The sequence below is a fragment of the Primulina eburnea genome, chromosome 15 (genome assembly GCF_022965805.1).
Source record: "Primulina eburnea isolate SZY01 chromosome 15, ASM2296580v1, whole genome shotgun sequence".
NCBI lineage: Eukaryota > Viridiplantae > Streptophyta > Magnoliopsida > Lamiales > Gesneriaceae > Primulina > Primulina eburnea.
The window spans coordinates 15,684,859-15,829,037 of NC_133115.1; the positions used below are offsets into that span (position 1 = coordinate 15,684,859).

Below are 144,179 nucleotides of genomic sequence, written 5' to 3' on the forward strand. Positions count from 1 at the left end.
CGAAGTATCAAAACTCATCCCAACATCATACTCACAATACTTAAACGCAGCAGCGATCACCCAACGGTTCCCAACGAAGCATGCAACAATTAAACTTCAAGAACACGTCAATAACATATTTTCCAGAAAATTTCAGTTTGAGCAGTCCCACGAAAATATTCATAACTCACTCGTTTCTTGTCCAAAAATTACGAATTTACTGTCAAATCGAAGGTATCGAAAATTTCTACTTCTATGTGTTGAAACATTTTCCAGAAAATCGACCAAAAAGTCTCAGAATTATATCGATCGGATTGACCTATCTCACATAATACATACTCTAAAATTTATATAATCATATATTATGTTAGAACAACATTATACATATAGTATACATTATATTATGTCAAAGTTGAGGTTATTTTATTCCAATGTACCAAAGTTAATTAGAATATATATTTCTGCCATATATTCCAAAGAATTAAGTGCTCTTTGTTTTTTTTTTCCAATTTTTGCAGGTTTCACAAATTAAAATTTCACACAATCAAAAATTTGTTCTTCCCAAAATTTTACTGATAAATATAAACTTAAATATTTTTTACTAACTTGCATGAGCTAAAATACTTTGCTATTAACTAAGATATTAATCCCATCACCACAAATTGTATTTATTACAAGAGATACAATAAATCTATAGATGATGACTTTTATCAAGTCAATTGTCAAGGATAAATCATAATTTCTGAATACCTAGTTATTGGGTCCGGGGCTTTGGGATACATAAGAAATTTAGGTATTGTTTGGTGTACATAATAAGGGAGAATTGATTTTTAATCATTCACTTATCATATGTTTGGTGTGTATGATTAAGTTGTGATAGGCCGTTCAACCCGCACCCGACCCGCACTGTATGTATTGTTATCCTTTTATTGGTGATTATATAATCTTTTGAGGAGAAGGGATGATGTTTGATTAATTTAAATTTTCGTTTAACATCTTAAAGTTTAAAATAATTATAAATTCAAAAAATTTTATAATATTTAAAGATAAATTTTAATTTGACTTATATTATAAATAATTTAATTATTATTGATCATATTTTTATTATTATATTATTTTTAACCGTAATATTATAATTGTTATTAACCATTAATATTTAAATTTGTATTAATATTTTAATTATTGCGATAAATGTTTATTTATGTTATTATCAAAATTTAATTATTTTCTATAATATTAATCGATTTTTTATTTTTTTCGGAAATTGGAATTAATGAATATTTTACTTTTATTTATAATTTTTTAAATAAATTAATTCTAGAAATTTTATTTATTTATTCAATCATTTTAAAAATATATTACTAATTAATATACGATGATGTCGTTTTAGTAACTAATTAACAAAAATAATCAAGCAAGTTAAAATCATATCAAACATCATATAATTTATCATAATGTGTTGTTTATCCTTACTTTTTATTTTATAATCACTTTTATTATATATCATTTACTTATCCTATCACACGAACCAAACGATTTAGGGTACATACTATCAAGTGTTGATTTTTATTTAAATATACATTAGATTATTTATTTATATTTTATTTCATATTCAAATTATTTATTAAAAAGTATGCTGATGATGTTTGGGTAGATCAGTTGATTTGAGAGAGCAAGTTATCTACAAGATATATGTATTTTCTCTGTGAATGTTTTTTACTTAATGAGATGAGTCTAGTCTGATTCGGTGAGCTCAGATGACCTGATCTGATAGGATGGATATGGCATGAGCTGATGGTTAAACTTGAATTTAAACTCGACATGACAACCTCGATTCATATAGTTAATTAACTCGGATTTAAAGCGATCAATTCAACTCGAATTTAAATATTTTTGAATGTTTCAATCGAGATCAACATGATTTACCAAGGTTACGTATTGATTAAAACATATATTTTCTTTAATGAGTAAAGGCAAATGAGATTTTCATTAGGTGCATAAGGTCTTGCCAACGAACAGTTCTTGGAATCCAGTCATATAACTTATAGCAATTAAATTTTAAGCAGTTGTGTCAAAATTTTAGTTGGAAAAGTTAGAGACACTACAAGAATAAATGCTTATTAATCAAATTTCAAAGTTATAAATGGTAAAATATATTTGTACATACCCTTTACAGATAGGTATATATTAATCAAATTTCAAGCTTAAAAAATCGTAAAAAGAGGAAGACACACACATATATATGTGTGTGTCTATATATATATATTAATTTTCCCAATCTTGTGTGTACCCTCTCATGATTATACGTTTTTTTCATCATAAATATTCATAACTCATTTTTCTGTCATTTTATAGTATTCCAAAGTGATAATTTATTTTTTTAGTTAGTTTCTACAAGTTATGATCTTTTTGGTCAAATCTAATTTTAAATAGGAATGATAACTTTCCCCGCGAGTTTAGGATCTTACGGAGGAAAACCCGAAACGGGAATGGAAGTCTTCGATTTTTTCGGGTTTGGGTTCGGGTTCGAAGACTTTTTTTTTAAATTCCCGATGTAATTCTGGGAGGGTATGAGAATACTATTTCCATCCTCGGACCGTACCAACAATAATTAAAATAATAATATTATCAGTATCAATAATATAATAATAAATTTATTTTTTTAAATATTATTCTCGAGCGCCAATGTGCATCAAGAAATTGTCTCGGGCAGAAGACTTGGCGCCCGAGCGGTAGTTTTTGACCGCCCGAGCGCCAAAGGTGCAATCCGGAAGAACACGGACAGAACATGCCGCGCTCGAGCGGTAGATTTGCACCGCTCGAGCGCCGCCTGAAAATGGTGAAAACAAGCCACGTTTCTTTAACCGACCAACTTGTATATATATATAAGAAACAAGCGATTCTCCTCAGAATCAAAGAGAGAAAACCGAGGAAAGGGTCAGGGGAAAGTTGTGAAAAATCCTTACGCCTTTTTATTTCAATCCGTCCGTTAGATTTTAAATCCGACTTCGGTACCGAGTTCCTAGCAACGTAGGCTACAACTGGACGTAAGTTTTACTACGTTTTAACATGTTTTGAAATTATGATGTTGTTAGAATTGAATACACGTCATATATGTTGTTCTTGACATGTTAGACAGCGTAGAATCGAAGTCAGATTAAGATACGGACTGAATATGGAGTTGTTATGATTTTCAGAATGAAATTGACTAGAATTGATATCAGATTGGTACAGTGGTTGATTGTAAATGTTGGGAATTAATATACACTGATATAGTATTATCAGTATCGCAAGATTGTACTGTTGTACTGTCAGAATTTGATAAAACAGAGATATTGTGATTTGATTAGAATATTGATACAGAATATTGGTATTGTCATTGCCAGATTGAACAGTGACAGACGTTGAATCAAGACTTTGATTGTATCAGATCGACAGCAAGAAAGGTATAAATTAATGTTGAGTTGGGATTGTACAACTCAAGTTAGGTTTGACTTGAGTTTCCCTAAATCACATACTTTATTTTATTGCATTGATAATTGCAGATTATCAGATTGATATTGCATTGATGGTTGTAGATTATCAGATTGATATGTGCATGTATTGACTTAGAACAAAGTCAGATTCCGAGTCTAGGGCAGACAGCCTAGCTAGGGCAGAACCGCCGAGTCTTTCTCAGAACCGATAAGACTCTAGACTTACGGTGTATCGACGAGCTTCAGATGTAGATCGACGTCTATCTCAGACACACTCGATACAGCATACCAAAGTCTAAATTAGATTGGGATCCCTAGATTTGAGATAAGATAAGATTAGATCACGAGTCATTGATTCATGTAGTCAGACTAGATACATGTTTTGATGTTTGTTTATGCTTTTATATATGTTTTATATGATTGCATTTAATACATTGTTTATACTGGGATATTTATATCTCACCGGAGTTATCCGGCTGTTGTCTTGTTTGTATGTGTGCATGACAACAGGTGGGACAGGTACAGGGTCACAGAGGTGAAGACAGATCAAGATTAGAGTGGTGATACCGGACTTGGACTAGAGCTAGGGTGTAAACACTTGATAGTAGTTGTTGAACCTGAGTTTGTATGATTGTATATTTTATCAGATTTATACTTTTATACTGATATGTATAGGAGTTTGATTCCATTACCTTCCGCATTTTAAAATAAATAAATTAGACCCTGATTATTATAATGGATTAATTAGTCCCAATGATGATTAAAAGATGGATTAGCGTCCGGGTCCCCACAAATATTGATATTAATATTATCACTATGAAGTATATTGCGAATCCTTCCCATGTTTTTCACCACGAGCCATTAGACTTGACGCCGAATTTGACTACCAAGGGATTCCGATTCAGATTCTGGATCGCAGAGTTAGAGTTTTGAGGAACAAAGAGATCGCATTGTTAAAGTTTGTTGGAGTTCACTCATTCCTCCAATGATTTGAGACGACGGGTGGTTCTTTGGATTTTGCTTGGGATACATGGTCCATCATCGACTTCCTCATTATCGCTGTGAACATATTCCTGCGATTTGTTGACATCAGTGTCACATGTTGTGCCGGATGTTGCAACATCTGGAGCAACATCTGTCGTTTTCAGCGGTATTTGAGTCTCCAAAAGATCTTCAATATCATCTTCTGCAGTTTTCTTCTTCAGATCTGCACAATCATCAAACACAACATTAATTGATTTCATAATAGTCCTTGTTCTGAGATTAAACATACGATAAGCACGACTATTAGTGGCATATCCGATAAACAGACACTTATCACTCTTGGAGTCAAAACCTGTTTCAGCCAGAATTCACACTTGGATAATTTAGCGTATAAATGCTCTTTTCTCAAAGTTTGCAATACAATTCTCAGATGATCTGCACGCTCAGTCAGACTCTTTGAATATACCAAAATATCATCAATGAACACAATCACAAAATCATCTAAATATCTCTGAAAGATGCGGTTCATCAAACTCATAAATACCACTGGTGCATTCGTCAAACCGAAAGGCATAACAACAGACTCATAATGTCCGTACCTGGTTCGGAATGCAGTCTTCGGTATATCAACGTTTCTAACTCTGAGCTGATGATACCCTGATCTCAAATCAATCTTCGAGTATACAGAAGATCCCTGTAACTGATCAAATAAATCATCGATGCGCGGCACAGGATACTTGTTCTTCACTGTTGCCTTGTTCAACTGTCGATAATCAATACACAGTCGCATCGAACCATCTTTCTTTCTAACAAAAAGCACCGGAGCTCCCCAAGGAGATACACTGGGTCTGATATATCCCTTGGACAGAAGATCTTCCAACTGTGCTTTCAATTCTTTCAGTTCGATAGGCGCCATCCTATACGGAGCTTTCGAGATAGGAACAGAACCGGGCATAAGATCTATGCTGAAATCAACCTCTCGCGCTGGAGGTAACCCCGGTATCTCATCAGGGAAAACATCTGCAAATTCGCAAACCACTGGCAGATCTGCCAATGCTGGGGTCGACTTCAGTAGATCTACTGAATATACGAGAAAGCCCTCTGCTCCTCTCTGAAGCAATTTACTCATAGTCAGAGAATATATTAAGGGAATCCGAGATCTGGAACCCTTTCCGTAGAATTTCCACTCATCTGTCATTTCGGGTCTGAATCTGACAATCTTGTGGAAACAATCTACAGTGGCCCTGTACTTGGTTAACATATCTATACCAACTATACTTTCAAAATCAGCTAAACCAAGTACTACACAGTCTAGATCAATCTCATGCCCCTCAAACTGAAGCATACAGTGTCTAACAGTAGTCACAGATATCAGACCACTTCCCAACGGAGATGTAATAGACACTATAGTAGACATCGACTCGACTGGCAATGAATGTCTCAATGCAAAATGCTCAGATATGAATGTATGGGATGCACCTGTGTCTATCAACACATATGCAGGATAACCGCAAAGGAAACAGTTACCTGCAATGACATCGTCGGGTGCCTCCTGCGCCTGCTCTTCTGTCAGCGCAAATACCCTAGCCTGCTTTCTGGGAGGTTGACTCACTGTCTGACTACCTCCTGGTCTCTGCTGGGTCTGTGTAGGTGGTGGCTGGAAGGAGTGTACAGAGGATGCCTGTCTCTCCATCTGTGGCACTGGTGCTGATGACCATGTACTCTGGAATCGTTGTGCACCTCTCTGGGGACAAACTCTGGCGAAGTGTCCCTGTTGCCTAAAAACGTTGCAGCGTCCCATAACTCCTTGACACTGCTCCGTGGCATGTCGCCCTCCGCACGAACTACAATACACGCCACTATAATCTGAACCCTGACCTCTCTGCCGAGATCCACTTGAGCTCGATGAACTACTCCCGGATTTCTTAAACTGCTTGCCCTTAGCCTTCAGAAATTCCTTCTTGCCACTACTACTAGATCCACTATCGAAGCGAGGAAGAGGTGATGGAAACTGAACGGCGGTAGGCTGTTGCGGTCTCTGCCCCTGAACACCATAGGAAGCTCCTCGCTGCCTGATCAAGCCAGCCTTTGCCCCCTTCGCTCGGTTCAGTGCCTCTGAAAAAGTATTAGGACGGCCCGTGTTCACCAAAGTAAAGATGTAATGCCCAAGATTTAATTATTATAATCAGACGTTGATTAATTGACATGAGTGAAGTCATACGAACTCAAATGACGAGGCCGGGAGTCGGTGCAAGAAAAATAAAAATTTTGTACAGAACCTTCGGCGCTCGAGCGGTAGAAAAAGACCGCCCGAGCGCCAACACACCATAAGTAAGAAAATTGGACAGAACGTATGGCGCCCGAGCGGTAGAAAGTTACCGCCCGAGCGCCAATGGAGATAAGCTAGCCTTCGGACAGAAAGTGCCGCGCTCGAGCGGTACTTTCTTCATGCTCGAGCACGAGACGTGTAATAGGAGGGATGAGCCACTCGTCCTCGTGCATGCAACGTATGATATATATATAAATTCCTTCTTTCTTCAGAATTCAGAAATGGGAAAAACGAGAAGAAGTCGAGGAAAGATTACGAGAAATCCTTACGCCTTTTGTGAGAAATCCGTCCGTCTGATTTTAGATCCGACTTCGGTACTGTGTTCCTATCAACACAGGCTACAACTGGACGTAAGTTTTATTACGTTTAGACATGAGTTGAATTTATGATGTTGTCAGAATTGAATAGAATTCATATATGATGTTATTGTCATGTTAGACATCATAGAATCAAAGTCAGATCGAGAAACAGACTGCTTATGTAATTGTTATGAATTTCAGAAGATCTTGACTGAGATTTAACACTAGACTTGTAGTGTTCTTGATTTAAGAATAGAAAGATGAGTTTTTCTATGAATTCTGGTATTATATCTGGGATGTTTGATTTGACGGGGTTATCAAGATTGTATTGTGTACCGTCGAAACATCAGTTTATTTAGATTGATCAGATTGTGTATTGATCAGATTCAGTAGTGAATTAGATTGTGCCTTGTTCAGATATTGGTCAGATTATGTACTGAATTGAGTATTGATCAGAACAAGTTGGGTATTGAGTTATTTACTGATACAGAGTATTCGATATTGTCATTTCAGATTTGATATGGACAGATTTGAATACAGGTCATCGTCTTCCTCAGAACGGGACGACAAAGGTATAATTCATGTGATATTCGGGAAGCATAACTCAAATTAAATTAATTTGAGTTTCCCAATAAAATCACATACTAGATTACTTTTATATTCTGATTTGAATATGATTTATTTATATGTTGAGATGATTATGCATTGTTTACAGATTGTTATGCATTGTATTGAGATAGGAGAGTCGTTGACAGCCATTGTCAACTATCTAGATGTTCGGTGTATCTCAGCTTAGGAGCAGCCCTGACTCATATTGCAGTCGTTGATACAGCTCAGACCGAAGTCTAGGAATACGACGTACAGTCACCCCGAGTGGGAGGGTGGGTGACAGCCATTGACGTCTTATTCACCCCGGAATCCCTAGAGTTATAGTTGAGTCAAGTCTAGACATGATTTGATTAGAACAGCATGCGTAGATGAATTGGTTTCATAGACTATGGAACCTATTGTTATTACTTTCAGTCATGACAGGATGTTTCATGATTTAGACTATTTATATGCATGTTTATCTGATTTGAGTTGCATGTTTAGTTAGATTAGAGTTCATAGATGATGAAATCTATTACTATTGTTTTTAATGTATTCATGACAGCATCTTCCATGAATCATTATGTGTATATGCATGTTTACCATGTTTTATACTGGGATTTATTCTCACCGGAGTTATCCGGCTGTTGTCTTGTTTTGTATGTGTGCATGACAACAGGTGGGGCTGGATCAGGGTCGAGATGACGATGAGAGAAGACGAGTTAGCGTGGTGATTCCGGACTTGTAGCAGACTTGGTTTATTACTTGAATTTAGTAATTGAACCTTAGACTTAGGTTGTACAGTATTGTACTTTTCTACTGACTGTAGTTTTTATATAGAGATGTATATTGTTTAGATTCCATTACCTTCCGCAGTTACATTTTAAAAAGAAAATTTTTAGACCCTGTTTATCAGAACTGATAATTAAATCCCAATAATGAGTAAGAAGATGATTAGCGTCCGGGTCCCCACAAAAGACATCTGGATTCAACCCGTTGATGAACTGATCGGCCACTGCCTCGTCGTTCCCTGTTACATGAGGTGCAAATCGTAGCAATGCAGAAAATTTAGCAACATACTCCTCGATGTTCCACTGTCCCTGTCTCAGATTCGCAAATTCAGCTCCTTTATCTTTTCGGTAGGAGACGGGGAAGAAGCGCTGATAGAACTCATCCTTGAAGACTTTCCACGTAATGTCAATGCCTCGGTGCTCCAAGGCTCTCTTCGCAGTCAACCACCAGCTCTTTGCAACCTCTTGCAGCTGATGCCCTATCAATTTCACAAGTCGCTCATCAGTATATGCCAAAGACTCAAACAACATCTCGATATCATCAAGCCAGCTCTCGCACTCTACTGCACTCTCTGTGCCCTTCAGCGTAGGAGGATGGAAAGACTGAAACTTCTTCAGTAAGGTCTCTATCGGTGTAGCGGTGACATCCATCTGTGCACCTGATGTGCTACCCTGCTCTGGCTGTGGTATACGTCTAGGCGGCATAAATCTGATTATCAAACTGATTAGTACAAAATCAATATCATCTGTCTCAGTCCTCCTCTGATCATAACCTCTGATCGAGAATCGGTTCTGATTCAGGCTTGAAATGCTGTAAATCAATTCAGATACTACAACCACATGTAATAGGGAAAGCAATAAATCATAATATGTGCTAGCATGATATAAGCAAGGAAGATGACTCGATCTACCCCGCTCATTCTATTCTATCTCAGTCTACAGAACCTACTGCTCTGATACCACCTGTTGTGGGGACCCGGTCTCTAACTCAATTCTTTTGGGATTTATTGGATCTTTGCTCGAAAATGTGGGTCAAAATTTTGCTTTTATCATTAATTCAAATGTATAATTAAAGCATAGCATGTCTTTATATTAATTAAACAACATAATGTACATACAAGTCTGTTTAGTACAATCTTACGCTAGTGTTTAAATACCAACTACAAACATCAGTAGTACAAGTCTAATAAGCAAACACTAGAAATCTTCAACGCCCGAGATCTCCACGTTATCATCAATCTCTCATCTAGCTCGAGACCCAGATCCTGCCCCACCTGTTGCCATGCACACATACAGACACGACAACTGCCGGATAACTCCGGTGAGAACAAATCCCAGTATAAAACATGTATGCATGCAATGTAATAAATCATACACCAATGCATAACATATATCAATGCACATGAATATAAAATCTACAACATGTAAAGGAATAGAAGTGTGTATTCAACCTCTAATTCTTGACTCGATTCATTTCTACTCTAGGGATCCCGGTGTGAATAAGACGGTTTGTCACCTACCCAACCACTCGGGGTGACTGTACGTCTTATTCCTAGACTTCGGTCAACTCTGTATCGAGGGTCTACACATAGAGAAAATCTACTACTATGCGTCGATACACCGAAACATCTAGTTTTGGCCGATGCCAATATCTCCTATCTCAGGACTCGAATATAAATCAATAAATAAGACATTACATAATCAAATGTAATAACAATCTAGTATGTGATTTAGGGAAACTCGTATCAAATCTGAATCGAGTTGTGCAATCCCGTGACCACATGAATTATACCTTTCTTATCAAATAGTCGGTGTCGTAGTCGAAGTCTCGAGTTCACAATAGCCAATACAAATCTGAAATGGCAATATTTGAGACTTACAATATCAATCTCTAACTCAAAGCAACACATATTCCAATCTATAATAAATCTCGGTACAAATCGACGGCATAACGGCGTACTTCTCGGTACCGGTCAATTCACAACTCAACATATATCAATCATTCATATTCCTCAACTCATACTCAAGATCACACACTTATCAATTCTGAAATTCTGCATAATTCTCAAATAATACATGCTGGAAAAATCGAGAACATCTATACGGTATCCGAAATTCAATCCGATTGCATTTCTACGATACTCAATATACCAAGAACACATATTCTAATTTAAATCTGAATTCTTCCAACACATAAATATCGAAACATGCTGAAAATAACTGAAACTTACATCCTTGAATAGCAAATGATGAGAGGAGTTCAAAACCGAAATCGGATCTAAAACCGGATGTCTAACTCTTTCACAATACTAATTCTAATATGAAAGCTTGAGGGAAGAAGCTTGCTCTCGGTTCTGAGATTCTGCTGAATGAAGACAATGAGTCATGTTACAAGTATATATATACCATGCCAAGTGTCAACATAAAAATCGAAGGTGGCATTCTCGCATGCAGCACCGCGGGTGCGCTCGTGTTTCGGCAGCATTTTATTTTCTGAAATTCATTGACCGCGGGTGCGGTCTCTGCAAGACCGCGGGTGCGGTGATGCTACGGCCAAACTTCATAATTCTGAATAATACACCGCGGGTGCGGTCTTGTCTGAAACGCAGGTGCGGTATGGCTTCGGCCATTATTTCAAAAATTCTCATTTTTATGTCATGCATTCTCACCTCTTCAAATATAACATCAATGACCACTGATAATTCTCGAGCCTTAGAGCATGCCTAGGACTATAGTTTCTCGTCGCGATGTTAAATTCTTGAGTTACTTTTGGAATACTTTATGGGCTAAACTTGGCACAAAATTGTTGTTTTCTACTACTTGTCATCCTCAAACGGATGGACAAACCGAAGTTGTCAATAGAACTTTGGGAACACTTTTGCTTGCTATTCTTAAAAAGAACTTGGATTGACATTTCTATGGAATTTATTTTGGGGTTGCCTAGGACTAAGAAGGGGAGGGATTCTATTTTTGTTGTTGTGGATAGATTCTCTAATATGGCACATTTTATAGCTTGTCATAAAACCGATGATGCTTCAAACATTGCGGATTTGTTCTTTAGAGAAGTCGCTAGGTTGCATGGCATGCCTAGGACTATTGTTTCTCGTCGCGATGTTAAATTCTTGAGTTACTTTTGGAATACTCTATGGGCTAAACTTGGCACAAAATTGTTGTTTTCTACTACTTGTCATCCTCAAAAGGGTGGATAAACTGAAGTTGTCAATAGTACTTTGGGAACACTTTTGCGTGCTATTCTTAAAAAGAACTTGGAATGACATTTCTATGGAATTTATTTTGGGGTTGCCTAGGACTAAGAAGGGGAGGGCTTCTATTTTTGTTGTTGTGGATAGATTCTCTAAGATGACACATTTTATAGCTTGTCATAAAACCGATGATGCTTCAAACATGGCGGATTTGTTCTTTAGAGAAGTCGCTAGGTTGCATGGCATGTCTAGGACTATTGTTTCTCGTCGCGGAAGTTAAATTCTTGAGTTACTTTTGAAATACTCTATGGGCTAAACTTGGCACAAAATTGTTATTTTCTACTACTTGTCATCCTCAAACGGATGGAAAAACTGAATTTGTCAATAGAACTTTGGGAACACTTTTGCGTCCTATTCTTAAAAAGAACTTGGATTGACATTTCTATAGCCTTTATTTTGGGGTTGCCTAGGACTAAGAAGGGGAGGGATTCTATTTTGGTTGCTGTGGATAGATTCTCTAAGATGTCACATTTTATAGTTTGTGATAAACTCGATGATGCTTCAAACATTGCGGATTTGTTATTTAGAGAAGTCGCTAGGTTGCATGGCATGCCTAGGACTATTGTTTCTGGTCGCGATGTTAAATTCTTGAGTTACTTTTGGAAGACTTTATGGGCTAAACTTGGCACAAAATTGTTGTTTTCTACTACTTGTCATCCTCAAACGGATGGACAAAATGAAGTTGTCAATAGAACTTTGGGAACACTTTTGCGTGCTATTCTTAAAAAGAACTTGGATCGACATTTCTTTGGACTTTATTTTGGGGTTGCCTAGGACTAAGAAGAGGAGGGATTCTATTTTTGTTGCTGTGGATAGATTCTCTAAGATGGCACATTTTATAGCTTGTCATAAAACCGATGATGCTTCAAACATTGCGGATTTGTTCTTTAGAGAAGTCGCTAGGTTGCATGCCAAGCCTAGGACTATTGTTTCTCGTCGCGATGCTAAATTCTTGAGTTACTTTTGGAATACTGTATGGGATAAACTTGGCACAAAATTGTTGTTTTCTACTACTCGTCATCCTCAAACGGATGGACAAACTGAAGTTGTCAATAGAACTTTGGGAACACTTTTGCGTGCTATTCTTAAAAAGAACTTGGATTGACATTTCTATGGACTTTATTTTGGAGTTGCCTAGGACTAAGAAGGGGAGGGATTCTATTTTTGTTGTTGTGAATAGATTCTCTAATATGGCACATTTTATAGCTTGTCATAAACCGATGATTCTTCAAACATTGCGGATTTGTTCTTTAGAGAAGTCGCTAGGTTGCATGGCATGCCTAGGACTATAGTTTCTCGTCGCGATGTTAAATTCTTGAGTTACTTTTGGAAGACTTTATGGGCTAAACTTGGCACAAAATTGTTGTTTTCTACTACTTGTCATCCTCAAACGGATCGGCAAACTGAAGTTGTCAATAGAACTTTGGGAACACTTTTGCGTGCTATTCTTAAAAAGAACTTGGATTGACATTTCTATGGACTTTATTTTGGAGTTGCCTAGGACTAAGAAGGGGAGGGATTCTATTTTTGTTGTTGTGGATAGATTCTCTAAGATGACACATTTTATAGCTTGTCATAAAACCGATGATGCTTCAAACATTGCGGATTTGTTCTTTAGAGAAGTCGCTAAGTTGCATGGCATGCCTAGGACTATAATTTCTCGTCGCGATGTTAAATTCTTGAGTTACTTTTGGAAAACTTTATGGGCTAAACTTGGCACAAAATTTTTGTTTTCTACTGCTTGTCATCCTCAAACGGATGGCAAACTGAAGTTGTCAATAGTACTTTGGGAGCACTTTTGTATGCTATTCTTAAAAAGAACTTGGATTGACATTTCTATGGAATTTATTTTGGGGTTGCCTAGGACTAAGATGGGGAGGGATTCTATTTTTGTTGTTGTGGATAGATTCTCTAAGATGGCACATTTTATAGCTTGTCATAAAACCAATGATGCTTCAAACATTGCGGATTTGTTCTTTAGAGAAGTCGCTAGGTTGCATGGCATGCCTAGAACTATTGTTTCTCGTCGCGATGTAAAATTCTTGAGTTACTTTTGAAATACTCTATGGGCTAAACTTGGCACAAAATTGTTGTTTTCTACTACTTCTCATCCTCAAACGGATGGACAAAATGAAGTTGTCAATAGAACTTTGGGAACACTTTTGCGTGCTATTCTTAAAAAGAACTTGGATTGACATTTCTATGAACTTTATTTTGGGGTTGCCTAGGACCAAGAAGGGGAGGGATTCTATTTTTGTTGCTGTGGATAGATTCTCTAAGATGGCACATTTTATAGCTTGTCATAAAACCGATGATGCTTCAAACATTGCGGATTTGTTCTTTAGAGAAGTCGCTAGGTTGCATGGCATGCCTAGGACTATTGTTTCTCATCGCGATGCTAAATTCTTGAGTTACTTTTGGAATACTTTATGGGCTAAACTTGGCAAAAAGTTGTTGTTTTCTACTACTTGTCATCCTCAAACGGATGGACAAACTGAAGTTGTCAATAGAACTTGGTGAACACTTTTGCGTGCTATTCTTATAAAGAACTTGGATTGACATTTCTATGGACTTTATTTTGGGGTTGCCTAGGACTAAGAAGGGGAGATATTCTATTTTTGTTGTTGTGGATAGATTCTATAAGATGGCACATTTTATAGCTTGTCAAAAAACCGATGATGCTTCAAACATTGCGGATTTGTTCTTTAGAGAACTCGCTAGGTTGCATGGCATGCCTAGGACTATTCTTTCTCGTCGCGATGTTAAATTCTTGAGTTACTTTTGGAAGACTTTATGGGCTAAACTTGGCACAAAATTGTTGTTTTCTACTACTTGTCATCCTCAAACGGATGGAAAAACTGAAGTTGTCAATAGAACTTTGGGAACACTTTTGCGTGCTATTCTTAAAAAGAACTTGGATTGACATTTCTATGGAATTTATTTTGGGGTTGCCTAGGACTAAGAAGGGGAGGGATTCTATTTTTGTTGTTGTGGATAGATTCTCTAAGATGACACATTTTATAGCTTGTCATAAAACCGATGATGCTTCAAACATTGCGGATTTGTTCTTTAGAGAAGTCGCTAGGTTGCATGGCATGTCTAGGACTATTGTTTCTCGTCGCGATCTTAAATTCTTGAGTTACTTTTGGAATACTTTATGGGCTAAACTTGGCACAAAATTGTTGTTTTCTACTACTTGTCATCCTCAAACTGATGGACAAACTGAAGTTGTCAATAGAACTTTGGGAACACTTTTGCGTGATATTCTTAAAAAGAACTTGGATTGACATTTCTATAGCCTTTATTTTGGGGTTGCCTAGGACTAAGAAGGGGAGGAATTCTATTTTGGTTGCTGTGGATAGATTCTCTAAGATGTCACATTTTATAGTTTGTGATAAACTCGATGATGCTTCAAACATTGCGGATTTGTTATTTAGAGAAGTCGCTAGGTTGCATGGCATGCCTAGGACTATTGTTTCTGGTCGCGATGTTAAATTCTTGAGTTACTTTTGGAATACTTTATGGGCTAAACTTGGCACAAAATTGTTGTTTTCTACTACTTGTCATCCTCAAACGGATGGACAAACTGAAGTTGTCAATAGAACTTTGGGAACACTTTTGCGTGCTATTCTTAAAAAGAACTTGGATTGACATTTCTATTGAGGGGACCCGGGCTCTAACTCAATTCTTTTGGGATTCTTGGATCTTTGCTCGAAAATGTGGGTCAAAATTTTACTTTTAACATTAATTCAAATATATAATCAAAGCATCACATGTCTTTATAATAATTAAACAACATCATGTACATACATGTCTGTTTAGTACAATCATACACTTATCATCAATGAACACAATCACAAAATCATCTAAATATCTCTGAAAGATGCGGTTCATCAAACTCATAAATATCGCTGGTGCATTCGTCAAACCGAAAGGCATAACAATAAACTCGTAATGTCCATACCTGGTTCGTAATGCAGTCTTCGGTATATCAACGTCTCTTACTCTGAGCTGATGATACCCTGATCTCATATCAATCTTCGAGTATACAGAAGATCCCTGTAACTGATCAAATAAATCAGTCGATGCGAGGCAAAGGATACTTGTTCTTTACTGTTGCCTTGTTCAACTGTCTGTAATCAATACATAACCGCATCGAACCATCTTTCTTTCTAACGAAAAGCACCGGAGCACCCCAAGGAGATACACTGGGTCTGATATATCCCTTGAACAGAAGATCTTCCAACTGTGCTTTCTATTCTTTCAGTTCAATAGGCACCATCCTATACGGAGCTCTCGAAATAGGAACACTGCCTGGCACAAAATCTATGCTAAAATCTACCTCTCGGACTGGAGGCAATCCCGGAATCTCATCTGGAAAAACATATGCAAACTCGCAAACTACTGGCAGATCTGCCAATGCTGGGCCCGACTTCAGTAAATCTACTGAATATACAAGAAAGCCCTCTGCTCCTCTCTGAAGCAATCTACTCATAGTCAGAGCAGATACTAAGGGAATCCGAGATCTGGAACCCTTTCCGTAGAATTTCCACTCATCTGTCATTTCGGGTCTGAATCTGACAATTTTGTGGAAACAATCTACAGTGGCCCTGTGCTTGGTCAACATGTCTATACCAACTATACAGTCAAAATTAGCTAAACCAAGTACTATACAATCTAGATCAATCTCATGCCCCTCAAACTGAAGCATACAATGTCTAACAGTAGTCACAGATATCAAACCACTTCCCAACGGAGATGTAATAGACACTACAGTAGACATCGACTCGACAGGCAATGAATGTCTCAATGCAAAATGCTCAGATATGAATGTATGGGATGCACCTGTGTCTATCAACACATATGCAGGATAACCGCAAAGAAAACAGTTACCTGCAATGACATCGTCTGGTGACTCCTGCGCCTGCTCTTCTGTCAGCGCAAATACCCTAGCCTGCTATCTGGGAGGTTGACTCACTGTCTGACTACCTCCTGGTCTCTGCTGGGTCTGTGTAGATGGTGGCTGGAAGGAGTGTACAGAGGATGCCTGTCTCTCCATCTGTGGCACTGGTGCTGATGACCCTGTACTCTGGAATCGTTGTGCACCTCTTTGGGGACAAACTCTGGCAAGGTGTCCCTGTTGCCTAAAAACGTTGCAGCGTCCCATAACTCCTTGACACTGCTCCGTGGCATGTCGCCCTCCGCACGAACTGCAATACACGCCACTATAATCTGAACCCTGACCTCTCTGTCGAGATCCACTCGAACTCGATGAACTGCTCCCAGATCGGCTTAAACTGCTTGCCCTTAGCCTTCAGAAATTTCTTCTTACCACTACTACTAGATCCACTATCGAAGCGAGGAGGAGGTGGTGGAAACTGAACGGCGGTAGGTTGTGACTGTCTCTGCCCTTGAGCACTGTAAGAAGCGCCTCGCTGCCTGATCAGGCCAGCCTCTGCTCCCTTCGCTCGGTTCAGTGCCTCTGAAAAAGTATTAGGCCGTCCCGTGTTCACCAAAGTAAAGATATCCGGATTCAACCCGTTGATGAACTGATCGGCCACTGCCTCGTCGTTCCCTGCCACATGCGGTGCAAATCGAAGCAATGCAGAAAATTTAGCAACATACTCCTCGATGTTCCACTGTCCCTGCCTCAGATTCGCAAATTCAGCTCCTTTATCTTTTTGGTAGGAGACGGGGAAGAAGCGCTGATAGAACTCATCCTTAAAGACTTTCCACGTAATGTCAATGGCTCGGTGCTCCAAGGCTCTCTTCGCAGTCAACCACCAGCTCTTTGCAACCTCTTGCAGCTGATGCCCTACCAATTTCACACGTCGCTCATCAGTATATGCCAAAGACTCAAACAACATCTCGATATCATCAAGCCAGCTCTCGCACTCTACTGCACTCTCTGTGCCCTTCAGGGTAGGCGGATGGAAAGGCTGAAACCTCTTCAATAAGGTCTCCATCGGCGTAGCGGTAACATCCATCTGTGCACCTGATGTGCTACCCTGCTCTGGCTGTGGTATATGTCTAGGCGGCATAAATCTGATTATCAAACTGATTAGTACAAAATCAATATCATCTGTCTCAGCCCTCCTCTGATCATAAACCTCTGATCGAGAATCGGTTCTGATTCAGGCTTGACAAGTATATGCTGTAAATCAACTCAGATAATGAGGGAAGAAAAGACATGAGAAAATAGGGTTTGCAAGACCGCACCCGCGCCCAGAACAGGAGTGCACCCGCGGTCATGCAATTTTGAATTTTTGCAAGAAAGGTCGAAGCATCACCGCACCCGCGGTGCCAGACATGATCGCACCCGCGGTGCATGGACAGTAAGTTGGTGGTTTTGGAAATGGCCAGACCGCACCCGCGGTGCTAACAGGAGAGCACCCGCGGTGGGGTCACCGCACCCGCGGTCTTGAATTTCAGAAAATGATAAATATGCCGAAGCATGAGCGCACCCGCGGTGCATGACACGACCGCACCCGCGGTCATGCGTGTTGCTTGAAAAATAAGACACGTTTCCAGATTTGCATGCATTATATATATAGCTGAATTACACGTATAATTCCTCAGAATTTCAGAAAAAGGGCCGAGCTGTTGAGAGAAAAATCCTTGCGCCTTTTAGATTTGCGATTGTGAAAGATCCGTTTATCAGAATTCAAATCCGACTTCGGTTCTGAGTTCCTCTAGCTACGAGCTATACAAGGACGTAAGTTTTGTTACGTTTAGACATGTTTTGAATTTGAGATATTGTCAGAACTGAATATGAATCAGATATGGCGTTTCTACTATCGTAGACATTGTAGAATTGAATTCAGATTAAAGAACAGACTGGTTACGTAATTGTTATGATTTGTGAAAGATAGTGACTGAGATTCTATATCAGAATTATGGTAGTATTCAGATTATGAATTGTATGGATACAGATTATGAGTTCCAGTATTATATTTGTGATGTTTAGTTTGACGGGGTTATTCAGATTGTATTGTTATGCCGTCGAAACATCAGTTGAGTTATATTGATCAGATTCGGTATTGATTGAGATTGATCAGACTCAATAATTACTCAGATTGTATTGTAATGTCGATGACATGAATTAGATTGTATCTTGTTCAGATATTGATCAGATTGTATACTGATTTGAGTATTGATCAGAACAGATTGTGTATTGAGTAATTTACTGATACAGCGTATTAAATATTGTCATTTCAGATTGATATGGACAGAGTTGAATACAGATCATCGTCTTCGTCAGATAGGGACAACAAAGGTATGATTCATGTGATATACGGGAAGACATAACTCAAATAAGATCCTATTTGAGTTTCCCAACAAAATCACATACTAGAGTATTGTTATATTCTGATATGAATATGATTTGTTTATGTGCTGATATGTTACTGCTTTGTTTATATATTTATTGTAATGCCGAAGAATTATAGAATTGATAAGACAAGATTATAAAGTGTTGCAAGGATGGAAAAATGAGAAATTTTGGAAAATGCAAGACCGCACCCGCGGTGCCAGACATCACCGCACCCGCGGTGCTAGCAGGAGCGCACCCGCGGTGCTCGAATCCAGAAAAATAAAGATAATGCCGAAGCATGAGCGCACCCGCGGTCATGCGTGTTGCATGAAAAATGATGCCACGTTTCAGAATTTGCATGCAGTATATATAGGGATGCTTGACACGTAAAATCCCTCAGAAATTCAGAAAGGGGCGAAGCTTTTGGAGAGAAAATCCTTACGCCTTTAGATTTGTGATTTTGAAATATCCGTGTATCAGAATTCGAATCCGAACGCAGTATTGTGTTCCTCTCGACTCGAGCTACACAAGGACGTAAGTTTCATTACGTTTTGCAGTGTTTTGACATTATGATGTTGTCATAATTGAATATGATTCAGATATGATGTTTCTGCTACCGTAGATATTATAGAATTGAAGTCAGATTAAAGAACAGACCGTTTCTGTAATTGTTATGATTTTTGTAAGATATTGACTGAGATTCTATATCAGAATTGTGTTAGTATTCAGATTATGAGTTGTATGGATACAGATTATGAGTTCTAGAATTATATTTGTGATGTTCAGATTGACGGGGTTATTCAGATTGTATTGTTATGCCGTCGAAACATCAGTTGATCTAGATTGATCAGATTCAGATACGATTTTGATTAGATTGTGATATTATTGATATGACTCAGATTGTATCTTGTTCAGACATTGATCAGATTGTATACCGAATTGAGTATTGATCAGAACAGATTGTATATTGAGTTATTCACTGATACAATGTATTCGATATTGACATTTCAGATTCGAGATGGACAGAGTTGAATACAGGTCATCGTCTTCGTCAGACAGGGACGACAAAGGTATAATTCATGTGATATCTGGGAAGATACAACTCAAATCAGATTCTATTTGAGTTTCCCAATAAAATCACATACTAGATTATTGTTATATTCTGATCTGAATATGCTTTGTTTATATGCTGATATGCTACTGCTCTGTTTATAGATTTATATACATTGCATTTGAGATAGGAGAGTCGTTGACAGCCATTGTCACATATCTAGATGTTCGGTGTATCTCAGCTTAGGAGCAGCCCTGACTCCTATTGCCAGCTGTTGATACAGTTCAGACCGAAGTCTAGGAATAAGACGTACAGTCACCCCGAGTGGGAGGGTAGGTGACAACCATTGACGTCTTATTCACACCGGGATCCCTAGAGTTATAGTTGAGTCGAGTCTAGACATGATTTGACTAGAACTGCATGCGTTTAAGAATTGGTTTCATAGACTATGGAACCTATTGTTATTGCTTTCAGTCATGACAGCATGTTTCATGATTTAGATTGTTTATATGCATATTTATCTGATTTGAGTTGCATGTTTAGTTAGATGAGATTTCATAGAGGATGAAATCTATTACTATTGTTCTTGGTTTTATTCATTACAGCATGTTTCATGAATTCCTATGTGTATATGCATGTTTACCATGTTTTATACTGGGATTTATTCTCACCTGAGTTATCCGGCTGTGGTCTTGTTTGTATGTGTGCATGACGACAGGTGGGGCTGGATCAGGGTCAAGAATAAGAAGAGAGAGTACGAGTAGCGTGGTGATTCCGGACTTACCTGTAGACTTGGTTTATTACTTGAACTTAGTAATTGAACCTTAGAGTAGTTGAATGACTGTTGTATAGAATGTTACTTTTATACTGAATTGTATTTATATACAGAGATGTATATTATTTAGATTCCATTACCTTCCGCATTTACATTTTAAAAAGAAAAATTTTTAGACCCTGTTTATCTTAATTGATAATTAAATCCCAAAGATGATTAAGAAGAAAGATCAGCGTCCGGGTCCCCACAACAGGTGGTATCAGAGCGATAGATCCTTTAGATTGATATAGTCAGAATTGATAGATCTTTTAGACTGAGATAGTAGAGAATGAGCGGGGTAGATTGAATTTTCTTCCTTGCATGTGATTGCTAGTATGAGATTTATTTCAATGTTGACTTACATTGGGTGTGCTAGCATGATTTATTGCTTTCCCTATTACATGTTGTTTGTTATCTTAGTTGATTGCAGCATGTAATTACTAAGCCTGGATCAGAACCGAGTCTAAATCAGAGGCATATGATCAGAGGAGGGCTGAGACAGATTATACAGATTGTACATTGATTTGTTTGATATTCAGATATACCGCCTCGAAGAATTTCAGAAAAGGGCAGTACTTCGTCTGAACAGAGAGATGTATCAGAAACTCAATTAGAAGAAAAGATGAAAGAATTTCAGTTGTTACAGCCGCCGATTTTGAGTGGTATCGAGACATCTGAAGACTGTCAGAACTGGTTGGATGACATAGAAATATTGTTTGATTTTCAAGACTGTACAGATGAACAGAGGGTTAAAATGGTGCCTTATCAGTTACGAGAAGCCGCCAGGAGTTGGTGGATTACCATTAGAAGAATGTGGGCACAGAGAGGTACAGTGATGTCGTGGGAAATATTCAGAACTGAATTCTATCGAAGATTTTTCCCAGTTTCATACCAGGAGGACAAAAGAGCAGAATTTGAGAATTTGAGCCAAGGGCAGCTGAATATTGACCAATATATTGCTAAATTCTCTACTCTACTGCATTTTGGTCCTCATTTAGCTGGAAATGATGAAGCTGTAGTGAATCAGTTCATCAGAGGGTTGAATTCAGAGGTAGTTGCATTTATGAATTTGCAACGACCTTATCATTTTGCTGATACCTTGAGTAGAGCAAAGAGAGCGGAGATGAGTCTGATTAGACAATTGACAAGGTTGTGTGTGAAGCCACTTCAGACACAGCAATCCCCTCTTCGATATGATCACGACAGTACGAGTGAGAAGCAAGATTTGCTGAAAGCTCGAAAGAAGGCATTCAAGAAGTTGGGAAGTGGTTCCTCTAGCTCCAGTGGTTCTAGCCCGAGTTATACTGGAATATATTGCAGGACTTGCGGAGGGAGACATCCCACCGAGCAATGCCAGGGAGTGACTGGTAGATGCAATATTTGTGGACAGCCGGGACACTTTGCTAAAGTCTGCCCCCAGAAGCGTTCCCGAAGATTGTAGGGAACAGAGTTCAGTTGAAAACATAGATCTAGAATTCACAACAGGTACTATTGTTTATGATTCTATTGCATATGTATTGATATATACTAATGCATTTGTTAAGAATATCTTTGACTGAGTTGCATGGAGATATGTTGTATCTGTTGAGTTTGTATGTACTGTAGTATTGATGTCCTTGCTTGTTGAGGAAGTGTTGATATCAGAGATTTCTGTATATATTGTGTACTACAGTAAGATGAGAATGAAATAGAGATAGCTTATGATGTACTTGTGTTCCTGATTTGAACGCATTATTGATATGTATATGCTGAACAAGTATAGACATATTGGAGAATTTTTCCAGAAATGGTAAGAGTCAGATCAGAGATGACTGATCAGTGGAGATACCACGATAAGGATTCTAGATTTAGAATTCCTTTGATATTTGTATGGTATATGACTCGATTAATACAGAAAGGAGCAGATTGCATCCCTATGTATTCAGTAGACCTACTGAAATCGAGCCTAACATTGACAGATATGTCAATGATGTATGAGTTGGCAGACATTAGCCAGATAAGATTTCAGATTTGTGTATTATATTAGAAAGAGTTCAGAATTGAATTGAGATCAGACATTGATTGTATGTTAGAATTCAGTACAGAATCATATTAAATGTACAGAATGATACAGAATAAATTGAAAGATCAGTAGAAGAGTACCGACCAAGAGTACATCTGATTTTGTGATACTTTTTGGCACGTGTCAGTATAGTCAGAGATATTCTGATGAATTCTATGCTTATTATATCTATGAGATTTTGATATAGTTGCAGCATCTGATTGACTGAATAGAATATTTGAAGATTGTATTGAATATTCTGAAAACTGTAATGATTGTATACAGAAATTGTTCAGATAAGAATCCTACTTGAAACAGATTGTATTCAGAGTATGCGTTATCTGATGTTAGTATACAGATTGATTTCGATACCGTTGAGATTTCGATCGGTGACTGATAAGATACCGATATCAGAAAGACCAGAAAGTCAGAAATGTCAGAAATGTCTATTGTCTGATTTGACAGCTTATCTTATTCGATTATTGTTCTATATCTGCTGAGTATTGTTATTGTTCTACATCAGTATTTGTGCTATCTTATATTGTTGGGAGCATATGTTATTTGCAGATGAGATAGAGCAGTTGATCTGGGTAGTATGAGGATTGGTCAGATAGCCAGAATTTACAGTTGCTTGATTTTGTTATTTTATGAGTTTTCTTAAACTCACTAGATCTGTATAGGTTCTTTCTATTCTGAATCTGATGTAATATTACTGTTATTGTGAATCAGTGCTGATACAGTTTATTGTAACCAGTTGAGTGTACATCAGTTCAGGAATCAGAGGGTTCAGAATTGTATTTTGCTAATCAGAACAGAACATCAATCAGAATTAACATATCTGTGATTTTGTGTTGGATGGGACTGATTATTTTATGATATCAAAATGTTTCAGAATTGTTTACAGATTTTGATATTGATAGTCAGAGTCGAATACCATGTAGGTATTTCTTCTTTACTTTATGTTATTAACTGATTTGTTTATGTCAGTAGTCGGAGCTGGAATCACAGATAGGGTCAGAAATGTACCGTAGTGGATTCAGTTTTCATTCTAATGATTGAGAATGGATAATATTCGAACAGATAGTTGTGATATAGACAGATGAGATCAGTTATAACAGAACTTGTACTGAAATATTGGCAGCACTTGTACTGAAATGTCTGAATTGCCACTAGATAAAGACAGAAAGATAGAACGCAGAAGAATTATTATAGAATTGGTATAATTCTGAATAGAAATGAGAGTACATTTCTATGACTCTAGTAATGATATTACTGCTAATTCTCTTCATATGGTAAGAGGATATGATTATGATTGACAGACTGTTCAATCTATATCTACTAGTTTGTACAAGATAATGTACGAACATGACCAAATGACACAGATCGATGTCAGAGAAGTGGTCAGAAAGATCGGAATGTCATAGTAGATTATGTCAGATTGTGATTTTGCTTGAGGTTGTATTCGTGACAGAATATATCATGAACTCTCTCTTAAATTATTATACAGATTGACAGACTGTCAGAATGTACTATCCAGATATGGAAGATATCCAGCGAGTAGTAGAGCTGGATGTTAGCACTAGTGACGTGATATATAGTTACTATATGAGTTATAGTGTGATGATAGCTATTAAATGAGTATGGAGATAGCTACAGATGAGATATCATACAGTGAATACTACAGAATTCTTTTGAAGAAATTCGAAAGAAAATGAAGATAGTTCTGAATGAACAGATTTAAGAAACCAACTTCGGATGGTGACGATTGGTATTTGACACTAAAGACTGCATATATCCTTGATTAGGATAAACAGAATTGATAGCAACTGGTGGTATTGCTTTGTCATGAGTTGTAGATTGGCAGATACGGATGTTGTATAGCCAGTAAGATAAGATTGATTCTGTCAAAAGGAATTGGAGAAGTATTATGATAGCATACTTCATAAAGCCTTAGTCCAGATTTGAAATCAGAGGTTGATACAAGAAAGAGATTTCAGAATAGGTTCATTGAGATGAGTTTTGATTTAAACTCTATGATACGCTTCTCCTGATATATCTGAATGGATTACTTATGAGTTCGAGGACGAACTCAGATCTAAGAGGGGGAGAAATGTAATGCCCAAGAATTATAGAATTGATAAGACAATATTATAAAGTGTTGCAAGGATGGAAAAATGAGAAATTTTGGAAAATGCAAGACCGCACCCGCGGTGCCAGACATCACCGCACCCGCGGTGCATGGACAGAAAGTTGGCAAGAAATTCCGTAGCATCACCGCACCCGCGGTGCTAGCAGGAGCGCACCCGCGGTGCTCGAATCCATAAAAATAAAGATAATGCCGAAGCATGAGCGCACCCGCGCTGCATGACACGACCGCACCCGCGGTCATGCGTGTTGCATGAAAAATGATGCCACGTTTCAGAATTTGCATGCAGTATATATAGGGATGCTTGACACGTAAAATCCCTCAGAAATTCAGAAAGGGGCGAAGCTTTTGGAGAGAAAATCCTTACGCCTTTAGATTTGTGATTTTGAAATATCCGTGTATCAGAATTCGAATCCGAACGCAGTATTGTGTTCCTCTCGACTCGAGCTACACAAGGACGTAAGTTTCATTACGTTTTGCAGTGTTTTGACATTATGATGTTGTCATAATTGAATATGATTCAGATATGATGTTTCTGCTACCGTAGATATTATAGAATTGAAGTCAGATTAAAGAACAGACCGTTTCTGTAATTGTTATGATTTTTGTAAGATATTGACTGAGATTCTATATCAGAATTGTGTTAGTATTCAGATTATGAGTTGTATGGATACAGATTATGAGTTCTAGAATTATATTTGTGATGTTCAGATTGACGGGGTTATTCAGATTGTATTGTTATGCCGTCGAAACATCAGTTGATCTAGATTGATCAGATTCAGATACGATTTTGATTAGATTGTGATATTATTGATATGACTCAGATTGTATCTTGTTCAGACATTGATCAGATTGTATACTGAATTGAGTATTGATCAGAACAGATTGTATATTGAGTTATTCACTGATACAATGTATTCGATATTGTCATTTCAGATTCGAGATGGACAGAGTTGAATACAGGTCATCGTCTTCGTCAGACAGGGACGACAAAGGTATAATTCATGTGATATCTGGGAAGATACAACTCAAATCAGATTCCATTTGAGTTTCCTAATAAAATCACATACTAGATTATTGTTATATTCTGATCTGAATATGCTTTGTTTATATGCTAATATGCTACTGCTCTGTTTATAGATTTATATACATTGCATTTGAGATAGGAGAGTCGTTGACAGCCATTGTCACATATCTAGATGTTCGGTGTATCTCAGCTTAGGAGCAGCCCTGACTCCTATTGCCAGCCGTTGATACAGCTCAGACCGAAGTCTAGGAATAAGACGTACAGTCACCCCGAGTGGGAGGGTAGGTGACAGCCATTGACGTCTTATTCACACCGGGATCCCTAGAGTTATAGTTGAGTCGAGTCTAGACATGATTTGACTAGAACTGCATGCGTTTAAGAATTGATTTCATAGACTATTGAACCTATTGTTATTGCTTTCAGTCATGACAGCATGTTTCATGATTTAGATTGTTTATATGCATATTTATCTGATTTGAGTTGCATGTTTAGTTAGATGAGATTTCATAGAGGATGAAATCTATTACTATTGTTCTTGGTTTTATTCATGACAGCATGTTTCATGAATTCCTATGTGTATATGCATGTTTACCATGTTTTATACTGGGATTTATTCTTACCGGAGTTATCCGGCTGTTGTCTTGTTTGTATGTGTGCATGACGACAGGTGGGGCTGGATAAGGGTCAAGAATAAGAAGAGAGAGGACGAGTAGCGTGGTGATTCCGGACTTACTGTAGACTTGGTTTATTACTTGAACTTAGTAATTGAACCTTAGAGTAGTTAAATGACTGTTGTATAGAATGTTACTTTTATACTGAATTGTATTTATATACAGAGATGTATATTATTTAGATTCCATTACCTTCCGCATTTACATTTTAAAAAGAAAAATTTTTAGACCCTGTTTATCTTAATTGATAATTAAATCCCAAAGATGATTAAGAAGAAAGATCAGCGTCCGGGTCCCCACATTTATATGCATGGCATTTGAGATAGGAAAGTTTGACAGACACAGTCAGACTTCTAGACGTTCGGTGTATCGTTACATAGGAGCAGACACTGTCCTATTGTAGATTATTCGATACAGATATGACCGAAGTCTAGGAATAAGACGTACGTCACCCCGATTGGGAGGGTAGGTGACAGCCATTGACGTCTTATTCACACCGGGATCCCTAGAGTTATAGTTGAGTCGAGTCTAGACATGATTTGACAAGAACTGCATGTGTTTAGAGATGTGGTTTCATAGAATATGAAACCCATGTTTATTGCTTTCAGTATGATAGCATATTTATATGATTTGATTTAAATTGCATGTCTATCTGAAAGGAGTTGCATGCTTATTGTGATTTGATTTCATAGATTATGAAATCTATTACTTTGAATATGTTCATGATAACATGTTTTATGATTTAGAGTGTTTATATACATGCTTACCATGTTTTATACTGGGATTTATTCTCACCGGAGTTATCCGGCTGTTGTCTTGTTTTGTATGTGTGCATGACAACAGGTGGGGTTGGATCAGGGTCAAGAAGACGATAAGAGAAGACGAGTTAGCGTGGTGATTCCGGACTTATTGTAGACTTGTTTTATTACTTGAACTTAGTAACTAAACCTTAGACTTAGGTTGTACAGATTTGTACTTTTCTACTGAATTGTAGTTGTTATACATATACAGACCTTCCGCATTTATATTTTAAAAAGAAAAAAATTTTAGACCCTGTTTATCAGAATTGATAATTAAATCCCAACGATGATTAAGAAGATGATTAGCGTCCGGGTCCCCACAACAGGTGGTATCAGAGCCATAGATCCTTTAGATTGAGATAGTCAGAATTGATAGATCTTATAGTAGAGAATGAGCGGGGTAGATTGAATTTCCTTCCTTGCATGTGATTGCTAGCATGAGAGTTACGCCAATGTTGATTTATATGATGGGTGCTAGTATGATTTACTGTTTTCCCTATTACATGTTGTTTGTATCTGAGTTGATTGCAGCATGTAATTACTAAGCCTGGATCAGAACCGAGTCTGAATCAGAGGTATATGATCAGAGGAGGTGTAATAGCCGAGCCGTGTACGGTACGGTTTAAGTTTCGTATTTATTTGGGTTTTGTGATTAGATGTTTAGAGTTGTGTTTATGGGCTATAGTATGCTTGGTATTATTGTCTTGAGGTATTAGTTGTTGTTGGTTGTTCGTTTCAGAGTTTCGGATCGATTTTAGTTGGTTGAGTTTTGATCTTTGCCGTGACCAGAGTGCACCCGCGCTCTTAGAGGAGTGCCCCCGCGGTGTACTATTCTTGATTTTGGAGTTGGAAAGCCGTGGCAGGACCGCACCCGCGGTAGTGCAAGGACCGCACCCGCGGTGATGACCGCACCCGCAGTGGTTGCAGCGCCGCACCCGCGGTGTTTGTGTTCCAGAATTATTGTGTTGTGCCGTGAGCTAGGCGCACCCGCGGTGCTTGTGGCAGCGCACCCGCGGTCTAGGTATGGTCGAGATTTTAAGTTATTTTTTGGAGTTGTTGGCCATACCTTATCTTTTTCCTTTCCTCCATTTTCGAGATTTCTCTCTAGAAACAAGAGTTTCCTTCATTTCATTTCATTTCCTAGCTTTGATTCTTGGATTTGTTTGGATTTCCGAGTTGAGATCGAGCTTCTACGTGGTGAGAGGAAGCTAAGGTAAGTTTTTGGTTGAGTTCTATCATGGTGTTGGAATTGAGATGCTATAGGTTGATGTTTTTGATGGTTCAATGGGTTATTTGACTTGTATTTTTGGATATAGAGTTGATATTGGTGTTATTTATGGATTATTGTTGTAGGTGGTGTACCAAGAGTATAGTTTGGAGGTGTTCTATTGGTTTGTAAGTGGAATTTCATCCCTTTGCTCACATGATTATATATGTATGGTGTTCTAATGATTTCAAAGTGTTATTCCCTTCATTTGATCCATAGTTACGTATTGATTCGATTGTATATCTATTAGAGGCATTGTATGTCTCATTTATTGAAAAGGGAATACAAGAGAAAAGATATAGTTTCCAAAGTGATTGTTTAAATACTATTCAGAATTCAAATGTTTTATTGGATTGATTTAATCATAGTCAGAGCATTGCATGCAATTAGTTGATCAACGCTCATAGGCTTGTATCCCTCAGAGTTATCGGTTTATATCGATTTGGGATACGAGTACCACAGTCAGAGATACTATTGATATCAATCCAACTAGAGTAAAGAGAAATACCATCTTATTGCTATGTTATTGCTATGCTATTGCTACAGTATTCATGTTTCAGAGTTGATGGTATTTATGATTTCAAAGTCATGTTTTACAGAGTATACTATGTATCATTGCTATGTAAGAGTTCCACTTGCTGAGTTTTTATACTCATTTCAGTTATTTTCATGTGATGCAGATAAGAGCGACGGACCAGGACGTTGACTGTGGTCTAGAGTCATATGCATACGAAGATGGAAGGAAGATTATTTTGTTATCATTTTGGAACATGATCACAAGAATGATATTTTGTATTTTGTTAATCATTTGAATGATCATGTATTTATTTTGTAAACATTTTATGAAATGTATTTTGAAACTCCTTCCCTATTTTAAAGAAAATTTTAAATTCCGCTGTATATTTTATTGTTACGGGTCTGGGTGTCACAGGAGGGCTGAGACAGATTATACAGATTGTACATTGATTTGTTTGATATTCAGATATACCGCCTCGGAGATTTCCAGAAAGGGGTAGTACTTCGTCTGAACAGATAGATGCATCAGAAACTCAGCTAGAAGAAAAGATGAAAGAGTTTCAGTTATTACAGCCGCCGGTTCTGAGGGGTACCGAGACATCTGAAGATTGTCAGAACTGGTTTGATGATATAGAAATACTGTTCGATTTACTTGATTGTACAAATGAACAGAGAGTTAAAATGGTGCCTTATCAATTACGAGAAGCCGCCAGAAGTTGGTGGATTACCAGTAGAAGAATGTGGGCACAGAGAGGTACAGTGATGTCGTGGGAAATATTCAGAATTGAATTCTATCGAAGATTTTTCTCAGCTTCGTACCGAGAGGACAAGAAATTAGAGTTTGAGAATTTGAGCCAAGGGCAGCTGAATATTGACCAATATATTGCTAAATTCTCTACTCTACTGCATTTTGCTCCTCATTTAGCTGGAAATGATGAAGCTGTAGTGAATCAGTTCATCAGAGGGTTGAATTCGGAGGTAGTTGCATTTATGAATTTGCAACGATCTTATCATTTTGCTGATATCTTGAGTAGAGCAAAGAGAGCGGAGATGAGTCTGATTAGACAATTGACAAGGTTGTGTGTGAAGCCACTTCAGACACAGCAATCCTCTCTTCGATATGATCACGGCAGTACGAGTGGGATGCAAGATTTGCTGAAAGCTCGAAAGAAGGCATTCAAGAAGTTGGGAAGTGGTTTCTCTAGCTCCAGTGGTTCTAGCCCGAGTTATACTGGAGTATATTGCAGGACTTGCGGAGGGAGACATCCCACCGAGCAATGCCAGGGAGTGACTGGTATATGCAATATTTGTGGACAGCCGGGACACTTTGCTAAAGTCTGTCCCCAGAAGCGTTCCCGAAGATTGTAGGAAACAGAGTTCAGTTGAAAACACAGATCTAGAATTCACAACAGGTACTATTCTTTATGATTCTATTGCATATGTATTTATATATACTAATGCATTTGTTAAGAATATCTTTGACTGAGTTGCATGGAGATATGTTGTATCTGTTGAGTTTGTATGTACTGTAGTATTGATGCCCTTGTTAGTTGAGGAAGTGTTGATATCAGAGATTTCTGTATATATTGTATACTACAGTAAGATGAGAATGAAATAGAAATAGCTTATGATGTACTTGTGTTCCTGATTTGAACGCATTATTGATATGTATATGCTGAACAAGTATAGACATATTGGAGAATTTTTCCAGAAATGGTAAGAGTCAGATCAGAGATGACTGATCAGTGGAGATACCACGATAAGGATTCTAGATTTAGAATTCCTTTGATATTTGTATGGTATATGACTCGATTAATACAGAAAGGAGCAGATTGCATCCCTATGTATTCAGTAGACCTACTGAAATCGAGCCTAACATTGACAGATATGTCAATGATGTATGAGTTGGCAGACATTAGCCAGATAAGATTTCAGATTTGTGTATTATATTAGAAAGATAGAGTTCAGAATTGAATTGAGATCAGACATTGATTGTATGTTAGAATTCAGTACAGAATGATATTAAATGTACAGAATGATACAGAATAAATTGAAAGATCAGTAGAAGCGTACCGACCAAGAGTACATCTGATTTTGTGATACTCTTTGGCACGTGTCAGTATATTCAGAGATATTCTGATGAATTCTATACTCATTATATCTATGAAATTTTGATATAGTTGCAGCATCTGATTGACTGAATAGAATATTTGAAGATTGTATTGAATATTCTGAGAACTGTAATGATTGTATACAGAAATTGTTCAGATAAGAATCCTGCTTGAAACAGATTGTATTCAGAGTATGCGTGATCTGAAGTTAGTATACAGATTGATTTCGATACCGTTGAGATTTCGATCAGTGACTGATAAGATACCGATATCAGAAAGACCAGAAAGTTCAGAAATGTTAGAATTGTCAGAGATATATTTTGTCTGATTTGACAAATTATTTTGTTCAACTATTGTTTTATATCTGCTTGAGTATTGATATTGCTCTAAATCAGTATTTTAGACATCTTATATTGTTTTGGGAGCATATTTTATTTGCAGATGAGATATACCAGTTGATCAGAATGACATGAAGATATTTATCAGAAATCCTTGTTTTATGAGTTCATTGAACTCGCTAGATCTGTATAGGATATTGATATTTTGTTTCTGATTTGATATTACTGTGTTTGAATCCGTATATGCTAAAGATTAGGGTAAACTAGAGGGAGTATATACAGTTCCAACCGAATCAGAGATGAATTCGAGAGGTACAGTAATTCAAGAATGTGATCAGAATGTTCAGAACTTGATTGTAATAATCAGAACAGAGTAACAGATATGTGATTTTGTGTGGTTGTACGAGATTGATTATCTTGTGATGTCAGATGTGTCAGAATTGTACAGCAAAGCTTGATATCGATAGTCAGAGCCGAATACCAGGTAGGTATATTTTCTTTCATTTATGTTAACTGATTGGTTTATGTCAGTAGTTCGGATCTGAAAGGATAGATAGTGTCAGAAACATACAGTAATGGATTCAGTTTTCAGTTTGATGACTATGAATGTATGATATTCGAACAGATAGTTGACAGATTAGATCAGTTATGACAGAATTTGTACTGAAATGTTGGCAGAAATTGTACCGATATGTCTGAATCGCTAACAGAAAAGACAGGAAAAATAGAAATTAGAAGATTTATTACAGAATTGTATAGTTTTAAATAGAAATGGGAGTACATTTCTATAGCATCCGTAATGAAATTACTGTCATTTTCTACAGATTGTGAAATATGATATGATTAAGATTGACAGATTGTTCAATCTATATCTATCAGTTTGTACCAGATAATGTACAAACATGACAAATGACACAGATCGGTGTCAGAAAAGTGGTCAGAAAGATCGGAATGTCATAGTAGATTATGTCAGATTGTGATTTTGCTTGAGTTTGTATTCGAGACAGAATATATCATGAACTCTTTCTTAGATCGTTTCACAGATTGACAGGCAGTTAGAATATGTTATCCAGATATTGGAAGATTTGGATACAGCTTTTGTGCTGGATGTTAGCACTAATTAATATGATTTATTATCATTGTGTGACAATAGCTATGAGCTTATCAGATAGGTAAGGAGATAGTTATAGACAAGACAGTATACGATGAGTACTACAGATTTCTTTTGAAGAAAATTCAAAGGAAGATGAAGATAGTTCAGAATGGACAGATTTAAGAACCCAATGTCGGATGATGACGATTGATATTTGAAGCTAAAGATGGTAGATGCCTTTGTTTGGGAAGAAACAGATTTGATAACAGCAGATGGTACTGATAGGTGATGAGCTGTAGATTGGTTTATACAGACGTGTATAGCCAGTAATGCGAGACTGATTCTGTCAGAAGAATTGAAGAAGTGTTATGACATGACACTTAACGAATTCTTATTCCAGACTGGAATTAGATATGGGAGTTTAGTTTAAACTCTGTGATACATTTCTTCTGATATCTCCGAAGTAATTGTTTATGAGTTCGAGGACGAACTCAGATCTAAGAGGGGGAGAAATGTAAGGCCCAAGAATTATGGAATTGATAAACCAAGATTATCAATCTTCATTAACGTGAGACTCGGAAGATATGAGAATGCATGACATGCAATGAGGGAAGAAAAGACATGAGAAAATAGGGTTTGCAAGAACGCACCCGCGCCCAGAACAGGAGTGCACCCGCGGTCATGCAATTTTGGATTTTTGCAAGAAAGGTCGAAGCATCACCGCACCCGCGGTGCCAGACATGATCGCACCCGCGGTGCATGGACAGTGTTGACGTGCAAGAAATTATTTTAAGTTTTCGAGGTATGCTAAATGTCTTGTGACCAAATTATGAATGGGTTTGGAAGTCGGTGAACGTGGCTGAGGACCTCTCTACCCCGTTAAATTATGAACGGGGATCTCATGTATGTGGCAGTGGATACGTCTCTGTCAGCACAGTACTGTGGTTTGTCTGATCAGGCGTTTATTATGTATGGGTCACTTGCTTTAAAAGATGCCTCTACGCAAAATGAAGTCATGTATGTTTAAGTATGATCAAGTATGTAAGCATGTTTATGAAAGCTTTTAAGTTATGGCACGTCTATATATGTATGCAAGTTCAAGCTCATTTCAAATCTAAGCTTCAAGTATGTATGTTCTATTTTAAAGTTGCATGCGATTTTATTATGTATTACTTGCTATTCTCAGTTTATACGTGTTGAGTCTTTAGACTCACTAGACTTGATCGATGCAGGTGAGGATGTCTATGAGGGGACAGGAGGTGGGGACCAAGGAGCAGGCTTGGACTGAGCGGGAGGCTAGACCCGAGGACCGTCCACGTTATTTTAATGTTTTTATGCAAGTTTAAAATACTCTGATGTTATGTTTTGATGCGAGATGCTCTGAGCAAGATTTTATTTTAACAAAATTTCTATTGGTGATGGATGATCTCAAAGACATTTTGTATGAACGATTAGTGACAACCGTATGGATGTTTATATTTAAGAAAATTTTTAATTTTTCCGCAAATTTTAAGTAGTAAAAGTATGGTTCGTAACAATCTTAGAGCCAAGCCCATGCATTAAATTATAAAATTCGTTTTAAAACATGGACCAGAGTCTCGGTTTTAACTCGAAACAACCCAAAGCATAACCAATCCTTCCCAAACTTAAACAATGACTTAATGACTCCTAACCATGCCTAAAACCACCATTTCCCGCCCATACACGACCCTCAAAAACCCCTTGCAAGCTGTTGAAATGTCCTGCACTAACAACTCGAAACCCTAACTACATGTCAAGCCCCATATCTCGACCATAGCCCAAACCACGCCAGACTAGCCTCGAACCAGCCACTACTTGGACTTGATTGAACCCTCCTAGACTAACCTAACCATGGTCCACACCTTAACACGGACGTGCATGATTCACTCGAACAAGCCAAATTCGAACAACAACAATCTATAGCTCCTTCGATCCGCCACTAGACCATGTCTTAGACCCACCAGGGTCTGATCCAAGGCCTAGTACAACCCGTGCCCCGCTTCTCCTCTCCTATAACCCGATCGAGCACGAACACATGCCAAAACCCTACGATCCAATCGGTTCTCTACATGTCTTGCACCAACTTCGAATCCAGCACTTACCTGCCTTCAAACCTATTGCAAAATCACTTTTAACCCTCAATGATATGAATCTGGCCGGTCATGTCATGCAAATGATCGGTAGGAGGTTCAATGAAGTTTTGCATGGACTCATGGGCAATCGAGAAGAGCTTGCAAGCAAGGTTCCAAGTCTCGAAATGAGCTCGGGGTCCATAAGATGGTTGTGCTAGTGTTAAACAAAGAGGCAGACAGAAGCTTCCGAGCTCGAGCGGTTAAATCTTACCGCTCGAGCGCCAATATCACTGTCAAGGAGAAATTGTACAGAACACTCGGCGCCCGAGCGGTAACATCTTACCGCCCGACCGGATGTTACCACTCGGCGCGACCCTTCCAGAAGACCCCGTGCCCGAGCAGTAGGATCTCGTTCCCGAGCGCACCGCCTTGCGGATTTTATATATGGAAACCTAAGATTGTGATTTTGTTGCATTTTAATATATAATCCATTGTAAAAAAGAAGTAGAACATTATATTATTGAATTTTATGATAGTTTGTGAGTTTTTTTCTCAATTTCAAAGCTTGGCTTTGTATACACCATTTTGTGTTTATCAAATCAAACTTATCAAAGTTTAATACTCTGTGGAGTTTGTCGATATTTCTTCATTCAGATTGTTAAAGACGAGATCTTTAAAGGTTCGCTTGAATTTCAATTGTTTATCTTGTTAATATTTGTTGATAAATTCTTAGTAATTTAGAGGTGAATATTACAACCATACTTCCATCAAAAAGATCGGGACAACACAACCGTTTCTTAATTTCATCGAATCGAGGGCGTGACTCCGTTTTGAGCGCGTTTGCTTTTCCGTGGTTTGAATAATCGCATCATTCGAGCCTTGGAAGCCTTGTTACATACCAAAAACGTGAGGTGAATATAATAAGATGAGATGTTTTCCATGAAAAATCAACCCATACTTTCATACATCAGTAGATCGGTCATATATCATGCACAAACACACATATAAACATATAATGGTGTGAAAGATGAGATAAAAGAAGGAATATGGTGTGCTTTTGCATCTAAACGCTCGAAGATTCGCACAAACAACGCGAGAGACGAACATCGGAGGGACGAGATCACAAACTTAACGATTTTTCTCGAAAAAAAAAACGTGACAAACCTGCTGAATATGGGAGGGTGTGAGATCGAGAGAGGGGTGTTGGGGAGGCTAGAGTGAGGAATAAAACGAATGAATGGTGGGATAATGGGCATAAACTTTTAAAATATTAAAAGATAGAGGTCTTGGCCCAAAATCCTACTAAAACAAGCCCATTAGGCTCAATAACATGCACGCAAATATTTCATTGTGGTAAGTTTTCAAAAATATTACTTAAACCCTCAAAAAGTCCTTCGCTTTGTTAAAAATCGACTACCGGTTTAAAATATCGCTTGACGTATAAAAATATCCTAAAACTACCCATTCTCGAAAATCACCTATTCAATACATCATATATTAAATAATTATAAATAATTATTTAATAAAAACATTTTTCCTTAAACTGTCTCCAGTCTCCATTCCTCGTTCGAGCATCGAAGACTGCAGAAAGTTCTATTACATGCAATATAGTAAATCATGCAGTAAAACATGTAATCGTGTCATAAACATTCATTGAGTGCATTTAAAACATCTAATTCATCATTTTTAACAATACCCTAGATTGCATGCATTCAGGTTACGTCATTTGAATTTCTAGAAATTACACAATCACATTGCTATCATTGATATTAATTGGACAAAAATACATATATCAATTAATATCAATCATAGCAATGTGATTGTGTAATTTCTAGAAATTCAAATGACGTAACATGAATACATGCAAATCACTTTAAAATTGATTGGTTCTGGCTTACTTGGCGAACAAAGTAAATTATTTGTCGGTTTTAGAAATTTGATTTCGTTCGTAAATGAAAACATAAATTATTAATTGAACCCATCTCTATGTACACAAAATTCGATTTCCTACATAATACCATGTTTATTTATATTTTCTATGCACAAATGAAGACTAGGTAATGGTTAGATAAAATAATTTATTATTTATGTTAATTGATAATGCAACGTGACACAAGATTTTCGTGATTCAGCAGTAAAGATCTAAATCCATAACACACAGCTCAAAAAGATAAATTTTTCTTAATTTCTCTTAGTTTCTCTCTATATATAGGTGCAAACCTATATCACAATTATACAAGGATAACACTTGTTATCACTTTGAAATTTCGTTATTCTATTATTTAAACTAGAATCAAGGAACATAAATAATGAATGATTTTCTCTAGCTATTATCCAGTCTTCATTTATGCATAGAAAATATAAATAAACCTGGTATCATGCATGATATCAAATTTGGTGTACATAGAGATGTGTTCAATTAATAATTTATGTTTCCATTTACGACTAAATCAAATTTCAAAAACTGACAAATAATTTACCTTTGTGGGGACCCGGACGCTAATCCATTCCTTAATCGTCTTTAGGAATATTTAATCATTCATAATAAACAGGGTCTAAAAATTTTTCTTTTAAAATGCAAAGCGGAAACGTAATGTAATTAAAATCAAATTACATGTTAAACATGAACATACAAATCTGATGTCATCTACAATAATCCAACTAGGTTCAACTACATGTCGGTGCTGAATCCTAAGTTGCTTCTGAAGCCCGGATCTCCACGCTATCTAATCCAGCCTCGTTCTCGTCTTGACCCCGCTCCTATCCCACCTGTTGCCATGCACACATACAGACAAGACAACAGCCGGATAACTCCGGTGAGAATTACATTCTCAGTATAAATCATGTATACATGCAATCATATAAATCATATAAGAGCATATAACAAAAATCATATCCTATATCAACCTCATGATATAAATCAATAACAAGCATAAATCATATTCTAAACATGTACCCTAATCAGGAACATAATTCAATCTCTAGAATAAATCCTATTCTAAGCATGTACCAATATCAGGAACATAAATCAATATCAAGAATAATTCCTATTCTAAACATGTACCAATATCAGGAACATAATCAATATCAAGAATAACTCCTATTCTAAACATGGACCAACATCTGGAACATGATCAGTATCAAGAATAATTTCTATTCTAAATATGTACCAATATCCGGAACATAAAAGGACATGAACCATATTCAGGAACATAATCAACATCAATCAATATCAATCAATATAACTGTCACTCAAGCTCGTGACTCCACGTTTTAGACTAGACTCAATCCTAGTCTAGGGATCCCGGTTTCCAGATGTGGTATTCCTATATCGAATTCCGTAAAGGATGGAACCATAATCTCTATTACTCGATATAACCAGTGCCCTGGTATTCCTATATCGAATTCCGTAATAGAAGAATTCCAATACCCTTTACTCGATATAACCAAATATGGTGTTCCTATATCGAATTCCGTAATAGATTCCATTACTCGATATAACCAAACATCCAGTGTCCTGACCTAACCGTCAAGGACTGTAGCTCTATCGCTAATATCCTATCTTGAGACATCGTGCAATGTGCCGTGGCGATACCACCACTATCCGGCACTTCTGTCACAAGATAACTCGTCTAATACCTGTCATCTAATAGCAAGAGAACAAGTACATCAATCAACTTAATACAAATATCAATGCAATAAGGTAAAGTATGTGATTTAGGGAAACTCGAGTCAAACCTCCCTCGAGTTGTGCAATCCCAACTCAACATTAATTTATACATTTATCTTCTCGGTCTGACGAAGAAGAAGAAGAAATCCCGACTCTATCTCGGTCCATTCCCAATCTGGTAATAACAGTTGAATAGGTATAATATCAATACACAATTCAATTCAATACCTGTTCTGATTAATACTCAAATCAAAACACATAATCTGATTAATTTCAATCGACATACGGTATCACAATCCAATCTAAATCAATACCGAATCTGATCAATATCAACCAACTGATGTTTCGACGGCATAACAATACTGTCTGGATAACCCCGTCAGTCCAAACATCACAGATATAATATCAGAACTCATAATCAATATCGATACCAGTCATAATCTCAATAACAATACATATCTGATATGAATTCTCAGTCACATCGACTCCGAAAATCATAACAATTACATAACCAGTCCGTTCTTTAATCTGACTTCAATTCTATGATGTCTAACATGACAAGAACATCATATATGAATCCTATTCAATTCTGACAATAGTCTAATTTCAAAACATGTCAAAACGTAGCAAAACTTACGTCCAGTCGTAGCCTACGTTGATAGGAACTCGGTACTGAAGTCGGATTTAAAATCAGACGGACGGATTTCTCACAAAAGGCGTAAGGATTTTCCCCTCCTTTCCCAAACCCTTTCCTCGATTTCTTCTGTTCCTTTCCTTCTGATTATTTACGTTTGTATGTATATATATATATATATATACACGTCGCACGATGAGGCCAAATGGCACCACCCCGTTTTGCATGCCGGCGCATATGCGTGCATTGTCTCGGCGCATATGCGCCCAAGGTTCTGGTATCGCCGCGCATATGCGCGTTACTCTCCCGCGCATATGCGCCCGAGCCACTGTACGTGCCGCGCATATGCGCGCAGTAAAGTCGCGCATATGCGCGAAGGGTTCGGTCTTGCTCGCGCACAGCTCGCGCACCTCAACGCGCATGTGCGCCCTTCTTTCTTTGCACACACACTCTACACCTTTCTCATGTGTTTTGGTCCGATCCGTTCCGTCTATATTTACCGTAATTAATTAATAAATCATTTCCAGATTACTTCCAAATTACGGTAATCATACCCAAAATCATTTCAGATTACGGTACTCAAATTCTCGGGCCTTACATTTCTCCCCCTCTAAGATATGATTTCGTCCTCGAAATCATAAGCAATCTACTCGTGTAATCCAGATAATCATATCATGTCTCCCATCAGATATACGAAGGAGATATACAGACACTAAAATACTCGCATATTAACGAAATTACTCGTGATAGAATCAACCTCAGAACAATGGCTATACAACATCCGTATATACCAATCACCAGTGCAACAGTTCCATAATAATTTAATATCATCATCTGTTACCCAATCTGTTAATTCCAGTCAAAGATATATTCAACCTTCAGCTTCAATACCAACAGTCATCGTCCGACGTTGGCTTATTTAGTCTATGCATTCTGAGCTATCCTCATTTCCTCTGATTCAGTCTCTTTTTCCTTATCAGATTTCTGATCTTAACAAATCTGCCCTCAAGCATTACTGCAACATCATTCCCATACGAAGGAAAATAGCAGTTCTCACTGTACAATACTTCAACTAAAGCCATTTCGATACTCATCTGATAGCTATTATTGTACAATAATTCACAAGTGACAACGAATCATGTCAATTAGTGCTATAATCCAGCACCACAATTCCTGGATATCCTCCAGTATCAGGATAGTTCACTCCGACTATCTGTCAATCTATAAATCATAGATAAAAATCATACTGTACACTCAGCCAAAAGTACAAAATCAAACGAAAATCACAGTCTGATAAAATCAACTTTGGCATTCCATACAATCTGACCTCCGTTTCTGACATACCTCTCAGTCGTCTGGTCATATCAATACGTCATCCTGTACCATATGACATAGGCAGATTTGAACAATCGTTCAATCATAACCACCTACTGGTACAATGTTGGCAAAATTTTGGTGATTCCATCACCAGATCTATAGAAATGTACTCCCATTTCTATTTAAAAATCAATAATCGATATAACCAATCTCCTGGTTTCTATCTTCCTGTCTTCATCAGTCAGCGATTTAGACCTTTCATACAAATTCTGACATCACTGATTTTATCTGTTTATATCACAACTGTCTATTCGAATTATCACACATTTCCTGTTACCAGAATATTACTGAATCTACTACTGTGTGCATTTGACAATACCTGTCATTCAAATTCGAATATCTGACACAAATAAATCAGCTAATCATATAAAATAAAATATTACCTACCTGGTATTCGGCTCTGACACACTGTTCTAACTACCAAAATCAAGTTCTGGACAGTCTGGTCAAACTTCTGAACTGCTTTAAATCCTCAAAATCAGTTCTGACTCGACTGAACTGTATATAATCTCAACGGTTCATAACAATCGATATCAAACACAGACTCAGAGTGATAATAATATCGGATCAGATTCAGAATATCAGTACGCAATGCTGATCTAATGACTGCATAAGACACAATCTCTGACATTTCTGACATCTCTGAAATGCTGCCATATTCAATGTCGTTCTCAGTCACTGATCACTATCTCAATAGTACTATAATCAGTCAGTATACCATCTTCAGATATCACCGACTTTGAATACAGTCTGTTACAATCGAGATTCATATCCGAACAATTCTGTATACAACAATCTCAGTCCCAAAATATTCAATTCAATCATACGCTGCGAATATATCAAAATGTCATAGATAAAACGAGCATAATGTCTTCAGAATATTGCTGAACACAGGATTTATCAATCCATCATTGGAACTGAAGTACTTTCCAGAGAAACATATATTCAAATGTAACTCTAACTCTTAGACAATAATTCTTTCAACTGATATCTCAATTCTTTCAGTTCAATCAGTATCAGTCTATAAGAAATCCTAAAATGAAACCAATACCTGGAATCAAATCAGGGCTGAAATCACTCTTCTGGATACAGGACAACCTGAAATCTCATCTGAAAGACTGTAGCAAACTTCCTGCTATTAGTAAATCAATCCCTGATAAGCTCCACTTCAGTCATCAACTGAATACATAAGGGATTACTCCATTCCTTTCGATAATCATCGAATCATACCTAATACGAATATCAAGGAATTCAAGATCTAAATCCCTTACCGTATATCATTCATTCCATGGCCATTTCAGGTCCGAATCTTACCATCTCCTGGCAAGATTCTATACTTGCTCTGTACTTGTTCGTTATATCAATCATGCAATCATCATCCGACAATACAAGTACAAATTATCCTAATTCGATCCCATTCTCAACTTACTGCAGTATATAATATCTCACAGAATATCACTGATATCAAATTCTTTTCCCAAAAAGGTAAAGGACCAATACCACAGTAGATACAGAACCAACAGGTAAAGCATACATCAGTGCCACCCAACCAAGGATAATCATACCGATTGCATTAGTATATATCAATACATATGCACCATAATCATAAAGGAACAATACCTTCCACTATATTATCAAGTGTGTCCTGGGTCTGTTCCTTGATCACCATATCCAGATGATCTAGCTCCCTGAAATCCTCGGGAACCTCTCAGCTCTAGTATTCCTTTGGTTGTACTCCACCAACTTCTGACAGCTTCTCGTAACTGAGGGAATACCAGTGTAATTCTCTGTTCATCTGTACAGTTAAGTAAATCGAACAGTCTTTCTATGTCATCAAACCAGTTTTCATACTCTTCAGACGTCCCGATACCACTCAGAATCGGCGGCTGAAATAACTGAAACTCTTTCAATTTAATTGCCATCTGAATTTCTGATACCTCTATTTGATCAGACGAAGTACTACCCTTTTCTGAAAATCTTCTACGAGGTATATCTGATGATCACAGAAGTCAGTAATCACAGGAGATAATCAATCTCAATCCCTTTCTGATCAGCTTACCTTCTGATCAAAATTGGTTTTGATTTATTTTCAAATCAGATATATTACCAAATCAATTCAGATATTTAGGTAACGTACATTTAAACGCAATAAAACAGGCTGGCATGCTAGCATACTCAATGTAAATCAACATAATACTATATCACATGCTAGCAATCTAAAGCAGGAAAGAAAACACATTCTACCCCACTCACTCTTTTCTATCTCAGTGCTAAGGAACCTACAATTCAAGGACCTACAGCTCTGATACCACCTGTTGTGGGGACCCGGACGCTAATCCATTCCTTAATCGTCTTTAGGAATATTTAATCATTCATAATAAACAGGGTCTAAAAATTTTTCTTTTAAAATGCAAAGCGGAAACGTAATGTAATTAAAATCAAATTACATGTTAAACATGAACATACAAATCTGATGTCATCTACAATAATCCAACTAGGTTCAACTACATGTCGGTGCTGAATCCTAAGTTGCTTCTGAAGCCCGGATCTCCACGCTATCTAATCCAGCCTCGTTCTCCTCTTGACCCCGCTCCTATCCCACCTGTTGCCATGCACACATACAGACAAGACAACAGCCGGATAACTCCGGTGAGAATTACATTCTCAGTATAAATCATGTATACATGCAATCATATAAATCATATAAGAGCATATAACAAAAATCATATCCTATATCAACCTCATGATATAAATCAATAACAAGCATAAATCATATTCTAAACATGTACCCTAATCAGGAACATAATTCAATCTCTAGAATAAATCCTATTCTAAGCATGTACCAATATCAGGAACATAAATCAATATCAAGAATAATTCCTATTCTAAACATGTACCAATATCAGGAACATAATTCAATATCAAGAATAATTCCTATTCTAGACATGTACCAATATCAGGAACATAATCAATATCAAGAATAACTCATATTCTAAACATGGACCAACATCTGGAACATGATCAGTATCAAGAATAATTTCTATTCTAAATATGTACCAATATCCGGAACATAAAAGGACATGAACCATATTCAGGAACATAATCAACATCAATCAATATCAATCAATATAACTGTCACTCAAGCTCGTGACTCCAGGTTTTAGACTAGACTCAATCCTAGTCTAGGGATCCCAGTTTCCAGATGTGGTATTCCTATATCGAATTTCGTAAAGGATGGAACCATAATCTCTATTACTCGATATAACCAGTGCCCTGGTATTCCTATATCGAATTCCGTAATAGAAGAATTCCAATACCCTTTACTCGATATAACCAAATATGGTGTTCCTATATCGAATTCCGTAATAGATTCCATTACTCGATATAACCAAACATCCAGTGTCCTGACCTAACCGTCAAGGACTGTAGCTCTATCGCTAATATCCTATCTTGAGACATCGTGCTATGTGCTGTGGCGATACCACCACTATCCGGCACTTCTGTCACAAGATAACTCGTCTAATACCTGTCATCTAATAGCAAGAGAACAAGTACATCAATCAACTTAATAGAAATATCAATGCAATAAGGTAAAGTATGTGATTTAGGGAAACTCGAGTCAAACCTCCCTCGAGTTGTGCAATCCCAACTCAACATTAATTTATACCTTTATCTTCTCGGTCTGACGAAGAAGAAGAAGAAATCCCGACTCTATCTCGGTCCATTCCCAATCTGGTAATAACAGTTGAATAGGTATAATATCAATACACAATTCAATTCAATACCTGTTCTGATTAATACTCAAATCAAAACACATAATCTGATTAATGTCAATCGACATACGGTATCACAATCCAATCTAAATCAATACCGAATCTGATCAATATCAACCAACTGATGTTTCGACGGCATAACAATACTGTCTGGATAACCCCGTCAGTCCAAACATCACAGATATAATATCAGAACTCATAATCAATATCGATACCAGTCATAATCTCAATAACAATACATATCTGATATGAATTCTCAGTCACATCGACTCCGAAAATCATAACAATTACATAACCAGTCCGTTCTTTAATCTGACTTCAATTCTATGATGTCTAACATGACAAGAACATCATATATGAATCCTATTCAATTCTGACAATAGTCTAATTTCAAAACATGTCAAAACGTAGCAAAACTTACGTCCAGTCGTAGCCTACGTTGATAGGAACTCGGTACTGAAGTCGGATTTAAAATCAGACGGACGGATTTCTCACAAAAGGCGTAAGGATTTTCCCCTCCTTTCCCAAACCCTTTCCTCGATTTCTTCTGTTCCTTTCCTTCTGATTATTTACGTTTGTATGTATATATATATATATATTTATATATATATATATATATACACGTCGCACGATGAGGCCGAATGGCACCACCCCGTTTTTCATGCCGGCGCATATGCGCGCATTGTCTCGGCGCATATGCGCCCAAGGTTCTGGTATCGCCGCGCATATGCGCGTTACTCTCCCGCGCATATGCGCCCGAGCCACTGTACGTGCCGCGCATATGCGCGCAGTAAAGTCGCGCATATGCGCGAAGGGTTCGGTCTTGCTCGCGCACAGCTCGCGCACCTCAACGCGCATGTGCGCCCTTCTTTCTTTGCACACACACTCTACACCTTTCTCATGTGTTTTGGTCCGATCCGTTCCGTCTATATTTACCGTAATTAATTAATAAATCATTTCCAGATTACTTCCAAATTACGGTAATCATACCCAAAATCATTTCAGATTACGGTACTCAAATTCTCGGGCCTTACAACCTTGTTCTTCAAGTAAGTTAGAACAAATCAATTTCAAAGTGAAGAAAAGACATAAAAAATAAAATAAAATTGGTTTGTCCAATTAATATCAATTATTGCAATGTGATTGAGTAAGGTCTAGAAATTCATTTTATTTTCAATGTTTCAATTTTATTCTATAAATGTTACAATTTTAATATTTTTTTGTTATATCTCTAATTATATAATTTTTTTAAGTTGCAATGGCGATCATCAACAAATTTGAATTTGAAGCACTTGGCTTGACTGAAAAATCTTATTTATCATGGATTTTTGATGCTGAGGTCCACCTTATCTGAAATGACCTCTATTTTTTTTCTAATCTATAAACCATAAAATCTAAATTACTAAATAAAATAATTTAATATAATCATAAATCTTAATAATTTAACAATTTAAATCTAAGGTGCATAAAATAAAATCCTAAATCATCGACTAATCAAATTTCCTAAATCGGCCTTTAAAAAGATCGGCTAGCAATAAAATTAAACATAAAAATATCTATAATAAAAATCATTAACATGATCTTTACATCGTTTATCTATCTAGCTAGTGCGGAAACATAAAGGCCTTCGGGTGTGTACTGCTGCACTCGATCCATTCAATCGTCAACATCTCTCATAAATCATCTAACATGCATCATACAAACCTAGTGAGTCTAAAGACTCAACACGTTCTAAATATGGATAGCAAATAATGCATATACATTCACATGCATTAAAATCATATTATTTAAAATATCTTTTGGACATAAATAAACCATTTAAAATTATTTTAGCATAATTGAATCATAAATCGTAAAATCATTTTAAAATAACTTTAAGCATAAATAAATCCTTCCAAAAATCATTTAAAATAAGTTTTGAGCATAAATAAATCATTTAAAAATAGCTTTAATCATCATCATAAATCATATATCATAAAAATCATTTTATCTTAAGTTTTCAATCACATATCATTTTAGGTAAAGTTTGATCCTTGAAAGTGACTAGCTTTTATCCTCGTTCGACTCCAGTCTTAGTTTCACATGGCCCATGGGAGTGTGCACTAGGCTTCACCATGAAAATACGATCGTCGAGGCTCCCTCGGAGGCCTTCTCCCATTGACGGACTCCCTCTGAGGCCTTTTCCCATAAATGAGCTCCCTTTGGGGCTTTCTCCCGTAAATGGGCTCCCTCTGGGGCCTTTTCCCCTCATGACATCCCAATAAAATCATATCTTTTTGAAACAGTCAATTCACATCCCTCAAAATAGTTTTCTCTTGTCTAAAAATATTCATAAAATAATATAGCTTTAAAAAAAATAGCATTTTAAACAGTATAAATTGCACTGTTTTACCATGAATCATAAAAATACATATTATCACCAAAATCCTCATTTTAAATTATATATTATCATTTAACATGTGTTATGATCCTTCGGGACGCTGCCAAGCGTTTATGTATTTTTTAAAGTGTAAAATTACCGTTTTGCCCCTAGACGTAAAAATTCTCGAATTTATCTTTTTCTCACTTTTAATGACATTGGATTATTCTAATAAATATTTAAGCCTAAATATAATTTTCCATAATTTTATAAAATTAAAACAAGCCTTTTCAATTAATTCTTTAATTAGCATTTCGCGTGGCGACAAAATCTCGGATAAATCCAAAATCAATATTTTGATCACAAATTTTAAACATAACATTTTTAATATTTATCCTACCCTTAGGAGCCATGAACCACACCCGTCGACCCATGGTTCCAATTTTTGTATAATAAATTTTTGTTTTTGAACTTTAACCGATCAACCCGAGCCATCTCCCAATTTACTAGAGCCACGCCCGAGCTTCCTCAAGCCAAACCATATCCAATCCACCTAGGCACCCTCCTGACCAAGCCCAGCCCATAGAACCTAGCCCTGGCTTGCCCAAACCCTGCTGGAACAAAACCCAAAATCTGAGCCTATGGTGAACCTCACACCAAGTCTCCTAGCCAAGCCTGGACCCTTCCAGCCGAGCCACCACCAAGCCCACACGACCCTCACCACCCCTGGACCACGCCCAGACCCAACCCAAGCCTAGCCCAGCCCCTGACCACGCGCACAGACCACCTGAAGCCATAGCAGCTTGTGCGCAACCCCTTGTTCTCTCACAGTTCCATCTTGCCCTCGAGCCAGCAGCGGCCCATGCCTGTCCAGACCCTGCCCCAACCCTTGACCATCTCCCTTAGACCATATAGGACCCACCTGGCTCGCAGGCCAGCCACAAGCCCCTTTCTTTCCCGACCAATTTCTGCGCGTGGCTTGGGGGAGAGTCCCATTTCACGTAGACTCTCCCCAGCCCATGACTCGAGCCCTAGCCCTCCTAGGACTCTTCCTAGGACCTAACCACGACCCTAGACAAGCCCCAACCAGCCCTGGCCGAGCCCAGCCCCCCTTGCACAACAACCAACCCTCATGAACCAAGCCATGCATGAATTGCTCTTCAAAAATCCCACGGTTGTTCCAGCCTTGTTCCCCAATTATTTTGTCGTGTTATGACTATATTACAATCATATTTTATCATGTATTAGCAGCGTGTCCATTGGATTCAAAAACATTTCCCAAATAAACGTCAAATCTCTAAAACTTTGAAGAATATGTATCCTACCATGGAAATAACCGAATACTAATATTTTCATGCATAAACAATTAACAGACAAATATTATGATTTGTATGATGTCTTAAAAATGTTTAGGCAACATGCCTTTGCGTTTATAACGCTCGAATATGCGATCTTGGGCGAGGGTGAGACGTTGGACAACGAAGAACATAAGCTTTTCTCCTCCAGCTATTTTCGAAAAAATATGGTGGTGTGTGTGAGGAGTGTACGGCTGCTGATGGAGGTGATTTGTGAGGTTTAGAATACCTAAGCCACTTATTTATAATTTAATTAACAAGCTAATGGGCTTTGGTTTTGGGCTTGCAAGTTTAAGGGTAATTGGGCCTACTTTAATTAATTAAATTGAGCCTAATAATACTTACTTAATTAAATAATAAAAGTTTGTAAAATTAGTTTCCATAAAGTAATATTTTTGTTCTTTTAAAACTTCTTGTTTGCCCAAAACCGGTTTCCCGGGAAAAATCGAGCTCTACTCGTAAAATAATTCGAACTCCAACAGTTAAATCATTTTTAATCATATTAGGAAGCCTTGCCATTATTTAATGAGAAATAAATAAATAAAACATATCCTTGTCTTGGTCGTCCTCGGTCTACTTTCCCCTGCCTATTATCGAATATTCGTGTGAAATCCTTAAATTCATGAAATCATGTCATATTATCATTTAATCATGCAATCATATATTTAATTATATAATAAATATCATGTTAGCATTTAAAATCAAGTAAATAAAACAATTAAGCAATTAAAATAATTTTGCTCATGTGGCTTACGTAGGTTGGTATTCCGGACGTTGCATTATCTATAAGAATTTATGGGATACAATCAAAGAAGGAAATGAAATGTCCTAGCAGGACCGTGCAAAGGTAATCATTTTCCTTCGTCATTACCTCAATGATGGGTTGAAAGTCGAATATCTCACTATGAAAGAGCCACGAGAGCTTTGGAAAAATCTAAAAGAAAGATTTGACAATCAGAGAACTGTAGTTTTCCCAAGAGCTTGATATAAATGGATGCATCTACACTTACAAGATTTTAATTCTTTAAGTGATTATAGCTGCACTATTCAAGACTAGTTCAACACCGATACTTTGTAGAGAGAAAGTCACTGATCAAGACATGTTAGAAAATACATTCTCCACTTTTCATGCATTAAACGTGCTCCTCCAGCAACAATATCGTGAACGTGGATTTCAAAGGTACTCTGAACTCATCTCGTGCTTACTAGTTGCTGAACAAAGCAATAAGCTGCTCATGAAAAATCATTAAATGCGCCCAACTGGATCCACACCATTTCCTGAAGCAAATGGAACTACATTTCCTGAATAATATGGAATTTCATTTCTTGAAGCATATGCTAATGCCACTCAAAATCATAACAATGAGAGCAAATGTTGATGTGGGCGTTGTCGTGGGCATGGGATTGGTCAAACAAAATACTATTAGCAAAAAAATGGAAAGAAACATAAAACAAGCCACCAGCAGTTTCTAATAATGAAGAAGCAAAAATAAAAAAGTTCCAAAGTGTATAAAGAAAAATGTTACGGATATATTTTTATATCTTGTGTAACTGAATAACAAAAAGACTAGATTATTTTTTGCATTCATTAGTTCAGTTATTGTTATAACTGAACCAACAGATGCTCTAACTAGTTAAATCAGTTTGAAAAGAAAAGTTAAATAGTTAAACACACAAGATATGTTTATGGAGGTTCGGAGACTTCAACTGCTCCTACGTCACCCCTCTACCATCTCGGGTAGGATTCACTAGAAGACTTTGATCTATACAACAACTTGTACGATCCCACCCATCTTAGGAATTACCCAATACCTTAACTGAACTCCTAAACTAGACTGAAGGCAGCACCTTCCAGCCAACACTTATTTAATGTCTATGTGAGAAAGACTACATACACAAGTTTAACGTCTTTGTGCAAGACTGTATTTGAGTGGTGGTGTGTGTGTGTGTGTGAGAGAGAGCTGATCTCTGAAAACTACCCGAAAGTGTTCTCACACACTGAGAGAAATATGCTTCCAATCTAAAACTGATAACACATTTAAGTGTTCCCTCGACTGGTCTGAATGCTTATCTCTTAAGCTCGTATGAATTTGAAGCGTGCTCTTTTCTTTTCTCTCTTGAGTTGTATATATTTCTTCACTGATCTTCACCCTCAACTAGGCTCGAAGTTTGATCGTACAGTGAGACTCAATTATTGTATCTGTTGCATTTTGAATCTGTTCCTCGAATTTTGTCTTGTTCTTTCTGGAACACTTTTGTCTTTAAGCTCCGATGCAACGTTCATTATTGTCCTTTGACTGGAAAATTTTTTTGTACCTTTGCGCACAGCTGGATTCCACTTATATCAACTTGTCTTGATCTGCAACTGATTTCTCCTAACTGATGTTTTGAACTGGTCAGTTAAACTGGTCTTCAGTTGGGCTGGTGAAATCAGTTGACTCGTCAGTTGAACTGATTTCACTCTTGTTCAGTTGAACTGATCTTCAGTTGGGCTTTTCATCAGTTGAACACTTCTTTTGTTGGCTGGGCTTCTGAGGTTCTCCTGTTGAACCACCTATCAACTGAACATTCAGTGGAACTCATTTACGACACATCAGTTGAATTGGTTCAGTTTGGTTGATCAGTGATGCTTTTAGTTGGCGTCTTCGACAGCTTCAGTTTTGGCTCGTAACTGATCATTTCAGTTTCAGCTATCTATGCACTAAGGTAGATTATTAAAACAAACAAACAAGTTTTGTTCACATCAAAATTAAGATTACGAACATGAAATGTTTCAACAAAGTACATGCCGAATTCTTCACATGTATTGAATCATGAACCTCTACAAATCATGTACAGGTAAGAAAGAAGGCTCCGAAATAGGGTTATAAAAATGGTCAAATTCAAGTGGCTAAATCACTTGGGGGAGGAAGCTACTTGGAAAACTGAGATGGACATGAGGATTCGCTACCCAGACTTATTTGGTAAGTTTTAATTTTGAAGATAGAATTTCAATCAAAAAGCGAAGAATTGTAAGTTAAAAATATGCGATAATGTAATACAACTTCAAATCTAGGAAAAATAGAAAATACTTAATAGAATCATTTAATTGCGTTGATTAAATTTGGTAGGCATGTTTACATGTTTAAAATATGGTTTTCTATTAGAATGCATAAAACTGTATTTCAAAGGTTATTCGAGACGTGATCGAGGAACGGAGACCAGAGACTGTAAAGGAAAATTATTTTTATTAAATAATTTTTTAAATTATTTAATATATGTATATTTAATATGAAATTTTCGAAATTAGGATCTTTTGAGGTGTTTTACATGCCACGTCATATTTTAAGCCGGTAATCGATTTTTGACAAAAATAAGGACTTTTTGGGAACTCGACTAATATTTTCAAAATATTTCCTAAATAAAATATTTTACCTACATTATAATGGGTCTAGTGAGCCTATTATACGAAAGTAATTAGGCCTAAACTTTTAACATAATAATTTATATGAAATTTTGAAAGTCCAAACTCTAATTTCCAAGAACATTCATGCCTCCTACACATCAAGAGACCTAGGTCTTTTATCTCCACCCCACACGAACACACACCGCATGTTGAAGGTTGCCACACCTTAATTTTTAGAGGAAAAACCCAGCAAGGCTCTCCCGTCTCTCCGCCAGCGTCCCTCGTGTCTAGAATTGTTTTCGTGAATGAAAGACGCAAAGGCACGTCTTAATTTTTCCTTGCTCATCGTTCATACCATATAATATGTGATTATATATGCTTGCATGAAAAATATGATCTCCTCTTATTTATTTTTGTTTTTATGGCATGTACATGTAAAAACTTAGGTTTTCATGCTTTTTAAATCATGTTTTTGATGCACAAAGGGGTTTCCATTGTAGGGCCATTAGAATAGATATATTTCAGAGGGTTTAGGGACCCATAGATGCATGGTTAAGGGCTGGAAAATAAGGATGGAAGGGCAGAACGAAAATTGGTTATTTAAAGGGCTAGGTTTCAATTTTGGTGTCTAGGAAGGCGCTGGATCTGTGCTGATGTTGGTACATGTTCATGGGTAAGAGGGTCTAGTCATGGTCCTAGATGGATTAAGGGGCGGGCGGTGCAAGGACTAGGGCAGGAACCGAGGAGCTTGGTTGCGCGATACGAAGAGGCGTGCGTGAGGAGGATTCTAGCGTGCCTGGGCTGTAGAGGATGATCCAGTAGGTTCCTAAGGGTTTGGCCTAGGTCCTAAGGTGGCTGGTTAGGGGCTGGTCTTGTTGGTTAAGGGCTAGGGTCGAAGATCTCACATGGTGGTTGAGCTAGGCTTTGGTGCGAAACAGGGCAGGAATCTTTAGTAGCGTTCTAAGCTTTTCTGATGCTTTTAATTAGCTTGATTTGGGTTGAAAAATGGTTAGTTAGGTGTTAGTAAGCTATGGTTTGAGTTTGGTAAAATTCGGTGAAGTTTCAAATCGATTCGGGTTAAAAACGGGACTCCGGTTTAAGTTTTAAGAGGAATGACGAATTTAATTGAGGAGCTGAAGCAACATCTAAGAAATGTTTATGAGTGTATTTTAAGGTGTTATGGTAAGTTTGGATGGATTCGTATCGTCGTTTTGAGGTCCAAGTGTAAATTGGGAAAGTTAAGGTTTCAGGGGCAAACCAGTCATTTTACACCTGGAAAATGTTAGACATCCTAGTAATGCCCTGGATGCTGTAATGAATGTTAAAATATTTGTTTTAAACGATTATGAAATTTTATGATGGAAAACGATATATGCTAAAAGATATGTTACATGCTTAGTTTAAAAAAAATGATATCTATGCATGAATTTTTGTAGGTGATGAATACGATGAAAGATTTTGAAGGAGGTGATTTGATTGTAACTAAAATGAATATGAAAGGATATGATGACATGTAAGGCCAAGGCTCTGTTGATAGGTAATAGTCTCGCTGATGTACCCGCCGCTTGGTACCATGGTAATACGTAAGATTGATCAATCAACCAAAAGTTGATACAAAAGTCACAATTAATTATCAATAAAAATATAAACGTATATGTATATTGTGAAAGGAAATGATTTAAAGTTTATGTATGTTCATGACAAAGCTATTTTATTAAAAGTTATTTTCATTGTTGCATGTGGATGTATACGTTTTATTAGTTATCACACTTAAGGTTTGCTGAATCTTTAGACTCACTAATTGTGAATGATGTAGATGATGATGTTTATAATTGATGGTTGAACTGGCTGGACTAATGGTGCACATAACCCGATGATTATTGCTAGTTTTTTTTTTTGCACTGTTATGATTTTACAGTACTTTAAAGATTTTATAACTTTCATCAATTTGAGTGGTTTTTTAGAGGATTTAAGAGTATACTATTTTTTTAAAAATGCTAGCTTTAGGTTTTTGTTTGACAATTTTACGTTTTGCATTGCGTTTTGGATTTTCAAATAATTAGTTGGTGAGTTTATTTTAAAAGGTGCAAAATATATACATATATATTTATACATATTTCAGTCGAAGGTTAAAAAATAAAAAGATTAAAAAAAATCTAATATATTTTAAAGAAAAACGAACAGTAAACATTTAACCAGGGCTCGGCCAGGGCTTGGCCAAGGCCCTGTGCGCAGCTTAGGGAAGAGGCTAGGAAGAGTCCTTGAGGGGCTGGAAGGGTGGCCGCCGATGGGAGCCGCGAACCGTGGGAGATCACGGGGGGTTGTGCACGGATGAGGAAGGAGAGGACTGCGGCGCGTGGCTAGGCATGGTTCAGGGGTTGTGACGGTCCAGGAGTGGTAGGCTAGGGTCTAGTGCGCCATGGTTAGGGTCTGGTCTGGCGATGGTTCGGGACATGGGGTGGCCGAGGGGATTTAGGAAGCTTTAGGTTTCGGTTTTAGTTAGGGAAATAGTATGGGCTCGAACTGTGGTTCACGAGGGTTGGTTCGTGGTTCACAAGGGCAGTTTAGAGATGAAAAGCTTATGTTTAAAATTTGGGATGAAAATTTTAGGTTTTGAATTTATTCGGGTTTGAAGCGCTTCACGATTTAGTTATTAAGTCATTAAATCGAAAAGCTCGGGTTTACGTTTAAGAAAAATATTAGAAGTGAAATTTAAGCTCATATGATGCTATGGATAGGTTCGAGTAAAGAAAAGTGAGAAAAAGTCAAAAATCGGAAAGTTTGGAGTTCAGGGGTAAACTGGTCTTTTTACGTCTCAGGTAGTTCGAAAGGTCTGACAGTGTCCCGAAGAACCATAATACATGCTAAATTATATTTTAAAATGTTTAAGATGAAAATATGATGTTTTTATGATATATGCAAAGGCTGTGCGATTTTTCCCTAAAAATGCTATTTTTAAAGGACACGATATTTTATAAATAAAAGGAAAGGAAAAATATTTTAAAGAATGTGAATTGACTGTGACACCAAAGCTTTAATGGAGATATCATGAGGGGAAAGGAACCAGAGAGAGTCCGAAAATCGTATTTCATATTTGGCCCCGGCCTAGTGATGAGAGTTGTTGACTCCTCGCCCCCATGTACTTGATATAGCTAGACTGATCAGTACACCATGATGATATGATATATGATAGTCACTTTCAAGTATGAAAAGCTTTACAATTTAATTATTTATGATATGATATATGATTACGAATTTTTACTCTAGCTTATTTTAGTAAAAGATTTATTTTAAAATTGCATGTGTCTGTATATGTATTATTTATTACGTATGTTTAGAACGTGCTGAGTCATTAGACTCACTAGGTTTGGATGGTCGTGGGCGATGATGATTTTAAGGGAGGCGATGACGTTTGAGTGGATCGGGTCCGCACTACACTCCCAAGGGACTTTTATTTTCCGCATTAACTTAAGATTTAAAGTTTAAAAGAAAATATTTTGTGGATCATTTTATTAAAGGTTTTATGCTTTATTTTAAAGTTTAGTTTTTGGATTATTTTAAATTGACGTACGCTTTTGTAGTTGACGATTTATGAATTTTTATGCATTTGAGTTTTTAAATTATTGGTTCTTATGTTGGATGGTTTTGAAGTTAGAAGAAAATGTATATAAAAAAAATTCCTAATATTTATTTAAATTATACAGTTAAAAATAAGAGACGTTTCATCAACCTTTTACCTCTACTGCCATCATTGTTCTACCAGTTTCTGAACAAATAGCTCCACTCACCATGTAAACAAATGAATTAATATCCTTAGCCAAAGTGGATGAGCTGCTGCTATCTGTCACTGAAGATATTCAGCAAGAGTACAGGGAAGAGCAGAACACTGAAGAATTTGCTGTTCAAAATGTTTCGGAGGCGGTAACTAAACCAGCAGCTGCAGCTGAGATAATCACACAAGAAGTTCAGGTTCACAAATGAACAAATAACTGCTTGTTGAAAACAAATAACTGCTGTTGAAATCAATCCAACAGTCCAGGAACCATCAGTTTCAACATAACTGATAACTGATCTTTACCACATTGGTGGTTCCTGAGACCTTCTTTATTACCTGAGGCCTCTCAACAGCTGATTTATGCTACAAAGAAGACTGTTGAGGAACCGAGTGCATCTACCGTTCATCAGGATTGACTTTCAGAGTCTTTTTGTACAAGAAGAAGCCATAAACAAAGTTGCTGAGGATGTGGACCAAAATTCTGGCCCTGGACAATTAGTATTTTTCGATTTTAGTGGGAAAGGAAAAGCCACAGCTATTGCTGAAGACTTCTCTCCTAAACTGCCGATTGAAACTGATGTAATGCTCGAGAATATAATGCCCAATTTGCATGATCTTGGGTCTATAGTTTCTCAATTCAAGTCGACTCAACTGCTCCATTCTAAGTCTTGATACATTCAAAGATCAGACCATGAAGGACTTAAAGAAACTAACCAAAGACGTGTTTGCTCTGTTCACCACTGTTGAAAAGATTAAAAGAGAAGCAGTCACGACACCAAAACTGGTCACCTCCCAGGAACTACTCAGCCAACGGATTGATTTTGTGAACATAAGCTTGTCAAAGAAAATTGATATTGTGCAAAATCAGTTAGCTGAAGTATCCTCACAAGTCAGTTCAAAATTCTTCCTATTTTCCAAGGTGGCAGGTGTTGACAAAAAGAGGAAAGAGCATAATAAGGCATAAGAAACTAGCAAAAAGCACAGTGAACTAGACAGTACAGCTGATAAAGGACCAGCTGACAAGAAATACAAGAAATGAACAGATTCTGGCATCAGTTATACAGTCTGATGGAGCTTTAATATTTTTAAACTTTTTATTTTGAAATGTTTATACGAATTTGTACTCACCTCTTTTAAAATTAATGAAAAATTCATTCTTATTTATGTACGAATTTGCACATTTCAAAAGAATTATTTTATCAACACATGAGTTCATAAAATATTAATCAGATATAAAGTTCAGAATTCTAAGTTTTATCAAACACCAAAAATGGTGAAATTTTTGGAAATTATAAGTTTCAGGGTTTGACAAACCAATAAGTAATTGAACTGAACAACCGAACTGAACAGCAACTACATTGAAAGAACGTAACTGATCTCAGAACTGAAGGAGATTTATCAGACTGAAATGGACAAAGTAGAACTGAAGTAAATAAACTAAAGTTCTCAAAATTATTAATAAGCCTCAAAAGTGATGAATCGGAGATTGAAAAACAGAAGAACTGAATACCAAAACTGAAAATATTATTCAAAGAACTGATTTAGCTAAACTGAAATGATCAAACTGAACTGATAGCAGAACGCTCAAACTCAAATGACATCAGTTAGAATTGATATAGACCAGCTGAACTGATGAGTCGACCAGTATGACTCTTGATCAGTTAGCCACGTCATCAGTTGCAATTTGAATCTCAGCAGACAAACTGACACTTTGTAGCAAAGCAGAATAGACAAAGCATAACAGTCTGATACATCGTACATCTGTTAGAAAAAAGATATCTACATGGACTAAAAGACGGCTCAATGGATAACATTAATTAATGCATTCAATGTGATAGTTGGAATCAAAGACTATAAATATCTGAGAAGTTAGGTTGTGAAGAAGTGAGTAAAAATCAATAGTTAGTAACAAACAACAAGAACAATCAATATTTTAGTCAGTAGCGATTTATTTTCAAGTTATATTCAGTTTGCAAATAGCAATCTCAAGCTCACAACTCATTGATATATTTGTAGCATTTAGGCTACTCATTTAAGCTATTCAATTATCAACTGATAAGTGTAAGAAAAGCTAAGAGTTTCAGTTTGGAATTTTTCAACTCCAAAATTGAAGTGGTTTATTACATTCATTGTAATTAATCAAAGCCTTTTAGTGAATACATATTATTAAGATAGAAAGGGTGACGTAGGAACATTTGAAATCTCTAAACAACTATAAAAATCCTCGTGTGCATTATTCTTGTGCATTAAGTTTTCACAATAACCTTGCCAAAATATTAAAATCTATCCTTCATTTTAATTCCGCATTATTTTAGTTAACTGATCGATATAGACATACAAGATTTCAAGATCAGTTTCTCAAAGAACTTATTTATATTCGAAAAAGAGTTCTAAAAGCCTAATTGTTTATTCAACCGCACTTCCTAACATTTTACCCATATTAACTGATCCTAACAACAGAAAAATGCTTTTAATTGTGGATCTCTTGGACATTTTCTTAAATATTGCCCACAGTGGAAGTAGTCGACCCAGGGGCAATTCTTTGTTATTCATGCAGAGGATGCAAACACTGACACTACTCTCCTTATAGGTATTATAATTAATTCAACACATTATATTTTATTGGAATTTGGGATGCATGGTTCGAAATTTTTTGTCATATTGGCATGTTGATTTTCTAATTTTAAAAAAATGGTTCGTGGATTCAGTCTGTGCATGTGAGTAAGCCTAATCCTTTTGAGAATTGTGAGTTCAGTGTTATGTTAATATTATCTCAGGAAGGATCTTAATAGCGGGAGTAGCCATGAATTCTCTGTTAGATTTTTGGGACTATTCATTCATTAAATATTCTATGATAGTCCCATTTGGAGAAGAATTGTCAGCTTCTAATGTGGTCAAAGACTGGATGTGGGGACCCGGACGCTAATCATCTTCTTAATCATCTTTGAGATTTAATTATCAATTAAAATAAACAGGGTCTAAAAATTTTCTTTTTAAAATGCCAGTGCGGAAGGTAATGGAATCATGCTATTATACAACTCAGTATAATAATACAAATCTTGTACAACATTCATCTAGTTCAACTAAGGTTCAACTACTATAATCAAGTAATGAAACCTATCTATATCCAAGTCCGGCATCACCACTCTAATCTCGATCTCTCATCATCTTCTCGACCTCGATCCTATCCCACATGTTGTCATGCACACATACAAACAAGACAACAGCCGGATAACTCCGGTGAGAATAAATCGCAGTATAAACAATGTATACATGCAATTAACTGAATTAACATAAAAGCATGTATTATATCTTTGCACATGTATCTAAAATCAACAACATGTATCAATATTAATCTGTAAATAAAACATGAATCGTAATCTACAAAACATAAATCAATACAGGTCTGTAAATCAAATCTAGTCTCAATATCTAAGACTCGACTCATCTCTCATTCTAATCTAGGGATCCCAGTGAATAGGAATGTAACAAATCTCCCACCTATCTCTTACATTCGCGGTGGTTGAATTTGATACGTTCCTATTTACGGACTTGGCCTTCGCTGTATCGAATATCTACGATAAGAGCGACTCTACTCATAATCACATCGATACGACCAAACGTCCGGTGTCTTGGAGTATCTACCAAGACTATGCCTAGTCTGACAATGTGCAATGGGTCAGTGACGTCTCTGTCATAGTCTGGCCCCTCTGTCAGTGACTCTTATTCAATAGCTCTCTGCTTCCTACTTCATATCTCAGTAGAATAAACATAATCATTAAAACATAAAGGTATAAAAACAATAACATACAAGTATGTGGTTTAGGGAAACTCGAGTAGAATCTACTCAAGTCGATCTCCACATAAACATCATTTATACCTTTCTCTTCGCGATCTAATGACGACGAAGTCGTGTATCCCAATCTGTCCATATCCAAATCTGATAATGACAATTATATAAATACCATATCAGTATATAACCCAATTCAAGACATGTTCTGATCAATACTCAAATCGGTATACAATCTGATCAATGTCAACGATATAACAATGAATCTCAATCAATATCAAGTCTGATCAATCTAAATCAACTGATGTTTCGACGGCATAACAATACAATATGAATAACTCCGTCAATCTGAACATCACAGGTATAATACCATAATTCATACTCAATACCATGATATCCACCATTTGAATTCCAGCATGTTAATATCTATGCAATTCAACTCAAGAGATGCTGAATTTCATAACAAAGGCATGCGGTATAATTTCTTCGATCTGATTTCACATATATACTAATCAGTCTGTCTAGAATACGTAATAATAATCAACTCTCTATTCTTGAATCAAGAACAATACAAATCTTGTATTTAATCTCAGTCAATATCTTTCAAAAATCATAACAATTGTATAAACAGTTTATTCTTATATCTGACTTCAATTATACAATGTCTACGGTAGCAGAAACACCATATCTGATTCATATTCAATTCCAGCAACATCATATTTTCAAATAATCTCAAAACGTAATAAAACTTACGTCCTTGTATAGCTCGAGTCGAGAGAAACACGATACTGCGTTCGGATTCAAATTCTAATGGACGGATTTCTCGGAATCACGAATTCTATGCTTGAAGAATTCCTTCCCACATTTTCGTCCCTTTTCTGAATTCTGAGGAAATGAACGATTGTATATATATATATATATAAATATATATATATATATATTGCATGCTAAGTAACACATGGCTCATTTTTCAAGTGGCACGCATGACCGCGGGTGCGGTAGCTCAAGGAGCGCGGGTGCGCTCATGCTTCGGCAGCACTTTCATTTTCTGAAATTCGACGACCGCGGGTGCGCTCTGATTATTACCGCGGCTCTGTCTACTATAGCCACACCGCGGGTGCGGTCTGTCTGGCACCGCGGGTGGGGTCTCTTCCTCACCGCGGGTGCGGTCCATCAATTTTCAAAATTCAAATTTTTTGTCCATGCAACATCTCATAATCTTGTCTTATCAATTCTATAATTCTTGGGCATTACATTTCTCCCCCTCTTAGATCTGAGTTCGTCCTCGAACTCATAAGTAATCAATTCAGATATACTAGAAGATTTGTATAATAGAGTCTAAATCAAAACTCAAATATCTGATTCCAGTTTGGAATAAGAATTCACTAAGTATAATATCATAATACTTCTCCAAATCCTTTTGACAGAATCAATCTCGCATTACTGGCTATACAACATCCGCATATGCCGATCTACAGCTCATAGCAAATCATTACCCTCAGCTGTCATCCAATCTGTTTATCTCCTTCAAGGATATATGAAATCTTTAGCCTCACATACCAACAGTCATCGTCCGACTTTGGCATATTAAATCTATCTGATCTGAGCTATCTTCACTCTCTTCTGAATTTAGCTACATTTTCTTTGTCATATCTCTGACCGTATCAGACTCTATCCCAGGTATCTCCGAGATATTACTCTTATACAAAAGAAATCTGCAGTACTCACTGTACAATATATCATCTGTAACTATCTTACTATCCATCTGATAATCTGAATACAATTATCGTACAATAATTCACACAGCGACAATATATCATATCAACTAGTGCTAGCATCCAGCACTACAGTTCCTGGATATCCTCCAGTATCAGGCTAGTTCACTCCAACTATCCGTCGATCTACAGACGATAGGTGAAAAATAATACTATACATTACAAAATCAATCGAGAATCACAATCTGATATGCTCTACTTCTACATTCTGGTCAATCTGACCATTTCTCTGACATCGATCTTTGTCATCTGGTCATGTTTCTACGTCATCTTGTACAAACTAATAGATATAGATTGAACAATCTGTAAATCACAATCATATCATATCACAATCTGGAAAGTATTATAATGGTCTTATTACGAAATTCATCGAATTATACTCCCCATGTCTAGTCAGAAATATACAAATTCTGTAATAAATCTTCTGATCTCTATCTTTCTATCTTCTTTTATTGGCGATTCAGACATTTCAGTACCAATTCTGCCAACATTTCAGCATAATTTTTACCATAACTGATTTAAGCTGTGTATATCACAACTATCTGTTCGACTATCATACATTCATAGTTACCAACTGAAAACTGAATTCACTACTGTGCGTTTCTGACACTATCCGTCATTTTAAGTTCGAACCATTTGATATAAACCAATCAGTTAATAATATAAATGAAAGAAAAATACATACCTGGTATTCGGTTCTGACTATCGATATCAATTTCTGCTGTACAATTCTGAAACATTTGACATCACCAGATACTCATTTTCATACAGTACAAATCACATATCTGTCCCTCTGATCGATACTCTGCTCTGATTATCGAATTTAAGTTCTGAATATTCTGGTTAAATCTCTGAACTGCTATATAGCATCTGCATATATAATATGCTCTCAAACAATATAAGCTGTCTCAAATACTGTTTTAGAACAATAAAAATACTCAAGCAGATACAAAACAACAATCATATAAGATAATCTGCCAACTCAGAGCAAAATAAATTTCTGACATTTCTGACATTTCTGATATTTCTGATCTTTCTGACATCGGTATCATTCTCAGCCACTGATCACAATCTGAACTGTGTCAAAATCAATTAGTATATTAATTTCAGATGTCACATACTCTGAATACAATATGTTTCAATCGGATTCATATCTGAACAATCTCTGTATACAATCATCACAGTTCTCAGAATATTCAATAAAATCTTCAGATGTTCGATTCAATCAATCAGATGATGCAAATATATCAAAATCTCATAGATACAACGATCATGAAAGCATCAGAATATCTCTGAACAAACTGAAACATGCCAAAGAGAAACACTAAATCGGATGTAATTCCTGGTCGACACTCTTCTACTGATCTTTCAATTCTTTCAATTCACTCTGTATCATTCTGTACATTCAATATCACTCTGTACTGAATTCTGTACTGAATTCTAAACAACAAGCAATACCTGGTATCGATTCAATTCTTGAAATCTATCTTTCGGATACAAGGCAAATCTGAAATCTTATCTGGCAACATCAGTCAACTCGCACATCATTGGCAAATCTGTCGATGTTAGGCTCGATTTCAGTATGTCTACTGAATACATAAGGATGCCATCTGCTCCTTTCTGTATTAATCGAGTCCCTAGACAACACAGATATCAAAGGAATTCTGAATCTAGAATCCTTACTGTGTAATCTCTACTCATCAGCCATATCTGGTCTGAATCTTACATTCTCTTGAAAAGAATCTATAATAGTTCTGTACTTGTTTAGCATATTAATATCAATAATGCAATCAAATCAGAAACACAAGTACATCATAATCTAGCTCAATCTCGTTCTCATCTTACTGTAGTATACAATATTCTACAAAAATATCCGATATCAACATTTCCCCCAAAGGTAAGGAAATTAATACTACAGTAAAACAAACCCAACAGGTACAACATATCTCCATGCAACTCAGTCACAGATAATCATAAAGAATGCATTAGTATATATCAATACATATGCGATGTACTCATAAAAAAGTAGTACTTGTGGTGTGTTCTGGGTCTGTTCCTCAGTCGTTGTCCTCAGACAATTCTGTTCCCTAAAATCTTCGAGAACCTTTCTGGGGACATGCTCTAGCAAAGTGTCCCGGCTGTTTACAAATATTGCAACTACCAGTCACTCCCTGGCATTGCTCTGTGGAATGTCTCCCTCCACAAGTCCTGCAATATACCCCAGTATAGCTCGGGCTGGAACCACTGGAGCTAGACGAGCCACTTCCTAACTTCTTGAACTGTTTCTTTTGAATTTTCAATGGTTCTTTCTTTTTACCACTACTGCTGCCAATCTCAACTCTAGAATGCAGTTGCTGTGGATTTGGTGATGGAAGATCATACGATGCTCAATGTTGTCCCATCAGAACTGTTTCTGCTCTTTTGGCCCTATTCAATGAATCAGCAAAACTAATCGATCGTTTCACATTCACCAATGTCTGTATCTCTGGATTCAGTCCCTGAATGAACTGACTAGATATAGCATCATCATTTCTAGTCACAAGAGGGGCAAAACGTAGTAAGGTGAAGAACTGTGCCAAGTACTCATCAATACTCATCTGACCCTGTCTCAGGTTTGCAAACTCTTCACTTTTGTCCTCTCTATACGATACGGGGAAAAATCTTTGATAGAATTCAACCTTGAAAATTTTCCACGTAATTACTGAACAACTCTGTTCTAAGGCTCCTTTGGTTAGTAACCACCATCTTCTTGCAGTCTCTTGCAACTGGTTCTCAATCAACTTGATTCTATAATCATCCGTGAAATCAAGAAATTCAAATAACATTTCTGTGTCCTCAAGCCAATTCTCACAATCTGCCGGCGTCTCCGTACCCTGTAGAATCGGCGGTTGAAATGACTGAAACCCTTTCAACTTTGTTTCCATCTTAGTCTCTGATACATCTACCTGTTCAGTCGAAGTACTACCCCTTTCTGGAATTCTCCGTGGAGGTATATCTGCTTATCAAAACATTAGTATCCAAATACTACAAATCTGTTCCAATCTTTCTCTGATCATCTTACTGCTGATCATGAATCAGATCTGATTCATACTCAATAATACATAATACCAATTCAAATCACATAATTAGGTAACATGTATTTTAAAGCAGTAACACATAGTCTCATGCTAGCACACATGTAAGTCAACACGATAATAAATCACATGCTAGCAATCACATGCAAGGAAAGAAAACTCATTTACCCCGCTCATTCTCTTCTATCTCAATCTAACTCAGTCTAAAGGATCTACCGCTCTGATACCACCTGTTGTGGGGACCCAGGACGCTAATCATCTTCTTAATCATCTTTGGGATTTAATTATCAATTAAAATAAACAGGGTCTAAAAATTTTTATTTTTAAAATGCCAGTGCGGAAGGTAATGGAATCATGCTATTATACAACTCAGTATAATAATACAAATCTTGTACAACATTCATCTAGTTCAACTAAGGTTCAACTACTATAATCAAGTAATGAAACCTATCTATATCCAAGTCCGGCATCACCACTCTAATCTCGATCTCTCATCATCTTCTCGACCTCGATCCTATCCCACCTGTTGTCATGCACACATACAAACAAGACAACAGCCGGATAACTCCGGTGAGAATAAATCCCAGTATAAACAATGTATACATGCAATTAACTGAATTAACATAAAAGCATGCATTATATATTTGCACATGTATCTAAAATCAACAACATGTATCAATATTAATTTGTAAATAAAACATGAATCGTAATCTACGAAACATAAATCAATACAGGTCTGTAAATCAAATCTAGTCTCAATATCTAAGACTCGACTCATCTCTCATTCTAATCTAGGGATCCCAGTGAATAGGAATGTAACAAATCTCCCACCTATCTCTTACATTCGCGGTGGTTGAATTTGATACGTTCCTATTTACGGACTTGGCCCTCGCTGTATCGAATATCTATGATAAGAGCGACTCTACTCATAATCGCATCGATACGACCAAACGTCCGGTGTCTTGGAGTATCTACCAAGACTATGCCTAGTCTGACAATGTGCAATGGGTCAGTGACGTCTCTGTCATAGTCTGGCCCCTCTGTCAGTGACTCTTATTCAATAGCTCTCTGCTTCCTACTTCATATCTCAGTAGAATATGATCATTAAAACATAAAGGTATAAAAACAATACCATACAAGTATGTGGTTTAGGGAAACTCGAGTAGAATCTAACTCAAGTCGATCTCCACATAAACATCATTTATACCTTTTTCTTCGCGATCTGATGACGACGAAGTCGTGTATCCCAATCTGTCCATATCCAAATCTGATAATGACAATTATATAATACCATATCAGTATATAACCCAATTCGAGACCTGTTCTGATCAATACTCAAATCGGTATACAATCTGATCAATGTCAACGATATAACAATGAATCTCAATCAATATCAAGTCTGATCAATCTAAATCAACTGATGTTTCGACGGACATAACAATACAATCTGAATAACTCCGTCAATCTGAACATCACAGGTATAATACCAGAATTCATACTCAATACCATGATATCACCATTCGAATTCCAGCATGTTAATATCTATGCAATTCAACTCAAGAGATGCTGAATTTCATAACAAAGGCATACGGTATAATTTCTTCGATCTTATTTCACATATATACTGATCAGTCTGTCTAGAATACGTAATAATAATCAACTCTCTATTCTTGAATCAAGAACAATACAAATCTTGTATTAAATCTCAGTCAACATCTTTCAAAAATCATAAAAATTGTATAAACAGTCTATTCTTAAATCTGACTTCAATTATACAATGTCTACGGTACAGAAACACCATATCTGATTCATATTCAATTCCAGCAACATCATATTTTCAAATCATCTCAAAACGTAATAAAACTTACGTCCTTGTATAGCTCGAGTCGAGATAAACACGATACTGCGTTCGGATTCAAATTCTAATGGACGGATTTCTCAGAATCACGAATTCTATGCTTGAAGAATTCCTTCCCACATTTTCGTCCCTTTTCTGAATTCTGAGGAAATGAACGATTGTATATATATATATATATTGCATGCTAAGTAACACATGGCTCATTTTTCAAGTGGCACGCATGACCGCGGGTGCGGTAGCTCAAGGAGCGCGGGTGCGCTCATGCTTCAGCAACACTTTCATTTTCTGAAATTCGACGACCGCGGGTGCGCTCTGATTATTACCGCGGGTGCGCTCTGTCTACTGTAGCCACACCGCGGGTGCGCTCTGTCTGGCACCGCGGGTGCGGTGGTGCTACTGTAAAAATACTCCACCTTACTGCCACTCCACCGCGGGTGCGGTCTCTTCCTCACCGCGGGTGCGGTCCATCAATTTTCAAAATTCAAATTTTCTGTCCATGCAACATCTCATATTCTTGTCTTATCAATTCTATAATTCTTGGGCATTACACTGGAACTCAAGCTACAGGGCTACACTGTGGGGACCCGGACGCTAATCAAGTTCTTAATCATAATTGGGACTAATTAATCAATTAAAACAGGGTCTAAATTTTTTTTTTAAATTGCGGAACGTAGTGAGATCAAACTCATATACATATCAGTATAAAATACAATACAAGTCCTGTACTGCATGCATTCAAAATAAACTAAGGTTTAACAACTAATGTCAAGTGTTCCAACCCTATTATACATCATAATCAAAGTCCGGAATCTCCACTCTAATCACGATCTTTCTTGATCAACTCAACCCTGTACCTGTTCCACCTGTTGTCATGTACACATACAGACAAGACAACAGCCGGATAATTCCGGTGAGAATATAATCCCAGTATAAATCAACGAAACATGCAATCATATAAACAAATATAAAGCATGTAATCAGGTAACAAATATATGTATCAAAATCTGAAACATAATCAATATCAAATTGTCGACAATGTTCGTGACTCCACGACTCAGACTAGACTCAATCCTAGTCTAGGGATCCCGGTTTCCAGACATTGGCATTCCATATCGACCAACAGTAATAGAAAAGACTCCAGTTCTATCCACGTCGTTATAGTATCGATCACCAGTAATAGAGAAGCTCTGTTTCTATCGACATCAGTATAGTATCGATCACCAGTAATAGAAGAAACTCTGATTCTATCCACATCGATATAACATCGATCAACAGTAATAGAAGAAGTTATAATTCCATCCACATCGATACAATACTGATCACCAGTAATAGAATGAGCTTTAATTCTATCCACATCGATAGCCAATTATCCAGTAGCAGACTATGGCACTTCCGCCAATACAATATCTCATGACATCGTGCAATGTGCCCGTGGTGATCCCACCACTATCATGCACTTCTGTCATAAGACTACTCGTCTAATACCTGCTATCTATAATCAAGAGAACAAGTATATCACTCAAATCAATGCAATATCAATGCAATAAAATAAGTATGTGATTTAGGGAAACTCAAGTCTAACCGACTCAAGTCGATCTCCCAATACCACATTGACTTATACCTTTCTTTCGTCGGTTTATGGCTCAGTCGCAGTCCTGAACTCACAGCCTATCTGGCAATGCCAATATCGATAATCTCAGGTCAATATACATCAATCTTGATTTAATTCAAAATCAACGGCATAACGGTACAATTTCAATATCCCCGTCAATACAATATCCTCATATCACAGTTACAATCCATAACCCATATCCAATACAATCCGCACTCCAATCACAATTCAAAACTGTCTGGTATAAATCAATATACCCTAAAAAATCATAACAATTCCATAATCAGTCCGTTTCTTAATCTGACTTCGATTCTATGATGTCTAACATGTCAAGAACATCATATATGAATTCCATTCAATTCTGACAATATCATAATTTCAAAGCACGTCAAAACGTAGTAAAACTTACGTCCAGTTGTAGCCTACGTCGATAGGAATTCGGTACCAAAGTCGGATTCAAAATCAGATGGACGGATTTCTCACAAAAGGCGTAAGGATTTTTCTTAAACCTCCCTCGTCCCTTTTCTCTCGTTTCTGAAGGATTAAGTTGCTTGTATACATATATATATATATATATATCAAGTTTGCATGTAAAGCGACGTGGCTTGTTTTTCTTGACTTTCGGTCGGCGCTCGAGTGCGGCACTCTCTGTCCAAGAATTCTCCGAATGCACTTTGGCGCTCGGGCGGTTAAATATTACCGCTCGGGCGCCATACTTTCTGCCCAAATGCCTACCTTGCTGAACATTTGCGCTCGGGCGGTCATTTTCTACCGCTCGGGCGCCAATTGTTCTGTCCAAAAATGCACCCTTCATATGATTTGGCCAATCTGGTTTCGTAATAGCCCGGTTATAATTATATCTATTCATAATCAATAATCATCTCAGATTACGATAATTAATTTCTCGGGCATTACATTTCTCCCCCCCTAAGATACGATTTCGTCCCCGAAATCACAAGCAATTAATCATATCACTAAGGAGTATATACACAAACTGTATAAGAAATGTAATAAAATTTTTACATCAGTGAAACAATGCTGGGATTTCTTGTCTCATGTCAGATTCAGTCTCCCAAGTAGCTTCTTCAACACCATGACGAGTCCATTGTACTTTCACCAACGGAATCATCTTTGTTCTGAGCTGTTTTTCCTTACGATCAATAATCCGGATCGGCTTCTCGACATAACTCAATGTCTCATCCAGCTCAGTCTCGTCTGGTTGAATAACATGTGAATCATCAGGGAGATATTTCCACAACATCGATACATGAAAGACATCATGTATTCCAGATAATGAAGGCGGTAACGCAAGTCGATAGGCATGATCTCCTATCTTTTCGAGAATTTCATACGGACCAACGTATCGTGGAGACAATTTCCCTTTCTTGCCAAATCTGACAACACCCCTGAAAGGAGAAATCTTCAGGAACACTCGATCTCCTGCCTCAAATACCAACGGTCTACGTCGAAGGTTGGCATATTTGGCTTGTCGGTCCTGAGCTGCCTTCATTTTCTTCTGAATCAATTTCACCTTTTCTGTCATATCTCTGATCATATCAGGTCCAGTCTCAGGAACTTCAGAGATATCATCCCAGTACAGAGGGGATCTGCATTTCTTTCCGTACAACGCCTCAAATGGGGCCATCTCAATACTCGTCTGATAGCTGTTGTTGTACGCAAACTCGCAAAGTGGCAATGCATCTTGCCAATTAATGCTAAAATCAAGCACTACTGCTCTCAGCATATCTTCCAATGTCTGAATCGTCCGTTCTGACTGTCCGTCAGTCTGTGGATGATATGCGGTACTAAGATGCAATTTTGTACCTAAAGCTTGCTGCAAACTTTGCCAAAAGTGCGATGTAAACCGAGGATCACGGTCTGAAACAATTGACTTCGGCACTCCGTGCAGTCTAACCACTTCCTTAACATAGATATCGGCCATCTGATCATATCTATATGTCATCTTGTATGGAATAAAACATGCGGATTTGGTCAATCGATCAATCACGACCCAAATCGAATCATAACCCCGGGAGGATCTCGGTAGTTGTGTCACAAAATCCATGGAAATGTGATCCCATTTCCATTCAGGAATAGACAAACTCTGTAACAATCCTCCTGGTTTCTTCCTTTCAGCTTTCACCTGTTGGCAATTGAGACACTTTGATACAAATGTAGCAATGTCCGCTTTCATTTGTTTCCACCAATACTGTGTCTTTAAATCATTATACATTTTTCTGCCACCAGGATGAACGCTAAAACGACTGTTGTGCGCTTCTGTCAGTATTCGCTGTCTCAAATCCGAAACATTCGGCACAACCAGACGATTATTCACATACAAAAAACAATTTTGAACCTGGTATTCCGATCGATGTCCAGCTCTGACCCAAGCACTCGACTTCTGTATATTCTGATCACCTTTCTGAGCTGCTTTAATTTTCAAAATCAGTTCTGGTTCAGCTTGAATAGTATATAATCTCATGGGTTTCTGATCTGTCTCAAATACTAATCTAGATAAACAGCAGTGTTCTATCAAATTTGAAACACCCATAGTCGATAAGGATAAAGAACATACCTTTCGACTCAATGCATCTGCTGCTGCATTGGACTTCCCTGGATAGTATTTAATCTCACAATCAAAGTCTTTCAATAAATCCAGCCATCTTCGCTGTCTCATATTTAACTCTGATTGGGAAAACAAATACTTTAAACTTTTATGATCAGAATAGATTTCGAATTTCTCACCGTACAAATATTGTCGCCATATCTTCAGTGCAAAGACTATGGCTGCCAATTCAAGATCATGAATTGGGTAACGAGTTTCATGGGGTTTCAGCTGTCTCGAGGCATAAGCAATCACATGCCCCCGCTGCATCAATACACAACCCAATCCTCGGTGAGATGCATCGCAATAAACGACCAATCCACCACTGCCTGAAGGAATCGTCAACACAGGCGCACTGGTCAGTCTCTTTTTCAACTCAAGAAAACTGGATTCACAGTCTTCGGTCCACACAAATGGAGCATTCTTCTGAGTTAACTGCGTAATCGGTTTGGCAATACTTGAAAAATCTTTAATGAATCGACGATAATATCCTGCCAAACCCATAAAGCTGCGTAACTCTGGTACAGATGTCGGTCTCGGCCATGAAATCACTGCCTCAACCTTACTGGGATCAACTGATATCCCGTCTCCGGATATGATATGTCCCAGAAGTACCACCTGTTTCAACCAGAACTCGCATTTCGACAACTTAGCATACAATTTCTCAGCCTTCAAAATTCTCAACACAGTCCTCAGATGATCAGCATGTTTAATCATATTCTTTGAATAAATCAATATATCATCAATGAATATGATAACAAAATCATCCAAATATTTCTGGAAGACGCGGTTCATCAATCCCATAAATACCGCCGGTGCATTCGTCAAACCAAATGGCATGACAATAAACTCATAATGTCCATACCTGGTTCTGAATGCTGTCTTTGGGATATCAGAATCCCTGACTCTCAATTGATGGTATCCAGATCTCAAGTCGATCTTGGAATACACCGAAGAACCTTGCAACTGATCAAACAGATCATCAATACGAGGCAATGGATATTTATTCTTTACCGTCGCCTTATTCAGTTGCCGGTAGTCGATACAAAGTCTCATCGACCCGTCTTTCTTCCTCACGAACAGTACTGGAGCACCCCAAAGAGATACACTCGGTCTAATATATCCCTTGGCCAGTAAATCCTCCAACTGTTCCTTCAACTCTTTCAGATCAATCGGTGCCATCCGGTATGGAGCTCTCGAAATCGGAACTGTTCCTGGCATCAACTCAATGCTGAAGTCTATCTCTCGAATCGGAAGCAATCCAGGAATTTCATCTGGAAAGACATCAGCAAACTCACACACCACCGGCAAGTCCGCCAATGATGGGCTCGATTTCAGTAAATCAACTGAATATACCAGGAATCCATCCGCTCCTTTCTGCAATAATCGTGTCATATTCATTGCAGATATCAAAGGAATTCTGGCTCGAGAACCCTTACCGTAAAATTTCCACTCCTCAGCCATCTCAGGTCTGAATCTCACTATCTTGTGGAAACAATCGACTGTAGCCCTGTACTTGGTCAATGTATCAATAACGATAATACAATCAAAGTCAGATATCCCAAGCACAATACAGTCCAACTCAATCGTATATCCATCGTACTGCAGTATACAAGGTTTCACAGATTTCACTGATATCAAACATGTTCCTAACGGAGAAGAAACAGACACTACCGCAGACAAACGCGTGACTCAATGCAAACCTCTCAGAAATAAAAGTATGTAATGCACCAGTGTCAATCAACACATATGCAGGATAACCAGAAATAAAACAGTTACCTGCCACGACATCATCAGGTGCATCCTGTGCCTGCTCCTTAGTCAAAGTGAATAATCGGGCCTGCTGTCTAGGAGGCTGGCTCGCTGTCTGGCTCCCTCCTGGCCTCTGCTGTGACTGATTAGACGGTGCTGGCTGGCTGAAAGGAATGAACGGCAGAAGATCGTCTACCTGTCTGAGCCGCTGATCCAGACGAATCAGCTGCCTGGAATTCCTGGGCACCTCTCTGGGGACACACTCGAGCAAAGTGTCCCTGTTTCTTGCAAATACGGCAGCTGCCAAACACTCCTCGGCACTGCTCAGTGGAATGCTTTCCTCCACAAGTGCTACAGTAGGGTCCTGTGTAACTCTGGCCCTGACCAGTCTGTCTAGAGCCACTCGAACTGGATGAGCTACTTCCAGCTTTCTTGAATTTCTTTCCCTTAGCTTTCAGGAAGTCTTTCTTCCCACTACCACTGCCGCTCTCAAATCGGGGAGCTGGTGGAGGCAGCTGTGATCTCGGTGCTGAAGGCACAAACGAAGCCTCTCTCTGTCTCATTAAACCGGCTTCGGCTCCCTTGGCTCGGTTCAAGGCATCGGTGAAATTGTTTGGCATCCCGGTATTCACCAAGGTAAAGATTTCAGGATTTAGGCCATTTATGAACTGATCCGCAACGGCCTGATCATATTCAGCCACATGAGGAGAAAATCGGAGCAGAGTAGAGAACTTAGCCACATATTCCTCAATGTTTAACTGGCCGTGTCTCAAGTTGGCGAACTCGGCTCCCTTGTCCTTCCTATATGAAACTGGAAAGAACCGTTTATAAAATTCAGTTCTAAACACATTCCAGGTAATGGCCGTACCTCGTTGTTCCAATGCCCGTCTAGTCGTGATCCACCAGTGTTTAGCAACGTCGTGCAACTGGTGTCCGATCAGTTTCACCCTCTTCTTATCAGTATATTCCAACGAATCAAACATCATTTCAATATCATCCAGCCAACTTTCACAATCCACTGAATTTTCGGTTCCTTTCAAAGTAGGTGGATGGAAAGACTGAAATCTTTTCAAAAGTGTCTCCATGGGTGTCGCTGTCACATCCATGGGAGGGTTCGATGTACTACCCTGTTCCGGTACTCTTCTCGGAGGCATATCTGAAACTCAAAAGGATTAGTAACCCCAAACAAAATCCGGTTTCAATCCTCTTCTGATCATCTTATCGCTGATCCAGAATTAGCTCCAATTCATATTTAATAACACATGTTTTCAAATCAAATCAGATAAACAGATAAACATTTATTATAAAGCAGTAAATCATGCTAGCAATCAAAAGCAGGAAAGAAAACACATTCTACCCCGCTCACTAGCTCCTATCTCAGTCTCAAGGATCTATCGCTCTGATACCACCTGTTGTGGGGACCCGGACGCTAATCAAGTTCTTAATCATAATTGGGACTAATTAATCAATTAAAACAGGGTCTAAATTATTTTTTTAAAATTGCGGAACGTAGTGAGATCAAACTCATATACATGTCAGTATAAAATACAATACAAGTCCTGTACTGCATGCATTCAAAATAAACTAAGGTTTAACAACTAATGTCAAGTGTTCCAACCCTATTATACATCATAATCAAAGTTCGGAATCTCCACTCTAATCACGATCTTTCTTGATCAACTCAACCCTGTACCTGTTCCACCTGTTGTCATATACACATACAGACAAGACAACAGCCGGATAATTCCGGTGAGAATATAATCCCAGTATAAATCAACGAAACATGCAATCATATAAACAAATATAAAGCATGTAATCAGGTAACAAATATATGTATCAAAATCTGAAACATAATCAATATCAAATTGTCGACAATGTTCGTGACTCCACGACTCAGACTAGACTCAATCCTAGTCTAGGGATCCCGGTTTCCAGACATTGGCATTCCATATCGACCAACAGTAATAGAAAAGACTCCAGTTCTATCCACGTCGTTATAGTATCGATCACCAGTAATAGAGAAGCTCTGTTTCTATCGACATCAGTATAGTATCGATCACCAGTAATAGAAGAAACTCTGATTCTATCCACATCGATATAACATCGATCAACAGTAATAGAAGAAGTTATAATTCTATCCACATCGATACAATACTGATCACCAGTAATAGAATGAGCTTTAATTCTATCCACATCGATAGCCAATTATCCAGTAGCAGACTATGGCACTTCCGCCAATACAATATTTCATGACATCGTGCAATGTGCCCGTGGTGATCCCACCACTATCATGCACTTCTGTCATAAGACTACTCGTCTAATACCTGCTATCTATAATCAAGAGAACAAGTATATCACTCAAATCAATGCAATATCAATGCAATAAAATAAAGTATGTGATTTAGGGAAACTCAAGTCTAACCGACTCAAGTCGATCTCCCAATACCACATTGACTTATACCTTTCTTTCGTCGGTTTATGGCTCAGTCGCAGTCCTGAACTCACAGCCTATCTGGCAATGACAATATCGATAATCTCAGGTCAATATACATCAATCTTGATTTAATTCAAAATCAACGGCATAACGGTACAATTTCAATATCCCCGTCAATACAATATCCTCATATCACAGTTACAATCCATAACCCATATCCAATACAATCCGCACTCCAATCACAATTCAAAACTGTCTGGTATAAATCAATATACCCTAAAAAATCATAACAATTCCATAATCAGTCCGTTTCTTAATCTGACTTCGATTCTATGATGTCTAACATGTCAAGAACATCATATATGAATTCCATTCAATTCTGACAATATCATAATTTCAAAGCACGTCAAAACGTAGTAAAACTTACGTCCAGTTGTAGCCTACGTCGATAGGAATTCGGTACCAAAGTCGGATTCAAAATCAGATGGACGGATTTCTCACAAAAGGCGTAGTGATTTTTTTTAAACCTCCCTCGTCCCTTTTCTCTCGTTTCTGAAGGATTAAGTTGCTTGTATACATATATATATATATATATCAAGTTTGCATGTAAAGCGACGTGGCTTGTTTTTCTTGACTTTCGGTCGGCGCTCGAGCGGTAAGAAAATACAGCTCGAGCGCGGCACTCTTTTCCAAGAATTCTCCGAATGCACTTTGGCGCTCGGGCGGTTAAATATTACCGCTCGGGCGCCATACTTTCTGCCCAAATGCCTACCTTGCTGAACATTGGCGCTCGGGCGGTCATTTTCTACCGCTCGGGCGCCAATTGTTCTGTCCAAAAATGCACCCTTCATGTGATTTGGCCAATCTGGTCTCGTAATAGCCCGGTTATAATTATATCTATTCATAATCAATAATCATCTCAGATTACGATAATTAATTTCTCGGGCATTACATACACAGTCTATATCGATCTTATTGTATTGCAGATGCCAGGGTTTGACATTATTCTGGGAATGGATTGTTGTCGTATAATGGGGTTTTAATCGAATTTCAGTGAAGGTCGGTATTATTTATACCCTTGGGTATGGATACATTTGTATTCCAGCCAAATGGATGCATAAATATGCCTCAAATGATATCATGCGTTCAGCGAGGAATCTTATGCATAAGGGATATCAGAAATTCTTAGCGAGCATTATTTCAGCCCATGATACAACCAGCCAGCCCATATCAGACGTTCTAGTTGTCAGAGACTTTCCTAACATGTTTCTTGACGATGTTGCGAGTATTCCACCTAAGCATGAGGTGGAAATTTTTATTGATCTTATGCCAGGCACCGTGCCAATCTCCAAGGTACTGTATAGGTAGCACCTGCAGAAATGAAAGAGCTCAAACATCATATACATAAGCTACTAGATAAGAGATTCACACACCCTAGTTGTTCACATTGGGGTGCACCAGTGCTTTTCGTGAAGAAGAAGGATGAAAGCATGAGACTTTGTATTGATTACCATGACTTGAACAGACTTACAGTGAAAGAATAGAGTTACAGTGAAAAACAAGCGCCCATTACTGAGGATCGAAGACTTATTCGATCAGTTACAAAGCGAGACCGTGTTCTCTAAAATAGATCTTCGCTCTGGGTATCATTAGCTGAAGGTGAAAGACGCAGATGTGCGTAAGACAACTTTTAGAACTTGCTATGGGCATTAGAGTTTTTAATAATGCCTTTCGGGTTGACAAATGCTCTAGTGATTTCATGGATCTCATGAATCAGGTATTTCAGCCTTACTTGGATCAGCTTTTAATTGTATTCATAGATGAAATCCTCATCTATTCGAAGAGTCAGGAGGAGCATAGCCATCATCTTCGTATAGCGTTGCAGGTATTTCTGAGCCGAAAGTTGTACGCAAAATTCAGCAAGTGTAAGCTTTGGTTGGAGAAAGTAGCATTCTTGGGTAAAGTTATCTCTAGCAGTGGTATTGAGGTTGATCCATCCAAATAGAAGCTGTGAAGAAATGGATTGTATCGAAGAATGCATCTTATATTCCCTGTTTTCTAGGCTTGGCGGGTTATTACAGAAAATTCATTCTGGGATTCTCTTCTATTGTAGTGGCAATTACCTCGTTGACGAAGAAAAATGCTAAGTTTGTGCGGAGCGCTGAATGCCAGAAGAGTTTTGATACTTTGAAGCAAGCTCTTATAGCATCACCATTTTTGGCCATGCCATCAACGAAAGGTAACTTTGTGTTATATCCCAATGCTTCCAAACTCTATTTAGGCGCCATTATGATGCAGGAACGGTGAGAAATGCAAGATATTTATCGGTCACAAGAGTCTCGAATATTTTTCACGTAGAAAGATTTAAACATGTGTTAGGATCGGTTTAAAAGGTCAAGTGTTTAGAAGGGAGGGTTAAATAAGCACTTTAATATTTTTTGCACTTTTTGCAATCATAAATTTGTTTAGTGATAAACTAAATTCAAGAATCTTGTTATTGATATCAGTCAGTAAACTAGTTGAAGTGCGGAAATAAACTAACTGATAGATTGGATACTCGAAGAATACAAGAACTGCAGAACACAAAGATTTTTGTGGATTTTCGGAGACATCAAACGCTCCTAGGTCACCTCTTCTATCACAATGATAGGTTTTCACTAAAAGACTTTGATTGATTACAGAAACTGTAATAACCCAATTCAGTTTGGACTTAAACATTGCCAAACTAAAACTCTTAGTTTCTTACAACTTATCTATATACAAACTGATTATATTTCGTAGAATAACTGATCTCATAAGATGGAATACAATAATTTAATGTGCTAATATTTTATATCGAATGATAATCTGAATGTTATGAATATATCTATATCATAGCTCATCTTGTATGACTGAATTTTTCAGATGTTTTCAAATTCAAAAAACAATTAGAATAATGATGAATAAATTTTTCTCTACTGAACACCCTGGCTATTTATAGGCTTTTCTTCCAACGGTAATATTGAACGCACTAATTAATACTTATCCGTTGATTTGTCTTTTCTGAATGTGTCAACATTCTTCTAACAATAGTATGATGTTGCAGCCTGCTAATGCGGCTCTCCTTCTGTTAGTTATGATCTGCTGCATACAATTTGTCTGTTGATAGCTAAGCTAACTGATGACATGTCAAACTTATCCGCTGTTAGACAATTTGACTGATCAATTGAACTAACTATATGACTAATAAGTTCCAACTGATAGTTCAGTTATCTTTAGAGATTCAGTTAAATTTGTTCAGTTCGATTTACTTAAGTTGGGTGGTTTCAGTTGAGCTGATTAGTTCTACAAAATTCAATGCTTTATTTGTCAAACTCCGAAACTTTTAATTCTAACATGTGACAGAGAAAATGGGTATGTATTAAGATGTGTTTAGATGTTATTTATCAGCCCTTGAAAGTCGGAAGTGGTAAAGTTGCGCATAGAATAGGCGAAGCACAAGCTACCACAGCTCACGCATGTCGCTGCTCTTGCACGATTTTGGTCAGTCAAGGAAAGTTTGGGATGGGCTAGGGCTCATGGATAAGGTCTGGACCATGTCTTAGGGTGTTAAGGTTAGTCTAGTCATGGTCTTTTATGGGCTGGTCGAGTAGGAAAGTCACTGGAGACAAGAAGGGGCAACGCTTGGTTGGGGTCTAAGGCCAATTTCTACTGCTTGGTTAAGGACTGATTCGAGCCGTGGTATGTTTGGAGCCGTATGGAACCCGAACGTATAAAAAATGGGCCGGATAGAGTCTAAAACGGCCATAGAGTTGCTTGTCATGTTTCGGGATGGATTGGGGCCGTTCTAGTTGTGGTTCTAAGGGTATGGACATCAAGTTAGGTTGCTGGTCAAAGTTGAGTCGAGTCCCGAATCGTGGGGTAAGCCGTAGGTCGTTTTATTTAATTCGGGAGTCATACAAGTATGATGCAATTTTATGGGCTATTTTGAGTTGTAAGTTATAACTGGTGACAGTGGATCCAGGGGTCGATCCAAAGAGGTTCACAATGTTCGTAAATAAATATAACGTTCAAAAATATTATTTTTTAGGTATGCAAGTTGTCTTGTGGTCAAATTATGCATGTACAGGTCCGAAAACCGGAGAACGTGCCCAGGGAATTTTCCAACTTATCTTGTTATTATCTTATGGCTGGTAGTGGATATCCAGTCCAGGGGCTATGGTAATCCTTGCCAGCCAAGCGTTCTGGTGTCAGTTTGATCAAACGAATTATGTTATGGTGACACATTTCAATGAGCAGAACTCTACGTAAAATGATTAATTTTATGTTATGTCAAGCACATTTTATGGAAATATTTATGCAGGGAAGTCACGTCATATTCTTTATGCCTATGTATAAACTGTATGGTGACGTTGTTGAGGAGGCTAGAGGCGCTGACTAGTGAGCGAGCTCGGACTTTATCCAGTGCATGCCCAATGACCTCGTAGTTTATGAGTCTTGATGAACGTTTAAAATTATTTATACTCTGATTTATTTTATTTTATTCATGGTTGGGAAACAATTACATTTTTGTTCGTTTGTAAATATTCTATGGATGTTGACTTGAATTATTTTTATGCCATAAAATAATCAATATCCGAATTTTTAAATCTTTTTTTTTTGAATTTCTTAGGTTTAATTGTTGAAATTTTGGAAAATGATGTGTAGGTATTTATTAAGTGTAAATGTTAAGAATTCTGGATTTAAATAAATAAATAAAATTATTTTCCGCATAATTAAGTAGTAAAATAAGTAAGCACATGTCGTTTTAGAAACAATATACAAACAGTTCTCGAATATAATGAATTACAAAGAATTTCTAGCAATTAATGATCATCAATTATCGGATATAATAATCAGTTTTGATTGAACTTGTAAGATTGAAACAAATAGTTGTTGTAAGCGTACAACTGTTGTTCTTGTAACTTGGTGTAATGCCCGAAAATTAATCGCTGTTAATTAACGATTATTGATTTATAAATTAATGTGATTATAAAAAAGGGCCAATCGAGACATGGTTTGAGGTAACATGTGATAATGTATGTGCGAGGACAGTAACATTCGCGCACATGCGCGACAAGACGTGCGCACATGCGCGAAATGGGCAGAAGACCCCGTGCATATGCGCGACGTGAAGGCGCGCATATACGCGAGCAGAGCGATGGAACTCCAGAAAGCCTCACACATATGCGCAACGTGTATCTGTGCATATGCACGAGGGTACCCGAGAGTTGGGAAAAATGAACAAGGACCTCGCGCATATGCGCCGAGTAAGGGCGCGCATATGCGATAAAGGCTGTGCGAGCTATGCGCCGAGACAAAGTGTCTAGCGCATATGCGCTGAGGAGGGTCGCGCATATGCGCGAGACGTGTTGCATGTAGGATTAGCCATTTGCCTTAATGCATGTCGAGTGTATGTGTGTATATATATATATATATATATATATATATATATATATATATGTACGTTATAATCTTCGAAGGAAACAAGAGAAAAAGGGAAAAAGAAGCCAACCTTATGATTTTAATGTAGAATTCGATTTACGAGAAATCTGTCCATCCGATTTTGAATCCGACTTCAGTACTGTGTTCCTATCGACGCAGGCTACAACTGGACGTAAGTTTTATTACGTTTTGACATGTCTTGAAATTAATATAGTGCTGGAATCGAATATGATTCATATATGATGTTCTTGGCATGTTAGACATCGTAAAATCGAAGTCAGATTGAAAAACAGACTTATTATGGAATTGTTATAATTTTTTGATTATATTGATTTGAAATCGGACAGATTGGGATTATGAATGAATTACAGATTGTATCATATGTGAGTTATGATTTGTAATTGATATCTGTTGATTAGGTATTGACGGAGATACTGAGATTGTGCCGTTATACCGTTGATTTGAATTAAATCCAGATTAATCAGATTCAGTGTTGAATTGAGAATGGAACATTGATATTATGATTCTCGATATGTCGTTTCAGATTTACAGAGACAGTCTTGAGTTCAGAACGGTTATTGCTTCAGACCGAGACTACTAACGAAAGGTATAAGTCAATGTGGTATTGGGAGATCGACTCAAGTAGGCGATACTTGAGTTTCCCTAAATCACATACTACGGTTATTATATGCATTGATTTGATTTGATATGCTTGTTTTGTTGAGTTATAGGAAGCATGTATTAGACGAGTGTTCTTGTGACAGAAATGCCTGATAGTGGTGGGATCGCCACGGGCACATTGCACGATGTCACAAAATAGTGTAGTGGCGATAGTGCCTCACCGGATGATTGGCTATCGATGTGGATAGAATTGGAGTTTCTTCTATTACTGGTGATCGATACCATATCGATGTGGATAGAATCGGAGTTTCTTCTATTACTGGTGATCGATACCATATCGATGTGGATAGAATCGGAGTTTCTTCTATTACTGGTGATCGATATGGAATGCCAACCTCTGGAAACCAGGATCCCTCGACTATGATTGAGTCTAGTCTGAGACGTGGAGTCACGAGCATTGTCGATAGTTTTATATAGATTATGTTTCAGAGTTTGATACATATTGCTGTTACCTGTTCATGCTTTTATGTTTATCATATGATTGCATGTTTCATTGATTTATATTGGGATTATATTCTCACCGGAATTATCCGGTTGTTGTCGTGTTTGTATGTGTGCAAGACAACAGGTGGGACAGGATCAGGGTCGAGGAGATGACGAGAGATCAGGATTAGAGTGGAGACCACAGACTTTGATGTTGCTATAGATAGGGTTTGAACACTTGATAGTTAGTGTTGAATCTTCGTCTGTAGTGAGTGTATGTTGTACAGGACTTGTACCTTATGTTATACTGATATGTATATTAGTATGATTTCCATTACGTCCACATTTAAAAAAAAATTTAGACCCTGTTTATTACAATTGATTAATTTGTCCCAATGACGATTAAGAACTTGATTAGCATCCGGGTCCCCACAACAGGCTGTATCAGAGCGATAGATCCTTTAGATTGAGATAGGAGCTAGTGAGCGGGGTAGATTGAGTTTTCTTTCCTGCTTTTGAATGCTAGCATGTCTTACTGCTTTAATACATGTTGTTTATCTGATTTGATATGGTAATATGTTTTATTGAGAATGAATCAGCACCGATTCTGGATCAGTAGTAAGATGATCGGAGGAGGACTGAAACAGAATTGTGGTATTTGTCACTAATCCATTTGATTGTTAGATATGCCTCCGAGAAGAGTACCGGAACAGGGTAGCACTTCGAATCCTCCCATGGACGTTACAGCCACTCCTATGGAAACATTATTGAAAATATTTCAGTCATTTCATCCACCAACTCTGAAAGGTACCGAGACTTCAGTGGACTTCGAGAGTTGGCTAGACGATATCGAGATGCTATTTGAGTCCCTGGACTATACCGATGAGCGGAGGGTGAAACTGATAGGACACCAGTTACACGATGTGGCAAAGAACTGGTGGAATCATAACAAAAAGGGCCTTGGAACATCGAGGTACGTTTATTACCTGGAATGTCTTTAGAACTGAATTTTATCAGAGGTTCTTTCCAGTGTCGTACAGGAAGGATAAGGGAGCGAAGTTTTCCAACTTGAGACAAGGCCAGTTGGATATTGAGGAATATGTGACTAAGGTTTCTACGTTGTTGCGATTTGCTCCACACGTAGCCGAGAATGAAGAAGCTATTGCTGATCAGTTCATCAATGGTTTAAATCCCGAGATTTTTACATTGGTGAACACAGGGCGACCGAATAACCACCAGAGCCAAAGGAGCCGAAGCCGGTCTGATAAGACAGAGAGGAGCTTCGTTTGTGCCACCAGCACAAAGACCAGAACAACAACCTCCTCGATTCGAGAGTGGCAGTGGTAGTGGAAAGAAAGACTTCCTGAAAGCCAAGGGGAAGCAGTTCAAGAAGTCAGGAAGTAGTTTTTCTAACTCTGGGAGTCCTCGACAGAGCCAAAGCTATACTGGTCCTTATTGTAGCACTTGTGGAGGGAAGCATTCCACTGAGCAGTGCCGAGGAGTATTTGGCAGCTGCCGTATTTTTAGACATCATGGACATTTTGCCCGAGTATGTCCCCAGAGAGGTGCCCAGGGATCCCAAGCAGCAGAGTCATCTGGATCAGTGGCTCAGACAGGGAGACGACCATCTGCTGTTCATTCTTTCCAACCAGCACCGTCTACTCAGTCACAGCCGAGGCCAGGAGGAAGCCAGACAGTGAGCTAGCCTCCGAGACAGCAGGCCAGAGTGTTCGCTTTGACTGAGGAGCAGGCACTGGATGCACCTGATGACGTTGTTGCAGGTAATTGTTTTATTTCTGGTTATCCTGCATATGTATTGATTGATACTAGTGCATTACATACATTTATATCTGAGCGATTTGCATTGAGTCATGCACTGCCTATTGAGTCATTGTCTGCTGTAGTGTCTGTCTCTTCTCCGTTGGGGACAGGATTGATATCAGTTAAGTTTGTTAGATCGTGCATACTGAAGTATGCTGGGCATGAAATTGAGTTAGAATGTATTGTGCTTGGGATATCTGACTTTGATTGTATTATCGGTATCGATATGTTGACCAAGTACAGGGATACAGTCGATTGTTTCCACAAGATTGTTCGATTCAGACCTGAGATGGCTGATGAGTGGAAATTTTATGGTAAGGGTTCTCGAGCTAGAATTCCTTTGATATCTGCGATGAATATGACTCGATTATTGCAGAAAGGAGCGGGTGGATTCCTTGTCTATTCAGCTGATTTACTGAAATGGAGTCCATCATTGGCGGATTTTCCAGTGGTGTGTGAGTTTGCTGATGTCTTTCCAGATGAGATTCCTGGATTGCCTCCGATTCAAGAGATAGACTTCAGTATTGAGTTGATGCCAGGTACAGTTCCGATATCTAGAGCTCCATACCGAATGGCACCGATTGAGTTGAAAGAACAGTTGGAGGATTCACTAGCCAAGGGATATATCAGACGGAGTGTTTCTCCTGGAGGTGCTCCAGTATTGTTCGTGAGGAAGAAAGACGGTTCAATGAGACTCTGTATCGACTACTGGCAACTGAATAAGGCAACGGTAAAAAATAAATATCCCTTGCCTCGCATTGATGATTTGTTTGATCAGTTGCATGGTTCATCTGTGTATTCCAATATCGATCTGATATCTGGATACCATCAGCTGAGAGTCAGGGATTCTGATATCTAAAAAACAACATTCAGAACCAGGTATGGACACTATGAATTTATTGTCATGCCATTTGGTTTGAAGAATGCACCAGCTGTATTTATGGGGTTGATGAACCGTGTCTTTCAAAGATATCTTGATGAGTTTGTTATCATATTCATTGACGATATATTGATTTATTCAAAGAATATAATGGAACATGCAGAGCATTTAAGAATTGTGTTGAAAATATTGAGAGCTGAGAAATTGTATGCCAAACTATCAAAATGCGAGTTTTGGCTGAGACAGGTGGTATTTCTGGGTCACATTATATCCAGAGATGGTATTTCTATTGATCCCAGTAAGGTTGAAGCCGTGATTTCTTGGCCGAGACCGACTTCTGTGCCAGAGATTCGCAGTTTTATGGGTTTGGCAGGATATTATCGAAGTTTTATTAAAGATTTCTCCAGCATTGCCAAACCGATTACACAGTTGACTCAGAAAATGCACCGTTTGTTTGGTCAGAAGACTGTGAATCCAGTTTTCTGGAACTGAAGAAGAGGTTGACCAGTGCTCCAGTATTGACTATTCCCCCAGGCACTGGCGACTTTGTGGTTTATTGCTATGCATCTCACCGCGGATTGGGTTGTGTCTTGCTGCAGCGAGGGCATGTGATTGCTTATGCCTCGAGACAGCTGAAACCCCATGAGACTAGATATCCAATTCATGATCTTGAATTGGCAGCCATCGTCTTTGCATTAAAGATATGGCGACATTACCTATACGGTGAGAAGTCTGAGATTTATTCTGATCATAAGAGCCTGAAATATTTGTTTTCACAATCAGAATTGAATATGAGGCAGCGAAGATGGCTTGATTTGTTAAAAGATTTCGTTTGTGAAATCAAATATTATCCAGGAAAATCCAATGCAGCAGCTGATGCACTAAGTCGAAAGGTATGCTCTTTATCCTTATCGACTATGGGTGTTTCCAATTTGATTGAAGACTGCTGTTTGTCTGGATTAGATTTTGAAACAGATCGCCAGCCTTTGAGATTATGTGCTATTCGGGCTGAACCAGAGCTGATTTTTAAAATTAAAGCGACTCAGAAAGTTGATCAGAATGTTCAAAACTCGATTGCGATGGTCAAAGCAGGACATCGATCAGAGTATCAGGTACGGAACAATGTACTGTATGTGAATAGTCGTCTAGTTGTGCCAAATGTTTCAGAGTTGAAACAACAGATATTGACAGAAGCGTACAGTAGCCGATTCAGTATTCATCCTGGTGGTAGGAAGATGTATAATGATTTAAAAGGACAGTTTTGGTGGAAACAAATGAAGACCGACATTGCAGAATTTGTTTCCCGATGTCTGAATAGCCAACAGGTGAAAGCTGAAAGAAAGAAACCAGGAGGATTATTACAGAGTTTGTCGATTCATCAATGGAAATGGGTTCACCTTTCCATGGATTTTGTGACGCAGTTACCGAGGTCCTCCCGAGTGTTTGATGCGATTTGGGTCGTGATTGATCGATTGACCAAATCATCATGTTTTATGCCATAAAAGATGACGTACCGATATGACCAAATGGCTGAGATTTACGTCAAAGAAGTTGTTAGATTGCATGGAGTGCCGAAGTCGATTGTTTCAGACCGTGATTCTCGGTTTATGAACTTCTGGAAGAGTTTGCAGCAGGCTCTCGGTACGAAGTTACATTTGAGTACCGCATATCATCCTCAGACTGACGGACAGTCAGAACGGACGATTCAGACATTAGAAGATATGCTGAGAGCTATAGTGCTTGACTTTAGCACTAACTGGCAGAATGCATTGCCACTTTGCGAGTTTTCGTACAACAATAGCTACCAAACGAGTATTGAGATGGCACCATTTGAAGCGTTGTACGGAAAGAAATGTCGATCCCCTCTGTTTTGGGATGATATCTCTGAGGTTCCCGAGACTGGACCTGATATGATTAGAGATATGACCGAAAAAGTGAAACTGATTCAAAAGATTATGAAGGCAGCTCAGGACCGAAAAGCCAAATATGCCAACCTTCGACGTAGACCGTTGGTATTTGAGGTAAGAGATCGAGTATTTTTTAAAATTTCCCCTTTCCAAGGAGTTGTCAGATTTGGCAAGAAAAGGAAATTGTCTCCACGATACGTTGGTCCATATGAGATTCTCGAGAAAATAAGAGATCGTGTCTATCGGCTCGCATTGCCGCCTTATTTATTAGGGATACATAATGTCTTCAATGTATCTATGATGCGGAAATATCTCCCGATGATTCTCATATTATTCAGCCAGACGAGACCGAGCTTGATGAGACATTGAGTTATGTCGAGAAACCGATTCGAATTATCGATCGTAAAGAAAAACAGCTCAGAACAAAAACAATTCAGCTTGTAAAAGTTCAATGGACTCGTCATGACATTGAAGAAGCCACCTGGGAGACTGAATCAGACATGAGACAGGAATTCCCAGCAATGTTTCACTGATGTAAATTTCTATTCAGTTTCTATTACATGTCTTCTTAATGATATGATTGATTGCATGTGATTTCGAGGACGAAATTATATCTTAGGGGGGGAGAAATGTAATGCCCGAAAATTAATCGCTGTTAATTAACGATTATTGATTTATAAATTAATGTGATTATAAAAAAGGGACAATCGAGACATGGTTTGAGGTAACATGTGATAATGTATGTGCGAGGACAGTATCATTCGCGCACATGCGCGACAAGACGTGCGCACATGCGCAAAATGGGCAGAAGACCCCGTGCATATGAAGGCGCGCATATGCGCGAGCTGTGCGATGGAACTCCAGAAAGCCTCACGCATATGCGCAACGTGTATCCAAGCATATGCGCGAGGGTACCCGAGAGTTGGGAAAAATGAACAAGGGCCTCGCGCATATGCGCCGAATAAGGGCGCGCATATGCGCGAGGGGCTGTGCGAGCTATGTTCCGAGACATACTGTCTAGCGCATATGTGTAAGGCCCGAGAAATATATCCTGTTAATCCGAAATGATTTGATGAGGATTATCATGATTTATTGGTGATAATCGATATAATTATAGACGAAACAGATCGGACCGGAAAAGACGAGAAAATACATCAAATAATGAGAAGACCCGAAGCCATGGCGCACATGCGCAAAGAAATGCGCGCATATGCGCGACATGTCCAGAAGGTTCGACGCATATGCGCCACGTAGATGGCGCACATGCGCGGGAGGGACAGTAGGCTTGGCGCATATGCACGAGAAAAGTGGCGCATATGCGCGAGAAGGAAAAATGCTGGTTCTAAGAACTGGCGCATATGCGCGACTTTGTGCGCGCATATGCGCGAAACGTGCAGCACATGAACGATTCCACTTGCCTTGCATGCACAGAATGTATATATATATGTACAGGTAAAGCTCGATTCTCCCTCAGCCAAAATCAGAAAGTTAGGGAAAGGCTTCGTTCTTAATTTTCAAATTCAATTTGCGAAGAATCCGGTTGTCTGAATTGAAATCCGACTTCGGTACTGTGTTCCTATCAACGCAGGCTACAACTGGACGTAAGTCTTATTACGTTTAGACAAGATTTGAATTTATGATATTGTCAGAACTGAATATGAATCAGATATGATGTTTCTACTACCGTAGATATCGTGTAATTGAAGCCAGACTGAAGAACAGATTGTTTATGTATTTGTTATGATTTTTGGAGTAGATTTACTGAGATTTCATATCAGAATTGTGTTATTATTCGGATTATGAATTGTAATGATACGGATTATGAATTCTGGTATTATATTTGGGATGTTCAGATTGACGGGGTTATTCAGATTGTATCGTTATACCGTCGAAACATCAGTAGATTGATATTGATCAGATTCAGTAGTGATTTAGATGGATCAGATTCAGATATGATTTCGATTATATTTTGATGTCGATGTTACGAATTGAATTGTGTCTTGTTCAGATATTGATCAGATTATGTACTGAGCTGAGTATTGATCAGAACAGACTGTGTATTGAATTATTCACTGACACAGCGTATTCGATATTGTCATTTCAGATTGATATGGACATATTTGAATACAGATCATCGTCTTCGTCAGACCCGGACGACAAAGGTATAATTCATGTGATATTTGGGAAGATATAACTCAAATCAGATCTTATTTGAGTTTCCCAACTAAATCACATACTAGACTTATTGTTTATCTTTTGATATGATTATGATTTGTTTATAGAATTTTATTCGAATCTTTTGAGATAATTATGCATTGTTTACAGATGGTTATGCATTGCATTTGAGATAGGAAAGTTTGACAGAAACAGTCAGACTTCTAGACGTTCGGTGTATCGTTACATAAGGGCAGACACCGTCCTATTGTAGATTATTCGATACAGATATGACCGAAGTCTAGGAATAAGACGTACGTCACCCCGATTGGGAGGGTAGGTGGCAGACAGTGACGTCTTATTCACCCCGGGATCCCTAGAGTTATAGTTGAGTCAAGTCTAGACATGATTTGACTAGAACTGCATGTGTTTAGAAATGTGGTTTCATAGAATATGAAACCCATGTTTAGTGCTTTCAGACATGATAGCCTATGTTTATATGATTTGATATAGATTGCATGTTTATCTGAATTGAGTTTCATGCTTATTTTGAGTAGATTTCATAGATTATGAAATCTATTGCTTTGAATATATTCATGATAGCATGTTTTATGATTTAGATTGTGTATATACATGCTTACCATGTTTTATACTGGGATTTATTCTCACCGGAGTTATCCGGCTGTTGTCTTGTTTTGTATGTGTGCATGACAACAGGTGGGGCAGGATCAGGGTCAAGATGAGAAAGAGGCTGGACTAGATAGCGTGGTGATTCCGGACTTACTGTAGACTTGTTTTATTACTTGAACTTAGTAACTAAACCTTAGACTGAGGTTGTACAGTATTGTACTTTTCTACTGAATTGTAGTTGTTATACAGAGATGTATATTATTTAGATTCCATTACCTTCCGCATTTACATTTTAAAAAGAAAAATTTTTAGACCCTGTTTATCAGAACTAATAATTAAATCCCAACGATGATTAAGAAGATGATTAGCGTCCGGGTCCCCACAACAGGTGGTATCAGAGCTGATAGTTCCTTTAGACTTAGATTATCAGAGCGATAGATCCTTTAGATTGAGATAGTCAGAATTGATAGATCTTTTAGACTGAGAATGAGCGGGGTAGATTGAATTTTCTTTCCTTGTATAGGATTGCTAGCATGAGAATCATGTCACTGTTGATTTACATTATGGGTGCTAGCATGATTTATTGCTTTCTCTATTACATGTTGTTTGTTATCTGAGTTGATTGCAGCATGTAATTATTAAGCCTGGATCAGAACCGAGTCTGAATCAGAGGTATATGATCAGAGGAGGGCTGAGACAGATTGTATAGATTGTGTACTAATCTGTTTGATATTCAGATATACCGCCTCGAAGAATTTCAGAAAAGGGCAGTACTTCGTCTGAACAGAGAGATGTATCAGAAACTCAGTTAGAAGAAAAGATGAAAGAATTTGAGTTATTACAGCCGCCGGTTCTGAATGGTACCGAGACATCTGAAGATTGTCAGAACTGGTTTGATGATATAGAAATCTTGTTCGATTTACTTGACTGTACAGATGAACAGAGGGTTAAAATGGTGCCTTACCAGTTACGAGAAGCCGCCAGGAATTGGTGGATTACCAGTAGAAGAATGTGGGAACAGAGAGGTACAGTGATTTCATGGGAAATATTCAGAACTGAATTCTATCGAAGATTTTTCTCAGCTTCGTACCGAGAGGACAAGAAATTAGAGTTTGAGAATTTGAGCCAAGGACAGCTGAATATTGACCAATATATTGCTAAATTCTCTACTCTACTGCATTTTTCTCCTCATTTAGCTGGAAATGATGAAGCTGTAGTGAATCAGTTCATCAGAGGGTTGAATTCGGAGGTAGTTGCATTTATGAATTTGCAACGACCTTATCATTTTGCTAATGTCTTGAGTAGAGCGAAGAGTGCTGAGGCAAGTCTGATTAAACAACTGACGAGGTTGTGTGTGAAACAACCTCAGACACAGCAATCCCCTCTTCGATATGATCACGGCAGTACGAGTGGGAAGCAAGATTTGCTGAAAACTCGAAAGAAAGCATTCAAGAAGTTGGGAAGTGGTTCCTCGAGTTCCAGTAGTTCTAGTCCGAGCTATACTGGAGTGTATTGCGGGAGTTGCGGAGGGAGACATTCCACCGAGCAATGCCAGGGAGTGACTGGTAGATGCAATATTTGTGGACAGCCGGGACACTTTGCTAAAGTCTGTCCCCAGAAGCGTTCCCGAAGATTGTAGGGAACAGAGTTCAATTGAAAACACAGATCCAGAATTCACAACAGGTACTATTCTTTATGATTCTATTGCATATATATTGATATATACTAATGCATTTGTTAAGAATATCTTTGACTGAGTTGCATGGAGATATGTTGTATCTGTTGGGTTTGTATATACTGTAGTATTGATGTCCTTACTTGTGGGAGAGATATTGATATCAGAGATTTCTGTATATATGGTATACTACAGTAAGATGAGAATGAAATAGAGATAGAGTCTGATGTACTTGTGTTTCTAATTTGATTGCATTATTGATATAAATATGCTGAACAAGTACAGAACTGTCATAGATTCCTTTTTAGGAGAATATAAGATTCAGACCAGATATGGCTGATGAGTAGAGATTTCACAGTAAGGATTCTAGATCTAGAATTCCTTTTATATCTGTATTGTATATAACTCTATTATTACAGAAAGGAGCAGATTGCATCCTTATGTAGTCAGTAGATCCACTGAAATCGAGTTTAGTATTGACAGATTGGTCAGTATTATACAAATTGGCTGATGTTTGCCTAGATAAGATTTCAGAATTGTGTTATATCAGAAAGATAAATTTCAGAATTGAATTGAGATCAGGTATTGTTTGGATAGTAGATTTAGTACAGGATGGTATTGACTATATAGAATGATACAACATGAATTGAAAGAATATTTGAAAGATCATATTAAATATTCTGGGAATTGTGATGATGTATACAGAAATTATTCAGATAAGAATCTTGCTTGAAACAGATGGTATTCAGAGTATGCGTTATTAGAAGTTAGTATACATATTGATTTTGTTACAGTTGAGATTGTAATCAGTGACCGATAACTACCGATATGAGAAAGACCAGAAATTTCAGAAATGTCAGAATTGTCAGAGATATATTTTGTCTGATTTGGCAGATTATTTTATTCGACTGTTACTTTATATCTGCTGAGTATTGTTATTATTCTAAATCAGTATTGGAGACATCTTATATTGTTTTGGAGAGCATATTTTATTTGCAGATGAGATAGACCAGTTGATCAGAATGACATGAAGATATTTATCAGAAATCCTTGTTTTTATGAGTTCCCTGAACTCACTAGATCTGTATAGGATATTGATATTTCGTTTCTGATTTGATATTACTGTTGTTTTGAATCCGTATATGCTACAGATTAGTGTGAACTAGAGGGAGTATATACAGTTTCAACCGAACCAGAGTTGAATTCAAGAATTACAGTAATTCAAGAATGTGATCAGAATGTTCAGAACTTGATTGTAAAAACCAGAATAGGATGTGTCAGAATTGTACAGCAAAGCTTGATATCGCTAGTCAGAGCCGAATACCAGGTAGGTATTTTTATCTTTACTTTATGTCATTAACTGATTTGTATATATCAAATAGTTCGAATTTAAAAGAACAGATATTGTCAGAAGCTTACAGTCATGGATTCAGTGTCCAGTCTGATGATTGAGAATGTATTGTATTCGAACAGATAGTTGTGATATAGACAGATAAGATCAGTTATAACAGAATTGTGTTGAAATGTTGGCAGAAAGTACTGAGGTGTCTGAATTGCTAACAGAAAAGACAGAAAGATAGAAATCAGAAAACTTATGACAGAATTGTATATGGGGGTACATTTCTATGGTTTTTGTAATGAAATTACCGCAATTTTCTACAAATTGTGATATGATATGATTAAGATTGACAGATTGTTCAATCTATATCTATCAGTTTGTTTCAGATAATGTACAAACATGACCAAATGACACAGATTGATGTCAGAGCAATGATCAGAGTGATCCGAATACCACAGTAGATTATATCCGATTGTGATTTGTGATTAACTGTGTACTGGTGATAGAGTATATCATGAGCTTTCTTTTAGATTGTTTCATAGATTGACAGGCAGTCAGAATGTGTTACCCAGATACTGGAAGATTTTGATACTGCTTTAGTGCTGGATGTTAGCACTAATTATTATGACTTATTGTTATTGTAGGAATTACTGTATGACAATAGCGATTAAGATAGTTCAGAAGGAACAGATTTAAGAAACCAACGTCGGATGAGGACGATTGGTATTTGAAGCTGAAGACTGTATATGTCCTTGATTGGGATAAACAGATTAGGCAACAACTACTGGTATTGTTTTGTTATGAACTGAGATTGGTTTATACGGATGATGTATAAGCAACATGGCAAGATTGATTCTGTCAGAGTTAGTTTCAGAAGTATTATGATAGTATACTTCATGAAGTCTTATTACAGAGTTGAAATCAGAGGTTGATACAAGAAAGAGATTGCAGAATAGATTCATTTAGATGAGAGTTTGATTTAAACTCTGTATACATTTCTTCTGATATATTGGAATTGATTACTTGTGAGTTCGAGGACGAACTCAGATCTAAGAGGGGGAGAAATGTAAGGCCCGAGAAATATATCCTGTTAATCCGAAATGATTTGATGAGGATTATCATGATTTATTGGTGATAATCGATATAATTATAGACGAAACAGATCGGACCGGAAAAGACGAGAAAATACATCAAATAATGAGAAGAGCCGAAGCCATGGCGCACATGCGCAAAGAAATGCGCGCATATGCGCGACATGTCCAGAAGGTTCGGCGCATATGCGCCACGTAGATGGCGCATATGCGCGGGAGGGACAGTAGGCTTGGCGCATATACACGAGAAAAGTGGCGCATATGCGCGAGAAGGAAAAATGCTGGTTCTAAGAACTGGCGCATGTGCGCGACTTTGTGCGCGCATATGCGCGAAATGTGCAGCACATGCACGATTCCACTTGCCTTGCATGCACAGAATGTATATATATATGTACATGTAAAGCTCGATTCTCCCTCAGCCAAAATCTGAAAGTTAGGGAAAGGCTTCGTTCTTAATTTTCAAATTCAATTTGCGAAGAATCCGGTTGTCTGAATTGAAATCCGACTTCGGTACTGTGTTCCTATCAACGCAGGCTACAACTTGACGTAAGTCTTATTACGTTTAGACAAGATTTGAATTTATGATATTGTCAGAACTGAATATGAATCAGATATGATGTTTCTACTACCGTAGATATCGTGTAATTGAAGCCAGACTGAAGAACAGATTGTTTATGTATTTGTTTTGATTTTTGGAGTAGATTTACTGAGATTTCATATCAGAATTGTGTTATTATTCGGATTATGAATTGTAATGATACGGATTATGAATTTTGGTATTATATTTGGGATGTTCAGATTGACGGGGTTATTCAGATTGTATCGTTATACCGTCGAAACATCAGTAGATTGATATTGATCAGATTCAGTAGTGATTTAGATGGATCAGATTCAGATATGATTTCGATTATATTTTGATGTCGATGTTACGAATTGAATTGTGTCTTGTTCAGATATTGATCAGATTATGTACTGAGCTGAGTATTGATCAGAACAGACTGTGTATTGAATTATTCACTGACACAGCGTATTCGATATTGTCATTTCAGATTGATATGGACAGATTTGAATACAGATCATCGTCTTCGTCAAACCCGGACGACAAAGGTATAATTCATGTGATATTTGGGAAGATATAACTCAAATCAGATCTTATTTGAGTTTCCCAACTAAATCACATACTAGACTTATTGTTTATCTTTTGATATGATTATGATTTGTTTATAGAATTTTATTCGAATCTTTTGAGATAATTATGCATTGTTTACAGATGGTTATGCATTGCATTTGAGATAGGAAAGTTTGACAGAAACAGTCAGACTTCTAGACGTTCGGTGTATCGTTACATAAGGGCAGACACCGTCCTATTGTAGATTATTCGATACAGATATGACCGAAGTCTAGGAATAAGACGTACGTCACCCCGATTGGGAGGGTAGGTGGCAGACAGTGACGTCTTATTCACCCCGGGATCCCTAGAGTTATAGTTGAGTCGAGTCTAGACATGATTTGACTAGAACTGCATGTGTTTAGAAATGTGGTTTCATAGAATATGAAACCCATGTTTAGTGCTTTCAGACATGATAGCCTATGTTTATATGATTTGATATAGATTGCATGTTTATCTGAATTGAGTTGCATGCTTATTTTGAGTAGATTTCATAGATTATGAAATCTATTGCTTTGAATATATTCATGATAGCATGTTTTATGATTTAGATTGTGTATATACATGCTTACCACGTTTTATACTGGGATTTATTCTCACCGGAGTTATCAGGCTGTTTTCTTGTTTTGTATGTGTGCATGACAACAGGTGGGGCAGGATCAGGGTCAAGATGAGAAAGAGGCTGGACTAGATAGCGTGGTGATTCCGGACTTACTGTAGACTTGTTTTATTACTTGAACTTAGTAACTAAACCTTAGACTGAGGTTGTACAGTATTGTACTTTTCTACTGAATTGTAGTTGTTATACAGAGATGTATATTATTTAGATTTCATTACCTTCCGCATTTACATTTTAAAAAGAAAAATTTTTAGACCCTGTTTATCAGAACTGATAATTAAATCCCAACGATGATTAAGAAGATGATTAGCATCCGGGTCCCCACAATATGTGCCGAGGAGGATCGCGCATATGCGCGAGACGTGTTGCATGTAGGATGAGCCATTTGCCTTAATGCATGTCGAGTGTGTGTATGTCTATATATATATATATATCTATATATATATATATATATATATATATATATATATATAGATATATATATATATATCTATAGATATATATCTAGCTATATATATATATATATATATGTATGCTATATTTAATATCTATAATATATATATATTATATATATATATTATATATGAATATGTACGTTATCATCTTCGAAGGAACAAGAGAAAAGGAAAAGGAAGCCAATCTTAACGATTTTAATTTTAGAATTCGATTTACGAGAAATATGTCCATCCGATTTTGAATCTGACTTCAGTACTGTGTTCCTATCGACGCAGGCTACAACTGGACGTAAGTTTTATTAAGTTTTGACATGTCTTGAAAATTAAGATAATGCTAGAATCGAATATGATTCATATATGATGTTCTTGGCATGTTAGACATCGTAGAATCGAAGTCAGATTGAAAAACAGACTGATTATGGAATTGTTATGATTTTCTGATTATATTGATTTGAAATCGGACAGATTGGATTATGACTGATTGACAGATTGTATCAGATATGAGTTATGATTGTAATTTATGTCTGTTGATTTGGTATTGACAGTGATACTGAGATTGTGCCATTATACCGTTGATTTGAATTACATCCAGATTAATCAGATTCAGTGTTGAATTGAGAATGGAACATTAATATTATGATTCTCGATATGTCGTTTCAGATTTACAGAGACAGTCTTGCGTTCAGAACGGTTATTGCTTCAGACCGAGACTACGAACAAAAGGTATAAATCACATACTTGAGTTTCCCTAAATCACATACTTACGGTTATTATATGCATTGATTTGATTTGATATGCTTGTTCTATTGAGTTATTGGAAGCATGTATTAGACGAGTGATCTTGTGACAGAAGTGCCTGATAGTGGTGGGATCGCCACGAGCACATTGCACGATGTCACAAGATAGTGTAGTGGCGATAGTGCCAAAGTCTGTCACCGGATGATTGGCTATCGATGTGGATAGAATCGGAGTTTCTTCTATTACTGGTGATCGATACCATATCAATGTGGATAGAATCGGAGTTTCTTCTATTACTGGTGATCGATATGGAATGCCAACGTCTGGAAACAGGATCCCTAGACTAGGATTGAGTCTAGTCTGAGACGTGGAGTCACGAGCATTGTCGACAGTTTTATATTGATTATGTTTCAGAGTTTGATACATATTGTTGTTACCTGTTCATGATTTTATGTTTATCATATGATTGCATGTTTCATTGATTTATATTGGGATTATATTCTCACCGGAATTATCCGGCTGTTGTCATGTTTGTATGTGTGCATGACAACAGGTGAGACAGAATCAGGGTCGAAGAGATGACGAGAGATCAGGATTAGAGTGGAGACCACGGACTTTGATGTTGCTGTAGATAGGGTTTGAACACTTGATAGTTAGTGTTGAATCTTCGTCTGTAGTGAGTGTATGTTGTACAGGACTTGTACCTTATGTTATACTGATATGTATATTAGTATGATTTTCAATACGTCCGCATTTAAAAAAAAAAAATTAGACTCTGTTTATTACAATTGATTAATTTGTCCCAATGACGATTATGAACTTGATTAGTTTCCGGGTCCCCACACTTGGTATCTTTTTTAAAATTATTGTCCCTTGCTCAACTAATCTTCATCTTTATTTATAGGTTTCAAACTGCAACGGTCACAACCTTAAAAATATATATGTTGCTGCATCTTTTGTCTACGTCATCATTCTCTGACATCCGTGCAAGATGTAGTATTGTTGACTTTCGTTTTATTAGCAAGGTAAGGAAAAACTTATTCAATAATCAATTTAGCACTCTAGTGTAAACTGATATCCTTTAGAATGATGAATATTTCTAAACTGATAACTTTATTAAGTTTTGATAACAAACATTTTTGTTTCATTATTCCAGTTTAGATAAATTGATTTAGCTTGTAGACATAGTCATTTTTGTTTGATTCGTATGACTCAAATAGTCTAATTCAGTTTAGCTTACATCAGTTTAGCTAAAATCAGTTTTGTCTTAAGTTATATATTAACATCAAAACATAAATATTCCAATAGCTAACTAACAAATATTATGAAATATATAACTATTAGAAAATTGATTTTATTACTAACGTATCTAAATTAATTAATTTGAGATGTTAAGTTTAATAATATAAAATATATATATATATATATATATATATATATATATATATATATATATATATATATATTAAATAACTTTTAATTATTTTAGTGCAAGCCAATGTTTCTAGTCTCAAAATATAGCAACCCTATTGACAAAGCCTGTCGCATTTTGTTTATGAATTAATTTTTAAGGCAAAGCCTACTATATAGGAAAGTAATAATTAAACATAGGTCACTTTTTAGTTTTTACCTTTTGACTTTTGAACGAAATCCATGTATATAAGTACAAGCGGACTCTCTACAATATTATAAAATTATTACCCCACTCTTAATCGAGTTTTTTCCCACTAATATTGAATTAAGTTATGTAATAATTAAATTCAGAAATCTTGTACTTTTGGGAAGATGTCCACACATTTGTGGACATATTATTCATAAAAAAACATACATTTGAGGACACAAATAAAAGTTGTCCCTCTGCCATGACTAGAAAATTATATTTTAGTTTTATTCAGATTTTTTTTATCTTTTGCTTGTAAGAATGAGGCTATTGATATGTTTTTACGGGTTTTTAATTATTAATTTAAAAACAATATTTCAAAAAAACTTCAAAATAAAATAAATTTCAGAATTCCGTTAAACCGTTATCGAAAAGAACGGATGTTGGCTAGCTGACATCGACGTGGCTTATCATCCGCACCGTGTAGGAGCGGCTCTACTCCATTTTATTTCATCTGTGCTTTGTAAGAACGGATGGTTTGCAACGCCACCTCATGAGCCTCCGTGCTCCTCACGGTCACCCATCTCCTTCCTTCACTCTCCTTTCTCTCTTGCCTTCAAAAATTCTCCCTTCCTCACTCTCATTGACCGGCCATAATTTAATATTGAAAATTCACACCGAGTTCAGATTTGAAAAACATTCAAGAAGAGTTATGTTTTGATACAAAAGATTTACAAAGAACGCACAACTTGATCGATCTATATTTTGTGTCGGATATGCGCCGATTCTCACGCCACTTGTGACCACTACACAACCATGAACCATTGTGCTTAGAGAGTCTTGAGCTCGTTTCTTGCCTTAGATCGAAGTTTACAAACTTTTTTTAAGGTAAATTTTTTTGATTGATTCCAGTGAGATTTTGCTTCATTTTTTGTTTGATTTGTTATTGTTTGATGTTGTGTTTGAAGCTTGTTTTTGTTTCTTAAATTTTCAAATGTGTCCAGCAACTTCCGGCGATTAGGTTCGGTCGGTTGTTTTAAATTTCCACTTTCAATTTTTTATTTAAAGTTATTATGTCTTGATTAAATGTTTATGATTAAATTATTTATGATTATAAAAAGTCATTAAATTAATGTTCGTGTTATTTGTTTTAGATGATTATTTCAAAATTTTCTTGCGGAATTATATTATTGGCAATTAGTCGGCCGAGGTATGTGATAATCGATCATTTATGATGATGGCTGAGGGCTTGTAATTATTTAATATATGAGTTTTATCTTTTTTTCTCACAAACAAAAATTCATCATTATACTATTATTTTCAATTAATTGTAACTAACTTTGACAACTTATTTCAGAATGATAGATAATCGAGGTCTAGAAGATCCCAATGTCCTCTATTTACAAGTGACACATATGTCATCTACAGTTTCTTCCGCAAATGCTGATGATATTGTCAAAATTAAGAGGTCAGACAATTAGATTTGGAAGTTATACAATGATAACTATTTACACAATCGTGTACTTCCATACTTTAATCATATGAGATTTTATGAAGTTTTAGAATGTGGTTCACAAGTTTTTGATAATCATTTGATTACTGCTCTTTTTGAACGTTGGCAATGCGAGACACACACATTTCATTTTACATGTGGTGAAGCAACTGTCACGTTACAAGATGTTTCAATCATTTGGGGTCTAAAAATTGATGGTGAAGCAGTCACTGGAATATATGTGTCACATACAGTTGAAGAATGAAAACATATATGTTTGCGCTTGTTGAGATTTTTTCCGTCATCAAGACATGTTAAAGACGGTCATTTGTTTGTTATTATACTACACGACCATTGCATGTCTACCCTTATTGATAATAATAGTTCAGAAATAAATGTTGTGAAACATACCGCTGTATAGCATTAATGATTATTAGAGGAATATATTGTTCTCTGACTATCCAGGAGGGTCTGCTAGACTCATGTTTTTGCAACTTCTGTGGATATTGATAATGTAAAGTTTTATAGTTGGGGTAGTGCAGTTTTAGCATTTATATACCGTGAGCTGTTGAACGCAACACGTATAGAAAAGACTCCAATGGTTGGACCTATATCCTGCGTGTATAAATAATGTATTGCGATTATTTAACACGTTGTTTTGTTACTTTTGTTTAACCATTTTTATTATTATAAGCAGATATGGGAATGAAGTAGGATTAAATGTGTAGAGCCTAAAATCAGTACACGTAAAACCCATGAATTTATTTAAATTTTTACTTATTTTTTAATTTTAAAATGATTTTTAGTGACGCAAGATTTATGAAATTGCATTATTTTGAATTATTACAAGTTTTATGTGATGCGCGTTAAAATGTTTTCTTGAGTTTTATGTTTCAGGTGATTATTCAATACGGGATCGGGGAAAAGAGACCGGCGACGATTTAGACGATTTTTAAATGTGGTATTTTATTTCAAGTCAAGAAAGTGGCATTTTAAAATGATTTATTAAGTTTTTAGCATTTTTAAAGCCTAATTTAATTTATTAAGTTATTTTAAGATTTTAAACATTTAAGGTTTAACACATGTATATTTTAATTCAAATTTAGGGATGCTATTATTTTAGTGGGGAATTAGTATTTTATTTAATATACTAATTGATTATTAGTATTTTAATATCATAATTAAACCCTTTAATGCCCTCCCCACTAATCCACTAACCCACTAACACACAAACACACACACACACACGTTACTCTCACTCACACATACATGCACTATATATACACACACACTTGGCCTATGCACACACATCTCTTGCACCCTTTCATTTCTTTTTGGAGAAAATTGGTAGGGTTCTTAGTTCTTTGTCCAGCAACCACCCCCCTTTTCAAATTATTTCAGCAACCACACGTTGAGTTTATCAGCAAAATCGTGCCTCAAGTCGCCCAGATCGCTTCCCTCACCGCGTCATTTTGTTATTCGCCGTATCTTGAGTTTTAAAGATCAAAGGCATGTATATTCTTTTATTTTTGCATCGATCTTGTCATAGTAAATACTTTGATGTATATTGTATGAAAAACATATGTAGGTTATGCAAAAGTTTGAGCAAAAATGTTTGAAACAATTTTGGATCAAAAATTTGGGTCTCAAAAACCGAGTCTGATTTCTTTTCGAATAATGTGAATTTTGGTCGATTTTCTGGAAAACCTTTCAACATATAAAACATAGCACGTTTGGATACCTTAGATTTGACAGTAATTCGTATTTTTTGGAAAAAAAACGAGTGAGTTATGATTTTCGTGGGACTGCTCAAGCTATGAAATTTATGTGTCACAAAATCTATCACCCTATGTTATTTCTAATTATGCGACTTATAGGTTGATTTTCTGGAAATTTTTCAACATATGATTTATATTTCTCTATGTTATCTTCGAGTTAACAATAAATTCTTAATTTTTTAATAAGAAATTAAAGAGTTATGATTTTTATCGTAAACCCGCTCAAGCTGTGAAAATTTGTGCATGTTCTTCATGTTTTCTCAAGTTTTGGTGCAGGCTTCATTGGGATGTCCTGAATCTTTGCTGCTTTAGTTAGGGCAGCATGTCCAAAGCGTTCCAACGAAGCCCTCGACACTTTGTGTACGACGTGCAAAGAAAATATTTTTATGTTTTTGAGGTATGCTAAATGTCTTGTGATCAATTATGAACGGGTTTGGAAGTCGGTGAACGTGGCCGAGGATCTCTCCACCCCGGTAAAGCATGACCGGGTTTAGATCGGGATCAGAAAGCTGTAAAGCATGACCAGGGACCAATCCACCCGGAAAAGCCTGACCGGAGATCTCATGTATGTGGTAGTGGACATCCCTGCCAGCCCAGTACTGTGGTTTAGTCTGATCAGGCGCATTTATGTTACAGGTCACTTGCTTGGAAACATATCTTTACAAAAAATGATGTTATGCATGTTCAATTATGTATGATGCAAGTTTGTTTATGAAAAGGTTTATAAAATGATGGCATGTCTATGTTTATGTACGTAAGTTCAAGTTTAAGTATGTACGCTTTATTTTAAAATGCATGTGGTTTTATTATGTATTACTTGTTATTCTCAGTTTATACATGTTGAGTCTTTAGACTCACTAGGCTTGATCGATGCAGGTGACGACGAGTATAAAAGACGAGGGGTGGGGACCAATGAGCCGGTTCGATCTGCGCAGGAGGCTAAACCCGAGGATCGCCTACGTTTTTCAGTCATTATGCATATTTCAAATACTCTGATTTTCACAAAACTTTTTACGATGTTTAAAAGACTACCTTTTTGCAAACTTTGTTTGTGATTGTTTTTATTTCAAATATTTTTAGACGAGCAGATTATTTTCATCGTGATTTGAAGGTTTATTACTTATTTAAGAAAATTTTTATTCTTCCGCAAATTTCAATTAGTTTAAAAAAAATTATGGTACGTCACAAAATGTGTTAACCGCGACTGAGATGGGTTAACATTAGTTGTACCTCCCATTGATCTAGATGTTATTATTCCAGTTTCTCCATATGGTGCACGGTAATATTTAAAATTTATTGTCGTAATATAACAAGCATTCAACATAAATTAAAATTACATGTACTAGTAAAATATAAAATCTAAGCCACATGATACAAATTCTGAAGCACATAATATCGTCCTGGTATCATACTCAACTGATTCCTAAAAAAAGAATGAGACAGTTAGTTTTTAAATAAAAAATAAAATAATTCAAAATATATATATGAATTAAAAGTGAATGTGTATTTACTTACATCTTGTTCGTTGTTATCTCTCTCTAACTATTGGTCTATCGATCTCATTTCTCAATCGAATTGTTTTGTCCCTACCTACTCTTCTTCTTTCACATCTAACCGAGTTGTGGTGCAACTAGAATGTTGGAGGATCCCAGTATCGCTTATCTGCAAGATGTTGAAATCTACCCTCGTACGTTGCTAAGTACTCAGAGATATTATATCATGACTACACAAGTGTCGTGGGATCTAACGAGTACTACTTAAGGTGCAAATAGCATGGGAAAATTACGCCAAAAATCTTCCATTTACCACATGAACAATCACTCGTTGATAACTTTACCACATGCATATGTTGGCCACGAATTGATCTTCCTACAATCGCAATCAAAGTAGTTTTCTCACGTACATCATATTTGGCAATAGGATATTCGCTAGATTTTCTCGTCCATTTCTCATACTTCTGACATGCATAATCTGACCAAGCTGATTTTCCTGAACCATATGAGCACCTCTTGTCACACGTTCAATGAAATATTGTACGCACCTCAGAAGTGTCAAGTGTACTATCGCGGATATAGAAAGTCTACAAGCACCCATTAACACTATTTAAACACTTCGACATATTGGTTGTCACCACCCCACGACGCCAACCACCATCATGAGCCATACTCCATTTTTATTTCGCAATTCCGTCCAATATATTTGCGCCAAAATGTTTTTGTTCTTGATTGCCTCCATTATTGTTTCAAACTTACAAATTTGATTTTTTGTGTCTGCCTCCCAGCATAAATCTTCGAATTGCATGTATTTGAATTTAGAATTAAAATTTGAATACACATGTCTAAAAAACGATGGACACCATAAAGAGGTTGAAAATATGGTAGATCTTCAGTTGCTCGCACAATTCCCTTATTCATATCAGAAATTAGGCACACACAATTTTCACCACAAACGACATGTCGTCCAAGATTCTTCAAGAACCATTTCCAAGAATCTATGTTTCTTCATCCACAATTGCAAATGCTAGCGGTAGGACCTGATTGTTCGCATCAAGAGTGTCAGCGATCAACATTTTGTGCTTGTATTTGGTATACAAGTGTGTACCATCAACATTAATAATTTTCAACAATGTCGAACCCCATCCACAGCTGTTCCCGGATTATATTTAGACAGAGCACGCATATATTTTGGAAGTAATTGAACGGAGCTCTCCCATGTACCATAAGCAATTTCCACACTACATTTCAAACTTCGACATGCCTTCGTATACGAGATTTGATATCCATATTTATCTTTCACATTTTCAATGATATACTTAATCTCGTAAGAAGGATCACAACGAACAACTCTCAATAGCGTTTGTGCCACCATATCACTGTTCAAGTTCTGATGGTCTATACCAACATTGATAGATATACATGTGTTAGGCCCGTCATATTTTGTTATTTTCCAATAACCAGTTTTGGACTTTAAAGAAGCGCGTATACCCCATCGACAAATGACCATAGAAGAATGATTTCTGCAACGTAATTTCCACAAACTGCGTTTGCTATCCATGACACGATACTCACGTCTAACAAATCTAACGAAATAATCTTTCACAAATGCAATGAGTTCATTCTTTTCTTTAAATAACATATTTACGCATAATTCACCTTTCCCCGGATTATAATAGCTTGTTCGCATTCCAGAAGGTACACCGACAGAATCAAGAGGCTCTTCCCAAAAAACTTATTTGAAAAATGATGGCTTTTCAGAAGCGATAGAAAGAAATGGTACGGTTTGCCTCTGTAACGTCTCACGAGGTGGTTGACGAGATGATGTCTCCTCATCAGGATTTGAATGTGTATTCACATCATCATCATCATTCACTTCTTCTTCTTCAGACTCGCTATATGAAATATTGGGTTCAGTATCACTCCTAGAAATATCATCATTAGTGGGCAGATTCGGACAACGAGCCCTCGTATCTAATGTCGTATTCGGCCAATATTGAGCATGATTTTGTTCTGACGAGCAAGTGATATATTGATCCCACGAACAACTTACATTATCGAAATTTATATTGTTGAGTCCTACAGTGACCTATGGAACATAAGATTCTAGATCCTGAAAACCACCATATGTAGAAGTATCGGGTTGGTTGCTAAAACTTGAATCGGATGTATGTGGAATGTTGAATTCCGGTTCATCAAAACCAATATGATGATCAATTGAATTTGTTTCCACGTATAAATACAACATATGCATATTGTCACATTACATTATAAACTCTAAAGCATCATCATCGTCGAGATTGACTTGAATTTCATGTCAAGATGATCTTCATGAATGAATATTTGGTCGACAACTTCAGAGTAAAATTCATTGGATAGATTTCTAACATTTTATGCACAATTCCAACAAACTAATAGATCCTAATACTTGTATCGGTCTAATACATGGAATACTGTATTTGACCGATCCATTATCGATAACTACATGACCACCAAAATATAAGAATGAATCGATATTATACATTTTGCCGAAGAAAATTTAATCATAATGCTCGAAAAAAATATCTTTCAGAAAATAAAATTTAGAACTCATTGAAAAATCATCAGCGTTCACAGTATTTTATAGATTTTTATACGCACCTATAAAATTAATAATATATTGTGTAAATATCCTAAGCATCATTGATCCGACATATCTTAGAAATCACTTGAAAAATTTGACAAAGGATTCAATTATTCAAGGAAAAGAACAAAATGAATTAATTGTCACGTATTCCAAAAAATTAATTAATGGAGCATCCGTGTTTACTGAAGCACGGATTTGGTGGGATGGAAGAGAATCCTTGCACCAAATTTGTGCTTACGAAGCACGGATTTGGTGAGGTGGAAGAGCATATGTACTTCGTAAGCACGGATTTGGCCAATTACTCAGTGCCCGTAGTTTTCGATCACGTTTAATGCATTTCGAATAATATTTATTTTTGAAATTTTTTTATTTTTAAATTAATAAAAAAAAAACCCTGTTTTTATATATTCATCACTTAGTACAAGTTTTTTTGGTTAGAAGAATCAATACAAATAGTCTATGGAATAACTCACATTTGGGTCCATTTAAGAGTAAGATATTTTTTTCTTATTTTTTTGCTTACCATACGTCGAATTAAAGTGGGAATATTTATTTATACTAGCGACATGAGATATACATGGTCTGTAATATAATATATAGCAAGATCATTTTTTTGCAATTATTAAAATTGAAAATTTAGACATGCTCTACAAAATTAACTATGTATTATTATTAGAGTTAAATGTGTGAAAATTCTTTGAAATGAAGGAATAATACTTCACCAAATGTGGTTATTATTCAACTATCTTACTTTATTAATAATATAGACACATAATTGATTAAGAAATAATAATTTACAAACAAAAAACAGTATAGACGGTTTCACATATTTATATAATGAAGACATGTCGATATAGTCTATATTTGGAATATTACTATATTTGACTTAAAAAGTAATATATTTTAATGATTCATATTAGGTAGGAGATCAGTATCATGAAATTGATATGTAAAATCGTCTCAAGATTTTTTGTGAAGAACAAAAACTTCATTAAATTTATAAAGGGGTCATATATAAATAAAAAAAATTATAATTATCTTTTTCCAATAAATGAGTAGTTTGAATTTTATATTAAAAAGAGTAATGTTCACTATTTATTTGTCACATTTCTTGGCCATAAGTAGTTCGAATTGGCATAGCATATATTGGGAATCGGAAATGTACTCGACTTTTGAAGTTCTATGATCGGAATAGTCCAAATGTCACGGTTGTTTCACATCTTTTGTCAACATGAAAAAGCAGCAGCAGGTGGAGAAAATCAACCACATTACAATTAAGGAAAATTTGTAATTTTGGTGATATATTTATGATTTTTTGGATTTTGGTTTCTCCCTCTCTATATTGCTAAATTTTGATCTGGATAATGCATCAATATTCTTCTTCTATTTTGACAAAGGACAGAAATATTTTATTTAAAGGAAACAGGTCATTATTAATGGCTGACCCATCCAACCGAATGTCCTCTCTAACGTTTTCTATTGCTTGGCATGTCGAAAAAATATGTAAAATAAGTAAACTTATATAACTTATTTTTAATAAATACTAAAAAAATTATTTTTAGTATTATTTTTAATAAAATATATAGATCGGGTTGATCCGCCTTACGGATATAGATTCGTGAGACGTACTTATTTTTAATTATTATCTTAACTTTTATTCCACGGAAGAGTTCCGTAATATACATAACACGTTTTAATTGGAAGACAACATTGCCATAATTATTATTTAATTATTTTAATTATTAATTAATAAAATACATATGAATAATCTGTGATACACAGCACTGCTTGTCTGCACAGTCAGTTTCTTATGGATATTAGTCAATTTCCATAAAAAAAATATATGTGCATGCAGTTATATTGCAAATATTTGTAATTATTTTGTGGGGGAGTGTGACTAGTTTGTACGTTGTGGTTGTAATTATTCTTTGGATAATGCCTTGGTTTTTTAAAAAATAATGTTGCAACCATTTTAAATATATTTGTAATTTATATGGATTTGTGTGGTTAACGTTTGAATTTTTATATGAACTAACTAGCAGTTATAATAGATTAGTGAGTTAAATCTTTTAGTTTGGGTGATAATAAACAATAACTTGTGCTAGATTCCAAGTTGTTCCTAAAAAATTTCATTATACTACAGCTATAAATATGGGTCTTTGATATCTCAAAAACTCAAGTTTTAATCTTATTGGATATTATGATATAGACTACGCAGGTTGCTAAATTGACACGAATAGCACCAATGGATCGTGTTAATTCTTTGGTGATAGAATGATCTCCTGGTTACCAAGAAACAGAAATTCATAACCACCTCAACCGCTAAAGAAAAATATCTCACAACCGGAAGTTTTTGTGCACAAATCGTATGTATTCAACAACAACTAAGAGATTTTGTGAAAAGACAAGTGTTAATTATTGCTATAACATACAATCATATGATGCATTCCAGAACAAAGTACATTGATATTAGACAACAATTTATAAGGGATCATGTCATAAAGAATGAGATTCGACTTAAATATATCTCAACTGGTCAATAGAAGTACGACATTCTCACCAAATCGTTATTGGACGCTAAGTTCTCGTACTTAATAAATATTTTTGGTTTGGTAGACCTATCTTAATGAATATATTCAGGGGGAATAATCCTTGACATTTCATTAATATGAAGTAAAAACATGACAAGCGTGATAAAAAAATTGTCTAGCTGATACAAAAGTTTTTCAAAATGGTTGAATGACTCTTTGAAGTTGTGAATTTACCTTGCTGATGGCATTTATGGATCTTCCTTGTTATATTTAATTTGATTTGTGGGAAAAAATTCATATTAAATTTACTGACAGCTTTAACGCACGACTTTATTTTAGATTTATTTCATCTTTATTTTTAGATTTTCAAAATTCAAATATCCACAAATATACTGGCATGTGTACCGTTGTGATTATCCAATCAAATCACATATATATCCCATCTTATTTCTTTAAACATTTCTTTTAACCTCACAAATCTTCTTAAAGGCTTTTTGCAAATTTTATTCTGTTAAACTTCTATGTGCTTTCTCTTATTAGATTCAAATATGTCGATCCAAAAAACTTGTCTTGCCATTGATTTTGATACAATTTTCTCCATCAAGAAGGAGGCTATCTCCTCTGTTTTGAAGATGCTTGAAAGTTCAGTTCTAAGAAAATTTCTCACCTGCAGCTCCACCTTCATTCTACTTGGGGTCCAATAGTTTTTTTCCTCCGCAAGAATGAAGCATTAGAGTACTATTTGTACTATCAGAGGGTCGAACTACATTATCTCCCAACAATTTTTCGGAGATGCTCTGAATTGCCAACAACAGGTCTGGCAAAAGTCTCAAATCTTCCAATGAAAACGCCAAAATTTGGAGCATTGGGTTCTCTCTGGCTAGTAGCCCCATATCAATTCCGGCATAGAAGCACGATTTGAAGATAAAATCTAGATTTATTGCCAATATTGAGGCTAAGGCTCTGTTAGTTAGATCAGAGGCATATGACAAGATCACTCAAGATAAGTTCCAGTACGTGGCAGTGATCACATCAAAGATCGATGTCAATTGGTTTGACATTTTTTCGGAACTCTGTGTGATATGACCAAAGGAAATGGTCAGTCTAATGATTGAACTTTTGAAGATGACGTTTGGTATCACTAAGCCGTTACATCCAAAGAAGTGGATCAATGTCACGACCTTATAGACTCCAGGAAGAAGAAGTCCTCATCCATCACCATTGACCATTTACTAACAAAGAAGGGTGCTGAGCAAGATGCTCACAAAAATAAGAAGGCACGAGCTAGGTCACCGATCAAAAGGAAGTTGATCCACTTTGAGACCGATGAATAGGTCAATCTGGAGAACTTCTCTCTAAAAAAAGTGTTCACCAAGCCTCAAACTCCAAACGCCGCATCAAAACAGTCGAATATTGATGACCACAAGTGGTCGAATGGTGACAACCAGCCAAAGAAGAAGAAAATAAAGTTGCTGTCTGATGTGACTCAACTGGAGATTGCTCAAGTCCATCACTACTGTTAGAGTAGGTGCCCGTCGAGCCAAGTGTTGGCCGAGTGTTCACAATGAAACTCTATGTATAAGCAATCTTTATTTTAGTAATATTTGATATTATTATTTTGGCACATCTTTATCTGTATACCCATGCTAGTTGCATAGATAAAGCCCTTGAATATACAAATGGTAGAAAGAATATGAGATGCTCATATGATGAGTATCATGAAACTCATATTTGTAATACTGTATATTCTAAACCGTTCCTAGTCGATTCAGCCGCCACTAAGAAGGATAAAGGCCGCTCGAGTTAGAGACTAGTGTCTGCGATGTGAGTACCATGTTTCATTGGTAGGGGACATTGTGATGTCCGAACATGCAGATAGGTGCTCCTTGTTGAGTGCACTGAACAACCCTCCATAAAAGGACTTTCCAAGTGGTTCTCACTTATCGAGTGGAAACGTCCTGGTTTATGGTTGTACACCATTAGTCCTTATGACCCGGGACAACATTGAGACTCTATGTGCTAGAATTACACTTTGACTTGTTTACCGACTCTTATGGGTCATGAGGTGGCAAGGTTGGGTGTTCTGTCGAAACACATAGGAGTCGATGCATTGTAGTCGGGGATTCACCGCTTACCTTCGGGTATGGATATCCTATGTGTTATCATGTGTTAGTAGGTTGAAATCTCTGGCCAGAGTATGGTGGTAATTATGAAAGGGGTTTCATATATTACACCATTGATGCAACTACGACATGACACATAGTATCGATTAATTGACAACTCTCGATAAACCAATGGTTGTCGAATCGATCGGGATATATGAGTTGAAGGGACCGTACTGTACGCTAACCATAATTGAATGGTTCTTGCAGGCACTATCATTTGATACCTAGGGAATCATGTAAGCGATGCTGCTAGGCGTTTAACATGATTGGTTGGGTACTATCAGACTTGAGTTCTGACGTTCTTATTATCAAGGAGTTAATAAGTAAGAATGGAGCAATTGGGGTATGCTCATATAAGGATATGTTTAGTCCGAATCACATGGAGATGTAAATCCACGGCTAGTTGTATCAATGAACCATTGAGGGCCACACAAGTACTAGCTTTCTAGATCCCGTTGAGAAGTAAAATAGTTCAATGTGTTGAACGGCTTATAAATGAGTTTATAAGCGTAAGGAAAATTAGAAGTATGACTTCTATAAAGGAGAAAATAGTTCAATATGTTGAACAACTTATAAATGAGTTTATAAGTGTAAAGAAAAATAGAAGTATGACTTCTATGAGAGAAATGTAAATTTTAATTTATGGAAGTGTTCTTAAATTAAAATTTGGCCAAGTGAATAATGTATTTGAAAATTGTGATTTTCATAAATATTATTATGGACTAAATTAAATTAATTCAAGTGTTGAATTAATTAAACACTAGTGGACCTAGTAGAGTCAAATAATTAATTTAATTCAAGTGTTGAATTAATTAAATTATATTGAGTCTTGTAGAGCTCAATTTAAATTAATTATTTAACTAATGGGACTTGGGTAAATTCAAGTAATGTTTAATTAGTCTCAAATATGTTTGAGATAATTAAATTTAGTCCATGGTTTTTATTTTGATAAAAACCATATAATATGCATGCATGGGAGGTGAAAGGTTGGGAGACTACTTTTTGAGTTTTCAAGGCATAGCATGCACCTTTTTGACTCTACTTTTCCCACAACCAAAAAAAGGTCTCTCCTTCTCTCCAAGGATGAATAGTGCCGAAAATACTATTCACTTTCTCTCCAATTTTTCTTTCTTCAATGGTTGAAGAAACACTATCTTCTCAAATGAAAAATCCTCATATTTTTCTAGTGCAAAATATGAGGGGATCTACCTAGTTGGTGGTGGGCTTAATTTGAAGGAAAGATTCAAGGTAGGAGGAAGCTTGTAGATTTCTTCATGCCATTCAAGAGCTTTGTTGTTTAACAACAAAGTTGGAGCCATACATCAATCCTTGTGATTGATAGGTAAAACTTCTAAACACCCTATGTATGACATTATGAATGTGTTTTTATTGTATTTGCTACATTTTGTCATGGTGGCCGAAAATTTTAGCTAAAATTTTAGATTTTTGAACTTCCGTTGCGCTTCCAGTCACCGTAACCGATCACCTTTCAACTACAACAAAATTTGTTATTCAACAACTGTCAAACAACAACGATTTTATTGGAAAACCGTTGTAATTTATATTTTAACGGCGGTTGTAACAAAAATTGTTGTGCATTAGCGGTTTTTTTCGAAGCTACGACAACAGTATATGAGAAAATGTTGTAGTTTTGCGTGTTTTTCGTAGTTACAACAACTGGTTTTCAGAAACCGTTGTCTTATTGTTTAAAAAACAACGGTTTTATAAACCGTTGTCTATTAGCGTTTTTTTTACAAACAACAACGGTTTTAGAAAATTGTTGTGGATTAGCGTGTTTTTTGGACAAACAACAAAAGTTTTAGCTAACCGTTGTTGATTAGCATGTTTTTTTTGGAAGAAAACAACGGTGTTAGCAAACCATTGTTTGTTTTCGGATAGCAAGTCCTTCTAGTTTCAAAATAAGAAACTTCAGTCACATGCTAATTCATTTAATCATTTACTTTTCGCTCCTTATTTATATGTTCTTTAAATTGTCAATGTTGAATTTGGTAAATAACCCCATAATGTAAGCAGTCATAGGATCTTTAATTGTTGAGCAAGTTGATTAAACCAATATTTGAATTCGTTGCATTTGAATTTGTTCCTTGAGATCTGTATTGTACTCCCCGACAATCTTTCTGGAACATTTTTTTCTTTAAGCTCTGATGCAACGTCCATTATTTTCCTTCGACCGCACAATAGCTTTTGTACCTTTGAGCACAGCTGGATTTCACTTAAAACAGCTTGTCTTGATCTGCAACTGATTGCTCCTAACTGATGTTCTGAACTGGTCAGTTGAACTGGTCTTCAGGTGAGCTGGTGAAATCAGTTGACTCGTCAGTTGAACTGATTTCACTCTTGTTCAATTGAACTGGTCTTCAGTTGGGTTCTTCATCAGTTGAACGCCCCTTCAGCTGGCCGAGCTTCTGAGGTTCTCCTGCTGAACCACCTATCAACCGAACAATCAATTGAACTCATTTACGATACATCAGTTGAGCTGGTTCAGTTTGGTTGATCAGTTGATGCTTTCAATTGGCGTCTTTGACGGCTTCAATTTTGGCTTGTAACTTATAGTTTCAGGTATCTGCGCACTAAGGTAGATTATTAAAACAAACGAATAAGTTTTGTTCACATCAAAATTAAGATTGTGAACATGAAATGTTCCAACACCGTCGCTAATTATCTACAAATATTCTTGTTTTCGGTCTATTTTCCTCAACACCGCTTCACATCTTCGATATATTTTTTTCTCTTAGATGATTTTAGTTTCGATTTAGGGTAAGTTATTTTGATTCGATTCTTAGTAAATTTCTAAGTGTTAGTTAAAATCATGAATATTGTTAGTTTAGTCAGATTGTAAGTTTTTTGGGTAGATTTATTAAATTATAAAAGTAATTTTTTTATTTTACTAAAAAAATTAGCGACAAATTATGTCTAACGTCGTAAATTAGAAACGACTTGGTAAAAAACCATTGCTAATTTTAGCGACGTTATATCTTAAACCGTCGTTAATGAGCGACAGCTTAGTCAAAACCCGTCGAATTTTAATGATGGTACATCATAATTAGCGACGGTAAAAACCATCACTAATTAGCGACGATTTTTTAAAAACCTTTGCAATATGATAGCGACAATGACTTTAGCGACGGTTTAGAGTTCCGTCACTAAAACTGTCGCTAAAATACAACGGTTAAAAACCGTTGCGAAACTGTTGTCGTTGGTTACAACGGTTTTCTGGCAGCTACAACAATGGATAATGTTGGAAACTAAATTCCGACTTTTGACAAAATATGAATCAACTGAAAAATACGAAACAACTGATCAAGTAAACTGAACTCAGCAACTGAACTTAATAACTGAAATCAACTGACTGATCAGTTGGAAACCGATCTGTTGATATATTCAGCCTGATGCTAAGCACTCTTCAACTGAACATGTCTCGGGAAAGAACATAGCAGATTGCAACTGAATATGGAACGACGCACTTGGAACAACGCATTTCGGCGAAAGCAATTAAGACGCCGCATCACAATAAATAAAGCAATCAATGCCCAAGGAATAATCAAGAAGAATTCAACAGATACAAAGATTCAAATTCATATCAAGTTACCGTTGGAAGCTTATGAATATGACAGAAGAACAGCAGAAGAATCAACGAGATTATTCCATTCAAAAGCTTGCTGTTACTCTGCCAAAATCTTAGCTCACTCTTATTTGATATATTCGTAGCAGTTAAGGCTACAATTTGAGCTCACTAGCAAGTTGTAAAAATCGTTGAAATTTGATAGTGCTAAGATCAGTTACGCACTGAGAACATTCTGTTAAACTAAGAGTTTCAATTTTGGCAGTGTTAAGTCCAAACTGAAGTGGGTCAGTACAATTCTTGTATTTGATCAAAGTCTTTTAGTGGATATCCTATCCTAGAGATAGAAGGGGTGACGTAGGAGTAATTAAATTCTCCGAACATCCAGAAACAACTCTTGCTTACTTTATTTCAGTTTCGTATTCTATCTTTCAGTCAGTTATTTTCCGCAACTACTTTAGTTTAACTGATTGTCATTGACCAACAAGATTCCGAGAATCATTTTGTCACCAAACTGAACTCAAAATTCGAAAAGATCAGTTTTAATTGTGAGTGTTTATTCAACCCCCCTTCTAAACACTCTTGATACGTTTATCGATCCTATCAAGTGGTATCAGAGCGGTTGAATTTTGTTCTTGAATACTTTTGATCTATAAACTTGCTATCATGACTTCATTCAACAAAATTCATATGTTCTCCAGAGAAGAATTTGATGATTGGAAAATCAGAATGCAGGCTCATTTGGCTGCACAAGATGATGACATGTGGTATGTCATAACTGATGGACCCATGAGAATTCTAAAATCAAATACAGAACTTGCTATAACAGAAGGGGCACCACAAAGAATAGAAAAGCCCAGAGATGAATGGACAACTGAATATAAAAGAAAAGCAAATCTTGATAATGTGGCTAAAGACATTCTGTACAAAATGCTGGACAAAGTAACCTTCAGCAAAATAAAGATGTGTAAAACAGCCAAAGAAATTTGGGAGAAGCTGATCTAGCTGTATGAAGGAAATTATCAAAACCAAGGAAAATAAACTTTCTGTTGCTACTCAAAAGTTTGATAACATCAAAATGAAAGCAGGAGAATCAATGCACGAGTATGATGAAAGAGTAAACAATGTCATCAATGAGTTAAATGCACTTGGAAAAGTGTATACAATAAAGAGATCGCACTAAAAATAATGAGAGATCTTCCCATAGAATGGGATGTCAAGACCATGGCAATGAGGGAGTCCAAAGATCTAAACAAGATTGAAATACATGATTTGTTTGCTGATCTAAAGGCTTATGAGTTCGAGCTGCAGACCAGAGAAGGAGAACCATCTACCCCTGCAGCCACAACTACTCTACCTACTGTCAGAACTGAACGAATCAGTTCAGTCTAAAAATCTGCTGATCAGTTGAGTAATGATGCTATGTCATTGTTCATCAAAAAATTTGGAAGGTTCATGAGAAAGAATCAGGGGAACTTCCAGAAATCATACCAAAGGAACAATCCAAAGATGAACCAAATGCCTGCTACAACTGTGGCAAATCAGGCCACTTTATTGCTGATTGTCCTAAGACAAAGAAGGATAATCAAGGCTCATCTGATTGAAGAAAGAAATCATATGAGCACAAAAGAAGACCCAAAGAAGATAAGAATTCCTTCAGAAAGAAACATGAAGTACTCTTAGCTGAAGAAAACAAATCCAAATGGGCAGAAACTGACAGTGAGCAGTCAGAACCAGAAAGATCATACAGCTCCAGTGATGATGAGGAAGTCAAGTGTTTGATGGCTAATGATGCAGAAGAAGAGTCATCTAGCCAACATGTATTTGATTTCAGTTCAATTGATTTTACACGAGAAGAACTCATTCTAACACTACATGACATGGTAAATGAGTATCAAAAGCTTGCATCATCATTTGAAAAACCCAAAGCAAAGCAAACTGATCCCACGGACAATAAAACCAAAACTGATGAATCAGTTGATGGGTTGAGTCTAAAAAGGGAGATTACTGAGTTAAAAGCAGAGAGAAATAAAAATCAGTCATTAATTCAAAAGTTGATGCTTGAAAACTCAAAACAGATTGAGCTCATTCAGTCTTGGAACAAGTCATCAACTGCACTAAGTGAGATGCAGAATTCACAAAAATCAATTTATGATAAAACTGGTTTAGGGTTCAACACTCAAGGAGAAATGTATCCAAATGATACTCAACCAAAGCCAAAAATAGACAAAGGAAAATACATTAACTTTGTCAAAGCAACAGTGGTACAAGAACAAATTGTGCCCAGTAAACTGATTGAGCAAACTACTAAGAATATGAGTAAGACTAGAAGATATGGGATTGGTTATAGCCAAAAAATTTCAACTGATTCACAAAGTCAGTCATCAAAAAGGCTTCACAAGAACTACCCGATTAACTATTTCAATTACTATAACTGCAAGACAGTTCAAAAGAGATATAGACTGAACAATCTGTTGAATAAAGCTAAATCACATATAGTATCATCTGTACACTACACACCAAGCACACAAAAGCCGAGAAAAACCATTTGGAATACAGCTACTGGAAAGTCTGTTAGACTAATCCAAGTATGGGTTCCTAAGGGACTAATTAGTTCAGGACCCAAATAGATATGGGTACCAAATTATATTATGTGTGTGACTGCAGGTAACAGGTACAAACAAGAACTCATTGAAAGGGATCGAATAAGGTGACCGAAAAACACAACGGAAGCTACAAAATTTTCGAAAATCACATTTTCTTGCAAGGAAATTTTCGGCCACCATGTGTACTAGTGTAGCATATACAAAAATCTCAACTTTCAAGCATAGGGTGTTGAGAAATTACCTATCAATCTCAAAGATTGATTGTGGCTCCAACTAAGATGTAAACACCTTAGCTCTTGAAGGTAGACAATCTACAAGCTTCACCTTTCTTTTGGACTCCTTTCTTCCAATTAGGCCCACCACCAACTAGGTAGATCCCCTCATATTTTGCAATAGAAAAATATGAGGATTTTTCAAAGAGAAGTGTGTGTATTCTTCAACAATTGAAGAACACAAAAATGGAGAGAAAACTTGAGAGAAAAATGTGAATAGTAACTCGGCCACTATTCATGCTAGGAGAGAAGGAGAGACATTTTTTTGGATGTGGAAAAAGTTGTTCCAAAAAGTTGCATGCCATGCCTTGAAAACACAAAAAGTAGTCTCCCAACCTTTCACCTCCCATGCATGCATATTATATGGTTTTTAATCAAATTAAAACCTTGGACTAAATTTTAATTATCTCAAACATATTTGAGACTAATTAAACATTACTTGAATTTACCCAAGTCCCACTAGTTAAATAATTATTTTAATTGAGCTCTTCAAGACTCAATATAATTTAATTAATTCAACACTTGAATTAATTTAATTATTTGGACTCTACTAGGCCCACTAGTGTTTAATTAATTCAACACTTGAATTAATTTAATTTAGTCCATAATAATGTTTATGAAAATCACAATTTTCAATTACATTATTCACTTGGCCAATTTTAATTTAGGAACACTTCCTTAAATTAAAATTTACATTTCTCTCATAGAAGTCATACTTCTATTTTTCTTTACACTTATAAACTCATTTATAAGTCGTTCAACACATTGAACTAATTTCTCCTTTATAGAAGTCATACTTCTAATTTTCCTCACGCTTATAAACTCCTTTATAAGCCGTTCAACACATTGAACTATTTTTACTTCTCAACGGGATCTAGAAAGCTAGTACTTGTGTGGCCCTCAATGGTTCATTGATACAACTAGCCGTGGGTTCACATCTCAATGTGATTCGGACTAAACATGTCCTTATATGAGCATACCCCAATTGCTCCATTCTTATTTATCAACACCTTGATAATAAGAACGTCAGAACTCAAGTCTGATAGTACCCAACCAATCACGTTAAACGCCTAGCAGCATCGCTTACGTGATTCCCTAGGTATCACATGATAGTGCCTGCAAGAACCATTCAATTATGGTTAGCGTACAGTACGGTCCCTTCAACTCATATATCCCGATCGATTCGACAACCATTGGTTTATCGAGAGTTGTCAATGAATCGATACTATGTGTCATGTCGTAGTTGCATCGATGGTGTAATCTATGAAACCCTTTCATAATTACCACCGTACTCTGGCCAGAGATTTCGATCTACATACACATGATAACACATAGAATATCCATACCCGAAGGTAAGCGGTGAATCCCCGACTACAATGCATCGACTCCTATGTGTTTCGACAGAACACCCAACCTTGCCACCTGATGACCCCATAAGAGTCGGTAAACAAGTCAAAGTGTAATTCTAGCACATAGAGTCTCAATGTTGTCCCGGGTCATAAGGACTAATTCTGTACAACCATAAACTAGGACATTTCCACTCGATAAGTGAGAACCACTTGGAAAGTCCTTTTATGGAGGGTTGTTCAGTGCACTCTACAAGGAGCACCTATCTGCATGTTCGGACATCACAATGTCCCCTACCAATGAAACATGGTACTCACATCGCAGATACTAGTCTCGAACTCTAGCGGCCTATATCCTTCTTAGTGGCGGCTGAATCGACTAGGAACCGTTTAGAATATACAGTATTACAAATATGATTTTCATGATACTCAACATATGAGCATCTCATATTCTTTCTACTATTTGTATATTCAAGGGCTTTATCTATGCAACTAGCATGGGTATACAGATAAAGATGTGCCATAATAATAATCTCAAACATTATTAAAATAAAGATTGCTTATACATAGAGTTTCATTGTGAACACTCGGCCAACACTTGGCTCGACGGGCACCTACTCTAACACTCATATGGTATTTGGACAGTGGATGTTTGCGACATATGACATGAGATGCAAGTGTGCTATCTCAACTAATCAAATACAGTGTTACAAACATCAGTTTCAGGAACAATTCCAAAGGTAGAACTGTGGGTAAGGGTAAGCTTATCCATGGTAATTTTACTTTTAAAGATGTTCTATTAATAGAAAACCTGAAGTATCACTTGATCAGCATCAGTCAGTTATGCGATAGTGGATTCTCAGTACAATTTGACAAAAATTCATGTTCAGTCAAAACTTCAACTGATAAAGTCATACTAACTGGCAAACGTTGTGGAAACACATATAAAGTCAGTTGGAATGATCAAACTTATAGACCAGTTTGTTTTATTGCTTCCAAATCATCTAAAAACTGGTTGTGGCATAAGAGACTAAGTCATCTAAACTTTAAATCCATTGCCTATCTGAGTAAACATGAACTTGTAACTGGTTTGCCCAAAATAGAATTTTCAAAAGAAAAACTTTGCTCAGCATGTCAGTTTGGAAAGCAAGTAAAATCTTCTTTTAAAAATAAAGGTTGTAAATCTTCATCCCGATGCTTAGAACTATTGAAGATGGATCTCTTTGGTCCTATAGCAATCATGAGTTTAGGGGGAATGAAATACACCTTGGTGGTTGTTGATGATTTTTCAAGATTTACTTGGGACATCTTTCTCAAATCAAAAGACCAAACTGCTGCACAACTGATCAAGCTCTTTAAAAGACTTTTAAATGAAAAATCAGTTGGAATTGATCGAATCAAATCTGATTGAGGAACTGAATTCATCAATCACACTCAATTAAACCCTTTCAAATTTCCTAGAAAATGCTGGAATCAAGCATGAGCTATCAGCAGCCAACTCCTCAGCAAAATGGTGTAGCTGAGAGAAGAAATTGGACCTTTAAAGAAGCTGCTAGAACGATGCTTGTTGATTCTGGTATTTCTCAAAGATTTTGGGCAGAAGCAGTAAACACGGTGTGTTATACTCAGAACAGATCAATGATTAATAAAAATCATATGAAAACACCATATGAGATCTGGCATGGAAGAAAAAGTATAATTACTTATTTCAAAATATTCGGCTGCAGATGTTTTATCCTTGATAATGATAAAAATTATTTAAAAGAGTTTGATGCTAAATCTGCAGAAGGAATATTTCTTGGATATTCATCAGTTAGTATAGCTTATAGAGTATTCAACAAGAAAACCTTAAATGTGGAAGAATCTGCTCATGTTGTTTTCGATGAAACTGAACTAACTGATAAGCCAAATGATCAAGTTGAGCTAGTTGATCGATTTACAGATATCAGTTTGGAGGATGATGATTAAGAAGACAATCATATTAATCAAAATAATCTCCAAACACCCGAACTAGAAGTGTCAGATCAATCAGCTGAACCAGGAGCCAATCCTAATGATCAGTTGATAGAGCAAACTGATGACATTCAGTCACAAACTGAAGAAATTGCTGATACAACAAATACTGAGTACAGATGGAAAAAATCACATCCACCTGAACTGGTAATAGGAAATCCATCAGATCCAGTAAGAACTCGAAATCAAATGCTAAACTTATTTATACATTCAGCTTTTGTTTCACAACTGGAACCGAAGAAAACTGATGAAGCTCTTGCTGATCCTAACTAGGTAAATGCAATGCAAGAAGAGTTAAATCAGTTTACTCATAACAATGTCTGGAACTTAGTTCCAAGATCAATTTCAAAAACTGTTATAGGTACAAAATGGGTGTTCAGAAACAAACTGAACGAGGATGGTTCAGTTGTGCACAATAAAGCGAGACTAGTAGAACAAGGATATAGGAAAGAGGAAGGAATTGATTACGATGAAACATATGCACCAGTTGCAAGACTGGAGGCAATCAGAATATTCCTTGCCTATGCTTCATTCAAGAACTTCAAAGTCTATCAAATGGATGTCAAAAGTGCATTCCTAAATGGTCAACTACAAGAGGAAGTATATGTTGAACAACCCCCAAGTTTTGTAAATCACAACTTTCCCAATCATGTATATCATTTGAACAAAGTCTTATATGGTCTTAAACAAGATCCCAGATCTTGGTACGAAACTCTTTCAAAATTCCTAACTGATCATGATTTTTCTGTTGGATCAGTTGATAAGACCTTGTTCAAATTTACTAAAAATGAACACATTTTATTAGTTCAAATTTATGTTGATGATATCATATTTGGGTCAACTAACCCCAAATTATGCGAGAAATTTGCTAAGTTGATGCAGGAAAAGTTTGAAATGAGCATGATGGGTGAACTGACATTCTTTCTTGGACTGCAAGTGAAGCAACTGGAGACTGGAATATTCATCAGTCAGAATAAATATACAAAGGAACTGCTGAAGAAATTTGGCATGGAATCATGTTCAGCTACAAATACTCCCATGAGCTCATCAGTAAAATTGGACACTGATCAAGGGGAAATATCATTTGAGGCGACATTATGTAATGCCCGAGAATTTAATTACCGTAATCTGAAATGATTTGGATATGATTACTGTAATCAGAGATTAATCCGGAATGATTTATTGAATTAATCGAGATGATTATAGACGGGACGTGTTCGTGTTAGATTTTGAAAGGAAGAATATTGCGGGTGCGTGACTCGAAGGTCTCGCGCATATGCGCGAGAAGTGTACGCGCATATGCGCGAGCCATGCGAGAAGCCAAGGGAGAAATCCAAAAGGTTTGGCGCACATGCGCGGTGTAAGTGGGCGCACATGCGCGGCAAGGCCAGAACCAGTGGCGCATAGGCGCGAGTAGAGTGGCGCATATGCACGGGAGGGCCAGAAGGGGTGGCGCATATGCGCGGAAATAATGGCGCATATGCGCGAGTAGCAGTTTCGCCGAGACAGTAGGTCTCGCGCATATGCGCGAGTAGTGGCCGCGCATATGCGCGAGACGTGTTGCGCGAAGGACGAGCCATGTGCTTTGCTGCATGTGAGTGCAAGTATATATATATATATATATATATTTACATGCGTAAATCTCATTTCAGAAGAGGAGAAATCGAGATTTGAAGGGAAAACTTCGTTCTTAATGTTCAAAATCGATTTATGAGCGATTCGTCTATCTGAATTGAAATCCGACTTCGGTACCGTGTTTGTATCAACACAGGCTACAACTGGACATCAGATATGGACAAATTCGACTTCAAGACTTCGTCTTCATCGGACGGGGAAGACAAAGGTATAATGCATGTGATATTCGGGAAGTCCCAACTCAAATGAAATCTCATTTGAGTTTCCCAATAAAATCACATACTAGATTATTATTTATATTGTTACCTGATTATGCTTTGATTTTAGAATTGTATTCAAGCAGGTAAGATAATTGTGATATTCAGTTATGAATATGATTATGCTTTGTTTACAGATTGTTATTCATTGCATTTAAGATAGGAAAGTCTTGACAGTCATTGTCAGACTTCTAGACGTTCGGTGTATCTCAACTTAGGAGTAGTCATTACTCTTATTGCCAGCCGTCGATACAGCTCGGACCGAAGTCTAGGAATAAGACGTACAGTCGCCCTGAGTGGTTGGGTAGGTGACAGCCAGTAACGTCTTATTCACCCCGGGATCCCTAGAGTTATAGTTGAGTCGAGTCTAGACATGATTTGATTAGGACTGCATGCGCATATGGATGTGGCTCCTAGATCATGGGACCCATCGTTATTGCTTTCAGTTATGATAGCATGTTTGTATGATTTAGATTGTTTATGTGCATATTTATTGATTTAAATTGCATGCGAGTGTAAATGGATTTCGTAGATTAGGAAATCTATTATTTTGATTCTAATCATGATTTATTTGGAATATATACATGCTTACCATGTTTTATACTGGGATTTATTCTCACCGGAGTTATCCGGCTGTTGTCTTGTTTTGTATGTGTGCATGACAACAGGTGGGGCTGGATCAGGGTCAAGATGATGATGAGAGAAGACGAGTGTAGCGTGGTGATTCCGGACTTACAGTAGACTTGGTTTTATTACTGGACTTTAGTAGTTGAACCTTAGATTAGCTTGTTGTACTTTAATACTGAAATGTATTTTATACAGACATGTATAGTATTTAGATTCCATTACCTTCCGCAATTATATCTTAAAACGAAAAATTTTTAGACCCTGTTTTATCTTAATTGATAATTAAATCCCAAAGATGATTAGCGTCCGGGTCCCCACAACAGGTGGTATCAGAGCGAAGATCCTTTAGAGATAGATTTTTTTTTTAGATTGACTTAGATTGAGATAGAAGAGAATGAGCGGGGTAGATGAATTTTCTTTCCTTGCATGTGTGTGCTAGCATGAGATTGATTTTCATGTTGACTGACATTGTGTGCTAGCATGAGACTATGTGTTACTGCTTAAAGATACATGTTTACCTGATTATATGATTTGAATTTGTATTATGTATTCTTGAATATGAATCAGATCGGATTCATGATCAGCAGTAAGATGATCATGATCAGAAAAGATTGGCACAGCATTGTATTATTGGGTTATTAATGTTTGTGGTAATCAGATGTACCTCCCCGAAGGATTGTGGAAACAGGCAGTACTTCGTATGAGCAGCCATATATACCAGAACCGCAGATAGATGTGTCAGCGACACCGATGGAAACCAAGTTGGCAGAATTTCAGTTATTTCAGCCGCCGATTCTGAGTGGTACAGAGACGCCTGAAACGTGTCAGCACTGGGTTGTGGACATAGAGATATTGTTTGATCTACTGGATTGTACAGATGACCAAAGAGTTAAATTGGTATTTCACCAATTACAAGAGGCTGCCAGAAGTTGGTGGATTACAATAAAAAGAGTATTAGCACTACGTGGTACTGTGATCACGTGGGAAGTCTTCAAGACTGAATTCTATCAAAGATTTTTCTCCGCCTCGTACCGAGAAGACAAGAAAGCAGAATTTGAGAATTTAAGTCAAGGTCAATTGAATATTGATGATTATGCTGCTAAATTTTCTACTCTGTTGCGTTTTGCTCCTCATATGGCTAGGGATGATGAAGCTGTAGTGAATCAATTCATTAGAGGATTGAATTCGGAGATAGTTGCATTCATGAATCTACAGCGACCCTATCACTTTGCTGATGTCTTGAGTAAAGCAAAGAGAGCAGAAGAGAGTCTGATTCGACAATTAACGAGGTTGTGTGTGAAGCAACCCCAAACACCACAATCCCCTTCGAGATTTGAACGTGGCAGCACGAGTGGAAAGCAAGATTTACTGAAAGCTCGGAAGAAACAGTTCAAGAAGTTGGGCAGTGGTTCCTCCAGTTCCAGTGGTTCCAGTCCGAGTTATACGGGAGTCTATTGCGCTAGGTGTGGAGGGAGACATCCCACCGAACAATGCCAGGGAGTGACTGGTAGATGCAATATCTGCGGACAGCCTGGGCATTTTGCTAGAGTGTGTCCTCAGAAGGGTTCCCAAAGATTCTGGGGAGCAGGACCATCGGGTGGCAATGCGTGAAAAACAGACCCAGTAGTTACAACAGGTACCATTCTTTATGATTATATTGCATACGTATTGATATATACTAATGCATTCGTTATGAGTATCTGTGAATGAGTAGTATGGAGATATGCTGTATCTGTTGGGTCTGTGTATACTGTAGTATTGATTCCTTGGCTGTTAAGGAATATGTTGATATCAGAAATTTCTGTGACATATTATATACTACAGTTAGATGAGGATGGGACTGGATTAGATTATGATGTACTTGTAATTGTCTGATTTGGATTGCATTATTGACATGAATATGCTGAACAAGTACCGCAATATTGTAGCATGTGTTCCAGAAATAGTAAGATTAAAACCAGATCTAGGTGATAAATGAGGATTTTCGATCCAGAAGTCCTTAGAAAATTTTAGGGTTTAGGACTCGATTATTACAGAAAGGAACAGATGGTATCCTTATGTATCCAGTAGATCCACTGAAATCGAGTCTAAAATTTGATAGTAAGATAATAGTTAACTGGTGTTTGCTTAGATAAGATGTCAGATGGGTTCTCTATCAGAGAGAATTGAAAGAATTGACAGATTGAAGTATGGGCTAAAGAATCCAGTTGATTGTGTATTTCTCTTGAAGACATTTTAGTTCTGTTTCTAGATTGACAGCTTATGTGTTCAGGGGTATTTTGAAGAATTATTCTTGTTATATCTATGCTTCCGGGATATATCCACAGTATCTGATTGTTTATATTGAATATTTGAAGACTGGGTTAAATATTCCGAGAACTGTGATTATTGTATACAGCAATGGGTCAGGTAGGGATCCGAATGCAGTTATTGATACATGTTTATATTCAGACTATGCGGTATCAGGAATGTCAGAATTAGCAGAATGTCAGATATGTCAGAACTTTCTTATCTAAGCTGGACAGATTATCTTATTCTGATTATCTTCTTCTTGTGTTGATTTACATCTGCTGAGTATTGCTATGAGTTAAACCAGTAATTGAGACATCTTATATTGTTGGAAGTATATTCTATTTGCAGATGAAATATAGCAGTTGATCTGGACAGTATGAAGATTTGGTCAGCCAGCCAGAATTTATTATGTTATGAGTTTCTTAAACTCACTAGATCTGTATAAGTTTTTTTTTTATTCAGAATTCGATGTGATATTACCGTTATTGTGAATCAATGTAATACAGTTTATTGTAAACAGTTGAAATCAGAGCAGAGTATCGTTTACAGTAACAGATATGTGACTTTGTGTTTGTATCAGACAGACAACTTCTATTGTGTGATGTCAGAATGTTTCAGAATTAATTATAGCTTTTGATATGGGTAGTCAGAGCCGAATGCCAGGTAGGTATTTCTTCATTATTTTATATTATTAACTGATTGTTTATACCGGATAGTTCGAATCTGAAGTCACAAGTAGTGTCAGAAATGCATCGCAGGGGATTCAGTTTTCATTCAGATATTCCAGAATGTATGATACTCGAACAAATAGTATTGGTATAGACAGATTTGATCAGTTATAACAGAATTTGTACCGAAAGGTTGGTAAAAATGGTACTGATATGTCTGGATCGCTAACAACAGAAGCCAGAAAGCTAGGAATTAGAAGATTATTACCGACTTAGTATATTCCTGAATAGAAATGGGAGTACAGTTCTATTACTTTTGTGATAAAAATTACCGCTATTTTCTTCAGATAGAGATGTGAGATGATTGTGATTGATAGATTGTTCAATCTATATCTAGTAGGTTGTATAAGAAAATGTACCAACAAAACTAGAAGACAGAGATCACTGTCAAAGAAATAATCAGATTGATGTGATTGTGATGAAGTTTGCACTTATGGTAGGTTATATCATAAGCTGTTTTCTCTCAAACTTTTGTTATAGATTGACAGGTAGTCAGCGGGTAGTAGTCAGATATTGAAAGAACTCTAGTGCTAGATGTTAGCACTAGTTATCCAGATAGTGCAGAAGGAATAGATGTAGGAAACCAATATCGGAGGATGACGATTGGTATTTGGAGCCAAAGATGGAATATGTCCTTAATTGGAATAAACAGATGAAATATCAACTACAGGTGGTATTGCTTTGTTATGGATTGCAATTGGCGTATATGGGTGTTGTATAGCCAGTAATATGCGATTGATTCGGCTAGTGACATGAGTTTGGATGTGAAACTCTGTCAAACAGATCTTCGGATAGATTTGGTTTGATGATTGGTGAGTTCGAGGACGAACTCAGATCTAAGAGGGGGAGAAATGTAATGCCCGAGAATTTAATTACCGTAATCTGAAATGATTTGGATATGATTACTGTAATCAGAGATTAATCCGGAATGATTTATTGAATTAATCGAGATGATTATAGACGGGACGTGTTCGTGTTAGATTTTGAAAGGAAGAATATTGCGGGAGCGTGACTCGAAGGTCTCGCGCATATGCTCGAGAAGTGTACGCGCATATGCGCGAGCCATGCGAGAAGCCAAGGGAGAAATCCAGAAGGTTTGGCGCACATGCGCGGTGTAAGTGCGCGCACATGCGCGGCAAGGCCAGAACCAGTGGCGCATAGGCGCGAGTAGAGTGGCGCATATGCGCGGGAGGGCCAGAAGGGGTGGCGCATATGCGCGGAAATAATGGCGCATATGCGCGAGTAGCAGTTTCGCCGAGACAGTAGGTCTCGCGCATATGCGCGAATAGTGGCCGCGCATATGCGCGAGACGTGTTGCGCGAAGGACGAGCCATGTGCTTTGCTGCATGTGAGTGCAAGTATATATATATATATATTTACATGCGTAAATCTCATTTCAGAAGAGGAGAAATCGAGATTTGAAGGGAAAACTTCGTTCTTAATGTTCAAAATCGATTTATGAGCGATTCGTCTATCTGAATTGAAATCCGACTTCGGTACCGTGTTTGTATCAACACAGGCTACAACTGGACATCAGATATGGACAAATTCGACTTCGAGACTTCGTCTTCATCGGACGGGGACGACAAAGGTATAATGCATGTGATATTCGGGAAGTCCCAACTCAAATGAAATCTCATTTGAGTTTCCCAATAAAATCACATACTAGATTATTATTTATATTGTTACCTGATTATGCTTTGATTTTAGAATTGTATTCAAGCAGGTAAGATAATTGTGATATTCAGTTATGAATATGATTATGCTTTGTTTACAGATTGTTATTCATTGCATTTAAGATAGGAAAGTCTTGACAGTCATTGTCAGACTTCTAGACGTTCGGTGTATCTCAACTTAGGAGTAGTCATTACTCCTATTGCCAGCCGTCGATACAGCTCGGACCGAAGTCTAGGAATAAGACGTACAGTCGTCCCGAGTGGTTGGGTAGGTGACAGCCAGTGACGTCTTATTCACCCCGGGATCCCTAGAGTTATAGTTGAGTCGAGTCTAGACATGATTTGATTAGGACTGCATGCGCATATGGATGTGGCTCCTAGATCATGGGACCCATCGTTATTGCTTTCAGTTATGATAGCATGTTTGTATGATTTAGATTGTTTATGTGCATATTTATTGATTTAAATTGCATGCGAGTGTAAATGGATTTCGTAGATTAGGAAATCTATTATTTTGATTCTAATCATGATTTATTTGGAATATATACATGCTTACCATGTTTTATACTGGGATTTATTCTCACCGGAGTTATCCGGCTGTTGTCTTGTTTTGTATGTGTGCATGACAACAGGTGGGGCTGGATCAGGGTCAAGATGATGATGAGAGAAGACGAGTGTAGCGTGGTGATTCCGGACTTACAGTAGACTTTGTTTTATTACTGGACTTTAGTAGTTGAACCTTAGATTAGCTTGTTGTACTTTAATACTGAAATGTATTTTATACAGACATGTATAGTATTTAGATTCCATTACCTTCCGCAGTTATATCTTAAAACGAAAAATTTTTAGACCCTGTTTTATCTTAATTGATAATTAAATCCCAAAGATGATTAGCGTCCGGGTCCCCACACATTATATCGAGGTTTAATTGGGTCATTGTTATACCTAACCGCCAGTCGTCCTGATATTGTATTTGCTGTGTGTATGTGTGCTAGATTTCAAGCTAATCCTAAACAATCACATTTCTCAGCTGCTAAAAGAATTTTGAGATATCTTAAGGGCACACAAAATGTTGGGTTATGGTATTCTAAAGACTCTACCTTCAATTTAGTTGGATATTCAGATGCAGATTATGCAGGATGTAAGCTTGATCGCAAAAGTACAAGTGGATCTTTTCAGTTTCTAGGAGACAGGCTGATCTCTTGGTTCAGCAAGAAGCAGACATCCATAGCTATCTCAACAACTGAAGCAGAATACCTTGCTGCTGGTAGTTGTTGTGAACAACTGATCTGGATTTAGCAACAACTGAGAGATTATGGAGTAATTACAAATAATTCGCCCATAGTTTGTGAAAACACGAGTACAATTGCCATCACCTATAATCCAGTTCTTCACTCAAGGACAAAGCATATAGATGTCAGACACCACTTCATCAGAGATCATGCTTTAAAGAAGGACATTGGACTGGAGTATATTTCAACTGAACAACAAGCAGCTGACATCTTCACCAAATCATTACCCGAGACTAAATTTTCTCACTTTCGCAATATTCTTGATTTAATTGATTTGTCTTAAGAATTATCTGCAGAAAATAAGAACACAACAAATTGAAAATAATACTTTATTAAGAATACCATCGATCCCAGTTTACAGAAGATATCATAGAACCAACTGAATCCAGCCATTCTTTAATCCAATCATTCAACTCATAAATTTGGATTCTAGAAAATGACCTAGTTCTATAAATCTTATCAACCACATACCATTCCTTCCATAACATTGCTTCTAACAGACATTTGTCATCAATCAGATCTGTAACATGCCTAACTTCAAAACGATCAATATATTTTCTTGATGTTGCTGCTTGAGCACGAGTAGGAACAGCACCACTGCTGCTTACCCTCTGCAAATCATGAATCTTGAACCATGTTGACATCACCTTCATCAGGAAATATTCTTCCATTGTCTTCTTCAACTCTTCTAAATAAGGACTTATTTGCTCATTAACTTGAACATGCGAACTACTGCATGCATCAGAGTTACTTGAATCCGATATATTGAACTGTTATTATCATATTATATCAGCTTATTTATAGACAGATGAAACTTAAATGTTGAGGAAACTGAAGAGACTAAAATCAACTGAAGCGTTTTTCTCATTTACCGAGGCTTCTTAACTATCAGTTGTTCATTATCAACTGATATCAGTTTGACATTTATTACTTAACGCTTAACCAATCATCAGTTCATCTGTTTATGATCACAATTCATATAACTAATGAAACTTATTACTTGCAGGAAAAAGAAAAACAAAGTTAAACCAAAATAAATGTTTTATTCAACCATAAATATTTGCTTGGATTACATTTTCATATTTTTCCTCTATATCATCTATCCAAATTCTCAACCAAACAGATAGAGCTGAGGAAGATGTCTTGAGAAAGCTGTGAGAAGAAGCTATGCGATTAAGGATCTCTAGTTCCTTTCGAAGCATCAGCTGATAGATACGACCATCTGTAAAGATGTCCACCCACACAGCTATGTGCAAGTGCTTCCGCACTTCTTTCAACTCTGCCATCAGTTTGGGAGTGGTAGCCTCTCCAGAATTATACAGGAACGCAAGCTCCTGTAACTTTTCCCAGTAGGGAAGACTCTTGTAGAAGACTTCGTCTTCTATAGCAGCCTTCTTAGCTTCCAGAGAAAATGGCGAAGCACTCGAGCTACTCGCATCTGCCATTCTTTAGTCTTGAATATTTTTCACCAATATGACTGAAACTTACCTTGTTATTTCTATTTATAGCAGAATATCAAGGAAGCTGAAGGGTCGTCAACGTTTCAGCAAACGATAATCTTTCTGATCTTTAAATTTATTCGCTTTAATTAATTTATGCACTAATTAAGGGGGAATAATGGTTTTAAGAGGTTAACTGAGAAGAAAAATGTTAGTAAACTCTCAACTGAAAGGACACAGTCTTCAACTGATAGTTCAGTTGGGTATTTCACTAATCTTCTCATATAAGTTAACTAATTAAAACGTATTATATTCCAAATCAAGTTACGTGACTGTCTACTATCTAATAATGAATCTCATTTTGAAAACATGGAAGCATTTGAACCATTTAAATTGCACACACGCTTATAGCACAGGTACACACATTTTTACTCAAAAATTTTAATGGACTGACACGTGTCTCGAATTTGAACAGTCACGAACAACTGTACTAAGCCCGCTTCAAATCAGTTTTCTTCTTACGCATACAATCAGTTTCTAATCGCATACTAATTCCAGAGCTTATCGTTTACGAATTTCAGATCATTTTATCTGTCGAAATGGCGAATCAAATCCCAGCTTACATGTTGAACGCTATGGCCATTGATTTTGACTCAGTTCTATCAGTTCAAGAAGCTGATGTTAAGAATGTTTTTTCTGAAGATTGAATCTGCTGGTCTCAGGATGTTTTTGGGACAATCTTCGCAGGAAATATACCCCAAGGAAGTAAATGAATTCTATATGAAGGGGTTTGTCACTGCTGATGGAAGCATCTCTGTAACTATCAATAATCAGCTGTTGATCCTATCTGAAGAAACCTTCGGAGAAATTTTCTCTTTTCCAACTGATGGGTACGTCAACGTCTCTGAAATCAAAACATCTGACATTGAGGAAATGCAATCTTTGTTGTCTGCTGATGGGCGGAAAATCAAAGTTTCCGATCCAAAGTAAGAACTGAAATCAGAAATTCAATTACTAGCCGACATTGTGGCAAAAGGCATACTGGCTAAGGCTGGATCTTATGCTGCCCTTACACTTGAGAAATTCCAAGTGATGACCATCATCATGGGAGAAAAGAAAGCCAACAAGAGGCATATTATTTTTCAATACTCTGAAGAATATGCTTCAATCAACCAAACAGTCAAGAGGCTTTGCCATCCCAATCAGTTATCTTTTGAGACTAAAGGGATTGGTAACTGACAATGCTGGAACATCATCAAAGTTCAAAGTCTTCACTGCCAAAAACATCTTGCCGCCAAAGACCAAACAGAAGATTGGATCGCAATCACCTGCTCCAAAATCAGCTAAGAAGGCCAAAACTTTGGCCCAACTGAAAACTGCAAAACAAAAACTGATTCTCAGTCAATCGTATTAGGAGAAAACTCCTTCTCCTAAGCTTGTCAAGAGACTGAGGATGCAAAGAACTAAACCAATAACAGCGGTGGAAGTCATTCCAACTCAGAAAATTATTCAATCAGCTGCCCAACAGCCTATTCAAGCTATCCTTTTGCAGGTAGTCCCACCTGATGATTCAGTTACTAAAGAAAAGGCACCCGCTAAGGTAAGAGCTCCTTTGACTCATGTAAATCGACCTACTATTTTTCCTGGGGCCAGATTTAAAGGTGTTATATTGAGGGAACCAGTGGAAACCACTCACTCTGGTTTGGATATTCCTCACATTCTCACAACTGAAAAAGGAAAGGGCAAGCTAGTTGAATAACCAAGACCATCTAATGCCATCCAAACTCACATTGACCTAGTTTGGGAACAAGTAAATGCATTTGTCACATCAAAACTAAAATCTTTTGATAGTTGGAAGAGATTTGAGACTGAAATTTTTGCCAAAGAACTGAAGCACAAATCCCAACTTAAAAAGTTTATTAAACTTGAAGAAATTGTGCTGAAAATAGTCAAAGCTGCTACTATTAGCCTGACATTGGAAAGGCAAACATATTTCTTTGATCAAATTCGAGCCAAAAAGCTGGCTAGAATGGTTGCAAAACTGAAATCCAACTACAATCCCACAGGTCCAACTGCATATAATGATAGAGCTGTGTTCACCCAACTGGACACAGATCTCAGTGGTCTACAAGTTGAAATCAGATTTTGGGAACAGGATCAGGAATTTGTTTTTCCTGACAAATCCTCCAACTCAAATGTAGAAAAAGATTCATCCTCCTCCCAAAAGAAAAAGCCATCTCCACAACCGGCTGCTGAAGAGCCAGTTCAGGATATGCCTCAATCTTCTCAGGTTGAGCATCAGCTGTATTCCGAAAGTGAACCATCTTTTGCAAACATTGATGAAATCATTCAGGCTGTAGCTCTGGAAGCTCAGCTAGAAGAAAAACATTCTGAATCAGTTGCTCCTTCAACTGAACAAACAGAACAAGAAGTACAGATACCATCTGAAGAACTAGTTGAACCACTTGCTGCTGAAGAGCCAGTCCCAGATTCAACACAAGAACAACAAGAAGCACCAGTTCAGACAGAAATCTCTACTGAACAAATCACTCATACTGATGAACTAGAAAAATCTCCAGGTCAAGCAGTTGCTGAAAATGTGGTGAGTCGATTGCCCATTCAAACAAAGGAGCCAGAACCTAGTTCAGTAAACTCTCAACAAGAAGCACCAGTGGAAACTGACCAAGTGCTATCTGTTTATCAAAATCCACTTTCACCACCTCAAATTCAAGAAGAAATTGCTGCAACAGACATTCCCGCTCAAACTGTTGCTGAAACAATGGAAACTGACCAAGAATTAGTTCTTATTGATCAAACCTCGAAGGAATCAGGAACTTTTCATTTAACACCTCCTCCCTTATCAGAAATGGATATTGTTCTTGAGGAAATACAGAATATGCAGCACCATATGCAGCAGATGCTCACCGAAATAAAGAAAATTCAATCCACACAATTTTCACACACTGTCAAATCGGATTCCTCGATTGAATTTAATACAGCAAAACTGAAAACCATACAAGCCAAAATGGAGTCTCTTACTCAAGTTGTGGATGAGATGAAAAACAACAGAGGTCTAGCTCAAAGTCTATTTACAACTTAAGATATAATCAGCAAAAGAGTTGAGCGATTGGAGACTTCTGTTTCTAATAAAATGGAACTGCTGCAGACTTCTATACAAATTGATGTCTTCAGTATCTCCTCAGATGTCAAAATTATGTCCACTGACGTTCGAAGATTATCTATGAAGATGCATGAGTTTGACAAAAAAGGGGAAGAAATCAAAGAGCATCTTGAGAAACAACAGAAGAAACAATCTTGTTAAAAAGCAGTTAATCAGATTATTAGATTCAGCTGTTATTAATTCAAGACTTCTATCAGTTCAAGAAATTCAATTTCTTATCTTATCTACAATGAACTCAGACGTTCAGTTATTATCTACTCAGTTTTGTCAAACACCATAAAGGGGGAAATTGTTGGAAACTAAATTCCGGCGTTTGACAAAATATGAATCAACTGAAAAATACGAAACAACTGATCAAGTAAACTGAACTCAGCAACTGAACTTAATAACTGAAATCAACTGATTGATCAGTTGGAAACCGATCTGTTGATATATTCAGCCTGATGCTAAGCACTCTTCAACTGAACATGTCTCGGGAAAGAACATAGCAGATTGCAACTGAATATGGAACGACGCACTTGGAACAACGCATTTCGGCGAAAGCAATTAAGACGCCGCATCACAATAAATAAAGCAATCAATGCCCAAGGAATAATCAAGAAGAATTCAACGGATACAAATATTCAAATTCATCTCAAGTTACTGTTGGAAGCTTATAAATATGACAGAAGAACAGCTGACGAATCAACGAGATTATTCCATTCAAAAGCCTGTTGTTACTCTACCAAAATCTTAGCTCACTCTTATTTGATATATTCGTAGCAGTTAAGGCTACAATTTGAGCTCACTAGCAAGTTGTAAATGTTAGAGTAGGTGCCCGTCGAGCCAAGTGTTGGCCGAGTGTTCACAATGAAACTCTATGTATAAGCAATCTTTATTTTAGTAATATTTGAAATTATTACTTTGGCATATCTTTATCTGTATACCCATGCTAGTTGCATAGATAAAACCCTTGAATATACAAATAGTAGAAAGAATATGAGATGCTCATTTGATGAGTATCATGAAACTCATATTTGGAATACTGTATATTCTAAACGGTTCCTAGTCGATTCAGCCGCCACTAAGAATGATATAGGCCCCTCGAGTTCGAGACTAGTATCTACGATGTGAGTACCATGTTTCATTGGTAGGGGACATTGTGATGTCCGAACATGCAGATAGGTGCTCCTTGTTGAGTGCACTGAACAACCCTCCATAAAAGGACTTTCCAAGTGGTTCTCACTTATCGAGTGGAAACGTCCTGGTTTATGGTTGTACACCATTAGTCCTTATGACCCGGGACAACATTGAGACTCTATGTGCTAGAATTACACTTTGACTTGTTTACCGACTCTCATGGGGTCATCAGGTGGCAAGGTTGAGTGTTCTGTCGAAACATATAGGAGTCGATGCATTGTAGTCGGGGATTCACCGCTTACCTTCGGGTATGGATATCCTATGTGTTATCATGTGTATGTAGGTTGAAATCTCTTGCCAGAGTATGGTGGTAATTATGAAATGGGTTTCATAGATTACACCATTGATGCAACTACGACATGACACATAGTATCGATTCATTGACAACTCTCGATATACCAATGGTTGTCGAATCGGTCGGGATATATGAGTTGAAGGGACCGTATTGTACGCTAACCATAATTGAATGGTTCTTGCAGGAACTATCATTTGATACCTAGGGAATCATGTAAGCGATGCTGCTAGGCGTTTAACATCGGGATATATGAGTTGAAGGGACCGTACTGTACGCTAACCATAATTGAATGGTTCTTGCAGGCACTATCATTTGATACCTAGGGAATCATGTAAGCGATGCTGCTAGGCGTTTAACATGATTGGTTGGGTACTATCAGACTTGAGTTCTGACGTTCTTGTTATCAAGGAGTTGATAAGTAAGAATGGAGCAATTGGGGTATGCTCATATAAGGACATGTTTAGTCCGAATCACATGGAGATGTGAACCCACGGCTAGTTGTATCAATGAACCATTGAGAGCCACACAAGTACTAGCTTTCTAGATCCCGTTGAGAAGTGAAAATAGTTCAATGTGTTGAACGGCTTGTAAAAGGGTTTATAAGCGTAAAGAAAATTAGAAGTATGACTTCTATAAAGGAGAAAATAGTTCAATGTGTTGAACGACTTATAAATGAGTTTATAAGTGTAAAGAAAAATAGAAGTATGACTTCTATGAGAGAAATGTAAATTTTAATTTATGGAAGTGTTCCTAAATTAAAAGTTGGCCAATTGAATAATGTATTTGAAAATTGTGATTTTCATAAACATTATTATGGACTAAATTAAATTAATTCAAGTGTTGAATTAATTAAACACTAGTGGACCTAGTAGAGTCCAAATAATTAAATTAATTCAAGTGTTGAATTAATTAAATTATATTGAGTCTTGTAGAGCTCAATTTAAATTAATTATTTTACTAGTGGGACTTGGGTAAATTCAAGTAATGTTTAATTAGTCTCAAATATGTTTGAGATAATTAAATTTAGTCCATGGTTTTTAATGTGTTAAAAACCATATAATATATCATGCATGGGAGGTGAAGGGTTGGAGACAACTTTTTCAAATATCAAGGCATGGCATGCTACTTTTGGTCTCTACTTTTTGCATGTCCAAGACAAGTCTCCCTTCCCCCATTCATTCATCTCCATGGCCGAAATATTCAAGCTAATTCTCTCAAAAATTTTCTCTCTTTTCTTCTTCAATTGTTGGAGAAAAACACTCACTTCTCAAAGAAAAATGCCATACATTTTCTAGTGCAAGTGTAAGGTGGATCTACCTAGTTGGTGGTGGGCTTGATTGGAAGAAAGGAGTCCAAAAGAAAGGTGGAGCTTGTAGATCTTCATCCATTGAAGAGCTTTGTTGTTTAACAACAAAGTTGGAGCCATCATCAATCTTTTAAGATTGATAGGTAACGATTTTCTTACACCCTATGTATGACATATTTGGTGTTTGTTGTATTTGCTACATGAAATAGAGGTGGCCGAAATTTCTTTGTAAAAATTTGATTTTTTTTTAAACTTCCGTTGCGCTTCCGGTCACCGTAACCGATCCCCTTTCAGTAAAAATCGTTGAAATTTGATAGTGCTAAGATCAGTTTAAGAGTTTCAGTTTTTGCATGTGTTAAGTCCAAACTGAAGTAGGTCAATACAATTCTTGTATTTGATCAAAGTCTTTTAATGGATATCCTATCCGAGAGATAGAAGGGGTGACGCAGGAGTAATTAAATTCTCCGAACATCCAGAAACAACTCTTGCTTACTTTATTTCAGTTTTGTATTCTATCTTTCAGTGAGTTATTTTCCGCAACAACTTTAGTTTAACTGATTGTCATTGACCAACAAGATTCCGAGAATCAGTTTGTCACCAAACTGAACTCAAAATTCGAAAAGATCAGTTTTAATTGTGAGTGTTTATTCAACCCCCCTTCTAAACACTCTTGATACATTAATCGATCCTATCAGATAATATCCGTTGTCATTTTGCGTTTTTGTTGTAGTACATCCGCGAAAAGGATGAAAATGTTTGACAGGTGTTTTGAACATTGTAAATCTATACTATTCAAACCATTCTAGAGGTGGACATTTTGGAGAAACTGGCAGTCCAATTTTGATGTCAACAGCCTTACTTCTCCCAATGATGTTGATGTCATCTCTCAACAGGAGTCGGATGTCCTGAAAATCGGCTCCAAGATTATTAATAAGCAGAGGGAGTCTGAAATTCCTCTTCAACCACTCCCCAAGACAAAAGAAATCAATGTTAGTGAAGCCCTTGCTATGTTAAACTTAATGGGCGTAGAAGAAGAAGAGCGGTCGGGGATGCAAAACAAGCAGCGGTTGTGAACCTTTTTCGATCGCCAAAAACCATTCAGCTGTCAATCTTTCTGAAATAGTTGAAGAAGATCATTAGGAAGTACCTTTTTCTTCTTCCTCTAATTTAATAATTATATAGCAGGTCTTTCCACTGTTGTTAATAAGGATACACCACTACCTGAGGTCCCCCTAACCTCGGTAGATGAAACAATAAAGTCTATGATGGATTTTGATCTCTTTGGCAGTATGTTTGCTCACATGGACACAGATCAATCTGCCGGTCCCAAGAGTGCATCTCCTCAGACTATCTTTGAAGAAGAAGTTCCTCGGTCCTCTCATTTTCCAAAGATTACTACAAATTTCACTTCTCCTCTAATCTCTTCTCCACTGGTCGAGTTCGAGATTCCAAAATATGCCTCACTTTTTCTTCTGGACCTGATGACATGGAAGATGTGTAGATGGTAAATTTCAATGAACACTATTGGTCAAATTCAAACGATAATTTTGATGTTGAACCCTCAAGTCTAATTGCAGATGATTCACACTTTGCAGAGGTCAACTTCTAACTTGAGAAGTTTAAAAATCTCATGGTCAACTTTGATGCTCGTTTACTCGCTTCTGACAGAATATCAAATCTTAGCCAAGTTGTCATGCGCAACTTCTCAGAACTAAAGTTTGATATCAAGAGTTTCATGGACAAATTCAAGAGTTCATAGAAGCACACCAAAGATTTCATAGTCATGTTGTCTAGATTAACACAAACTGAACAAAGACCTGGGGCGCATATCGACAGTTTTCAGACTAACCTTGGCACACAGCTGCAAGAAATGCTCCATCATTTTCAGAAAGGTGATGACAAAAAGACGAAAGAAGAACATCGTAGGCAAGAAGAGGCTAGACAGAGGTTAGATGAAGCTAGAGGAAGAATAGCAACTAAAGAAGAAGAAGAATAAGAACTATCAGAAGAGATTTGGTGGATCCAGAGGTGGTGGAAGCTCCTGATTTAGGAGGTAGTTAGATTTTTTTGTTATGTAGGTGTAATAGGTTGTTACTCCTTTCCATTCTTTGTAACAATGAAGTACATTATCTAAATGAAATTCATTTTTTTATCTCGTATTATCTCTAGAGATTAATTTTTCATCATCAAAAAGAGGAAATTGTTAGATCCTTTAGTTTTGTTGATTATAAACGATAACTCATTATATTAAATCTAGCTACCGTTTGATATGTATTACTAGTACTCGACCGCTTCAGAAGAGCATATTCAACCGGTCATGCAATGCGAAGCTATTCCACCACATCATCATTAGCATTTCAATTGATGTACTCGACCGTTTCTGCGCATCAGTCTGTGGCACATGGATTACTCGACCATTCTTCTTAACCAAGAACAGTAATTAACGGTCAAATAATGTTATCTTCAAATACAAGCCACACATTTGACAAGGAACTCACCTAATTTAGCAAAAACGTTAGTAGACTAATCATTCATGACAAAAACATGATATTAATAGTTCAGACCATTTTCCTTAAACGTCTACGCGCAGAGCTAATCGTTTTTTGCTGTGTCAATAACTGTTTCCTATCAGATTTGCTAAAGGTCAAATTGCTCATTAATTAAAGTGTACAATGTATAAATAAAGGACTACGACAACAATATTGTTGCATTAATTCTAATTAATTAAGCTATAGTCCAATGTTGAATGAACATGCAAGAAGTACTATATTTAGAGAATGTCAAGAGGAAGAACATATGACACATGTAAACTTGGAGAATTCTCTTAAAGATTTTTTTAGCACTCTTAATCTTCTCAATATATACAATGCTCAACACATAAAAAGAACATTCATCGGATATTCAAAAATCATCAATTGTTTCCGTCAACTCACTAGACTGTTTCTTGCCAAGATAGTTTGTGAAGTTTTTCGGCAGATTGAATCAAATGATTCATTAGTTTTACTTCTTTAGTGTTGTATTGGTTATTAACTGCAGATATTAACCATTTGTGATAATACTAGGAGTTTCAACTTATGTTGTGGATTAGACCTAATATTGAAGTGAGTTGTTATAATGTGTTTTAAAACAAACGTCTTCTAGTAAAATCCTTCCTAAGTGGAAGAATGGGTGACATAGGAGCTTGAGTCTCCAAACATCCATAAAATACTTGTGTGATATCTTTATTGTAAATATTTATCTTATTAATCTGTTATATTTGAATATATAATTTTTGTAAGAACTATCAGACCGTTTATTGTAAACTAATGATTAGTACGTAAATGATAAAGAAAATGATTGTGATAGGATTGTAATATATGGTGTAAAATAATATTATGTTTGGTACGATTTTTAAGTGTAGGATAATTTTGAATTTTTTGATGAAAAGACCAATTTGCCCTTCCCCTTTTTTTGAGCAACCGGCAAACCGTCGCTATCAGCGACAGTTTATGAAAAAACTGTCGCTATTAGCGACGGATTTGTACAAACCGTCGTTATTTGCGACGGATTTTTATAGCAACAGTTTTTGAGAAACCGTCGCTATTAGCGACGGTTTATGAAAAAACTGTCGCTATTAGCGACGGATATTTTTACAAACCGTCGCTAACCGGTTGGCCGGTGGTCAGACGCACGGACCGCCTACGGCGGTCGTGGCGGTAAGTGGTGGTGAGTTTGAATTTAGGAGAAGGGTACAATTGGAAAAATAGGAGGTATTAAGAATGGGATAAGTTATCACACCTAAATTATCAGTATTATTTGTCCAACAAATTGTAGCTACAATGCGGGCTTCTTCCTATTATCACGGGCCCTCTGATTTGATAAAAATCCAACCAAACAGGTGATTAGCCGGGATAAAATAATCTATCCCGGCTAATCACCCGAACCAAACGCAGCCTTATTATTTAGTTAAAGTTGATACTCATTTACTAACTTCGAATTGATTTACCGAACCCTGTTTGAAATTACAATCATACCTTCGTTACATTAATTTATTAAAGAAATTTTTTTCCCCCTAAAATATTCGTTCTTTTTAAATCTTCAATCCTATATTTATTTATATTTTAAAATTCAATCATATCTTTATTTATATTTTTAAAATTTTACATAGATTATCACTCTTAATAAAAATATTAAAAAATCATTAATTTGAAAATAATAAAAATTTTAATCAGATAAATATTTCAACACGTAATGCGAGCAAAAAACACTAGTTTAAATAATAGGAGGAGATAATAAAGAAAGCGAAATATGAGATAAGGGGGGTTTAACATTTTGGAATCTAAAAGATATTTTTGGAATATAAGAATTTTAATAAGACCATTTCATGTGTCATTTTTGTGATATTGATCTCCTGCATAATTTGACCTATAAAAAATGTTTTTTTTTTATTTTAAAAATATTATTTCACAACAAGTATGAATTGTATCTATCTTTCTCACAGATATAGATATGTGATCTAATCTTTTGATATTATAAAAAAAGTACATCAAGATACCAAAATTTAGTTAATCTAATGATTCACTGACACATATCCATAGTTTACCAAATATACATCATAAGCTTTGTGGTTATATATTTCTCGTAATAAAAAAAGGAGTAGTATTATATCAATTTGAAAGGGGATTTGTTTTGGGAGTTTGACCAAGCTAGCCAATATTAAGTGTGAAATCTTTATAATATGTTCCAGATATATTGATATTAAATATTAAATTAACAATCTAATATCTATCTAATTCTAATATAACAAAAAGAGCAAAGTAATCACCAATAGAATACAATCAAATTTACTTTTGTATGCAATCCATAATTAATATTTATTAATTATTGCACCATTAAATTTCCTTAAACAGTGTAATTTCTTTTAGTATTATTTTTTCCCCAAAATACATAAAATTAAAAATATTAAGATTGTTTACAAGTTTTTTTTTTATGAATGGCAAATATTCTTACATTAACAAAGTACTCATTCCCAATGGACCTTTATTTATGCAAAGGGGAAGATCTGAAGAGTTGAAGTTGCAGCAAAAAGGGCTTCAAACTGACCTCCAAAGAATCATCAATGGAGTTGGAATTTGATCTCGAAAACCCATTCCCGCCTTCGGATCAAAACCTCCCATCGATGTTATTCGAAATCGAAACCGATCACATAACTCTCCAATCCTACATCCAAACTTTGCTGCTCGATTCTGCTGATTCACATATGATCTCTACGCGCCGCCGGGAAGCCATTTCTTCGATCCTTCGTCTGCCTCGGAAGGACGACGACCCGTTCGTTCCGTATCTCGCCATTAATTACATGGATCGCTTCGTCTCCTCTCAGCGCATACAGATTGGGAAGCTATGGATGCTGAAGCTCGCTGCTGTTTCTTGTGCTCTACTAGCATTCAAAATGTTGAGGCCGGACTGTGTCGTTCCTGTTCCTCATCTTCAGGTAAGTAATATTTAATATATATTTAAAAATTATGGTTAAAATTTAAATTTTCAGTTTTCTTTACGAATTTGATACTCGTTCTTGCCTGTCAAAGTTGAAAATAAAAAAAGAGAGAAACTCTTATCTAAAATCAATCGACATTTAAAATCCCGTTTTTACTTTTTAGAAAGAAAAAAAAAATCAAACCCAAAGCAATTATACATGGGATTTTGTGTTTTTTTGTAAGAATACAAAACACTATTAATTTTATACATGGTGATACCCCAGGGATCAGTCCATCAAGATCTGACCCAAACTCCCGGCCCATATCTGAGGCCCACAGGTGAAGGGCCCATCAGAAGCCCAGGTATCCTCCTATAAATACCATGTTTGAGCGTATGATTAGGGATTCACTATATTGTTTTCAGCAGCACCCTTAGCTGCTCCCCCCTATATATCCTCAGTCACTGACTTGAGCGTCGGAGGGGCTACGCCTGGACACCCTCCTGGCCCCCTCTTAACTATCTTCTTTGTTATTTCAGGCTCAGGGTAACTTCAAAACCCGCGTCTGGATTAGTGACACTTGCTGGGAGCGGACCCTAAATTTCCCGTGAGTATCACTTGGCGCCGTCTGTGGGAAGCACTTGAGTTGAGACGTAGAGATGGTAGGCAGGAGAGGAAGTAGAAGAGCTCCCTCAGCATCATCACGTCTTCAGAGGGGACCTGAACAGTCTCATGTTGAGACAAGACAGGAACAACCTCGTCGAGAGACAAGAACTGAGCAGCCTCGGCACGAGACGAGGGTTGAGCAAACCCGTCCTAATGAGAACGTGGGAAACTTAACTTTGGAACAGTTGGGCCAATTCATCGCCCGTACAGTAGATGAGGCAATGAGGAGGAACCAAGAGTCCATGGGTGTTGGGGAACAGGCCCCTCGTCAGGAGCATGAGGAAAATGTTGAAGTCCACCAGAGTAGGGTGGAGGAGACGCCACCCATACAAAGTGGAGAGATTAGTGAGATGGGGGAGATGTGGAAGGAAATACGGATGTTGAGACAACAGGTGGGAAGCAGAGCGCCGGTCCCCAAGAAAGGAAGTCCTTTTTCGCTTGCCATTCTAGAGGAAGGACTTCCCCCGAGTTTCCGACAACCGAATGTTGGAGAATATGATGGACATACCGACCCCGAAGAGCATTTGGGGAGATTTGAGAATGCGGCTTTGTTGCATCAGTACACAGATGGAGTGAAATGCCGGGTGTTCTTGGGCACGTTAGTTAGGTCAGCCCAGCAGTGGTTTAACACCTTGCAGCCTAACTCCATACGTTCCTTTGAGGACTTTTCATTCGCTTTCTTGCACAGATTTGCCAGTAGTAAGCGACATCAGAAAAATTATTTGAGTTTGTTCGTGATGAAACAGCAAGAGGCCGAGACTTTGCGAGAATTTGTCCAGCGTTTTAACAATGCGGCGTTGGAGATACCAGCGGCTACCCCGGACATCATGATAAGTGCTTTCACCCAAGGCCTGAGAGGAGGGGAGTTTTTTAAGTCGTTGGTCAAGAAGCCTCCGTCGAGCTACGATGATCTGTTGGCTCAAGCTGAGAAGTATGTAAACTTGGAGGATGCTCAACGGTACAGAAGGATGGAGAATCGGCTCGGAGGAAGCAGAGCTGAGGGAGCGGAGAAAGGGGGAAGGAAGAGGGGTGCGGGGGAAAGAGAGGAGGACAGAAATAGAAATAGAAGACCATTCTCGTCACATGTTCCTCTTAATAGGAATCGTGATAAAGTGATGGAGGTGAGGGAGTCAGAGGGAAGGTGGGAGAAGTTGCAGAGAGCGGAGGGCGGAGTTAGGATGCCTCCAGTGGACAGAAGAGAGGGAACCTCATCCGGGGACCGACCAAAACCTCGCACGTCTCCTAGACGGGGTCGAGGTCCTCCTTGGATCAACCGGAGGGTAGGAGAGCCGAGAAGAGAAGGGCAGGGTCAGGATGCTCCTCGGGGACCTGTCGAGCCGAGGAGAAGAGCAGACGAAGATAACCACCCCACGAGGGGAATGATTCACATGATCTCGGGGGGTGCTACTGATGGAGACTCTGGGCGAGCCTGGAAAGCGCACGGAAGAAGGTTGGAGAATTTTGAAATATCCAGGGTTGTAGACTTACCCCAAGATCCTGTCATAAGCTTCGGGCCGGAGGACCTTCGAGGCATCGTGGCCCCTCATAACGATGCCTTGGTGGTGACGGCCACCATTGCCAACTACGATGTGGCAAGGATCTTCATTGATAATGGGAGCTCTGTAAATATATTGTTTAAGAGCACGATGGATCAGATGAAAGTTGAAGGATTCGAGTTTGATCCAGTCTCCACTCCTATATATGGGTTTGCGGGCCATGCCATTCCGCCGCTGGGTCAGATTACTCTTCCCCTATCTTTAGGACGTGACTCTCGGCGGGTAACAAAGATGATAACATTTACCATGGTGGATACCCCCTCATCGTATAATGGAATCCTGGGGCGGCCAGCCTTAAAGGATTTCAGAGCCGTAGCTTCCACGTATCATCAGAAGTTGAAATTTCCTGTGGGAAAGGAGGTGGGAGTCTTGTGTGGAGACCAGAAAGTTGCACGAAGATGTTATGAAGGAATAGTGAAAGAAGAGGGGAAGAGGGCTCGTGTGGAGGTCAATATGATTAGAAGAGGGCAAAGAGGGTTGCCTGTGGTAGTGGGGGAAGTTCATGAGGTGATGGATGAAAAGCCGGAGATTGTGACATTGGGGCCCGATGAGAAGACTCTCAGAATAGCCCCTGATCTTGTCCCAAAAGTAAGGAAGGAACTCATTATTTGTTTACAAGCTAATCTCAGCGGATTCGCTTGGTCAGCGCAAGAGCTCACAGGGACGAGCCCAGATGTAGCAGAGCACCGATTGAACATCTTACCGAACTCTCGTCCCGTAAAGCAGAAGAAGAGACATTTCGGGCCTGAGAAAGATGTAGTTATAAAAAAAGAAGTGAGGAAGTTGCTCAATGCTGGGCACATTCGAGAGGTGCAGTTTCCTACTTGGCTCTCGAATGTCGTTCTTGTTCCGAAGAGTTCAGGGAAATGGAGGATGTGTGTGGATTTCAGAGACCTCAATAAGGCATGCCCTAAAGATTGTTATCCTCTACCTCGGATAGATCAGTTGGTGGACTCCACAGCGGGACATCAATGTTTGGGTATGTTGGATGCTTATCAGGGATATCATCAAATTCCCTTGGCTGTGGAGGATCAGGATAAAGTGAGTTTCATAACCTCTGAAGGAACTTTCTGCTACGTGGTTATGCCCTTTGGACTCAAAAATGCCGGAGCCACGTATCAGCTATTGATGGATAGAGTCTTTTCTGAACAGGTAGGGAGGAATGTCGAAGTGTATGTGGACGACATCATGGTAAAATCAAAAGACTCATCCCAGCTTGTACCTGATTTGGTGGAAACCTTTGCAACCCTCAAATCCTACGGGTTGAAGTTGAATCCTCAGAAGTGTATCTTCGGGGTGAGAAGTGGAAAGTTTTTGGGTTATATGGTGACAGAACGAGGGATCGGGGCCAACCCCGAGAAAGTCCAAGCTATCCAAGATATGGTCTCTCCTCGGGGACCCAAAGATGTTCAACAGTTGACAGGAAGGATTGCTGCTCTGGCACGTTTTATCTCGAGGTCCGCTCACAGAAGTTTACCATTCTTCCGGACCTTGCGCAAAGCGAAAAAATTTGAATGGGGTCCGGATTGCGAGAAGGCTTTTACCGAGTTGAAGGAGTATCTTGCTGAGCTTCCTGTCTTGGCCAAACCGGCAGCAGGCGAGCCTTTGTGGGTATATTTATCTTCCACTGAAGGAGCTGTGAGCTCGGTCCTGGTCAAGTCAGAAGGATCAGTTCAGCAGCCGGTTTACTACGTTTCGCATGCACTCAAAGGGGCAGAAATCAGGTATTCAGGGTTGGAAAAATTGGCTTTGGCATTGGTGATGACAGCCAGACGCTTGAGGCCTTACTTCTTATCTCATCCGATTGTGGTGCTCACTAACAGTCCATTGGG

The 144,179-nt window shown here is 37.2% G+C and overlaps 1 protein-coding gene across 1 annotated transcript in view; it reads left to right on the forward strand.

Moving 5' to 3' along the window:
- Positions 1 to 139,663: 139,663 nt before the first annotated feature.
- Positions 139,664 to 144,179, forward strand: part of LOC140815371 (putative cyclin-D6-1) — a 13,981-nt gene continuing 9,465 nt past the window's right edge. Inside the window, exon 1 of the mRNA XM_073174496.1 lies at positions 139,664 to 140,143. Coding sequence (XP_073030597.1) covers positions 139,772 to 140,143 — 372 coding nt within the window. The 5' untranslated portion in view covers positions 139,664 to 139,771. The remainder of the gene's footprint in view (positions 140,144 to 144,179) is intronic.